Source organism: Liolophura sinensis, chromosome 9, assembly GCF_032854445.1.
Source record: "Liolophura sinensis isolate JHLJ2023 chromosome 9, CUHK_Ljap_v2, whole genome shotgun sequence".
NCBI lineage: Eukaryota > Metazoa > Mollusca > Polyplacophora > Chitonida > Chitonidae > Liolophura > Liolophura sinensis.
The window spans coordinates 33,456,605-33,574,438 of record NC_088303.1 but is presented as its reverse complement, the minus strand read 5'-3'; the positions used below and the strand labels follow the sequence as shown (position 1 = coordinate 33,574,438).

Genomic DNA, 117,834 nt, shown 5'->3' with positions numbered 1-117,834 from the left:
TACCAACCACTATATCTATATCAGTATATCACAGTAAACATGCCTATACGGATAGTCACCATGTGATAGTATCAGATTTCTTGGTTTTAATCGGCCAATATCATCAGCGATTTGGTCATATGAACGCCCCCTGCATCACGTTGTACTCCACTGTGCAGGCTGTCTGCATTGTATAGCGGCTCGTAAGGTCATCCACCAGTTTATATAGGTCACATCCCTTATAAATTTATTTCACTGGTATTGTACGTCGCTTACACGATGGCGGGGGAAACCGATGGACATCAACAGTTTTCTGATAGACCTTCCAACGTACGAACAATGAAGAAGCCAGTGTGTGGTAGACTTGAACTCACGCATTTTATTTCAAAACTTGATAAAAGTGAAATTTTTTGCACAACCGTTCAATGTAAATTTTAAAAGCGATCTGTATTGGAAAACCTTTTTTCTCAAAAATGATTCGAATAGTGCCCCCACCCCCATCCCACTACCATTCTTATAATCCTGAATGATTCTGTCTGTCAGATTTAAGACAGAATACCAAACTGTGTTACCGATTTCGATCAAAGTGAAGTTTGTTATTGAGTGGAAATACATGTAGTTCGTGTAGGACGCAACAAGGTGTGAATGATTATGGCTTTACGCCACATCGGCAATTTTACAACCATATCGTGGCCAACAACAAAGTGTGAATGATTATGGCTTAAAGCCACATCGGCAATTTTACAGCCATATCGTGGCCAACAACAAAGAGTGAATGATTATGGCTTAACGCCAACGATCAAAATGAAGTTTGTTATTGAGTGGAAATACATGTAGTTCGCGTGGGACCTGTGCAACAAGGTGTGAATGATTATGGCTTTACGCCACATCGGCAACTTTACAGCCATATCGTGCGTGGCCAACAACAAAGTGTGAATGATTATGGCTTAACGCCACTTCGACAATTTTACAGCCATATCGTGGCCAACAACAAAGTGTGAGATCGACAGTTTATTTCGGCTTTAACATTAATTATAGGTCCCATTAATTATCAAAGACTTTAAAATGGTGCTTGTTGCTGTTTCGCTGGGCGCTCGGCACTGTGAGGAGATAGCAAGGAAAAGGGACTGGTTGGGCCGGCGTGAGTATAATGTGACTAGGTGGGGTGTCATGTCTGGTGTATTCGGCATGACAATTCAGTGGCGGCAGCACTTTGGCGGCATGAACTCGCCCTGCCAAAATAAGACACAGTAGGCTACACGTACACACACCTTATGACTTCTCGTTGTCAAATGACTGAAAATTGTGAAAGGAAAAACCTCTAAAAATTGAGATAGGTATCACTGAAAAGACCATCTAAAACTATGCAGAAATATACTTTCATTTATTTTTTTAGATTTTTGTGAAGAGGTAAAGGCGTTCAAACAGTTGAATTCTTAGGTGTGATTTATGGACTATACTATCAGAGTTTAGGAACTCCGACGTCACAAGACGTTTTTTCAACTCTAATCACGATATTGAATATTGGAATAACTCTTTTCACCCATGAATAATAGATTACTGAAATAATGTTCCCCAACATTCATTCCTTCTGGTGAACATCAGGAAAAAAAGTGGTGTGACGTCAGAGTTCCTAGATATCATTAGTATGGCTCTTAAAGCCCACCATAGTACTCAAACATCTGAGTGCCTTTCAACACTCTTCAAAAAGAAATCAAGGTCAGCCTGCAACCTGCGGATGATCGTCGGTTTTCCCCAGGCCCTGCCCAGTTTCTCCCACCATAATGTTGGCCGCCATCGTATAAGTGAAATATTCTTGAGTATGTCGTAAAACACCAATCAAATAAATAAATCAAAAAGAAATCCGAAAAAATAAATAAAAGTATTGTAGGCATAGTTTTCAGTTGTATGTATATGATGAACCTTACTTAATATTTTAGCTTTCTTTACTTTAAGTACAACCCTAAGCATGCATACATGTACATACACAATCTTCCCCACCCTTTCACCGGCGCAAATAGCACAGTTGGTAGAGGGTCCACTTCGGGAGCGGTAGATCCAGGTTCAATCCTCGGTCGAGTCACACCTAAGACCTTAAAAGAGGGTGTCAACTCACACGTAATACGTGTCCATTTAGAACTATTTTATCTAGACATGCCTACCCTGCAAATGTATCTTCTTCGCTTGGTGTTCAGCATGAACGGGATAGTGCAACGACTGGATGACCCATAATAGTATAATGACTCGGGCGGGGCCACTAACTTGCCTTCGGCAAGGCTTCTCAGTGAAGCAGCACTAGATAAAAGAGCGGTACAACAAGTAGGTCCATAACATACACCCTAAGGATTCCTTCGTCGTCGTATGACTGAAAAAAATTGTTGAGTACGACGTTAAACTCCAAGCACTCACTCTTCACCCACGACCATCCGCAGGTTGCTGGAAGACCTTCCCACGTACGGCCGGAGAAGTGATATAGATCCGATACTCTATTTAGTCATACCTTGGCTACAGAAGATGCTAATTAAAACCACAGATAAAACAGCGGTGGATATACATGTGGGCCTATGTCAACTACAAAGGTGTCATGATATGAAACTGGCGCAGCTCGCCATGCAGTATATATGCCTAAAGGCCTAGAGCTTCCCGCATACATGCAACACGGGGTCTTTCGCATGTAGCCTTACCTAATGACACGAAGCTGAGAGGAGCAGCTGTTCAGTATCGAGTAGAGAAAACGAAAAACACAACTGTCACAACTCACACGCAACAACAAGTTTACGGGCTCAGTGGCCACTACAGTAATAGGCTGGAACATGAGAGAAGTGTGTCCATTTAGGGCTATTTATCTGGAAAATTTTATCTAAGTTTGGGACATGCCTACCCAGCAAATGTTAAAATGTTAAAAGAGGGGTGATTTCGCAAAAATCGATCTGCGTAAAGCATTCAAAGTTTTGCTTTTATTTCAGAATAGCCAGATTATATTTTTCACAAAAGGTCAGCCTGATCTATGCACGTGTTACCATCTAAAATCGATGAATAAAACAATTCCGAAACTTTATTATTTAAAATTTAATACAGGTCGCAGTATAACTGGACTGTTTCAAACTAGTAGCCTACTATTTTAACATTATAAATTGTAGAAGCAAGAGTCTAATGTTTGTTGAAAGGCAATGGTTTGGGATATTCATGTTAAATACAGAAACCTTGATTTGATTAGCGAATATGGACTTAAAGGCTAAAAAATATTCGCCTATAACACATCCAAGCATCTTATGATGTCGATCTCTTGAGCGAAAGCCTCATGTAATTAATATATAGCTTGCTACCAGTAGCGCCATAATGTATAAACGGTCCGTTATTATATTGGCCTATATTATTAACATGAGCTTTGGATATTCCTTTGTAAATTCGGTAGGTGTTAATTTATCATTATATAGCCATTTTTAGTATCGGTAACTGAAAACGATTTGCCGCCTGAGTGAGATGTTGTTGCCTGCGTGGCACGAAGATGTCCTGCTGTTGAGAGTTATCTCCCCCTGTGACATTTCGGATCGATCGGCTGTTCATGATGGCAGCCTTACCCCTCCGGAAAGACACAATAATTTTCGGATTGTTACCAATTATGGCATCAATTTGCCTCGACTGAGCTCACGACAACATTATCAATATGTATTTTAGTTTCATTCTGCTGTTATGAAATAAAATCTTACTCCAAACTCGTCGCACCTGTTTTGTTATCTCCTGTTGGGGTAGGGTAGCCACCAGCTAAACGTAACAGCCAGCCAACTCAAACTAATCGTTGCTGTCATAAATGTGACGAAGTTTTTTGTTTTCTGTTGATTTGTCTAAAGACAGCAACCTTCTGGGGACGTTTTCACAGTATGCTCTCTGTGTCACCAGTATTTTATGATGAACCTCCAATCAGGTAATGGTGTATATTTAGGGTGACAAATTCGAGAAGTTTTGAAGTTTTTTGGGAAAAACTACGGGCACGATTGTTGTTGTTGTTGTTGTTACATGATTGATTTGGAAACCTCATTTGCTGATCTGTGGAATCGGTTATGTGGAACTGAGTGGTGTATATATTTGGGATTTGCTGATTATACGCTAATTAGTCTCTAAAACTGTGTACCTTACTTTGTAGTTTTTGACATGATTTTTGTCCAAAATGGGTCGTCCTAAAAGCCGGTCTGAGCTCTGATCTGCCGATCTGAGCTCCTGTCTGCCAATTAGCCAAGGATCTCGGCTGTGATCTTGTAATGTGGGGTTAGGCGTAGATCACAGCCGAGGAGTCATCCAGGTTAAAATAGTGGTATGGAAAAGCAGCCTAGCGCGGAGAAACTATGCACAACAAAAGTCTGTGCAAAATGTACCAATACATACATTAACATTGGGTAATAGTCCAATGAATTATGTTCACCAAGTAATCCATCTTCATAGATGACATCTAGTATCAGTGTAAATTTCAAAGTTTGACATTACAGAAATTTCACCCGCTGCTGCACATGTGCGCGTCGCTGACCCAAATTTTAAAAACATTCCAGCCCTTGGTGACCTGCAGAATATAACCGTAGTTTCGACTTCGGCTAAGATTTACAGGAGAATGGGGATGTAAATGCAAGTAGCGATTGTGGCAAGATGTGCATAAATATTTCAGCTTTCAGAATTGCAGTGCTTGATGTGTATTCAGGATGAATCTAAAGCGCATGCATCGGAATTGAACGAGGGGGTAGCTCTTTGTAAGCATTATACCAGGTTTGGGTCCACATAGCTCTCAGGCTAAAAGTGGCAAGCGATCCCCACATATCAGTATATATAAGCTACCCTTAGACCGAGGTCTCAGGCTAGTTTGTCTGGCATTGTGGCTAAACAGCAATGAGCATCAACTTAAACTGACATATATCGAATGCTGTTGATTTTCTTTTTTCGAGACCGTGGACATCCAGGTACTTTGCTGGTGTGAGTCAGCAGCAAGCATATGGACGATATTCAGAGAAGTACGGCTCCTAATAACCGAACATTAGGCCTACAGTATGTAAGACAACAGAACAATGTGCACATCATATGTAAATTGTCAGCATCAACAAAACCTGGTTTTGGAGTTACGAGGCTGTGAAGCAGACTTTTGTATTCGGACTTGAACCAGAGATCTCTGGGTTTGGAGTCTACGCTTCTCCCACTAGACTAAAGCGTAATTCTCTCCAGCCCAGAGGTAGATAGCTCTTAGATATCACCCTGTTTCATTTGAAGGAGAAGAAAACTTTAAAAAATGACGCTATAGGCTGAAAAGGGCACATGTTTTTCTATCTGGTGGTGCCTGCTGCATAATTTTGCAGTTTTTCCTCGCCATACACATAAAGCCTGAAAACGGCAAAGCTGGCATAAATCACTCAGTCCATCGCGTCCTCCATATTTAACACGCTGTAATTTATGCTCGGCGGGTGTGTTGCCTATCAGCCAATGAGAGTCGTTAAAACTGCCGGCTTGTTCATGTAAACTCGGAACTTATGTCCAACATTTCGGTTTCCCAATTGTTAAAGCGGAAAACGAACTGTACTGTTTGTACTGTGGAGCAATGTCTGAACACTGGACTTATAAGGAGTAACTGTCCAGGAAGTAAGCTGACATGGCCAGTAAGCTTAAGATTTCACAAAATGTCATGTCAAATTTCTCATAACTTATTTCGTGAATGACGCCTGGGTTATTGTGCCTTAAGGTGACATGATATACAAAAATGATATATAAAACTTACGAAACAATTTATTAACAAAGATTTGTGAAAGTGGGATCACTGCTACAGCAGGTGTGAGAAAGATGGTATCAACGATACTAGCTTGTGAAGTTGTCAATTATTATCATTAAGTTTTTAAATAAATGTTGTTCAGACGCAAGTGGATATGTTTTAACTTTTTGTATTCATGTGATAAGAGAAAGGTGAAAGAATTAGCTAGAATCACCATGATTTCCAACTCTCACAATTAACACACATTTTCAACCACAAACATGTCAGTAGTCGAGTGTACCTTCGTATCCAGATTTATGTGTGAACATATAAGTAGATAGTTGAATCAGGTATGCTTCAGTGACAGCTTTTGACACCTTGGGCATATACATCACTTGTAAACAGAAGTAAAGCACTTGGTGACCAGTCACCTACACTGGCACATACTGTTTAATGTTAGCAGATTATGATGGATCATGGAAATGTAGACTATATGATGTGTAAATGTATATATAGGTCATCGGGTTTGCAACACAGCTATTTCAGGTTATTGTGCAAGGTACAAGCCTGCAAGCCTTTTTATGGCTTAACTTTCTGGTTTATGCTTGTATATAGCTGTCACATATTGTATTAAGAAAAGATTAGTTATACATGTATTATGCATGTAGGGGCCTCCGTGGCTCAGTTAATTAGCGCGCTAGCGCAGCGTAATGACCCAGGAGTCTCTCACCAATGCAGTCGCTGTGAGTTCAAGTCCAGCTCATGCTGGCTTCCTCTCTGGTCGTACGTGGGAAGGTTTGCCAGCTACCTGCAGATGGTTGTGGGTTTCCCCGAGGCTCTGCCCGGTTTCCACCCACTATAATGCTGGCCGCCATCGTATAAGTGAAATATTCTTGAGTACGGCATAAAACACCAATCAAATAAATAAATAAATAAATACTATGCGTGTACAAGAGAAAATAAATGGGGAAAGGGAATATGTTGATTATGTATGTAGACTATTTTACATGTAAAACTTTGAATTTATTTAATACAACAGGAGGGGTTCTCTCTGGCTGAGGGGTTAGCCTGCCAGCACACCATAGTGACCCAGGAACCTCTCAACAATGGGGTCATTGTGAGTTCACATCCATCTCATGCTGGCTTCCTCTCTGGCTGTATGTGAGAAGGTCTTTCAGCAACCAGCAGATAGTCATGGGGTTTCCCCTCAGGCTCTGCCTGGTTTCCTCCCTCCATAATGCTGGGTGCCGTTGTATTAGTGAAATATTTTTGAGTACGGCGTGAAACACCAATCAATTAATAAATAATACATCAGAACAACTTGGGAATGTCATTTTTTTACGCCCCCTTTTTCTTGTAATAGTTAAATTATTTATATTTTTTCTATTTCTTCTCTGTTTCAGATAACACCTCTGAAAAGCACTCCATTCTTTCGGGGGTTCTTATCAACAAAGCCATCCTTATAGATGGACAAGGGGAACAACTGGTGAGTGACATGAAGACCAGTGTGTCTGTACATTAATGTGCACTTGAATATTTGGTAATTGCTTTCAATTGTGGTAATTTTGTTTTCAGATTATTGTTAAACACACAGATTCATTCTTTGAGAGGCATACAAGAAGTTGACAGAGTAACATGCTAAATAACAGTTTCTGATTTATTTCTTGCAGCACGCATGATAATGATGTTAGAATGTACATCAAACTTTGAAAGAAATAAATCACAAGTTGGTTATCCGTACAGGAACTTCAAATTGTGATGAAACACACAGATGTCCGTGGGTACATTTCGGGCAAATTTATTGTTATATATATATATATATATATATATATATTTTTTTTTTTTTAATACATTTAAAGATACATGTCAGTTTTCATATGTTAGTATTAGGGAGGAACTTTGACATGCCTGTTTGAATAAATACCTGTATTCACTGTTGGTATAGTAACAGTAGACTTGCGGTGTATACGCATTTGCTCATATGAGTGGGCCAAGCGATACTTTTTCTACTGAGTGCATGTACTTGTAATTGGAGGTGTGCTCTATTCAAGATATCACCGTGAGATACTTGTGGTTCATGTTGTCTGGGATGACTTCCTGTTGTATGACATGATTCAGAACGCTAGACAGTGAGCTCAGAGTTAACCACAGGGCCGAGCTGTGTACAGGTCCACACCTTCTGTTCATCACCAGCATGTTTGTGTATATGTTACTAACAGGGTGAAGCCACTGTGGGGAAATCTTTCTTTCTACCAGTATATGTACATTGCTAAATGGGTATAAAAATGACCTGTCAGCACAACCTTCACTCCCGTCTCTGCCTCCACAGTATTATATGTCCATGAGTCGTAGCAGTGTTACACCTGGGAGAGTTACATAAATACATTTGTCAGTTTTGGTGTTAACTTTATGTGCTTTTGAGAAGTATATATTTATTTATTTGATTGGTGTTTTACGCCATACTCAAGAAATATTTTGCTCATACGACAACGGCTGGCATTATGGTGGGAGGAAACTTGGCAGAGCCCAGGGGGAAACCCACGACAGGTTGCAGGTTTGCAGGTTGCTGGCAAACCTTCCCATTTACAGGCTTCTGAGCAAGTGCATTATAAGCTACATTGTAAACATACATGTACCAAATCGTTTTAATTTAGATTTTATGCATGAATAAAAATGCACAAGAGGAAGTGTGTTGAACATGTAGTAGCTTTGTTGGGGACATGTTCTACATGTATTTATATATCGAGCCCCAGGGTTTTGTTCTTCCACCATTATTTATGTCATTGTTTAAGCATGTTTTGAAACCTTTGTCCCGGTCTTCCAGTTGTAGTCAGACGAAGGTGCATGAGTTACGTACTCCTCCATTTAGGGTTTTAGGGTTGCTTACATCTTCATCATGCATACATATAATCTGAGTGAAAGTTACACGTAATGTGATAGAATCATTTTTTCTTTGCTTTGGGTTTTTTTGTAATTTTTAAGAGACACGACTATAAATAAATATGTACGTGTTTTTCATCCTGTGATAAATGTCACACAAAGGAAATTTAAATGTCACAATGTCATTTACACAATGTGTACATTTATAATGTACACAGGTATGTTGAAAGGATGATTTTGGGTTTTGTGGTAACATAAAGTAGATAACCAAAGCTCAGTTTTTATGTAAGGCCAATCACATTTGATCCCTTGCTCTGTGTTTCTCGTCTGCCTTTCCGTTTACCCCCCACCCCTATCAGAACTGAGTGTTTCGTTTTTTTTTTTTACCAAAAATGATCACATTAGTTGACATTATCATACAATAATGATGATGATGGAAAATGACAATAGTTCCTCATCCCAGCACCTGTTTTTCCAAAATATTCTGACGGGAATCAAGGAATCAGATATTATTAGCCAAATGTTCAGATACTTGTGAATATAAATGGTACAGTATGTAGATATTGTACTGTGTTCTGTACTACCACATTGTCTGTCTGTTTGACGTATGTTACAGGAGTGCTCTGGTTATCGTGACCATGCCTGTAAGAGGTGTATGTATTACCTGTTATGTGTGCTTACCCTGGGCTTTTCTCTACTCCTCACTCGCTGGAAGCCTGAGTGGGGCTATTACCTGACCAAAACTCGCTGCCCGCTCGCTACTGCTACCTGTGTCCTGCTGAAGGTAAAGCACACCATTCACGCTCTACTTCCTTCCCACAGAAACTTTGCGCCAAGAGTAACGTTAATCTGCAGATGGTGTCTTCAGATTAGCATGCTGTCTCATATTCCGTTTTCAATTCTTACAGCGTACATGTTTTTTTGGACAGTAACCGTGGCACAAATATATCTGTATGTCACTTGAGGAAAAGTTTGTCGGTGACTTCAAGCCTGGTATTATGCACTAGGTCATAAACGATGTCAGTGGCTTGCTCGAGGCACCCATGAAAGCACCATCATGCATATAAGAATATACATGTATTGTGGAAAATCTTTATAGTTTTTTTTGTTTGACGGTACTTTGTGTTATTTCTTCTGGTGGAGATCAGTGTTTCCTCTGTAAACCTCTTCAAAACTTCATATAATGCAGAATCTTCACTGAATGAAACTAGTAATAAAAATTATTTTTTTTAATTCCAGTTAATTTTAGTGTTAGGCCTCTGGTGTAAGAAAGTGTGATACTTGTAACTGTTGCCAAGTATTAATCAGACAGCATTAACTATGTATGCCGTATTTACACAAAATTATTGTTTGAATGAATTTTATTTTCATTCTTTCAAACCAGAATGAACTATTTCAAGCTGTTACCCACATGTTCATCAAACGTTGTTCTCTCTTTTTCAGGATGCATCTGGACAGTTCTTCACTGCCGATATACAGACATTACATTTGAACCCTGGCTTGTAAGAATTTTAACTTCAAAGTATCTTCATTTTATATTTACTTTTAATATGAGTGAGTGAGTGCTTGGGGCTTAACGTCGTACTTAACAATTTGTTAATTTGTTAACAACTTAATCAATCATATGACGACGAAGGAATCCTTAGAGTGCATGTAATGTATCTCCTTGTTGCAGGACGGATCCGCCACTCTTTTATCTAGTGCTGCTTCACTGAGAAAGCTTACTGAAGTCAAGTAAGCCGCCCTGCCATTATACTGATACAGATCAAGCAGTCGTTGCACTATCCCCTTCATGCTGAATGCCAAGGGAGGAAGCTACAACGTCCTCTTTTAAGGTCTTAATTGTGGCTCAATCCAGGATTGACCCTGGACCCACCGCTCCCGAAGCAGACGCTCTACCAACTTTTCATATGTTGTTATCACAGTGAATACTGTGTTGTAATTGTAACTAGAGTTTCCTTGAGTAGAGCTTTAATAGAGAACCATGTTTCATCTAGGACAAATACATCAATTTTAAAAGCAGATGGTGTATATAATTTTATGTTATTAAATGGTTGTTTTCACATTGGCCTTGTTATAGGTCCAATGTCGGTCGTATTGGCCTAGGTCAGACCGAAGACCTATAACAAGGCCAATATGAAAGCAACCATTTAATGACATTTTTGTTAGTCACCTGCGTGTATTTGATAAAGTAACACGTTGGAAAATATATTACACTATCACCCTTGTAACGAACCAAAGATCTCGTGAGGCAAATGTCATGAAAGCTGTGTTGATTAAAATGTGGTCGGAAAGATATACTGAGCAATTTAACAGATTGATTTGTTGACTCAAGACTTTTTACATACGGTATATGGCTATGTGAAGGAAAACATAGTGATAAACCACCAACCTTTACTGACAGACTATCTGACATGTGACATACAGACATGCACATTATACCGGTGGTCTTAACAAACCATACCAACACCACATCTGATAATATCGTCAACCTCAGTGTTACCTGAATCCCTTATCCACAAATGTACGTAAGAAGATGCAGGCATGTAAATTTTCAAACAATTCGATCTTCCAACAGTTACACATGTTTATTAATATAATAAAGGACGTCATAACTAAATGTCTAGGGTTTTCAGGACCACATGGTCCCTGTTTAGTCCTGTGAACTTTCCTGTGACCCGTTCAAGTGAAAGTGCTTGTGTTTCCCTGAAAAGATATTTAAGTTAATTGTCCCACCAGTGAGTGTAGCCAACCAAAGGACAGAAAATGGATGACGGTCATTTTTATTGCGCCTAATGACATCATATTGGAAGTGGATGAAGTCAACATTGCTTGGTGGGTCATTCTCAGATAGCTGCATGTTTGGTTCTAGCATTCCCATGTTGTATTTGTCATCTGTCATTACTACACACAGTCTGTTGGAACTGAACAGTCCCTGTACGTTTTGGTATGTCCATGGTGTTGACTGTATCACTGGAAATGTGAAGACTATAGTCTGTACAAAGACCTCTGCGTGAATTGTATGACATGCACTGAATACAACGTATTACAAACAGATACACACAAGTGATGAATGAATGTCTTTACAAACAAGTTTGTTCTGTATTAAGACAATATAGGTGAAACAGTTGTTAATTTTTGAAAATGTCTCGTGGCACTGCAGAGCTTTTTTTTGTCTGGTGAAGCTGAAATGTTACCTCTGTAAATCAAAATTTTGGAAGATCAAAATGATGAAACATTTAAGCTGCACAAGTTATGCAGTATCGGCCCTACTTTAGATTTTTTTCATTTCATGTAGTGGAAGTTGTAAAATATTGTCAGAGTTGGTGAGGGAAAATCGTGAATATTTGCTGTGAAATACTTGTGGCTGCCCTGAATTTATCCGTCATAGCCTGACTGTCATATGTTAAAGGGCTAACGTTGGCAAAATCTTCAAAGTGCTAATAATGCAGAATGTAACCATTGACTAGTATCAAACTTTGGATTTCCTGCATAAATTTTACACCTGCACTTTCTGTTAAAAGCATTTAGATGTGCTGTTCATCGAAAGAGTAGAATCTTAGTTTTGATGGCAACCTTTATTTCATTGTTCACATGTGAGTAATTTTTTACACAGTCTTGTGGCTAAAATTATTCTTCGTTCAATTGGTGATCAGTTATAGATGATGGAAAACCAGATTTAACCTTTTGATTAGTTAGTAATTGTTCTGAAAGTCTATTTGCATCTTCAAGCTGTATTCTGTTCTATTGCAGTAATACAAGTATTCAAGGTTTAGATGATGGACAGGAAGAGGAATCATATGAAACAGAAAGTGTGACAGCATGTCTCACATCATCACAGCTGGTAAGTGTGTTGTTACAGAAGGTGAGACAGCGTGTCTCACATCATCACATCTGGTAAGTGTGTTGTTACAGAAGGCGAGACAGCGTGTCTCACACCATCACAGCTGGTAAGTGTGTTGTTACAGAAGGCGAGACAGTGTGTCTCACATCATCACATCTGGTAATTGTGTTGTTACAGAAGATGAAACAGCGTGTTTCACATCATCACAGCTGATAAGTGTGTTGTAACAGAAGGTGAGACAGTGTGTCTCACATCATCACAGCTGGTAAGTGTGTTGTAACAGAAGGTGAGACAGCGTGTCTCACATTATCACAGCTGGTAAGTGTGTTGCAGCAGAAAGTGTGATAGTTGGTTGGATATCCTCACAGCTGGTAAGTGTGTTGCAGCAGAAAGTGTGACAGTGTGTTGGACATCGTCACAGCTGGTAAGTGTAGAATCAAAAAAATGGGACAGCTATCACTGCTGGTAAGTGTGTTGTAACAACAGTGAAAGCTTATCTTACATCACCCCAGCTGATATGTTTAGAAATGGAAAGTGTTACATAATGTCTGACATCATCACAGCTTATAATTTGTTGATTAACCAAAATGTCCCAATATATCACAACTTGCAAATGTGTTTAGAGACCAATGTGTAGCAGCATATAACTACTGTATGTGTATGTGGAATCACCAAAGTGGAGCACCCCACAATTTGCAAATATGTATGTTGAATCACTGAAGTGTAGCAGGATATCGCAACTTGCAAATGTGTATGTTGAATCACCAGAGTGTAGCAGGATGTCGCAACTTGCAAACGTGTTGAATTACCAAAGCGTGGCAGCATATAACTTGCATGTATGTATGTTGAATCACCAAAGTGTAGCAGGTTATCACCACTTGCAAATGTGTTGAATCACCAAAGTTTAGCAGGATATCACAAGTTTTAAATGTGTTGAATCATGAAAGAGTAGCAGGATATAACAACTTGCAAATGTGTTGAATCACCAAAGTATGGCAGGATATCACAACTTGTAAATGTGTTGAATCACCAACATCAGGATGTCACAACTTGTAAATGTGTTGTATCACCAACATCAGGATGTCAGAACGTGTATTTAAAGTATATTGATATGAGGTATAGAATTTGAGAAGAAATGACAAGCAGCAGATACACTGTGCATTGCTTGTCTACTTTTGAATCAAATGTTTTATAGTTCTTTCCAAACCTGACTTTATTAATGTGAAACTGTCACATACACTTGTAAGTGATACATTGAGAACAATCATGTCCTATTCTCACGATAGGGAGTGGAGCGGGTATTGACATACTTTGACCATCACCACGAGCGGTTTGTCTGGGACATCCAGTCAGCTACATACAAGAGATTACAGTAAGTGATGTGAATGAGTTCTCTATTCTCATGTCTCAGTAAATGTTCAGTTTTTGACAAACAAATATAGCCTGTCTGGTTTAAGATTCCTAGTAGAGAGAAGGAGAAAATAATTTAATACATAATTTAAGAAAGCAGTTTACTATTCAACACCAGTTTTACAGATGAGCCAACTCAACTTATTTATTTGATTGGTTTTTCTCATCGTACTAAAGAATATTTTCAATATACGACTGCAGAAAGCATTATGGTGGGAGGAAACTAGGCAGAGGGAAGAGGAAGCCAGTGTGAGACTTGAACTCACTGCGATCACATTGGTGAGAGTCTCCATTGTGATGCCCTTGCCACCATGCCACGGAGAACCCCCGCCCCCCCACCCACCCCCCCACCCCCACCCCACCCCAAACCTAATTCGAAGAAAAATCCTAAAATGAAATAAAATTAAAATTGGTGGGATCTGATAGGCTTAGATTTGGCACTTTACGATTATCTGAAATGCTATTTGTTATGTACTGTAAAGTGCACATTATTCGCTGGAATTCAATTTCACGGATTAACTTAAAAAATGGGTTCGCAGAAATTAATTTCCTAGTACTTCACAGTAGAAGGAATCAGTTGATGTTAAGATTTACACTGATAGGACCCAGGGGCCTCTCACCAAGGTGATCTATATGAGCTCTGGTCTCATGCTGGCTTTCTCTTCAATCCTAGGTGGGAAGGTCTGGCGGCAACCCTGGGCACTGCTCAGTTTCCTCCCACCATAATGCTGGTTGCCATCATATATGGTGAATATTCTCCAGTACGGCGGAAAACACTTCTCAAATAAATAAATAAATACACTTGTGAGAAAGGAAACAAAGTTTAACTCAAATATAAGACCAGACTATAACCTACCTGTACATGTGTACCAGCATGCAGACTACAGAAACTTTATGGTGTATTGTAATGGTCATGAAGAAAGAAAGTTTCATTTCCTTAAATGTGGGAACCGAGGACAAGGCTTTGGGTTATATACAAAGGTCTAAGCAGCATGAACCTTAATATGTGCTTCACTGAGATGAAAATTATGGCTGAAGTGAGAAAAATGCTCTGGTAGCTAATACTGAGCTGATCTTGTGAAGTATTACAGTGTTTGGGGATACTGTGAACAGGGGTGTTCATGAATGTATTGATATGGAACAAAAGCTGATTCTGCTGTTTATTCTGTTCTTCTCTTAGGGGTTTGGATGTCAACACAAAGTGCTCGGCTTTCCATGACTGCTTTCAGGGCATGTCTGCTGTCGTTCAAGCTGAAAAGTAAGTCCAGGATTTCTTCTCCTTACTTTCATTTTCACTTAAAGAATAAAAGTACATGTACCAGTGACACTGTTTAAAGTAAATATCAGTCTTTAAACTTACTGTATTTCACCTAAAGTTTGGTATGTAAAAGGGCAGATTCAGAAGCACATAAAATGATACTTTTGATGCCAACACAACTTTTTCTGATGACAAATTAATCAAAATTCAAAAGAAAAAATCTTAGTTGATCCTAGAAGGTGAATGAATCGATCAGAATCAACCAAAATATGTCGCGAAAAAATGCTCAACTTGAGGTGAAATACAGTATTTTCGATATATCTTCAGCTAAATATTTTTCCACTTACTACTCCACTAAAATATAAAAAATATTAAGTCACCTCATATTTAAATTTTATGAGAACACATCTCACAATTGAATGTTTTGTTAAAACACACATGCAAACAAAATTTATTTTATGCACACCTTTTCTATTGAAATTTTTGATCTCAGTTTTTGTGAGGCCTTTAGGCAGTTAGGGATGTTTGTGGGGCTGTTAGCAATGTTTACTTAAATATACCTTCATTGAAAACTATTTGACTTCCTTTTACAAATATGGCATTGAAGCCTTTATGTCACGTGTCGGAAAATTCATCAGGCGCAAACAGACAGTCCTTACCCCTCACATTCGATTTTCTTCCACACATTACACTGAGCTCGGTCATGTAAGTTGCTTTAATCAACAGAGAATTAAGTACACTCGTACATCATGTCTTCATTCTTTTTCGTGAACTACACTATTTTTAGATATGTATTTTATCCTATCTACACACCCCATTTTCAGACTTCAGTTGTATCGGCCTAACTCTATTGATATTGAGGTGAAATCATACTGGAGATTATTCATTGATGAGGTATGTGCATCATAATGACTTCTATAAATCTAACTGTCCCTTGATCCTTCAGCCTTGGTGGCTAACAGAGAGCAAATTTAGGTAAAAACGGTGGTCATTTTTTCATTGGTTCACAAAATAATTTGTAGCGATGCTTGAGTAAATTATGTCTGAAGTTTGCTGTAATGTTTCAGTCAAGTATGTCAGAAGTATACTGTAAGGCTTCAGTGAAGTACGTCTGAAGTATGCTGTTATGCTTCAGTGAAGTATGTCTGAAAGATAATGTAATGCTTCAGTGAAGTATGTCTGAAATATGCTGTAATGCTTCAGTGAAGTATGTCTGAAAGATAATGTAATGCTTCAGTGAAGTATGTCTGAAATATGCTGTAATGCTTCAGTGAAGTATGTCTGAAGTTTGCTGTAATGCTTCAGTGAAGTATGTCTGAAGTTTGCTGTAATGCTTCAGTGAAGTATGCCTGAAGTTTGCTGTAATGCTTCAGTGATGTATGTGTGAAAGATAATGTAATGCTTCAGTGAAGTATGTCTGAAATATGCTGTAATGCTTCAGTGAAGTATGTCTGAAGTTTGCTGTAATGCTTCAGTGAAGTATGTCTGAAGTTTGCTGTAATGCTTCAGTGAAGTATGTCTGAAGTTTGCTGTAATGCTTCAGTGAATTACATCCGAAGTATTCTGTAATGCTTCAGTGAATTATGTCTGAAACATGTTGTAATGCTTCAGTGAGTTACGTCTGAATGCTGTTATGCTGTTCCATAAATTATGTCTAAAATACAAGTATATTATAATACTTCAGTGATGGACATCTGAAATATGCTGTAATGTTTCCGTAACAGTTATGTTGAGTGTTGAATCTGTTGACAGGTACTCAACCCTTTCTACATTTTTCAAGTGTTCAGCGTGGCCCTGTGGTTCTCTGACAAGTACTACTACTACGCTGGCTGCATCATCTTCATCTCCCTCATTTCCATCATTGTGTCTCTGTATGAAACTAGAAAGGTGGGTCTTTTCCTCTGCTTGAAGCATCAATTTGTAACACCAATCAAATATTGTAAAAGACCTAAAATTTCTGAAAAGAAATGTTATGAAATATTACTTTTGGTACCGAATAGTTCAGTTTTTCAGTACGATATCACCACCCAAACAAACCTTAAAACGTTTTTTTATGATCAGTAAAACTCTTAGAATCTCGCAGTTTAGCCATGGACGAGCTAGGTGATGAATTGATTTACAGTAATTTACTGCACCTTCCTTTGGCCCTGTAGTTTACATTGTAACCTATCTTTGCTGTGTTTATCTTCACAGCAAAGTGTGACCCTGCGAGACATGGTTTCTATGACAACATCAGAGATTTTGGTATGCAGAGGAAACAAAGGTATGTATCTGGTGCAGAATATCAGGAAATGATCAGATGACATCAGTAATGCCTGACTAAACTGTAAGAACCAAAACTGTAGAGTACATTTCAGAAGTATTAAAGTAAACAAAATTCTGTCACATTTTCCCTCGGAAATATTAATCTTGACTGTGCTCAGTTCATGGTGTCTTTGTCACGGGATTTTTTTTTCACATAAGTATGAGAAGAACGAGGACATTGTCCGCATAAAACAAGTGATGTACCCATTGGATACTCTTATCTGTAATATGTCCTTGTTTCTGTGTACTCATGCTCATGTAGAAACAAAGAGATCATTCACAAACATTGCAGCATAAAAAAAACAGAGAACAGAGTGTTTTTTACACAGCTTTCAATCAGCTTATGTAGGCATAAAATACATATGTTGTGCAAACATGCATGGCTATTATTTAAGGCCATGTAGTGTGTAATCTTTACTCTTGTAGTGACACACTTTTATGCATTTGAACTACACTCTTGTTACCAGAGTTTGAGGTAGTGGACATCCACAGCCTGGTGCCCGGTGATGTAATAGCCATCCCCTCCCATGGCTGTCTGATGCCCTGTGACGCTGTCCTCACCCAGGGCAATTGTATTGTTAATGAGAGCATGCTCACAGGTGAGAGTTATGTCCCTTTATCTCTAATCTTTATTCATTCATGTTATTGTTGTTTTAACTCCATACTCACAAATAAATAATAATTGTGCAATAATGGAATGGTGGTCAGTTGTATGGGTGGAACAAACCAGAGTGTCCTGCATAAACCATTTACCTTTGGCAAGTTACTGACAAATTTTCCTACATATGACATACAGATGCACACACAATATTGGTGGAAGAGAAGTGAAGGAATGTTAGATTGCACAGTGTCACAGAGAGTGTGGTCGGAGAAATAGACAAATTCTCTGCCCAATGCCAGGTTTGAACCCACACCCAAGGTGTCTTAGAGGATGAAAGGCCTGTAACTGTAATGTTTTGAGAAGACTTCGCTACTTGCACATAACATCCTGAGATCTCGTATTTCCCTGTTGTTCAGGTGAGAGTGTACCAGTTACCAAAACCCCGTTAACTCATCAGGAAGATACAGAAACCTACTCGCCAGACGAGCATAAACGCCACACCTTGTTTGCTGGCACCCAAGTGATACAGACCCGCTACTATGGTCAAGCCAAAGTCCTGGCAGTGGTTATAAGAACAGGTGAGTAGTGGACAAGCCATGTTCTACCTGTAGAACTTTCACTTTGGATCAACCCCTGATCCAGAACCTTATCTGAAATGCTCTTTTATTATTATTATTAAGTGTAAAAGTCATCTGATATGTCTGAAACTTGTGACATCCTATCTTTTAACATGGACCAATACTCACTTAATGGGAAAAGTTATAATGTCAAAGGATTCATTTCAGGGAGTCCTGAGTGTAAGATAACATGGTCTTGAATATCTAGAGCTATTTTCCTTACTTTTTTGGCAACCTTGGATAGGTTACCTTGCTTGACACGTTTGCTGTTGCTTGTTTGTGACATATCTTTTCACGTCTCAATTACAGGGTTTAACACAGCCAAAGGGGAGTTAATCCGCTCGATACTCTTCCCCAAGCCTGTCGGGTTCAAGTTCTACCAAGATGCCATGAGATTTATTCTGTTCCTGGGCCTCATAGCAACAGTAGGCATGATCTACAGCATTGCTATTCTCTACAGGGAAGGGGTAAGTACTAGTGCACCAACTGTATCGGTTATACCTTGCCTGAGCAGCTGTTTGTGATAAGGCATGTGTTGTTATGGGGGGTAGGGCAGGAGGTTGGAGAAGATGGCAAAAGTGGACTGTTTAAATGGTGTTTGAAGTCTTTGTACTCTTTGTATTTGACTGTGAAAATAAGTGGGAATACTGGAGGTTTGATACTCAGTAAAGGGCCTTAGTCTTTAACCATTAGGGTTCCATTCCATTCGCTCCCGGGTGGCCACTGGAGGAGACCAATGGTGCCACTGCCGCCACCGAGTCTGACTTCAGACTCACAAAGTATTGTGATATTTTTATCCCAAAAAAAGAGTGACCAATTTTTTCTCTAAGTCGATGTTTTTTTCTTTTTTGCAGGTTTTGTTCAGTAAGATAGTGTTGAGAGCACTGGACATCATCACTATCGTGGTGCCTCCAGCTCTCCCGGGTGCCATGACAGTGGGCATGGTGTATGCTCAGATGAGGCTCAAGAAGCAGGGCATCTTCTGCATTAGCCCACCCAGGATTAACTTCTGTGGCAAACTCAAGCTCATTTGTTTTGACAAGGTAAGTAAATATGCAGTATTCATGGCAGCTAATATGCAGTTTTTACATCAACTGATAGTGATATTATGGGAAAAGGGTAATGTACCCATTTACTTAAAGTGTACATGTTGTGCTAGCACTACCGATTGCCCTTTGCACATTTTCAGAACATAATTTTAGTTTTGCAAAATTAAAAACAAAATTGCGAAAACAACCTTCGCAACCTTGACGAAGCAGTATCACCCAATCATGTTACAAGAATATTTGGTTTCAGAGGCATTTTACTTTTGATTCAATATTGTGTCGAGCTGGGACTTCTGCACTGTCCATAATCAAACCAAAACTGATGGAAGTTCATTCTGTACATGTTAACACATGGGCTTTGTATTCAAGGGAAGTAACCCAAGGAAAGCATCCAGCCTGCGTCTGTTTACTTGTATGTGCGTGTGTATCGAGTTGCTCGATGGGGGAAATCTACAGCCATCTGCAGGCTTACCTAGGGTTAGCATAGACATGAAGTAAAAAATAATATGAGCCTTTAATAAATGAAAAGCAACAGAGAACTGTGTCCAGAAATACTTTAAAGTATTTTTTCACATTTTTTTCTCACCAAGAAATGGCACAAAAGAAGTGTTCTCTTAAGTTGGATTTTTAGGACATTCATAGAGATGATTTCCCTTAAAATAATTAATTTCAGAATGGTCCAAAAGTAAATAAGGTTTGGTTTTTTTTACGTAGGAAGTGAAGTTTTATCCAACTAAGCATGATTGTTATGGCAAGGCTAAAATTCTAAAAAAAATTAATTCAAATAGTTTTGGGGATAGATTTGTCCAACACTTAGAATGGCACATCACTTACATGTATGTTCAGTTTAATAATGGTCTAGCAAGCAGTGAACACTGAATACACATTGTTCATGGAAATTATTGTACCTCAAAAACTTCATTTTGTCAGTACAAGTGAATGTTACTTATTTTGATTCCGGGTTTCAAGTCCAGCTTATGCAGGCTTTCTCTCCGCTCTTACGTGGGAAGGTCTGTCAGCAACGTGAGGGTTGTGGGTTTCCCCCGGGCTCTGCCTGGTTTCCTCCCACCATAATGCTGGCTGTCGTCATATAAGTGAAATATTCTTGAGTACAGCGTAAAACAACAATCAAATAAATAAATAAATATTTTGCTTCCAGACTGGTACCTTGACAGAAGACGGCCTGGATATGTGGGGTGTTTTACCCGTGGTTAGTAAAAGGTTAGTACATGTTGGTAGTGATGATCTTTATTCCGGTTCCAGACTGAAAACTTTTTGTGCACAGCTTTAAACAAGTATAAGCCTGTAAAATATGTGAATGAATGAACTTCAGACTTGATTGACTTAGTCAATAGTATTAAATCGGCCATTTGCATGAAATCAGTTAGATATTAAATTTATTTTATGTTTTCAGTCTGGACCCTGTAACTTGCCACATCACATGTATAGGCCTAGCCCTACAACGATGGCAGTCATTTGATCCGCAGATAGCAAAAGCGACATTTTTTGGTTGAGAACCTATTAAATGAAATCTATTGAAGGGAATAAACAATATGCATTCTGCTAGATATCGTTTTTATCAGTAATATTCTTTGGATATTGTAAAATTTAACGTTTCTTGTTTGTGCACAGGTTTCATGGGATCATCCACGAGCCCAGCACATTGCCCCGTGACCCGTTTCTGGTGTGCATGGCAACATGCCACTCTCTGACAATGATTGACGGAGAACTGAATGGGGACCCGCTCGACCTAAAGATGTTTGAATCTATAAACTGGGTAAGATGTGATACCATTTGTGACTTATTATAAGAATTTTATATTCTACGTGAGAAGGTCTGCCAGCAACCTGGGGATGGTCGTGGGTTTCCCGCGGGCTCTGCCCGGTTTCCTCCCACCATAATGCTGGCCGCCGTCGCATAAGTGAAATATTCTTGAGTACGGTGTAAAACACCAATCAAATAAATAAAGTAAATAAATAAATTTTATATTATATGTATCTAATAGGATTTTGCTGCTGCAAGTTTAGGGCATATTTATTTTATGCATTTTTTGATCAGATTGCTTTAACTGATAGGCCCAAGGCAGGCCAAAACCACTGACATCTTGTGTTTGAATCCCAGGTTTTTTAATAGGCGCTGCACATACATGCCAAATTTGGACTGGGTCTGAAGTGGATGTACAGATTTACTTTATTTTAATTTTGTACTCATTGGGTTGAGTACCAACGTACATGTGCATTTTGGATGTAACTAAATGATGGTATGGAAATAGTTGTGTGTACTGTTGATCATCGTATGAATTGTGTCAGTATTGCTAAGGCTATATGCAGTCATAGTTTGATGAGATATATGTTTATCAGGTGTTCAGGCTTTGTCCAATCCCTGGTTATGCCTGAATTCACTCCAAGTGAACCTGTATATGTTGGTAAATAGTTTGGAGAACATGAATTTATTTACATAAAAGCATGATGCTGGCTTCCTCTCCAGCCATACGGGGAAAGGTATGTCAGCAACCTGCGGATGGTTGTAGGTTCCCCCGGGGCTCTGCCCAGTTTCCTCCCACCATAATGGTGGCTGCCACCTTATAAGTGAAATATTTCTATCTGTATTTCTACATGCTTGTTGTACAGAAGACATGTATGATACATGTGGATAAATGTTTGATACAAGCTGGCACTGCACCAAAACAAAAGCACTAACATAAACGCATATGTGTTACTGCGTGTCGTGTTTGTGCCCATCTATCATTATATATCTGTACGTGTAACTTTATACTTCTGTTACCTGTGGAGACACATGTACATCGTTGTGTGTTTAATAGGGTAAGGACTTCGTACTCCCATACAAGATTTAGTGCTCAGCTGAAATATTTACAACAGCTGGTTAAGGGATTAACTGCACATGCCAGATATGCAAAAACCCAGGCTCATAAAGCGCCCTACAGCATTTTTTTTATTGTACATTTGTCATATAATATTTTGTACGTCACTGTTACCGTACCATTGTCCTAAATGTGCGATTACCGTACATCTTTGTGAAATTGATCCCAGATGGTTACCTACTTAATGCTCATTATTATAAAATACCTCCAGTATGATTCTTCATTTTACGGAGAAAAAAAATTCTGTTTTTATCTTTGTTTTCTCTTATTTTATTTATTTATTTTATTTTTCGTTTTGTAATATGAGGACCCCATCATGACCAAATAATGGTCTCAAATTTTTTTGTGTTATTCATATACAACAATGGAAGATCTACCTGTATGTAATGATCATACCTTTTCTCCAGGACATAGAGGAACCTGGGGAGGATAGAACCCGCTTTGATTGTCTTATGCCCACTGTGGTTAAGCCTAAAGCACCTGGCTCACGAGCCTTCTACCGGGGATACCCCTCCTACAACAGTAATCAGCAGGTGAAGGTCTCCCCATCCTTACTCCACAACAAATTCCCCCCCTACCCCCATCCAACCTTTCAGCCTGTCCACTCCCTAGACCTCTGCATTTTTCCTGTTTGTTTTCAGGCTTCTGTTAGGGGGCATGTCACAAATTTGCTTGTTGCGCTTTTGTTTTGCAGTTTTTGCAGGTACATGTATGTTTATGTATAATAATAGTGTCAGAAATTCATGGAAATTTGGCTTGTATGCAAATTTTGTTACATTGTAATTTTGCCACATGTTGACAATTTTTAAGCAGCATGGCTCTGCCTGTGCAAGGATAGATAATATATACATATTCAGGTGTAGTTATTCACATTTCATACTAACGTGTACATCAAAATTCATGTAAATTCTGCTGCCTCATGTAGTATACACATATCCCTATTAAGGTGTGTGTTGCTTGTATTTTTGTAGTATGCCCAATGTAGCCTCTATATTCTCTGAAATACCTTTTACAGCATTTCCAAAACCATTTCCTTGTATTTCTCAATACACAAGCTTACATTGTTATTCGGCCTTGTAATGCATTCGCTTCATTTGCTTACTTCATGTCTGCTTCATGCCTGCTTTGGTATATAATTTTCTTTGGGTTATTGCTTCTTTGTGATAAAACACTTTCACAAACTTCATTTTGTTGTCTGTTTATATCATTGTGCATCAGTTATCACAAGCCTCTTGGTAGATAATCAGTTATCACAAGCCTCTTGGTAGATAATCAGTTATCACAAGCCTCTTGGTAGATAATCAGTTATCACAAGCCCCTTGGTAGATAATCAGTTATCACAAGCCTCTTGGTAGATAATCAGTTATCACTAGCCTCTTGGTAGATAATTTGTTATCACTAGCCTCTTGGTTGATAATCAGCCTTCACAAGCCTCTTGGTACATGATTAGATATCGCCAGCCTCAAGAGATAACCTGTTATCATGACAGTCTCTTGAGAGACATGTTGACTAACAACACCGCAGATTTAAACTACCATGGCAACAAAATGTCTTTACTCTTGCCCTAGCAGTTGTAATTCACTTTGTGGCCTGTGATAACTTTCCTCAGCGACCCCCGGTATTGTAGGGTTACGGTGCATTAGCATGGTAGTTACATGAACATTTACTTACTGTGAATCTTCAACCTTTTCAACCTCTGAAGCACTTTTTTCAGTGGAATTTATTTATACAATTATTATCAAAATGGGGACAAAATTGATTTGTTTGTGTCACTAAAGGTGCAGGATTAATAAAATTGTGCAAGTTATTTCTCTACTCCCCATAGCTCTCTCAGAATGTTTCAAAATGTAGGTCACAGTGGTGGTTGAGAAGGTCAGAGAATTAGGTAACCTTTCATACATGTCGCCAGGGCTCATAATTTATTAAGCAACTGAAGTCATCAATTGCAAGTGCTTAAAAGCCAAACTCGTAAAGAACTCAAATTGTGGATGGTACATTGTTCTGCACCAAAGAATCAGTGTGTCAATTTTGAACTTCCGACAGCAAAGCATTTTAACTGTGCTTGAATTTTTGGCCACCGTCTTGAGATGTATGATAAATATGGACCCAGGTCAAAAGAAGTTGGTACAGACTCGGTACAGGGGCATGTCTTTTACGCATAGAATTATGCCCAGTGTTCTCATGTGTGCCCTAGTGGGTGGTGGTTTCAGCTCAACATTTTCTTGCCGTTTCTGAAATTGGAAGGACATCCACTGGTCCATTTTCAGGTTTTAGAAGAGCCAGGTCAGGATACTAGTAAATTTGAAACGATGATGCCTACTGTTGTGAAACCGTGTACACGAGACACATTCATGCATGATGTCAGTCTACCTGACAAGGTGACTATTCTCCCAACCTTATTTTGTCTCCACTCTGCTTTGCCAGTCTGCAAAATGTAGTCATTGGTGTAGGCAAAATTGCCATTTTTAATATGTATACATATTTTCAGGAAAAGCTTTCAGATTTTTGTTTGATAAAAGAAACATTGTAAGACAGAAAATTGAAAAAGAGAGGAGAAAGTATCTTGAGGTTTACTTCCTGTAATGTGTAAATTAATATATATTATAAAAAGTTTAAAAATCACTGAAATTGCCATGTAATCAAATTATGAATTTTAATGGCTTTGTTTCTATCAGTGAAGATGGCCTTGTTGTGCTTTCTGGCAAACTCTTTCAAACTAACATCCTTCAACAAGTAGTTTAAAAATCTATTGAATTGCATTACAAATCTGATGTTTAGAGCTTGTCTGCAAAAAAAAGGCTTGTGTTGAAATATAAATACTAGAGGAAAGTAACAGACAGTTGCATTGCATTGTTACCCTCCTTTTTAACAGCCTAATAATTGTCTTTCTGTACTAATTTAAACCCTTTGTGTGATGTGCTTGCTTATGACTTTTGTTTTAATTTATAGCCTGCCACACTTTGGCTTTTAATTAAACCTTTATTTAAATTTAATTTTTTAAATCTGCATACATGTACGTATAATAATTTTCAGATGCTCAATATAATTTTACTTTTTGCAACTATTGAAAGATTGTTTTTTTTCTTTTTATTTATTTTTTTTATCTGTTTATAGGTATACATATGTCCATTTTGACAATGATTAATGTGCTCAAAACTTATAATAAACCAAAACTGTTTCTACTTTCTTAATTAATTTCTTGTCTGTTCATAATAACAACAGTTATTTCAAGATGTAGATAATGATAACTACCTATGAGTTCATGTTAATTTACTTCTTCATTTTATCTTTCACAAAATGTACACTCATCCCGAAAATTAACCAAAGTAATGTTTTTTTTGGTTTTGATCCAGCCTCCCTTTGAGGTTGGGATAGTTCGTCAGTTTACCTTCTCCAGCAGCATGCAGAGGATGAGCGTCATCGCGCGTATATTGGGCCAGTCGCACATGTCGGCGTATGTGAAGGGAGCGCCAGAGAAAATTATCTCTCTTTGTAAACCACATACTGGTAAGTTAGAAATTGTGAAATTTGGTTGCATGGTTTGGTGTATTTTATGCTGCCCACCACAGTATAAACTAATGGCTGTGCACTGTCAAAGGAATAACTGATGTATTCCGTGAAAAATAACTTGTTATTCAGCCATTAGGCCAGTTACGTTGTATGCAACAACGCATGGTTGTTACATTGTTGTTATACATGCTTATCATGAGTGACCACTTAGCTTAGAATATGAAAACCACCTCTGTAATCTTCTGTTTTTCAGACCAAATATTTGATAGTCTGTCAGTTACATATTGTAAAATTTTATTTTGGTTGGCTCATTCCATCTCATTGTTTCTTTACAGCCAGTATCTGTTGCTACACTTGATGTCTGTAAAGATGTGTTTTTTCATCATTTCTTTCCTATTTTAAATCCAAATTTGAGTGAATTACCCATTTTTAAATAAAAGTGTGTAAAATGTTATGTGATATTATCAGATCCAACTTTGGTTTTTTTATGGGTTGTTCTTTGTACTAAAGAAGTTACTTTTTTTTCCTTTCCTGTGTTACTCCAGTACCAGAGAATTTCCCAGAAGTATTACATCAGTATACAATTCAAGGGTTCAGAGTTATTGCCCTTGCTTACCGTGAATTTGACTCAAAACTCACTTGGCATCAGGCACAGAGAATCTCAAGGTATAATCTTTTATTTTAAAATATTTTCATTTCTTTAAAATTTATTGTATTTTAATTTTTATGTCTAGGGGTGGTTTTGGTTAAACAGCACTTTAAATTTGTGGCCCATCTGACATTTTGTCTGTCTTTAACAGCCAAAAGCTCAAAAAATGACAACCCTAATTCCTCTATCAGTTCGCAGATGAAAGAGCAACTATATGCACAATTTTGTTTTAATTTTGGGGATGAAACTAATGTAAAATTGTCCAGTTTCAGGACCTCACAAAAAGTATAATTTATCATCAAGACAGGATAATTTTCTCAGAGTATGCTTGAATAAACACCTTGCAAACATGAGAAATGGTTGAAGAATTACAGTATATCATCTTTATGTGTCTAATTTTACATTTTAAACAGTCTGACATTTCCGTTTTTGTAAAGTATGTATTGTATTGAACTTCAAATTTCCCCTCAAAAGTGCATTTTTAAAGGCAAATTAAAACTTAGGAAATATTAATTTTGGTGCTGAAACTTGAAACTTTCCATTAGGATATCATCCTACCTTCCAAACAAACTTCAGAATACCTTTTTTTAAATTCAATAGAACTCTCAGAAGCCAGCAAAATTAGTGACTTTGCCATAGAGAAAATTTCAGAAGGTGCAAAATGCAATAATTAGCATGACAAAATTGCCCTGGAACTTACATGTAATTGCCTCCAAAGACTGGTAGTGCATATGTTTTGCTGCTGCAACACAGACGGTTAAACACGGTGTCAGCAGTAACAAGATATGGGAGAATGGTATGCTTTCTACAGGTTTGCAGCGGTTCTGTATAAACAATTTCTTCATAAACATGTATAGTTTGATTTATTTATTTTTTTATTTATTTGATTGATGTTCAACACCATGCTTAAGCATATTTCACTTATACGACGGAGGCCAGCATTATGATAGGAAGAGATCAAGCACAGCCCTGGATGAACCCACGACCATCCGCAGGATGCTGGAAGACCTTCCCACGTACGGCTGGAGAGGGTGTATTGTTTGAAGTATTGCCAGTGTATGTTCTGTATATTTTAACGATGATTGGCAATGAATTTATCCCAGGGACAAGATAGAACACGACCTGGATTTCCTGGGCCTTCTGATCATGAGGAACACTGTGAAACCAGAAACCACCCCAGTCATCAAGAAACTGAGGACTGCCAATATCAGGACCGTCATGGTCACAGGTTTGTAACCTTAACTCTGATTGGCCAAGCAGGTGCATAAGCATGTATTTGATTAGTCTTTTGGTGAAACATTCCATTGACGTATGTCTGATGTTAAGGTGTTTTTGACAGTGGCTTCTGTTTGACAATGGGAGACTCGAGGACAAGCTACGTAGAAGGTCCAAATGACAGTACAATGCATCGTTTTCTTCTGTGATGTAGCAGTGCGTGTGTAGTTCATATATGTTTTGTGAGCACATGTACATCGATAATTGTGATGTAATGAAGGAAAGAACATGAATTCACAGTTTTGGAATGCCTTGATACAGACGGGAGGGAGTTATAAAAGTTCCCCATTACTCTGGTTTCCTCCTCACATAAAAAAATGGCAGGAATATCGATGAAAGCATGAGTTGTTAGACAAATATCAGACCACCTAAGAGAGGTATGGATGGAGGGGGGATTTTGGACATGACAGAAAAGATGCTCTATCAGGTTGTCTTAACATTCTTGCAATAAAGTGAGGAGTGGGCTGTGACGAGATATGTTTGTATATGTGACAAATGTGTTGCAGGGGATAACATCTTGACGGCTATAAGCGTAGCACGGGATTGTGGGATGGTACAACGCAGTGATCGTGTCATTCTGGTGAATGCAAACCCTCCCGATCCCGTCACCAACAAAGAGGCCTCAATACTCTGGCAGTTTGCAGAAATGCCGTCTGACAGCTCAGCTAGCGAAGCAGAGGTTCCCCCAGAGGTAGGGTGGCAGTTGACCCTGCTCATAAAACACTAATTTTCATCTCTATTAATTTCTTTTTTCTGTACAGTTAAGGGGTACATGTTCCTCCATGAGGTTATCTTAAAACTGGCTCGCTCTGGTTTCAGGTCAAAGTTCACAAGGAGTTTGCCATGTTCATAGTATAGCAGAATGAGCTGATAAAGTTTTATTGACTTTGTAAATAGCATTTTAACAACAGAGTGATTTTCCTGTGGTAGTTCTAATCCGTGGCTTAACAGTGTCTTAACATTTTAGTCCATTGGCCAAATGCCATAAAAAGTAACATCATCTCACAAATGGACATTGTTGTGTTAACATGGTTACTAAGTATTTTCTTTCATTTGATGCCCACAATTCTCTTGGTCTTCTTTCAATTTGCCTTTTTCTATCAAAATGTCACATCCTTGACTGCAGACAGTTTGTATCACAGATTGTGTAGAGTAATTATTTTTGGTGTTAAGACTCAGTATTCTAAAAGTTTTACAAAGTACTCTCCAAATGCGAAGGCGGCATATTTTTTAATCCCGTGACGTGGCGTTACTGTGGTGCAGGACCTTGGGGCATTGTTACGTCAAGAATGGATTGTAACGTAACTTCTTACCCGCTACAATGTATCAGCTTCTATTGTAAAGTAGTACTGTTTTTAATGTGACATCGTCATGATGATCTGGGAAAGGAACATTTGACATTAATAAGATGATGTCAAGGTCCTGCGGCCAGGTGTTTGACAGGTCTCCATTATTAAATATTGTTAAAGTCTAAGTTTATTATATCTTATGTTGTACTAACTAAAATACAACTAGAAAGTAATCATTAATTGATATATTGAGCAGCCTAAATAAAAACTAACTCAGTGTTAATTATATGTTATGATGGACATTTGAGTCTTCTTACAAGAATAATTGGTATTAACTATAATACAGATTATAAATAATACTGTACAGTATTGTAACATAGTTTGTATTTCGAACAAATGTAGCTCCGCTGAGCAAGGCTAACATGGCTCCTGAGGTGGTACCATTAGTTGTTTTAGCTTATACCCATGTGCCTTTCATCTCACCTCCTACTTTTGTGTGTTTCAGGCCACTCCCTTTGTCTCTAGCACATCTGGTGGAGGAAAGGTCAGTCTGCTAATCCATGCCTTCCCCCTCCCCTTACCTCCCCTCCCCTCCCATTCCACCCCCCCATGACCTCTGCACTATGCTATGAAGGGGTTTTTTGGCCCTGGGGAGGTGTACTTTTATTGGTGTAATAGAACTTGACCTTTTATTTATCTTTGTTTATTTTGCCATGTATATAAATATATATATTTTTTTGTCAAATTAACTGGAGCAGGAATGCCAAGCCAAGGTATTTAATTTCAGCCGACTCATTATGAGCAGAGTTTAACTTTGTACGGCTGTGATCTTTTAAAGCTTTTTAGAGTAAACTTTATGTGGAATTCTCCTGTCTATTTATTTATTTATTTATTTGATTTGTGTTTTACGCCATACTCAAAAATATTTCACTTGAACGGCCGCGGTCAGCATTATGATGGGAGGAAACTGGGCACAGCCCGGGGGAAACCCACGATCCATCCACAGGTTGCTTGCAGACCTTCCCATGTACCTTCCCACGTACAGAGAAAGCTGGACTTGAACTCACAGCGACCGCATTGGTGAGAGACTCCTGGGTTCTCCTGACTAAGAATATTCACTGCTGGTTTTATAGTGGTTGAGTCATTAAGGAAATCAAGCGTAGCAGACTGAAATTTCCCATGCTAGATCTCCTCTTACCTTTTCTTCAGTGAATAAATAGTTTGTTGCACTGATATAGTTACTTTTTGGCTCACTTGTACAAAGCTCAGTGAGGTATGCCTATTGGGAATACCTACTGCTTTGGTGAAGATTTGTTTTAAAGTGAAATGAAAAGAAAACTGTTAAAGTAAAAAAGGCGAAAATATGAAGTAGGGTTCATCGTACGGAGAACTGAAAACTATGCGTGAAAATACTTTCATTTATTTTTTCAGAGTTTTTTAAGAGTGTTGAAAGGCATTCAAATATTTGAATACTGTGGAGGGCTTTATGTGCAATACTGAAGGTATCTAGGAAATCTGACATCACATCTCCTTTTATTCATGATGTTGACCTAAAGGAAGGAATTTTTGGGAATATTATTTCAATAATCTTTTAGTCATGGGTAAAAAGAGTTATTCTAACCTTCGGTGTCGAGAATAGAGTTGGAAAAATGTCCTGTCACGTCAGAGTTCCTAAACCCTGATAGTATGGTCCATAATGCCCACTTTAGAATTTAAATGTTTAAACACTTTAACTCTTTCACAAAAGTCTAAAAACATAAATGAAAGTATATTTATGCTTAGTTTTAAGTGGTCTATTTAGTGATCGATACTTTGATGTTTAGAGATCTTTTCTTTTAAATGATGTGGAATGGCCATGAAAGCAGAATTTTCAAGGTTGCTTTGAGTGGTATTTGTGATTTGTTATGATTTATTTGCAAGCAGCATGCTATGTGGTTGGACGAAAACACATAGCCTTGTCATGTAGTTGAACCCTAATGCCTGAAGGAAGCATTTGTAGTTTGCCTTGATCCAGCATTGTGTCTGCTGACAGATGACAGCCAGCACTGTGTAATGGGGTTCTCCAGCCCTCTACAAAGGGAGGCAAATCTTGTAACTCATAAAACAGCACTGCCCTCTACCTACTTAAGTAACAATACCACTGATTTCACTTTCAGCACCAATAATCATGAATAATCATGGCTGACGTTATTCAGATAGGTAGATGGCACTGTTGTTTCATGAATTAAAAGATTTGCCTCCCTTTGTAGACAGCTGGCGAACCCCATTGTACCTTCACAAGCAAGTCAGTCACATAAAGGAAGCAAAGAACTTGGCCTTTTTATTGCTGACTGGCTGATTTTTATAACATCAACATCTGGCAACCTGGCAGAGATGCCCATTCCTTGCTTGATTTTCTGACTTTATGACACAAAAAAAACCCATGTTGTAGAGAGTTGTCCTATTCAAGGGTATTTGTTAAAACTTCCATTTCCGTCCATGCATGTAAAAAATTTAAGATCTGTGACTTGAATATTGTGGCCTTTTATGTTTAAGAGGTAAGTTAAGGGCCTGTGTTGAAGTAAACATAAACTCAGGCACTTGACCTATGCTACATTGCCTGTTTAAAGATCATTTATTCATATAAATGTCATTACATTTCTTATTCCAGTCCTATCATGCAGTGAGCCTGTCAGATGAAACAGAGAAGTACCACTTTGCTGTAACCGGGAGAAGTTTTGCAGTCCTAACTACGTATTTCCAGGATCTCATGCCGAAGGTTAGAATTGTTTGTAAAAGAGTGGTAACATATCTCAGGCATTTATGTTTTTACATGATCAGGGCTGAAAAAGTATTCCTCAATGGGGCTGAAAATGTACCCCACAATCTGATGAGAAAATTCATTGGTGATAACACATGGGAGCACTTACCTGGAATTGATAGCTGAAACAACTAAGACTATGGACAAACAAATTATTTGATGCCCAGCAGTAGTATATTAAAGCCAGCAAGGGAAGTACAGAGGTGTTCAAGATAATCTTATGGAACAAGAGAGGGCTGTGATAGTACACGTAATAACAGCTCTACAGGGTTACCGACAGTGTTGCTGAAAAATGCCACCACAATCTGGCAGAAAAGTACCACTAGTGTCTGGCTGAAAAGTGCCACCACAATCTGGCAGAAAAGTGCCACCAAAAGCTGGCAGAAAAGTGCTACCACAATCTGGCTGAAAAGTGCTACCACAGTCTGGCTGAAAAGTGCTACCACAGTCTGGCTGAAAAGTGACACCACAATCTTGCAGAAAAGTGCCACCACAGTCTGGCTGAAAAGTGACACCACAATCTGGCAGAAAAGTGCCACCACAATCTGGCTGAAAAGTGCCACCACAGTCTGGCTGAACAGTGTCACCACAGTCTGGCTGAAAAGTGCTACCACAGTCTGGCTGAAAAGTGACACCACAATCTTGCAGAAAAGTACCACCACAGTCTGGCAGAAAAGTGCCACCACAATCTGGCAGAAAAGTACCACTACAGTCTGGCTGAATAGTGCCACCACAATCTGACAGAAAAGTTCCACCAGAATTTGGCAGAAAAGTGCCACTACAATCTTGCTAACAACATGGTATGAGATGCTTTATCGCTGTATTAATAACTCTGGACTCTCTCATAGGACAGGCTGAATGTATTATCCCTTAATTTAGCACTGCTATGACGACACATAGAAAACATATATATGGCAGCAACAGCTTTTGCTTGGGCAGGTTTTAACAGTGTGGGGGAAAATGTACATGTCTGTCAATCATTCAGACATCTCATAAAATGTTGGTTTGTGCTTTTTGTAGATCTGTACCAGAGGAACCATATTTGCTCGCATGTCACCAGAACAGAAAGCCCAGCTGGTGAAGCAGCTGCAGGATTTAGGGTAAGTGTTTTAGTGGAACATAAATGTTCATGCCGTTTTAATGACTGTAAACATTTCCAAAGCCTCAGTCATATGATGTGATTTTTCACAATCTCAGACTTTTAGAACAAAATGGAAATGAGTGCGCTATCATTTAGTTGTAGTGAAAGGTTAAAAGTGCATGTGAGAGAGTTTACCATGTTTTCATTTGATTTGATTTTGGCTTAAAGGAGCACAAGGTGAACTACGTGCCTTTTTCCGTGTGCAGTTTTGTGTCACAAAATATACTATAGATATTTTCAGTGGCATTAACAGAAGTTTGCTTTCCATTGAGTAACGTTGCGGATTCAGTTTCGTCACACAAATAAAATGATATTCATTTGCGGGCTATGCATAGTGGAAAAGTAAACTGTTGTAGTGTGGTGAACAATGTATTTGTGTATTAAACATGCTTTTTGGATGTTTCACGTTTGCAGTTACGGAGTAGGCATGTGTGGAGATGGTGCCAATGACTGCATGGTGAGTGCACTTGTCCTCATTCCATTCTTTCTCTCCTTAATAGTGGGATCCACTTATGTTCACAATTTTCTGCTGTGATTATTTTTTTTCCCTCCACTGAGAAAATGTGAAATTGAATTCCAATATTTTCTCTTGTCTCCATGGCAGTGTTCTTCACTGAGGAGTACCCCAGTGTTTGATTGGTATTTTTGTTATAAGGAAATGATGTATTTGACTGTTAGTTTTATGTATTGTATAATTAATCCGTATGTAATTTTCTGCAGGCCCTGAAGACTGCCCATGCTGGTATATCTCTGTCTGAGGCAGAAGCATCTGTGGCCTCGCCCTTCACCTCCAAAACCCAGAACATAGAGTGTGTGCCCACTGTCATCAGGTACTGGTGTTATTCTGTGTGCTGCTGTGTACAACTGCCTTGTACATATTCACTAGTAAATGATGTGTAGTCTTCGATTCTCAGCTAATTTTCTGTAAATCATCAACATTTTCGACTTCTAAAGCAGCTTTTTTCATTGTAGCAAAATGATGTTAAAATGATTTGTTTTTGTCACTTAAGACGGAAGTTTCCTAAAACTGTGCAAATTATTTCTATGCACCGCATAGTTCTTTCAGAAAGTTTTGAAATAGTGGTTGTTGAGGCGATTGAAAAATTTGAAGAACTATGATACACTAAATACATGCAAGACCATAGTACAAACTGTCTGCCGTTTTTTTGACTATTAAAAATAGGCTACATGTGCAAAAATTGTGGTTTATATACTGCTTTATTTGCAGCTGTATATATTGGAAACCAGAAAATAAGAGAAATGCACTAGTCTATGCTAAATTGTATGTTGTTTTCTGATTTGCACAGGGAAGGAAGAGCTGCCTTGGTCACATCATTTGGCTGTTTTAAATACATGGCTCTCTACAGTATGATACAGTTTGCATCCGTCCTCATCTTGTATAATGTGAGTATCTGAAGAATCGCTGAAATCATTTGTAAAATTCTTTGGTTTTCAGATCAAGGTCCATTTATGTTAAGGAATTTAGTATCCATAGATGAGAATTTCAGTTGTTTTCAGCTGATTTTGAGGGAAATTAAGATTTTCAAAATGTCTAATCTTTGAAATAAATGGTCAAAACGGGGTCACCTGGAAGAAGAAAATTGCAGCTGATTTTGATGGCAAAGATTCCCATCCTCAAGTGTATTCACGTAGCATCAAATATTTATACTTTAAAATTTCTTGTTTTCATTTTCAGTTCAAGACGAACTTGTCTGATTTCATGTTCCTGTATGTAGATTTACTTATAACAACTACAGTAGCCTTTCTCAGTAAGTGTGTTTAATTATACGCCTGCATATCACAAAGTTAGATTTGTAATAACTAATGTAAACACAAATATAATGTTATTTATTATTGCGTGGATTTAGAATTTCTTAAAAATAATTGTCACCTTTCAGCATTCTTGACACCCATGAAACAGGATGGATAGCTTATATTTCATCCAAAATACATAGTTTTGCATGTAAAATTTATATAGTATATGTATTTATGACCTTCAGTTGTTTTTTTTTTTTCAAATTTGAATTGTGTTCATAGAGTGGGCTAAAGTAATATTGTGAAGAAGGGAGTAACAGTTTGAAAAGTATTTGTACTGTAGTCCTTTTTGTGTGAATTACATGTATGCCAGGTAATATGTCAATCACAGTAAACACTTCCTCTCTTTTACAGTGGGCTATACAGGGGCGTATGGGAAACTGGTGGCCAGGCGCCCCCCAGGAAGCCTTCTCAAACTGTCCATCCTGCTGTCAATCATTTTCCAGGTGATCGTTGTCACAGCATTTCAGGTTGGCTCCTACTTCCTCATCAAGGCACAGCCCTGGTATGTATTAAGTGGTGTTGCGAGACAAAGTCTGGCATCAGCTCAGAAGTTTTACATTTAGTTAAAATGCTTATTTCTAGGGTAAAATTCTTAAGTACACCATTAAACACCAATCAAATAAATAAATTAGTTTGCATTAGAGCTTGATCTCCTTTTTATAGGTGTTCAACAATTGAACTGTTTGTTAGCCTTGCCAACATATTTGAATGCTGTAGTTATTTATATCCTTTAATTTCTGTGTTGGCTAGGTTTGTCCCTGTGAAGCCCACTCCCTCCGCGGATAACTACCAGTGTTTTGAAACCACCACCATATTCTACGTGTCAGCATTCCAGTACATGACCCTAGCCTTTGCCTACTCCAAAGGCCCTCCATTTAGAAGGAGAATATGGTCAAATGGTGAGTATTTTATACTGAATACTACAAAATGTGCGTTCACATATTATCTAACTTTGCATAATGAATACTTCTCTGGCAACGCGTGGGAAGGTCTGCCAGCAACCTGCGGATGGCAGTGAGTTTCCCCCAGGCTCTGCCTGATTGTCTCTCATCACAATGCTGGTTGTCGTTGTATAAGTGAAATATTCTTGAGTAAAAACACCAGTCGAATAAGTAAGTAACCCAATTGAGTAATGACAGGCAAAATAGCATGATCATAGTCATCCATCCATCTGTAGGAGTTCAAAACCTGATTTCTTTGTATTTTTTAGCTCCTTTGAGGAGGTTATGTGTGATAGGCATGTATTTGTATCTCAGTCTTTAATCAGAAAATTTAAGGAAAACATTGTGCAGGGATTTTGAAGATTCTGATGTTTGAAATAAGCTTGTGACTTATCGTGATTTAAGACATTGGTGTCATTATTTAGTTTGTATCTTAACCAATCACATGAAGAAGCCTGATTTTCCTCATAGATCAGCTTGTGTTACTTTTCTTTCCACAGTCCTGTTTAGTCTGTCTTTGGTTGCCCTGGTCGCCTTCACTGCCTGTCTTATGTTTGTTGCCCCAGAAGGTGTACGTAACTTCCTCAAGGTACGCTATACAATAATATGCACAGCAATCTTGTAGTTCAGGGAGAGGGCAGGAGAGAGCAATTGTCCCCCTACATTCATCTGTACTGCATCTCTAACTAGTACACTGCGGGGAAGTGTGTTTACAGTACGCTGGGAAATAAAACTGATGACTTAATGTTCTCTGATGGCATGATACACATAAGTACAACATGCAGATAAAATGTACTTACGATAACGTTGATACCAATGTGCCTAAAGATATTGGACCCTTCAAAGGGGTCCCAATGCTCATGGTAGGCATTGCAGGGACAGGACTTGCCAACCACACTGAATATAAGGAGGCAGGATTAATTTATTCATCATATTTTGATGCTTTCAAATAAAACTGATCTGAACAAAAAATTGTGTGTATTTTAAGAGAAGGATAATGTTGGGTTGAATGGATGGTTACATGTATTTATTAAACTCTTAATTGGCGTGTGTGCATACATTTTCCAGTTGAAGCATTACCCGAGCCGAAGTATGAAGTTCAAGCTGAAGCTGGTGGGATACATCGCTGTCAATTTTGTGGTGTGCTTGTTTATAGAGGTAAGATTTGTGTACTTTTTTGTTACCCTAAATGAAGACAAATTTCGTCCATGACTAACTTGCCCATATATCCTGATTCTGAGAGTGCTATTGATTTTAGAAAGGTGTTTTGAGGTTTGTGTGGAACATGGGATGATATTCTGGAAAATTATGAGTAATATTTTGTGACATTTATTGGCCTCTAAAAATGCACTTTTATGGGTGAAATTTTAAGTCATTTTTCAGGGTATATATTTTTTATTTTTTATTTTTTTTTCAGTTTACAAGAATTCTACAAATGTGAAATGTGGGGAAATAGCAGTGTAATGATGAAAAATTATCATAAACAGCAGGTGCCTTGTGAAGATAAATTAACAGAACAATTTTATTATTAACAGCCATGAGTTAGAAAATAATCTGTTTTAATGTAAAATATTGAATGTAGATAGAATCAGTCACAAATACTTGTGTGAGTAAAATATTACAGAATTTTAAATATATATAAAATAAATATAAAAAATTTAAAATTTCACACCCAGGGTTTCAATCCTCATATACCCTTCTCAACTCGCAGATAATGATTTTGGCCCTACAATATTTATCAAATAGAAAGCCAATCTGGCATGTATGTAAAGCTGAGGTAAAAAAAAAACATGCTAGCTAAAAACACTAAAAACACCAGTGCAGACAGCACTGGTATAGCGTGACGTCACAATGATGTGATGCAATGCAGGGTCACAAAGAAAAATGATGTGAGTCTGCGCACTAATTTAGTTGCACAGGGTATAATTTGAGCATCACAGAGAAAAATGACATCAGCCTGTGAAGTAATTCAGCTGCGCAGGGTTTAAATCTCATATACCCCTTGTGGGCATGGCCTGCGGCTCTGACAAGGGTATGTCAAGATTTTTACCTCGCCTGATCAGCCAATGGCAATCAAGAATCACGGCTGATGTAGGGACAACTTTTAGTATTTAAACATGCTTCTGTGCACAAGTTTATGTTGTACATTTCATTCTCTGTTTATTTCTAGTGGATAGTAGAATCTGAAACTTTCCAAAAGGTGTGTCGATTTTTGAGGAACAAAAAGAAACCGAAGAACAGGTATAAACTTGTGGAGAAGGAACTTACACTTCTGCCTGATTGGCCACCTGTTGATCATGTGACACTTCCCACAAGCACCCTGGAGAGCAGTGCTGTGCAAGAAGCACATCCCTAACAGGTGATATGAAAACTGCATCACAGAGACCAGCGTACATGTATGTTGGAACCAAGATGGTTTTATAGGTTAAGTATTTGGTGGTAACAAAGGTGACACCTCTCAAAAGTGCAAAGTTCTGCTTTTAGGTGTGTGAGAATTACAGCATCTTATGTGTCTGGTTATGTGATGTTTTTGGGATGAGCGCGTATTTGCATTACTTGTATTAGATCTGTTAATAGCAATAATAACGTTTATAATAAACAGCAGGGCACCATACCACAAAGTATGATGTAACTGTCTGCATCACTCGTTACCATGGTAGCAATTGATCGAGATTAAGTGCATTGATTTGTTGAACAGGGCCCAGACCAGCATTAATCCAACATGTTGTGAGGTTCTGTATTTTTGAGTTTTAAATGATCTTCATTTCAGTTATAAACCGGGATAATGTAACACTTATACACAGTAATTTTATATGCAATGTAAAACCTCTTTTGGATGCATACGTGGGCACGTACTGTTAAGTTTTTCATCAGTCTGTTAATTTAACATGTCATTCAGGCATTGAGGAATTTTTAGCATGTTTTCATTTATGTGGTGTACTGTTGTGAATTTTATTTGCTTTTTTTAACAATAACATATATTTCTTAGAATTTATTATATTATTATTATTATTATTATCATTCATTGATGTTTATATAACTTGGTGCTTAAAGAAAACACTTCATGTATATATATTACCATTGAAACCTGCCAAGTTGTTGATTGTTCATGTTCCAAGTGTGTTAGTAACTTTTTCATGAATGTACTCACTACTGTACGAAAATGTTACTCCTACAAGATAACGGATTATTAAGATTCATGTACGTTGTTAAACCGCTTCTAATTTGTGGCAGATCATGAAAGGCCTGCATTGTTCACTGTGATAAAACCTGATATTGAATGTAGGGGTTAAATTTTTTTGAATTGTTTAAAATCCACACAGAGAAATGTGACCGTAGTCAAGAAAGCATGTTAATACAGTTTTTGTTTACAAAAATTTTGATAATGGTGTATTTCACACCATGGTTTTTTGTCACTGATGATAGTTATTTTTCTTGCATTTATGGGAAAAGGGTTTATCCACTAGGATTAAAGAGCGCAAAACTGCATGGCAACTTTCCAAAGGTCGTTGGTTTACCCCAGACACATAGTTTCTGCCACACATAAAGCTGAGCTCTCTGTTATTTAACTAAGTCAAAAATTTTGTTTTACTTGGTTTACTGAATTCTTAATGGTTTCTCATATTTAAATGCATTCATTTCTGCTTGGAAAAGTTACATTTGTTATGTCCATTATGTTGGTGGTGATATTTATACATGACTTATCTCAATAGCAATAGGGCCCTCCGTGGCTCATTTGGTTAGCGTGCTAGCGCAACGTGATGACCCACGAGTTTCTCATCAATGCGGTCACTGTGAGTTCAAGTCCAGCTCATGCTGGCTACCTCTCCAGCTATGTATGGGAAGGTCTTTCAGCAACCTGCAGATGGTTGTGGGTTTCCCCCAGGCCCTGCCCGGTTTCCACCCACCATAATGCTGGCCACTGTCGTATAAGTGAAATATTCTTGGGTAGGGCGTAAAACACCAACCAAATAAATAAATCAATAGCAATATATCTGTGGAGGACTGCATACTATTAACTGCACAGTGATTGGATCTAGATTATATATGTGCTTCGACTTAATTCATTTGTAAAGAGGTCCAATAAGTGTGATATTTATTGTCAATACATGAAGGTAAATTGTGTGTATTAAGGTGACTTTTTATTGAAATGTGGGAATTACAATTCGGCATTGTTATTAATTTTCTGTTGGAATTATATTTGAATTTGTGGAACTGTCAAATAATGTGTTTGTTTTGGAGGAATATTCGCATGAGCCAGTGGTCCCAGTTGTTTAGCCCATTAGGCAAGAGCACTTATATCTGAGTCTAATTACGATCTCCGTGAAAAAATGATAACCTTAGAGGAAACCTAACTCCTAGTAATTGTACCTTAAACTTTCCAGTAGCCGGTCAGATTTCCAGGCTAATGGTGTTTTGAGATTTGAATTTAGGTGTCCATGCATGCTTTGTGTACCTTGGCTTAAGTTCTGGCAAAAATGTGGCTTGTTCAAATGCTGATTGTACTGATGTTGGTTTGATCTGGAACAGACAGCTTTCCTTTCTTTGTATGAGAGGAGAAGAAAGCAAAAAGATTGGGTATTAAATTCATTAGAATAGACCACTAAAAACTATTTGCAAAATATGGGTATTGATTTAACAGCCAAAACAATATTTTCATTATATCATGATTATCTTTGTATATTATCAGAATAGCTTTTTTGTAGGTTCAGTTACAATATTGCATGAATGGATTTAACAAAAATGCAGTTTGTAGCCAAAAAATGAGGCGTATCAGTCATGTAAGTCGAAATCACGCTTTGCAGCAAGACTTGTGTTCACCTGTCAGTCATATCATTTTGAATTAAATTTACGTTGAGAAGCGGGATTTCGCCTTAAATGAACTATATCCTCAAAATGTCATTACATCATTACTTGCGTGATGAAATGTGACCTTATTATCTGCACACTGGACCATTTGGTGTTTGGGAAAGCACTGCCTGTATCAGGGACAATACCAGTTTATGGACATTTGGAAACTTTGGTTGTTATAATGCCTATCTCTTAGTCTACTCTCTGTGGAAGTTGTGGCGGTATTATGAAGTATAGCATTAAGGAAATCGGCGTGGTTAACATTGACAAGGACTGCTCTGGAAACCAACAGTTAGGAGTCCACGATTATGTTGTTTTTAAGCAAATATAGTGTTGGTATATTTTTTAAATTATTGGGATGTCATTATACATTTATATGCATCAGTAAATACAAACCTACGAATGTTTATTATCTGAATATTTAATAAATATATGGTTAAAATGAACGTTATCCTCGCATTGTCTTTTACCGGTGGTCATATGGGTTAGCTGCATTTGTTGCTGAACATGCTTGTCGCGTCTTTGTCATGTTTATATGGATACGTTTCCTGGGTAAATCGTTAACGTCAGAAGCGTGGAAGTCGGTTCAATCACAAGACACACGTCAGGCGTAGGACTTTACGCTTGGCATTCTCTTCTATTCTACTTGCATGGATACTGTCATCTGAAACATGATATTACTTTCTGAAACATGACACGGATTACATGTGCGATTACATGTATACAGACCATCGAGCGGAGCTGGTTATGCCCGGGTCGTTAAGATGCTTAACTTTCAATCGCTGTGGCACAGGCTGTTCGGGTTCAATACCACCCCTGGGCAGAGAATTTGTAAGCTTCAACTGCTGCCATTGTTTTTTGGGGCTAAATAAGTGACACTAACGTGTTCTTTGGGCTTAATAAGCGGCAATAATTGTTGATGGCAGTAAGCGTTAGACTTTGCTCTCTCATGTAGCCTTGCATGACGTCTGCGGAAAACCAGTTGCTTTCAACCCATATGACAGATCACATGTGGATAAAAGTTATCAGTTTTACTTTTCACAGGTGGATGGGTTACTCCATGCACTCACGTTTTCTGCAGCCAAACTATAATAGCCGTAATGAAAGTTTCTGAAAAACGCAGTAAAGCGTTAAACAATCCAATATGGAGCATCGATTAGTTGTTTGCTTTCTCATCCTCCCTGTTCCAAGATATTTTTAAAAAGAATCATACGTCAGCTTTGACAGTTTTGTAATATGGTTTCTACTGCAGGTGGACGTTTTAAGAGGTTTTTTATGTTAGGGGGTTGTTTTTTTTTTTTTTGGTTTTTTTTTTTGTTTTGTTTTGGTTTTGGGGTTTTTTTTGTCTTGAATTCCTAATCACTTGACACACCCTCATTGTGGTGACATGTTTTGTGGTTTAATGTAAGGAATCGTTACACTGAACGTATATCTTGAAGTAAAATCAACACTTTCTTATAAGGCCACACGCACGATGATGGCGTCCCAGGATGCTTCACTATCTTGCACGACAGAAATAGCAAAAGCTGAATCGTGTCATTGACCATTGTTTACATTATCAGCGTGTAAGTATGATTGAAGTTCAAGCAGAATTTTTCGTATCCCACCTGTCTTTGTTATACCTTACATGAATGTGTTTTTTAACCGTGATCTGGAAATCCAAATTGCAACACTCGCTCGTCGTGGGTGATCGATCACAGTTGGCAACACTCGTCGAAAGTCAGTTCAGTGTGTCTCTGTCAATATAGCACTGAGCAAGGTATCAATATTTATGAGTGGTACAATGTCCACCAAATTCCAATAGTTAGCGAACAGTAGTGTCCATAGATCACCCACCCTATAATACTGACCAGTGGTCGCTGGGTTGTTTCACTGGCCAGACAACAATGTGTTGAACGTGGGCGCGCCAAAGGGTCACCTCGAAAGTGCACCTTCCTTTGCTTTTTAACAACGTTGAACTATAGGTTTTACAAACGTCGAACAATAAATTCAAAAAATAACGTTTTTCACTGACGTTAAACTGTGCTAGTGACCAACTGACCAAATGACCGTAATTTTAAGAAGGTATAAATACTACCACACTTCTCCGGTAAGCCTTATACATGTATGTGTACAAGGCGTACACAACTGTTCATTAGAAAACATCGTGTAAATCGCTGAAACATACGAACGCTGCTTATGATAGACCAGTGTCGGTAAGTGCTTAAGGGCTATATATGTACGTAAATAGCAGCATTTCCCGCCTTAATTCTCTTTAGTTTTTTCCCCGATGTCCATGGGTGAAAATATGATTTAGTTGCCTTTAGTGGTTTGAGTATAGTGATATATACGTAACTTTAGAAATGTATACTGGCTGGAAATAATATACGTTAGTCCCAGATTCGAAGGAGTGGAATGTAACACATAATGGTTAAATTGGCGCATAAAGCCATTTAGAGGGCGTAGCCTTAGACGATATAGCAGGAGGTAAATGTAACTGTAAAACTAGATGCTATAGGGAGTGGGTTATAATAAATAAGTTTAACATCTTATGTAAAATAAACAAGCATAAACGTTAGTGATTGCCCGGGAGAGATTGGAGATAGGAGATAAGCCATTGGATTAGCCTGTATGTCAGACGGCATCCAATCGCGCACTATTATTCCTTTTAAAGGGCATTAGAATCTGTTTTGATTGGGTAGACGTTGAAGATTAGATATACGGCGAAACTTTTATGCTTCCGTTCAACAACAGTCAATGCCTCGATACGCCCTCGTATATACATAACTTCTCAAATCTCTAATTATAACTAATGGTTATAAGACCATGCACAGAATTTTTATGGATATGATTTATAGTATCAGCCTTCACATTTCAGAATATTTTAATTGTTGATTTCCGTCTATTTGCCTTCAGATTTATTCATCTGTACTTGAGCAAGATCTCTAACAATGGCCGTCTCAGAGATTCTGTCCATGCCGAAAACCATACGGCCGAAGTTAGCCGAAGAGAAGCATAGTATTGACGAAGTTTTTACGAGGAGTCGCCAGAGAGTGACACAGCTTAACCGGGAAGAAAGTCGAAAATTATCAGTTCGTCTACAAAACCTAAAAAAACTCTCTACAGACCAAACAGAAAAACTGAACCGTTCAAAACAACTAATGACAGAAAAGGTACAAAATATATCCGCATACCAAGCAGCTCTCGAAACAATCCGAGTGGAAAATTTTGAATCTATGAAAGCCACAGATGACGGAGACTCCAGTTGCACACCAGATTCGGAGAGACGGCGCAGTCTTGAATTTCATCTCTTGCGATATGGTTTTGACTGTCCGCAAATGAAGATGGAAATTAATCGAATTCGACAGGAAAAAGATCCCAAAGTCATGCGAATGCGGCAAGTTGAGATATTGAAGGCGATTGAAAAATCCAAGAGTGATCTTCTGCTAAGCAGGCGGGAATCAAACGCTGAAGTTGTGAACGATTTCAGAAGACGCCGAAGTATAGTTGCCCAAGCAAGCAGTAATAAACTAACTGAGGTGACTATGAAACAAAAACAGTCGTAAACTTTCCAAGGTAAACCTGTGAATAACGCCTTATAATATGCAATAGTGTCGACGTTTTGTTTTCTTGAGTGCAATATAAATCTTTTCCTAAGGAACAAATCCACAAAGGCTATAAAACACGTCTAGATTGGAGCCTTCGTCAGGGATGACTGATCTGCTGGAATTTGTGCAGGATGACGTGAAATAAATGTATAAATAGATGAGAGCCAAGTTCACTGTTTATGCACCATGCATCTTATTTTCGTGTCTAATTAAAAGGCATGGTACAAACCCGTACAGAAATAGTTATTCACTGGTTACTTTATCATATTCATACTAAATGAAAAATGTCAGTCTAGTTATAGCATTGTCATGAGCCCGAGGGAAGAAGCGTAATGAATTTTAGTAGTTCATATAAAGATCAACTATATATTTAAAAGGAAATAAGTCGTGTAGTCGTACACAAAGAACTCTGTCCAGTAACGCCGTTTGTTGGGATTTGTCAGGTTGCGCCTGCGGGCCTGTGATAGGGAGACGTCAAGTTACAATCTACTTTCCACAATGAACATCTGAGAAGCTCGTGTAACCATTTGCACAGTTCATTATTTAAAAGCCACTTGTTGTCATTCAGCATGATGCGTATATCTGCATATCGTCTGTATAACTTACTGAAGGTTGCTGTGAGTTCGACTCAGCTCATACTTTCTTCCTCCCTGACGGAACATGGAAAGGACCATCAGCAGCCTGCGGATGGTCGTGGGTTTCCCCCGGGCTCTGCACGATTTCCTACCACCATAAACCTACCCGTCGTCGTATAAGTGAAATATACTTGAGAACGGCGTAAAGCACCAATCTGAAAAATAAATAAGTAAGTTGCTAGCGGTCCGTGGTTTAATCTGTGCACACCAGTTTCCTCCAACTACATAACAAATCAAATCCTAAAAAACAAACATACAACTTGATGCCCATGATTTCTGACGATATTACAATCTTCTGTATTTCAAGGAAACCCGTGGTGTGTTATTTCTAGAGAATTTCGATGTCAGGGGACACCGTTTTGGACACCATCTTAGGCAGTGAAATACAAAATACCCATGTTCCAGTCCAAGTGCGGGATTGAATTTGCACCTCTGGAAATTCTATTCGAGGGCAAATTCGCTTTCAATATTACAATGGTTATATTTTGACCGTGTCCGCTTGTAGCAAGCCAATCCCAAAGTCGACAAAACTGAATGTCTCTGCCTCACTGTCACCCTGTATCACCAGATATGACACGGAGTCACAGTATACAATGTCACTGGACAAGCGAGTCGATTTTATCCACTTATCGCCTGATAGTACGAGGCGTTACAACATTTGCACGTTCCAGCTATGGTGAAAGCGACTGCTAACAGTCTAGTTATAACATTGCCGTGAGCCTGTAAGCTTACACGTTTTCATGTGCACTTATTCGTGTGAAGACCAAATAAAGGTATATTTAAAAGGAAAATAATTCGTGTCGACGTACACAAAGAACTCCAGCCAGTATTATAACCGTGCACACGTGTGTATTTTAATATGAATAGCCACAGCATAAGGCGGGGCAAATAATTATGAGAACAATTTGTTTATTTAATCTGATTTGACGTCGACTTCCCGAGATTTCACGTATCTTCTCGTGCAGGTTACGCGCTGCATGTTGCTGTTCCAAACAAATTCCGCACACCACGGAAATAGCCAGCAGACCCGAGACTGCCAAAAGAGGTGTTCATCAAGTACAGCTTTATGAAGAACTCTGCTTTAAGAACAACATCTGTTTAATTAATACCAGTCTTTACCGACAATGGATTTGTGTAAGAAAACAGAAAATCCCAATCGTGAAAGGTATTTTATCATTCTTTTGACAGTTGATATCGGACGTAGCTCTACAATAATGAATCACACAAAGTGAGCATGAACACCACTAAAGTGACAACTTCAAGTCGAACCTTAAACAGTGTTAAACTGTTAAAGGTGAAATCGATGTATTATTGAAAGCTTGGAATGCAAATTTGTACCACAAACTTGAAGTTGTCTCTTGGTAAATTTGAGTTTAGTAAAACCACTCCCGGTTCAAGGTGACTGCCTTTCTAAAACAACCCACCTTTGACAGTGAATTGTATAGATTTCTCTAAAAGCTCATGGGGAATTGTAGTTCGGATTTTCTGACTAGAACTTACAGTAAATATTATAAGCTTACAACAGATATTGTGATAAACCTAACGGTATGTCAGAAATCTCGGATTAAGGGCCTTGGTGACAATAAGCGATTGATGGCCGTGGCCGTTTGTGAGGCATTTGTAAAGGTGAGACTACGAATACGTGGTAGAGAGACGTCAATTGGCAATGTGTTTTTCACGATGAACATAATAGAAGCTGGTATGAACACTTACACAGTCTAACGTTCATCATTAAAGGGCCACTTACCTTCCTCCTGTATGGTGTGCATATTTGCATATGGTCAGTAACTTTGCAGGAGGTCGGTAGTATAACTCGTTCATCCCGGTTTCCTCTACCTACACAACAAATTAACCCTAGAAAACAAACTCATATCTAGATGCCCGTGACAATTGACAGTATTACCAGCTTCAGTGTTTTTTCTTCTAAGGAAACCCGTGGTGTGTTACTTCTCGACAGTTAGGGCTGAGTCCGTGCACGGCCGGATTAGCCCAATCCCCGACATCGCCTTCCCGGCCATGTCAGAGGACACCGTTTTGGACACCCACGGGGGGACCCTGCAAGACATCCTGCTAGCCCGTGCTCAGCTGAAGGTTAAGGAACAGATGGAAGGTTTGGAGCTAGATGATATCCACAGGATGAGTGGATCGCTGGATAAGGAGCTACAAAGCTACACAAAGCTAGATGACCTTCACGGGATGAAGGGTTCGCTAGACAAAGACATATGGAGCTATACCAAGCTAGATGACCTTCACACGATGAGAGGTTCGCTGGAAAAGGAACAGAACTACACCCAGCGGATTCAACATATTGGTAAGATACACGTACCATGCAATAACAACACAAGGATGTATATAAGGTGTATTTTTGATTTACAAGGCTGTTTACGCCAGATTATTGTTCAATAAGAATAATCAGATTGTTCAAGACAGAAATGGGCCAAGGAGAAACAATGGGCAGCTTTACAACTCCTGTGTATTTTTATGTAGAATGCATGAATGTACAGCATGGAGGTTTCGCGAAGATTTTGTTCACTGGAAAAATGTAAAAATTAAGAAAATCATATTTCGAATCTCAAAGTGGTCTTTTAGATGATGCATGACTTACTTTATTTAAAAATAATAAAGAAGTGTAATGCTCTTTTCACTAAGATTTTATTCACTGTAAGAATGTGAAAATTGGGAAAATCATATTTAGAATCTAGGTAAAGTGGTCTTTTGCGTGATGCATGACCTCCTTTAATTAAAAATAATAAAGGTGTCTCTAACTACACCATAAGCTTTTTGTTTTCTTTATTAACACGTTGATTAACGAGTTGAATGATTTTCAGAGAGATCAAACGTTCCAGGGGGATTAATGTATGATGTGGAAATGTACACGGAGTATGAGAGCCTGGACTTGAACGAGAAATACACCCCCGATAACAAGGGTTATACATTCTTACCCATGCTTAGGGATAAGGTGAGTGACGCTTACTTTAAAGGTCACTTAATGACAAAAACTTAACTACATCTGTCAGCCGCTGCTCTCTTTAAAGCTACAAATATAAGCAATATGTTATAGCATGTAAATGCGAAAGGACCATAATGATGACTGCCGTCAGCAAGTGAAATATTCTTGAGTGCGGCGTAAAACACCAATGAAGTAAATAAATACTCCGTAAATGCAGAAGCCAACCAGGTGACAACAAGCAGTCCACGGCGCTCAAAGGGACGTTTGCCAGACTTGCGTGTATGAAAACACGAGGGTAAAATCAGCCGGTCACCCTAGTTTCCTCCACCCATGTAACTAATTGCAATAGTTCAAGTTTAAAACTCTGAAATAAAATAAATGTAACATGCATAAACCAATGTGTTTTAACGCTTCTGTTCTGGATAAGCTGTTACTTCCGTCAAGATATGTTCTTCTAGTTTCTATATTTTTTGGTGGAGGGAGTAGTGCGTTAGGGGGCATTTTGGTCTCATCACATATGTATATGTTAGTATTAAATAGACATTGTGCCTATCTGACTGAATAATGTGACTACAACAGTTATATTTCTCAATATCGACACACAACCAGTAATACATGTAGCTGTAAAACAAATTTCGATATGAGCTTTCCATTAAGTTATGTGCATGGAGAAGCCCGGGTTATAATAAAAAATGGAGGCCTTCGTGGCTCGGTGGGTTAGCGCGCTAGCGCAACGTAGTGACCCAGAAGCCTCTCACCAATGCGGCCGCTGTGAGTTCAAGTCCAGTTCATACTGGCTTCCTCTCAGGCCGTACGTGGGAAGGTCTGCCAGTAGCCTGCGGATGGTCGTGGGTTTCCCCCGGGTTCTGCCCGGTTTCCACCCACCATAATACTCGCCGCCGTCGTATAAGTGAAATATTCTTGAGTACGGCGTAAAACACCAATCAAATAAATAAATAAATATAACAAAAAATGAGTCTGCAGCAAACTGCCGATGGTCGTGGCTTTCCCTCGGCCTCAGCCCGGTTTCCTCCAGCCATCATGCCTGACGTCATATACGTGAGATATTCTTGAGTATGGCGTAGAACACCAATCAAATAAATAAGGCCCAAAATGTTGACCGATCAAATCCATTTCCTTCGTCATCTGCTGTCAGTTTCCTGGGTGTTGTGTTTTAATATCTTGCAGTCCCTTCTTCATCTGGGTAAGCTGGATTCGACGAAAACATCGGACGTAAACAAAGAAAAGGGCCTACAGCCCCCGTTCAAGCTGACCGGTTTTGAGACGCTTATTAAACTTTGGGATCTGGATAACTGGAGGTTGAACTGCTGATGTATTAAAGTGATGAAGGTATTGATTTAAACTGAAAAGGACATGTATGCGTCTTGCTCCAGTGACTCCAACAGGCTTTGTAGTGGATGTCCATCTACTTCAATCGATACACACTTGTATGCCATTATTGTTCAAATGACTTCAAATTGTAACATAATGTGCAGTTCAGATAATAGTAGTCAGGATATATTCTGTCAAATATGCACTTAGTTGCGGAATGTGACTCTGAAATCGACCAGCACGAAGTGTTAGGAGAGTTATACGGAGAATAACTGCTTCTAATGTCTCGGATCGATGGTAAGCCACTTTTACCACATCTCCACAAGCGCATTATCCCTAGCGAAAATCGATGTCAACCGAGTGGTCCCCATAATCAACTAACTTGTTCTGAAAACCGCAGAAATTTACAAAATAAATACATTTTCAGACGCTAAACCCAATGCGGCTGTTTCTGCGCTCACATCTATCACGTGACTTGTATGTACCACTATCAGAATAAGATGGCGGCCACAGTGGGTGTAATGTCTGGCAATGTATTTTGTAAATTTGTGCGGTTGCCATGGATCGTTTTTGGTTCGACTAAACTCAGAACTGGTTAGTTGATTATGTGGACCACTCGGTTGACATCTATTTACGTTTGGGAAGATTTAATGCGCGTCGATCAGACACATTAGAAACAGTTATTCCCCGTAACTCTCCAAACACTTCATGTTGTTCGATTTCAGAGTTACATTCCGCAACTAATATGCATTAAGACAGACTGGTTTATGCGACAAAATTCAAGTCACGGTTGTATGAAAATGCATTGTAGTTGTTGACCAATCGCGCACAACTTCTCCCCATGCAGTTGATCCAAGGCTGTTACTAAGATTGCAGTGCTCAGAAATACAATACCTGGAGAGCTGACAGTGGTTCCTTGACTAAGGTGCCTTTTCACGAAGTGATTAATTATAAAAGGCCATTTTGTGCATTGAACAAATACATATTTCTAACAAGCATTTGCTGTGGAATGCTCTTATTACAAGAGTAGTGTAACTCCGTAAAACGAAAGACTCAGTTTGACTCAGTATTTCGGCACTTTATTTGCCATCATCAGGAGATCAGAACATCATCTCCTGATGATGGCAAAATAAAGTGCCGAAATGTTGACTCAAGTGAGTCTTTCCTTATCCGGAGTTACTCTACTCTTGTAGTAGGAGCATTCCACAGCAAATACTTGTTAGAAATATATATTTGTTATTACGTTAAACTAATCAGGACACCAGGAATGCTCATAACTTGCATAGAATTTGAGTTCACATAAATATATATTCTTTCACACGAGACATTCTCTTATTTTTTCTGAGGGTATTACATTCTTTGTTTGCATGTATTTCCTGCTTTATGTGAAGATGGTTTTCGCAACAACAACAAAAAAGATTGTGTTTATAAAACTTTTTCAATTTGTATGAACACGCAAATCAACGATGCATATCAGATAATAAGTACTGTCCAGTGCATATATTATAAGTCATAGGCATGTGCATATACGGATCTTTCAGTGCTTTTGTTTGTACTATTTTATCAACATGATTCATTGACATGTAAGTTGTATGTATAGAAATTTAAATATTTGTATTAAAACGATAAGGGCTTGCTAGATAGATTTTCACCGCAGGCTTATGTATATTTCCAATTTAAATACATTTAAATGGAATGCACACTTCGTTTCGATTCATTTTTCACATTTCATTTTAACACCACAATGACATCAGGTTGCTGTAGACCTATTCGACAGGCCGTTGCAATCACGGATAACACTATATTTTCCAGTTATGTTAAACTTAAATCGAATGTGCGAATTTAATTTTTAATCATTCGTTTTGATCCCTCTTGCATATTTAAACGTATGATGTGCGAAACGTAGATTCATCTAAGATCTCAATGCTGTATCCCTACTTAACAAGCCGTTGGCCATCATTTGGTTCGACATCAGTTTGTGAGGCATGGTTTCTACCACATGCATTCTATCAGATTTCGGCAGGAAATTCCAGCAAAATACCGCTTTAGAACGAGTTTTACAGGTTATCACATGCACAGAATTATGTTCACTTGTCCGTCCTTATCTCAATACGAAGAATGTATGTACGTTGAAGCGGGATTTCGCATAAAATGAACGATATTCTCCCATTTCCTCCAGCCGTGATTTGTTTCCGTGTGATTCCCTGAAGAGGCCGTCCCCACTTGCTCATTCGTATACTGTAAGGGTATAAAGAGGCCGTCCCCACTTGCTCATTCGTATACTGTAAGGGTATAAAGAGGCCGTCCCCACTTGCTCATTCGTATACTGTAAGGGTATAAAGCACTGTTCTCTACTACGCGAATCAGATTCTGGCCGTGCAGTCAGTCATTTATTTATATATTTGTTTATTTGACTGGTATTTTACGCCGTACTCAAGAATATTATACTTATATAATGGCTGTCAGTATTATGGTGCATGGAAGGAAACCGGATAGAGCCCAGGGGAAGCAACCCACGACATTCCACAGGCTGAGACAAGACCTTCCCTTTACGATCTGATCAACTTGGAATATAGTTCGCTAAGAGGTCTGTCAGGAACCTATATATAAAAAACCTAAATGCAAAATAGGCATTGCATAATGTAAACTGGTATCACTTCGGGAAGGTAATCAAGAAAACCCTGATCCTTAGCATTAAACTCATGTAAAAGGTTTTAGAAGTGGGGTATGAATTTAGCATGGAGCAGAAAGTAAGTTTTCAGCAAGAATCTGTTCCGTACAAAAGCTGGATATGACCGATGGTGGCTCTCACAATGCTGTCCCAAAGAAGGAACAGCAATACTGGAACCACTACAACGCCTACGACTTTATCGGCAATCTTGCTTGTACAGGAACCTCACCTCTCCGGGTGGGATCTCACCTTCTCTCTGGGTGGAATCTCACCTTCTCTCTGGGTGGAATCTCATCTTCTCTCTGGGTGGAACCTCACCTTCTCTCTGGGTGGAACCTCACCTTCTCTCTGGGTGGAAACCTCACCTTCTCTCTGGGTGGAACCTCACCTTCTCGCTGGGTGGAACCTCACCTTCTCGCTGGGTGGAACCTCACCTTCTCGCTGGGTGGAACCTCACCTTCTCGCTGGGTGGAACCTCACCCTCTCTCTGGGTGGAACCTCACCTTCTCTCTGGGTGGAACCTCACCTTCTCTCTGGGTGGAACCTCACCTTCTCTCTGGGTGGAACCTCACCTTCTCGCTGGGTGGAACCTCACCTTCTCGCTGGGTGGAACCTCACCTTCTCTCTGGGTGGAACCTCATCTTCTCTCTGGGTGGAACCTCACCTTCTCTCTGGGTGGAACCTCACCTTCTCTTTGGGTGAAATCTCACATTCTCGCTGGGTGAAATCTTGCGTCCTCGTTGGGTGGAAACTCGAATCCTCGTTGGGTGGAATCCCACGTTCTCGTTGGGTGGAATCTATCCTCCTCGTTGCCTGGAGTTTTGCGCCCTCATTAACTGCAATCTCGCGTCTTCGATAGAAGTTTAGAATCTCGCGTCTTCCTTGGAATCTTGCGTCCTCTTTAGATGGAATCTCACGCCTTTAATTGTAATCTCGCCTCCCCATTCTTTCTTGTATGAAAGTTTCTTGTATGTGTGTATATATATATATATATATATATATATATATATATATATATATATATATATATATATATATATATATAGCTTGAGTGGTCTTCGTGACCGAGCGGTTATCATGCTAGCAGAGATCACTTGTTCAGGATCCTCTCGCCTATGCCGTCGCTGGGAGTTCAACTCCATGCCAATCATGCTGACGGCTTCTCCGAGTGTACATGGAAATGTCTGCCAGCATCCTGAGGATTGTCGTGAGTTTTACTCGGACTCCTGCAACCATAATGCTCGCCACCATGCTATAAGTGAAATATTCTTGAGTACGGTGTAAATCTCCTATTAAATGAATAAATGACTGACCAGCTTGATGAATTGTTATGTACTTTCTTTTGTTATTGTTATATATTTTCTATTTTACTTTTTGCGTTTTTTATCACAAAGAACACAGAAGACGTATTTCACTCGACCGTGAAGAAAGATGTCTACACGTGGGAATGCAATCAGGTTGGCTTAAGATATATATTTCTTGGCAAAGATCCCACAATTTTTTTCTATTTTATATTAACATGTGAAAACGAATTTGCCCTCAGCCTTATCTCTTTTTCTGTGTATAATTAAGGGATTTTTTGCAATGTCTGAGTATTTAGCAAGAGTGATAGCAAAAAAACGCGTTTTCTTTTGTTTTTTTTTTCTTTTAGTGGCTCGGTGTTGAAAGAAGAGAACAACATTAACCTGTCTGGTGAACTGTGCTCACACTTGTTTACCTATAAGAATTAATTAAAGGGGTGTGGCCACGAACAAGGTTACAGGTGTGTGTAACATTCTTTATACAAACAGGAACTCGGTGTACACGTGTTTTTTTTTGTTTGTTTGTTTTTCAATTAAAACGGACACCCAGTTATTGACAAGTTTACATCAGCGCTGCACTCACAGGCTGAACAACGACCTCTGCACTGTATCAATCTTAGCTTTTTCTGTTAACATCGCTGTTCAGATTGCTTGATGATACGGACAAAAGTAACCATGTGGCTTCTCCTCACCGTCTTACTCTCGCTGCTAGGGCAGGGCTTTTCCTCTTGCATCTGGCGCCCGACACCTGGTACAACTTGGCAGTGGCAAATCACTCAGACCATAAACACAAGTCTTAACGTTGACATGTACGACATAGACCTCTACGAAGCCACAGCCTCGGACATTGCTACACTGAAAGCGTATGTTTTACTTCAAATTGTTGTATTAATCTGAAAGTCAGTGTTTTGTATTTTCCTTGTTTCACTTATAAACATGATGGTGGTCAGATTTATTATATGGTGAAACGTAAGTGGGATGGTCTGTCAGCAACCTGCAGATGGTCGTGGGTTTCCCCCGGGCTCGGCCCGGTTTCCTCCCACCATAATGTTGGCCGCCGTCGTATAAGTGAAATATTCTTGAGTACGGCGTAAAACACCAATCAAATAAATAAATATATGGTGGAATAAACTGGGGTACACGGAGTAAACCACCGACCTTCCTTAAATATACCTTATCATATGTTTAATCTGAAGCCTATTCAGAGATTGAACAAAATATATCAGGATTTAAATTTTACTCGTATCCAGTTTATGTAAAATCGGTTAATCCTACATGAAAATGTATCTAGGATACATGTAACCATTTCACCATTTCAGCGCGGGAAAGATTGTTATCTGCTATTTCTCGGCTGGTAGTGCGGAAGACTTTAGAGCCGATTATTCTCAGTTTCCGGCAGCTACATTAGGTTCGATCCTCTCCGGCTATCCGGATGAGAAGTGGGTGGACATCCGAGATTCCACCATCAGACAAATCATGATGGCACGCCTAGACTACGCCCAGAGCCGCGGCTGTGACGGTGTCGAGCCGGACAATATGGATGCGTATGACAACAACAACGGGCTGGGCTTGACACCCGCTCATCAGCTGGATTACAACAAATTCATATCTCGAGGTGAGAGTGTATACAGTACGTCTACAAAGTCTCCTATTCTATCATGCATTAATATCCAGTATATACATTTTCCCATCTTTGCATGGTGCACTATGTAGCCTAGCTTATTGCAACGCGTAGCATGCTGGTTTTTGCAAATGTAGTACATGCCATGCGGTGTCGTTTAGGCTTATAGGCCTACATATGTACCGTAGCTTTAAAATCTAAAAAGAAAATTCTGTATCAAACAATAGCCGATGTTGAATGAAATACAAAAAAAAGTCAGCATAAGCATTAAGGGATTTATATCTGGATTAGGCCTATAAGCCGTGGTCCTGGTCGGCCCGATGTCAGTATAGGGCCTACAGAGAATAAATTTTTGCATTTATACGATGGCGGTTAGTGTGTCAAAGAGATACTATCGTCATATCATACCGAAATACAATAGAATCGTGTTAAACTTTCAAATAATAAGCACGTCAAGTCTGTTAATTCAAAACCAATATACAAACTGAAATATTCTTGAGTACGGTGCAAAATACCAATCAAATCAAACAAATTTGTCCATATTCAACATACATGAATGTACCATTGATCGTACAGAGAATTAAACATTGTTTAAGGCATGGTCTTGGTGAGTTTTATAAATCGAACATCTTTTGAACATCAGAGGCCCATAAACGAGGACTGTCAGTTGGATTGAAGAACGATCTGGCGCAGGTGAATGAGCTGGTGGATTACTTCGACTGGGCCCTGAACGAGGAGTGTCTGGATTATACAGAGTGCCCGGATCTCCAGCCATTTCTCGACCAAAATAAGGTGAGTTAGTATACATTTTCGTATGTTACTGTAGGTGTAGGTACATGCATGTAAATAACTAATAGTGGGTTTGTAAATATTTGTCTGTAATATTTATCTTATATGTTTGTAACATTTGTCATATACGCTTGTGATATTTGCCATATAAGCTTGTGATATTTGCCATATACGTTTGTGATATTTGTCATATACGTTTGTGATATTTGTCATGTACTCTTGTGATATTTGTCACATACGTTTTGCTTTTCTTTTTTATTCATCTGTAATATTTCATCATCACCAATCTTCTAGTCAAGTGCAGGTGTGTGCACAAATAAATGTGTATATTGTTACGACCCAAACTGTCTGTATTATAAAGAGATGGCTTGTTCGAAATACAAGACAGTTTAGCCGCACAAAAAAAAAAGTAACCAAAACCAGCAGATTTTATTTTACAACAATTTATTAGGTTTAACAAGAACAGATAACAAGACTTTTACAAATACTAAAGTAAATACGTTTAACAAGAAAGGATAGCGGTATCTATAAAAATACTAAAGTACTTACATGTACAACGGTGTCAAGTCCAAACGGACGCATATACTCCACAATGCCTAAAAATTGCATAGAGGCAATATTCATAAGAGGGAAAATCCACAGTATAACCGAGTGTATGACGAAATATACACAGATTTCCACAGACAGGGTCGTGTACTAATAAGCACTGTGTACACAAGAGCACAAATTAAATATACTTAATTAAATATAATTAAGTTCAGACTGAACAAGTGCTCGGTGGAGATAGGATATAACAAAGCCAGAGGCTATGAAGACACCAAAATTCAGCACAAAAGGCCTACTAAAGTAATACACAGCGAGAGCATCCAAAACTCTCAATAATTCTCCGTTCTCCCCTCCTTTGACCTGCTTTCATAGGTCTTATATAGACTGGTGGAATTTTCCAGAATAAGAAAACTCCTGAACACTTGTTGTAAACAAAGAGGCCCCGAACTGAGCGTATTCTGGAACATTCTAAGGCAGAGGTAGACAGCAGGCCCTGAACTCAGCATATGTAAACAGTGGCAATCTAAATTTAGAAGCTGACGGCAGTTGTGCACATAACAATATAAAACGGAGGTTTATCTTGGAACTCAGTTCAACCAATAGCGAGTAATTTGGTATATAAATTGGTCGCCCGTTTACTTTTTTTTCCTTTTTGGCTATATATTTTAAGGTTATAAATGTGGCATATCTACAGACTTATGTTTTAATATAGCCAGTCGTGAGTTGCCGTTCATAAATTTCAAGTTTAGAACATTTGTTAAAAAGACATAAGTCCTCTCTGCATGGCTCAGATGATTAAAGCGCTGGCCTCTTGCAACGCCTGGTGAAGAGCACTGGTTTATTCCGGGCACCCCGATTTCCTCCTACCATAAACCCGACCGCTGCCGTACAAGTGAAAAATTCCTGAGTACGTTAAAACCCAATCAAAATTAGTACATAAAAACCTGTATATATACTTATATGAATACTTAGATGATTGTGAAGCATTTCTCTTTTTCTTTGTCGAAGGCTGTTTTTCATGTGGAGTACGTGAATTATGAGTGGCAAGGAAACGCCAAGAAAGCCACTGTGTGCTCATCCTCAGGGAGACCGTCGGGTTTCAGTACTCTGATAAAACTGTGGGACTTGGATTCCTGGAGATTAGTGTGCTAGAGCGCAAAAAGAAATGATCCTCCACTCCTGGCGCCTCTATCACAAAGCCACCTTGGGCTATAAAGCTCAAAATTGTAATTTTGAATACAAAATAATATTTTTGAAGCCGGATGCTCAATCTGAGATGAAATTCTTCTACTACACGTAGCATAAAATCAGCGGTCATAATTGTATCCATTTGATGCATATATTTAAGAGCTGATTTTTTTTTATTACAATTTTGAACTAAAGCCTGAAATTGCTTTATGAACCGGGCCCCTAGATGTCTGGCAGCAAGGTGCAAGACAAGAAAACTTCCATTCCTGGCGCTCTATATATTTTTCCATAAGATGGGATTCTGCTGTGTGTCAGTTGACTATATTGGTACAGAAAAAATTGTACCGATTTATGAAGGCAAGATGTTATTCTCGTCTTCAAATATACGTGAGTAAAGCATTTGCGTAATTACCCTGATTCTTCCGCCTTTTCAAACGCCTGTGCGACCAATATTTTAAACCATTCTGAGAGAAACTGTTGGTTGAGGGAAATAATTTGCACCGTTTTATGAAGCTTGCATTTTCAGTGATGCAAACAAATCATTTTAGCCTCATTATCAAAATAATTGTATCCAGAATTCCACAGAAAAAACTGCTTTGGAGGTTGAAAAGGTTTCAGATTTACAGGAAATCTAGTACAGAGGGGTGTTGTATACTTTAAAGCAATCTGCTATTAAATGCCTCGAAAGATTTTTAAACAAGAGAAAAAAGTTTATTAATGGGTTAGATTTAGTTATACTCAAAATGTAACGCAGGGCTCTTTTCTTGAGCCATTACTCTTCCTCGTTGACATAAATGAGATAAACATCAATGTTATATCAGAAATAAATATTTTTTATTGATGATACATCTTTGTTTAGCCCATTGTGAATGTTGTTGGCTCTCAAAATAAACTGCCTCGTGACCTAAAACGTTTGGAATGGACAGCAATGCATATGTGTTTGTTTTGGGGGTTTTTTTTTTTTATAATTAATGCACTTATGTACCGCATACGCTTTTGCTTGTTTCTCTGGTGAACCCCATATATTTACCTTAAATGGCAAGATAGCACTTGGCTGAAACATTTCAATCGAAAGCAGGACACTCAAGCTTTCTAAAAAGTATCATACTTTATTGTTTTAAAGAGATTTCACCGAATAAAATGTAGAACAAAAATGACAATAGTGCTCAACTGGCCGGTGTGAATCGATGCAGCCATCTTGAGACTTCTATCCAATCAAACACGTTGCTATCAAATTGCGCGGTCTAATCTGTGATGAAGCCCCTTTACCCATTCACGCCATGAAGTGACCTATCAATAACACAGAACTACTGCATAAAACATCATATTGAGATTGTTTACAATGATTTATTTACGCGTAGCCGTAGCGATGTTGTGGGACAGGTCTGTATCATTTACGGGCCATCACTTTGACACGCTGTTCAAATTATGCAAATACATTTTTTGTCGTTCATTTTAGCGTTTAGTCAGCATGCAGTTGCTAAATAACAAATATCAGTAAGAGTAAAATTCATTACGGATGCCGAAGGTTTATGAGAACGAGAAGACGGCATCTCATCGGACAATGCTTAAAATTACCTAAATCTGATGAGACACTTTTTTTCTCTGAATTCATTAGAACTGAAGAATTTAAATTGTCTTTCTCGCCTACAAGGTATATTAATTCTGTTTTCTTGTATAAAATAGTCAAATTATTGAACCGCTGCGTTTAAGCAGAGGTGCTTTCTCTGACGTCCGCGATAACTAGGTCAGCACTGCTCTCATCTTAAGACACCATAACAAAATTAAAGCAAACAATCCAGCGACAGTTGGATGCCAAGATTAGCCTCAGTGGTCAGTGGTGCTTACATTTATTTCCATTTGTAGCAGAATTGAGCATGAATCCAGTTGTACGGCAATCCTATTGTAATTTTGTAAACATTTAATAGTGTCAGAATTCCCGGTACCGGCACAACCACGCTCTGGAGGTTACGACCTGAACCAGGAATACCCCGGCAGTGCATCTGTCTAAACGATATATCAAGCCAACTGTATAACAGTGCAAGCAGTGGAAGAAATATCCTTCCAGTAGGCCTATGTCCAATTTCCGAGAAAGCCATTCATCACTTGGCCCGTCATCGCCGAAGTATACAACTTTAATCTGCCCTAGGCTATTGTTTTATACAATTATAGCACGGGAAATACCTTCGACATTAGAGAACTAGAGTAAACGTGACGTCACCGTGCTGCCGATAATGGAGACACTCTGAAGCTATGACAAGACGAAGTTTCACTTAAGTTTTTACTGCAATGAAAAAAATCTAAAAAAAAAATATTTTATGCCGGTTTAAGATACTTTGAGAGATAGTCTGTCCTTGGACATAAACATTAATGGGGTGCCGTCTTTCACTTTAAACTACATTTGTGTGACTGAAATCGACATGAAGAGCGTTCGGATCCGTAAACAATATACCACACAATGGTGCATATGTGGCCAAGGTGGTTAGCGCGCCATCGCTGCGTTATGACTGCGTTATGGTGAGAGGCTTCATTGGTGAAGCCTCTCACCAATGCAGTCGCTGTGAGCTCCAGTCCATTTCTTGCTGGCTTTCTCTCCGGACGTACGTGGGAATGCCTGCAGCAACCTACGGATGGTCTTGGTTTTCCTCCGGGCTCTGTCCGGTTTCCTGTCGTCCATCGTAATGCTGACCGTCGTCGTTTAAGTGAAATATTCTTACGTACGGCGTAAAACACCAATCAAATAAATAAACCTCACTATAAAAACACTTTCAAAGTCTTTTAATCCATAAAAGGCATATGTAATTTTTTTTTTTTTTTGGTCTTTGTATTTCTTTGTTGACGAGACCCAATTGCGGCCATAAGCTGTTGAGAATCTTCTACTCGTGAAGAATTAAATTACCCCACTGACTTGAATAATTTGCCAAGGTCACCGACAATGAATAAGGCTCTTCTTAACACCGAAGTAACTGCATATGTGGTATAAGTTTCTTTAAACCTTACAAGCCTTCAAAAAGATAATGTCGACACAGATATGGATAGGAACTCGTTAGACCTGATCCGGATCAAATCCGGATCGAGTCATATCAAAGACTTTAAAAATGGTAGGGTATAGACAGTATATTGTGATTAGGTGAGATGTCATGTCTGGTGTCTTAGCCTTGATACTTCTGTGCCTGCAGCACTTTGGGGTCATGCACTCGCCCTGCCATATGAAGACAATATAAACACACACCTAATAACTCCTTGTCAAATGACTGAAAATTTAAGTACAACGTTAAACCCCAGGCATTCTTTCATTCATTCCTTCCTTCTGATACGGGCAAACGCCCCGGAATAACGCTTACTGCTACCATATCCGCAAGCCAGTTTAACAACTTCACGCAGTTTTGCTTTGACAAAAAAAAGAAACAAAAAATAAAACTGCACCTTCTCAAATACATGAGTTTGAAATTATCAAAGTATCTTTTACTGAACCAGACGACTCTTTCTACCTCTTGACGGAATGGAAAAAGCATGCTAGCTTTTGGCTTTAAAGGTGCCCGAATTTCTGGGAGAAATCCTTTCATGTTCGTTTTAACTTAATACCATTGTTTCACAATGCAAGTGCCAGGACACTGAACTGGATTCATGGCGAGGATACAATGAAAACTGCACAGCAAGTCGCATTATAGGTTTACCATGGGTCTCTTAATCTCAGGTTAACCTGCGAATGGTCGTGGGTTTACCCCGTGCTCTGCCCAGTTTCCACAAACCATAATGCTGGCCGCCGTCGTATAAGTGAAATATTCTTCAGTACGGCGTAAAACACCAAGGAAATAAATAAATAAATAATCTCAGGTTTACCATGTGCTTACTGGTAAGTCCTAATAGACGAAATTAAGGGATTTGTGTAAAAAGGGTAGGATAACTATTATTTTCTTTTGACACCGTGTTAGTAGACGGTAATACACTGCATTAACGCAAATCCGGCTACCTAAAGTCAATAGAACGAGTATAGAGTTAAAGAGAAAGGCTGTCTACGAGATGGTCCGGGTATACAGTTCTTGCACTGCGAATTTCCGTTTGTTTACGCGAATTGTACTCTGTATGATGATGTACAAGAGTCTGTCTTGATAACGTGCACTACATACTGTGAAGGGTGATTTCGCCTTATGCTACGTGAATTTTATACCAGTCAGGATGAACCACGAAAATGCGAACAGGTAACCCCTCTAAACCACTACAAATCGATCGCCGTCAACATAATCTTTCTTCAATAAGACGTAGAATAGGACCCTGAATCAGTGGAGGAGCAAAATGGGCGGAGTTTACGACAAACCGTCTCTCAGGATTTTAGCACTTGGTTTTATACTGGGATCTGACTCAATTCAACAGTGGGATAATTGGCAAATGGTTACATGTAACCGGTGAAATACGGTGTCTTGTCAGTTCACTTCAGTGTTTTATTTTAACAGTGAGTGGGTGGGTGCTTAGGGTTTAACGTCGTACTTAACAATTTTTCAGTCATATGACGACGAAGGAATCCTTAGAGTGCATGTAATGTGCCCCTTGTTACAGGACGGATTTCCACCGCCCTTCACTGAGACGTCTCACCGAAGGCAGGTAAGGCGCCCTGCCCGAGCCATTATACTGGTACGGGTCAACCAGTCGTTGCACTATCCCCTTCAGGCTGAATGCCAAGCGAGGAAGCTGCAACTTCCTCTTTTAAGGTCTAAGGTGTGACTCAATCCAGGATTGATTGTGGATTTACCGCTCCCGTTTTATTTTATCATTTTGTATTAATGCTTAAACAGTAGCAAATTACACGCCTATCAAGTGAAAACGACAAAGAAACCGTCAATAGTCAGAGGTGGAAAGCGGTGTAGTCTTCCGTATTTTATTCAATCTATTTAGCCAAATGTGCAGGTATATACGTATGTGCATCGACCTGTGACATTTTGAACAGTTCATACATAATATAGCACCATAACAGGTCTCCAAATGTAGTCATTGATTACGTTGTGGACCAGGTTTTGACAATGTCAACGAGATTCGGTGGTAAATTCAGGGCACCCTTCTAGGGCATTTACGTATAAATTCATAACTAGAAAACACTAACAAGCAAGTTAAAAAGCTTACAGCCCTTTCTGAAATACAGCAGTGTGTGTAAACCATACTGCACACCACTGATGCATGCATGGTAAACTGAACACAAGGGATCATTGCCATTAAAATGGGCGTATAAATCGATAAGAGACAATCATTAAATGCACAGTAAAAATGTTAACATTATTATGAAGCTGTACGTAAAACAGATAAAATGTCTTCAAAAAATGACAAGATTATCATGTCGCCAATGGGTAAAATGTTAAAAAAAAACTTTTGTTTCTGAAATATGTACAGATTCACCTCTGACTCGTTGCTGTGAGAGAAAGGCAAGCAAAAACTACATGTAAGCTGACTTTTGCATACCTGCTGTCCACTCAAGTGTTTCAAAGGTTTTTCTGCTTTAACCCAGAATATCCTATCTCCATGGTCAGCCAATTAGAATTGATTCTACATCCCTTTCCACACAGAAGCTTCAGGGTATTCTTTTCAGAGTTCTCCACTGAAAACTTTGAAAAAATTGTTTTTGATTTCCAAAAATTTGCTTCATCTTTCTTCAATCTAGATTTTAAGCAAATTATTACAGCAGAAGGTACAACAATGAACTGCCCACTTAATCACTCTGTCATTGTGTATATTGGCACATATTACATGTAGTGACATGAACACAAAAATACTATCACATTTGCATAATCTAATATCAGATTTCTTATAATATGGATTTTCATATGACAAAAACAACTGATCAAAACATTAGTTTAAAATGCTAGCACATGTGGAAGACAAATCTGATGATGTGACAAGCGAAATCATGCTACAAGTAAATACTTTAAAAATTTATTTAGAGCTTCAACTTGTACTTTCCAACTTTAACACAAAAAAACATGTAATTCATTATGTGACACAAATTGCATGGGAAAGTTCTGACACATTTAAAACCTCTTCGTACAAAGTTGACAATATTTCCTTAAAAAATCCACAACCTTTGTCTTTGGCTTATCTATCATTTGCATAGGTTGTCTACTAGCATTTAGATGGGTGTACATATACGTAAAAGTAAAATTCCGCTTGTCAAAAATTTGATAGATTTTTTAGCCTACATCAACAAATTCTAGTCCATCCAACAATCCAGTCATTTTAATATTTTGCTCGTTAAATCAGAGTCAGCATATTAGATTGAATCCCATGATGTGCAACTCGTTAATTCCATTCTGAATTAAAAACAAACATAGAATTCTTCAGTTACTGACCATAGTTCATACACAAAATTATATCTCTAAAAATCCAGATGTTATAAAATCTTAATACAAATAGAACAGACAGACGGACAGCCAACGTGGGAGGAAGGTCAAACATCTTCAACATTACGACATAACTTCATACATCAACAATTTGTGAAAGTTCTGATAACCTATATCTAACAACAACAGCACCAGCATGATATATTAGATTTCAAGTGACAGATGAAATCAGTATTCTCTTTTTCATGTTATAATATTGCTAAGACCAGTACGATTCGAGGAGATGTGCACAAGGGCAAATACAGAGTCAGAAATGGCTGGCATCAAACATGAAACAAATCAAACATTTTTTTGACATTTTCAAACATACATGTAGTGGATAGCACTTAAGCTATCTTGAACAAAGTTAAAGCTACAACACAAGTAACACATATTCGATGTGAGCTACACCAACCACAAATCAACATTATCTGGGACTATTTTGAAGGAACACGTTTTCACAGAACACAGAACAATTTAATATAAATGTACTTTTCTAAGGAGTGAAAATGCTCTCAATGCTCTCAACTTCAATCACAAACATGAACAGTTTTCAACAGTTTTTCCGCAAATTGTAAATAATGAGCATAATGATACAGCTATTCAGTCATTCACTTCTTTTTACATTTATACACATAAATCTTGTTGAAATGGGCATGACTCACTGATCAACCATTTTCAATCATAAAATTTCAGATCTATAAAGTAACCAGTTACAGTATAACAGAGATCAGACAAAGGGAGATAACTAGAAGACACACACCGTAGGCCCTTGTCACCATGGCAACTAAGGATGAAGTAACCTGTTACAATACAACATGAGAGATCAAACAAAGAGAGGTAATGAGAATTAAGGGTCAACAAAAGAAATCATGATGTATCTAGTGCCGGCTGTCGTTTTCAATCCCTCGTGATAGTGGGTCAACCTCCCAGGATGCATCAGCATCCAGCCTTGTCTCAAAGCCGTGACGCTACAGTTGTAACGAATGAACCGACACCCACCTCCCTAGAGAAAGATTAAAAAGCGCAGATAGAGTATACAGTATACATGATAAAAAGCATTACTTTGATTCATTCAAGGAAATGCAGTTAAATGAATAAGAAAACAACAACAAAAAACTGAATTAAAACAGAATGTTTTTTTCTCACAATTGAATTTGTGAACATACTGCAGTGGGCTAGAGAAAAAAAAACAGGCTGAAGTTTATCAGTGTTATGCTCCAGGCTTACACCACTAGCTTGCTTCTACCACACCAGAGGCCTTCACCTGCAGTGGTACGTGAGTAGCTTTACTGGTCAAATGTACATTCACATATGTGTATAGTAACATACTGATAGTCTTCTACCACCAGTCAACACCATTCCACAAACCTTCACTTGATGAGGGCATACAGTCATCGTGAATGGTCAACTGTATGTACATAAATAATTGTAGTCTTCTACAACCAGTCCACTAGCACACCACAGGCTCAGTGTAGTCAAACTACCGGCAGACTAATGGAACACCCCTGGATATGTTTGGTCACACATGGAGGCAGGTGTTCTGCCAGAAATGTGAAAGTGGGTGTCCAAACAGCCCTTTGGAGGATACGGTGTTTGAGCTGGGGGTTCAAACTTTCATTTTTCTCTGCACATATCTCGCCTAAGTGCTAAAAACAGGAAATCCAAATAGTGCTTATTTTCTGTTCCATCTGTCCACTTGGACAGTTGGACAGGTGAACAGATAGTTGGCTAACCCAAAGCCGCAGAATTTTAGCCAAAAAATCAATATGTGCAAATGCAATCAAATTTTGGCTACTATCGGTATGTTATAGCCTAAATATGTACCTTCACAAAATACCACCCTCGTATGTACATGTGTTATGATTTATAAACAAAAATAATCACTTTAGAATCACATTGTCAATATAAATAGCACAATAGTAATAATGCGAGTTTGATATTTTCTGAAAGACAATAACTAGACCTATCCTTGGCAAATTATTTGAATTATTTTGAATTTATTAGCAATTCTATCTTTTTTCTGTCAAAAATCTTTGGTAAAGCCTCTTCAGCAGATCACCTATCTTATTTTGTTCTTACCTGGTAATCAATGCCAGGTCTGTTGAGGGCCAGGTTGATGGTGTAGGTGGACGAGTCATGATGCGGTCTCAGGCTGGGCTGCTCATCCGGTTTGTATCGCACCACGAAGTTCATTATAGACGTAGGAGGCTGAGGATACAACTGAAAATATGTCAATTTCCGTCTGCTGCGCAAAAATATTGACCCCTGGAACAGCATAGACCACCCCATCACCATGGAAACCATGAAAAGTTGTCATGGGTTAGGGGTAATCTATACTGTGCATGAAACTGTCAGAATTACAAAACACTACAGAGATTTACATGTACAGATAAATATTTATTCCTTTATTTGATTGGTGTTTTATGCAGTACTCAAGAATATTTCACTTATGCAATGATGGCCAGCATTGCGGCAGGAGGAAACCAAGCAAAGCCTGGGGGAAACCCACGGTCATCCGCAGGTTGCTTAAAGATCTTCCTACGTGCTTCCGGAGAGGAAGCCAGCATGAAGTAATGATAAATAATCTGATTAAATGAACTGATCAGATCTCTACAAAAATGAACTGAATGAAAGACGATTTTAATCCTGACTTTTGCTTTACATTCACCTTTTTATACTTATGTGTACATGTACTATAATACTAAAGTGAAAATTAAACTAAATAATATAGCTCTTCTTCATTTTTCTGTGCTATACATCATGACAATATCAGCACGTATCAGGTAGTCATAGTACCAAAATGTTTCTTGTGTGGTTTCACTGTAAGAACATGAAAAAACGCCAGACAACATGCCCCACTCAATCATGACATATGGTAAATGAATTAAAATATGGGTGCAAAAAATAGCACATTTGGAGGAATGTATATGTCATAATATCTTACTTTTATTGCTGAAATCTGCATTTTGCCAGCAGATATCATCCAAACCAACATGAAAACACCTATCTATGACCAACAGAATTCTTCAAATCAAGTAAAACGTGCTAGTTTTTAGTCAAGCAGGAACTTTTAGTGAGTGAGTGCTTGGGGTTTAATGTCGTACTTAACAATTTTTCAGTCATATGACGACAAAGGAATCCTTAGAGTGCATGTAATGTACCTCCTTGTTGCAGGACGGACTTCCACCACTCTCTAATCTAGTGCTCCTTCACTGAGACGCCTTACCGAAGGCAAGTAAGCCGCCCTGCCCGAGCTGACCATACGGGTCAACCAGTCACTGCACTATCCTCTTCATGCTGAACGCCAAGCGAGGAAGTTACAACTTCCTCTTTTAAGGTCTTAGGTGTGACTCGATCCAGGATTGACCCTGGATCTACCACTCCCGAAGCTCTACCAACTGTGGTACCGGGGCCGGTCAGGAAATTTTATATCATTTACAGTACTAGGCTAAACGCTGAGGAGGTGAATACATGAATACCTGACCATCTGCAGGTTGCTGACAGACCTTCCCATGCATGACCGCAGAGGAAACAAGCATAAGCTTAAAATGATGAGTGCTCAACCAGGAAATATCAAGATTGTTTTGAACATGGGTATAATCTGACCGTTACTCCACATACATGTATACAACATACCCTGTACAATTATCACTTCCTGTATACAACATATCCTGTACAACTATCGTTTCTGTATACAACATACCCTGTACAATTATCACTTCCTGTATACAACATACCCTGTACAACTATCGTTTCTGTATACAACATACCTGTACAATTGTCGTTTTCTGTATACAACATACCTGTACAATTATCGTTTTCTGTATACAACATATCTGTACAATTATCGTTTCTGTATACAATATACCTGTCCAATTATCGTTTTTTGTATACAACATATCTGTACAATTATCGTTTTTTGTATACAACATACCCGTACAATTATCGTTTTCTGTATACAACATACCCGTACAATTATCGTTTCTGTATACAACAAACCTGTACAATCATCGTTTTCTGTTTGTCTTACCCACAGAGAGGTATGGAAAGTCTCACATGATGTGACTTACATGAACTGGGTAGAGTTGATTCAAAGCATTTTTGTACAATGCAAAAGTTATGTTAAATTGAATATATCCAGAGACAATCTAGACAATTAATTAGTCATTTTGATCAAAGAAAATGATGAGAAATTTAAATGAGACTTACATCGTGGAAGTAGCCTGTAAAAGCTTTCTGTTGGATTGGGGAGACATATTTCTGTATGATGTACAACCATTCCCTCTCATAGCCTATCTGATTCATGTGGATGTCAATCGTGGGCACATTTTCATAGCCTCCAGCCAATCGGGGATCCTGTTACAAACAAACATCTTGATTTGAGCTCAAAGAGACGGAAACTCATTGGTCAAAAACACAAAAAGCAGTATGACATGAGGAAAACTTTAGACACATTATTCAATCACTGTTCTGAAAACCAACAAGAAAAGAAGACTCATGGAGATATACTTACAGATGATCAGAGAAAGCAACAGTCCATGGACACTGTGATGTGAACAATGGGACAGATTGAGACAGATGAGCAAAGTATGGACAGACACATACGTGCTAACAGGTGGACAGAGGGTATCCATTTTTATTATTTTCATAATGGAGTCACAGGACACTGAACAAATGTGCAAGTAAATATAATGTATTTAGACGTAGCTTTCTAACTAGGGTTAACACTGTACTCAATAATATTTCACTTATACAACCAGCCACTTTCATAGGTGGACGGAGGAATAACAGCAGTGCTAAAAATTATACCAAAACCTTGCACTCGGCCTTTATAATGTGCTCAGCTGATGAGAACTACAAACCCATACTTACAAACTGCCAATGAATGACTGGATTAACACCTGTATTTGTCTGTAGAAGGCAATATGGTTAAAAAAAAAAACATCAACTATTTAAAATTTATTTATTTATTTATCTGATTGGCGTTTTACACCATACTCAAGAATGTTTCACTTATACGACGCCATCTATGGTGGGTGGAAACCAGGCCAAGCCCAGGGGCAACCGACGACCATTCGCAGACTGCTGACAGACCTTTCCATGTACGGCCGGAGAAGGAGCCAGTCTGAGCTGGACTTGAACTCACAGCGAATGCATTGGCACTATTTACAAGTGAAGACAACCTACATGTAAGCATCATTCAAAAGGCCATGTTATTCTGATTTCAAATATGTTTTTTGTTCTTTGAAGTTTATACCCTGTTAACAAAAAAAGGAAAACTATATCTGAAATTTGCTAAACAAATGACCTATCTGGTGATATATACTATATTCACAGGCGGTCTGGGCCTTTTAACTTACGCTATTTTGGCCATTCGACCATGTTCCTAAGTTTTCCATTTCATCTATGAGTGCCAAGGTGAAGGCGGGTGTGAAGATGGGGAACCAGTACACGTCAGGGCAGGGCTGCAGAAGGGTTGTGTTAGGGTCCAGAGCTTGGGTGTAGTTCTCGTGGAGATATCGCAGCTCCCAGTCCTGTACAATCCATCAAAATATAACATATCAAAGTAAAATCGCAACACATAAATTTTTGGTCTTTGCTACATTCTAGTTTTATCATGTTTCCAATGACATCTCTTTTTAAAATTTTAAAATTCAATTTGCATTTCAAGGATTTAAATCATATGAGGCTCAGGCTACACCTCTTCAAATGGTTGTTTTAAAGACAAAATGAATCTTTTTCCCAATGTCAAAGTAGGGTATAGAGATAAAAATAAAACTTACAAATCATCTAATAAGAGGGAAACATGGAATGTCTCTGCAATTTTTGCTGATGAAGACATAATTTAGATGAAAGAAAAAACTTGAAAAGCAAGAAAATCAAGAAAATATCATGATCAATGTCTGTCAAAATAAAAAAAAGTTGTTATTCAGTTTTTTTTTTAATTCCATTTTTGGATTTCTCAGTGTTGTCTCCCTTGTCAAACACAAACTTTCACACTGCCTTAAATCTAGATAAAATAATCTGCTAATCGGAATTATAATTGATTTCAGTTTTACTGAAAAGTTGATTGTCTGCTGAATTGTCTGATTAATTTTAATGTTTTGAAAAACTACTTCCTGCAACCTACAAACTCAGATGGCGCTGCCATACAGCATGACATGTCAGTCAAATGGTTCTCTCAAACATTGTCTGTGTGCATAGTTAATAAACATTAATTTTGGAAGAAAAATGATTTTATATACTCTTTATTTATTTATAAGAAGCTAATGTCATATGTCCATGGATCAAGTACATGTACACTTACAAATGGATTGTCAAAAATCTGCCACATCTCATTATGCACATGACTGGTGTCAAAATAATCATTGTTGACTAGATGCCCATAATGTTCAAGGTTAGTCAAGGTCATGAAGTTACCCTGTAAATGAAACAAAGTGATCAATGAAATCAACATTTAACAATGCATGTGAATTACTAAATCATTGTGAAACCTTACACTTTTAAGGGACAGAACAAAATAATAAAACCGTACAGCTTTGATGATTTACGACTTTCAGTATGCTATAAAATACATTACATATCGATTCAGCAAGAAAACGACGACAAACATTTTGATTTATAATCAGCCATAAGTGTAATACAGTTTCGATTTCTTACCATATCCCTAATTGTCTTTGTGAAGGCCATATCTGCATCCAGGTTCCCATTAATGAATGCCCCTTTGATCTTCTGTACCATGTGACCATGAATCAAATATATCTGTGTCACATGTGGAACGTTCCATAGTCCTCTGTAGGTAAGACAGGGAGAAAAAGATAATGGTGCATGTTGACATTAGTTTGCTAATAACTTCAGACAAATTCTGATGATAAAAAAATTATCAAACAGCAACATTTAGAAATTATTGGATACCTTATTCCAGTTCCAACATAACAAAAAATTTTTCCTCATTTTCTTCATGGACTCAAGTGAACTATCTTTCCTGATATAAAGTCACAAATTCTACAACCCTCAACCATTTTCATATTACATATAAGTGTGCAAAACGCTTGTCTGATGATGTAAATAGAACAGACGAATTTTCACTGATAAACATCAATGGATAAATATCTCGCGACATTGTTAATTCCATTCCATTCCATCCTCGAGAAAAGCTATTGTGATGTCATGACATCACAGAAAGGCTTTAGAATTTATAATTAGTATATGGTGGACGATTTGCAACATTGTATTTCATTCCCAGAAAACACTGAATAATGTATATGTACTAACCAGTGTGCTGCAGACGATATGTAAACAACACTTGACAGCAGTGTTTATTTCACTGTGAGAAATGCGTCACTGTCGAAGATTACAAACAGATCGGTACCAACAAATGTTTCACCAGTCATGACATTTTACAGATTACTTTCAACTGCTGCATTTGCATTTGTATCATTTGATACACATTCAAACTGAAATCAGTGACTATATAGACTAGTACCCCTTTTGTCTAGAGCCAATAGTTTTAGCCGGTGTGTATGACGTTGCAAGGCTCGCGCTACTTAGAATAACTTTGCTGTGATCTTCCAACGCTACTTTATGTGAGTGGGAAAATGTTTACCTGACTGGAGTTTTTCTTATTTAACTGCATATTACCCACATTAAATGTTTTAGGGAGGGTTTTAGGGGATGGAAATAATCTTCCTGCTATGCGTGTCTATCGTGTCTGATATATGTTAATGCTTTCCAGCAAACTTCATGTACCACCACACCAGATCTTGAAAATTTCCCGTCTTAGAACAGCCCTATACTTACACAGTCACAAAATAGCAGACTGTGAAGACGTTACCACAGATATTTCTAAAAAAAACCTTCATGAGTTTTCATGAAGTATATCTGACATGAATTTATGAACTTTACAATACAAAATGACAAAATCTGAACACCAGCACTGCACCATTGCAATGATTCAGGTGAGATGTTTCCCCATCAAACCAGGATGCTACGGAAACATACATCCACAAATGACATAACATGTCTAACTAGCTAGCTACTATCATGAATACATACGTAAACACAAAAAGAATCTCAGGGAAATGAAACTTCATGAAATTTTCTTGAATTTCTCAAACATTTTCAAAACTGATAACTTTTTCATCACAAATCTTATTCAAGACATTTAAGGTTTTATCACAGCTGTGGCAACCGTGATGTACACAGACGCATACACAAAGTACTCACTTTTTCTTAAATTCCACCAGATCCACATAGTCCTCTGAGCGAGAATACCATCCTTCAGGGTCCAGAGCGCCCCAGAAGTTTGACCACAGCCTGAAGGGACGCACCATCATCGGGGCAATGACAGTTCTAGCAAGAAAATATCAAACACTGCATCAGTGCCTCTGGTTACAGTGAGAGTAGTCTTAAGCAATCCTACAGGTTCAGATATGAGTGCAGTGAGTCAAAGTTATCTAAACAAAACCTTCTGAACATCAGGTCATTCCTTATTCGTTGTCCAAACTGTGTCACGAATGATGAAGATCATATTACAAATACATCGCATAAGGCTCAAATCATTCACTCAGGAATAATGGGAGGGGAGACAAATCTAGGTGGGTTTTGGTTGATTGGTTACTTCCCCTTGCACATCTCATCTCAAGAAATGATTTTGTCTTGGACACTTGATAAAAAGAGAAGAATAATTAGGACTGAATCAATGGCTACAGTTATTCTTCCTGTTTATATGTTTGTGACCTGAGTGATTACCCACCTGTTCTGTTCAATCAAAACTTCAGTATTTGTGACCTGAGTGATTACCTACCTGTTCTGGTCAATCAAACTTCAATGTCTCTGTGTTTGTGACCTGAGTGATTACCTACCTGTTCTGTTCAATCAAACTTCAGTATTTGTGACCTGAGTGATTACCTACCTGTTCTGGTCAATCAAACTTCAGTGTCTCTGTGTTTGTGAACTGAGTGATTACCCACCTGTTCTGTTCAATCAAAACTTCAGTGTCTCTGTGTTTGTGACCTGAGTGATTACCCACCTGTTCTGTTCAATCAAAACTTCCAGTATTTCTGTGTTGGTGATCTGAACAGTTGAGTCCAGGGAGAAGTAGTACTGACAATCCCTCTTGATGCATTCATCACTGAAATGAGAGGACATTAAAATGAATGTTAACAAAACGTGACATGCACACCAAACTGTCAAAATATGTGCAGCCATGTAACTTAAGTACACATATGAAGCAAGCACTCATTTGCAATAGTGTGACGTTCTACAAAAAGTTGATATCGTCAAAGTAGATGGCCAATATTAAAATACAGGATGTCAAAAATTTCACTCACAAGAGCGAATTACAGAGCTGCTTGTCAAAGCTGATAATTCATGTAGCAACAGGCTTCAAAATTCATGTACCAAGCGGCTTCAAAATTCATGCACCAACTGGCTTCGAAATTCAGGTACCAACAGGTTTCGAAGTTCATGTACCAACAGGCTTCGAAATTCATGCACCAAGCGGCTTCGAAATTTATGTACCAACAGCCTTCAAAATTCATGTACCACCAGGCTTCAAAATTCATGTACCACCAGGCTTCGAAATTCATGTACCAAGCGGCTTCGAAATTCATACGCCAATCGGCTTTGTAATTCAAGTACCAACAGGCTTCGAAATTTATGTACCAACAGGCTTCAAAATTCATGTACCAACTGGCTTCGAAATTCATGTACCCAAAAGGCTTCGAAATTCATATGCCAACCGGCTTCGAAATTCATGCACCAACTGGCTTCGAAATTCATGTACCACCAGGCTTCGAAATTCATACGCCAACCGGCTTTGTAATTCATGTGCCATCAGCCTTGAAAACTGTTTATAAACGTCAACTAGTGAAATGACATCACTGGTTTTCTGGTTCTGGATTAGTGTGAAATGTTTTCGTCAACTCAAGCATTTTTCACATTGTAATTTGTATAATCTCCAGGGGCCAATTCCACAAACCATTTCTGACTTAAGTCAAAATTTTAACCCTCTTCACAATGCTTTCATTTTCGTAACTGAAGCTGACATTTGGGCACATTTGTATTCAGATAAAACTGACGAGGTGAACAAAAATTTTAATTTCTGAAGCAGAAAAAATGAGCTTTAAGATCGCATATCAAATTTTGACTCAAGTCAGAAATAGCTTTGAGGAATCGGCACCTGTATTGGGAGAGCAGAGTAACGTCAAATGTTGAAGCCATTTTGCAGCGGATTGCGGGATAGACCATCTGCTTCACAACCTGGAAACACTGGTTCAGTTACAAGTTGGTTACGTCTCCAACTTCAGAACCAAGCATCTCCATAAAAGCCGGCGGCCGTTGGTTTAGGTACGCCAGATTTTGGTCGTCCCGCCTTATGTAATGGGCAAAGTTTCCACCGATCAAATAATATATCCCTCAAGCAATCTGTTACCCTTATCTTTATTGACAACTTTATTGACTGGCTAAATGACGGTTGACAAAACAATCAGGGAACACAACACATGCTGGCTACGCTATGCGTTAACTTCCGTCATTGTTGTAAGTGTTTACAAAACGAATCAAACTTCATGCCAGTGTTCAGGTCAACAGGTATCTCCAGCATGGCATACCAGTGATGCAGCACCATGAGTGTGCCAACATTGAGTCTATCCTGCTACATATCTTGACATATTGCTATGATGCATTCTAAAATAGAACTAATCCTACTTCCTTCCACAGGCCAACGTCACAAGATCAGGACTAAGATCCATATAGTTTCTGCTGGACTTCTTTCAGAGGTCGACCAACAATATCACTCCATCGCGTGCAAGCATCATGTGCCTCAAAATCATTTCATCATTATCAAACTACTGGGAGCCACCATACTGGGGCAACTTCATGTAAATCCCACATGTTTATCTTTCACTTTTGCTCCATGTGCAATTCTCAGGGTACAGTTTTTATTGGCAGCTTTCAAAAATCCTGCCACAAAAATAAAAACCGTTGCCCCCTTCCTGCGGCAAACATTCATGCACCGAGGCTGGTAACTGTGTATGAGATCTACCTTGCTATGGTCTATAGTTCTCTTGACACCCAACATTTTTACTGTTCTACTTGACTTCTTTTTTATACTTTTGTTGAATAAGCATAAGAAGCATGTCCTACTAAAATGACAAACATTTATACTGAACTCACAGGCCAGCATTTCGGGCGTTCCACTCAGTCATTTCTTGGTCAGGCGAGATCAACTGTACAGAATTGTACTTTCCCTTGTTGGCCAAGGTGAACTTTACTACATCTTTTCTGTGATATTCATGCTGAAAAAAAAAAACATCATAAATTTACACTAGATTTGTAATTTCACATACTATCCTGCGCATAAATACAATGGACAATGATAAAACCGTTGATTTTACAACTAAATACAAATACAAATCCATATACCAACAGATTTCCACTTCTTACCATTACATGTACGTGCACATTTAGACTGACATATATAAATCCAGGACAAAAGTCCCGGCGGACAAAAACTCAGGCAAACAAAAACCCCTGCGGACAAAAACCCTGTTGTCTTAATTAACCGACAAAACATCCAAAAGTCTGACAAACATGATGGTAAATTTGTTGACATGAATTCATTTAGTGTGACTTTGTTTTCCATCTAAAAAATTTGTCATCAAAACATATCTCCCAGTGTGTCACTAAGGTCCAAAAGCTTTCCTCTCATAGTCTTGCACGTGTACGTTTTGCAGATTCTACATTAATTGCATAAATTAAAATTAATACATTATTCCCCAAAATCAGGTAATATGAATGCTGACTGAATGCTTTTGAAGATCTACACTCTGAAAGATTGAAACAGGCACGTTTTGTTTCTTTAGCTTTCTCAGGTTAAAACCATCACTGCCACAAAGTATTTGGAATAAACCAACGCATGTATAGCGATAACTGACATATATATACATAAGGTTTGTGTTTTTAGAACAGGGGGAAAAAAGCCTAACACGAGCTGTAATACAGCAATTGTTTACCATACTTGCACACTTTTTTAGTTTTCAGATAAGCCTGGAATGGAAGTTGAGCATTATGTATACTGCAAATATTTCAAGTTTTCTCAAACAAGAAAACAACTTATGTCATGTATGATATACGCTTAATACTGATCCAGGGGTTTATGTCCGCCACAAGAACTAGATGTTGTCACAAGAACTACACTGTACATTACTTGGCCACTGATGGACATATGGTGCTGGACAATTATTTTTTGTGTTTTTGTTTTTGATTGTTGTTCAGCGCCATATTCAACAATTTGCACTTATCTTGATGGCCATCAATTTCATAAGAAACAGATGTGACAGGGAAAACCACCGACCCTTGGACACATTACTGAAGAACTTTACCATGTGACGTAAACATATATGAACACCACATTGGTTCAAAACACTCCATGTCGTCACCAAACCTCCAAAATACTGTGTCCAGGAGAATCTACAGATTTACTTCCCTGTCCAAGGCCAGGGTTGAACCTGTACCTTATGTGTCCTAGTATTTTTAAGGCAAGTGTGTTAAAACCACGTCAATCATTGACATTTAGGCCAGTATTTACTTACAGCATTATGAATAATAATATCAATCTTCTGTTTGGGATATGTCAGATTTCCAATATTCCAGAAGAACTCTGTAATGAATGGGGTCGGCCTCTCAATGAAAATTCCCATCATCACAGTGGGAAAATCCTCTTCCTGCAGCAAAATAAAAAAAAATAAAATAAAAAAAACATTCTTTTCTGCATGTTCTAAATTTCTGAAAGGTAATTATGCCATGTTTATAAATATTACTTCATTTCATTTTACACACAAAAAAAAACATTTTAATACATGTACTTCAAAATTTTTTCACACTGAAATACCTGTACTAATTTTACAATGTTGTCATGTGTAAAGAAAAATTCATCATCATAACTAGAGTGATCTAATTATGATACCTTTGCCAACCTTGAGCCTTTATATTAGGTATGACTTCAATTGCTTTATATAATGTCTAAATTAGTACTTCAATTAAACAATATGCACATCTAAGAGGCAACACTTTATCTCAAATTTAAAACCTTGAATTGAGTATGACTCAATAGAAAAACAAAACTCAAGCCCAAATATACAATACTCAAAAACAGTACATCGTACAAACAAAATTTGAAGTCAAGAATCTCGATTAATAAAACTTCACTTCAAAACTTCAAAATTTACTGAGACTTTGAGATTTTGTGAAACCGAAGGCAGGTCATCAAAAACTGATCTTTCCAGCTGACCTTCAAACCCTCCAGGCTGATGGTATCCTCTTTACATAGCTTACAGCCCCCTGTTGGTGTCCAGCCTTCTGTCAAATATGCAGCCATTCGGTTAAACTCCACCTAAACAATAATGTGGAACAGTTCATAGCGGTGTGAAAAATCACAGAATGTCTCTTTGTATATTGTCTGCTCAATAAAAAAGCCAGAAGCATGAAAACAGATTGTTGTTTACAAATACATCAGACCACAGGATCATGAAGTCATCTTAGAATTAAGTCAACCCTTCAATCATTACATTTGGTATGTTGCTTTTCTGTAATTTTTGCTGGAATACATTGCACAATAACTTACTCAGAACTTACATTTAATTTTCAAGCTAAGTTTTGACCTTATAATACAAGAAAAAAAAAACAATTTTAAAGGAGCACAAAACATAAGAATGATGCCAAAATTAGATAAAAGAGCTTCAAAATTTACTTGCAACTATCTTTAATATTTTGGGGGGATTTTTTTTCAAGAGGAAAGTGTATTTGAAAATATTTTTGCATGGTAGGTATTTGGGACCAACTTTTGGTTTTTATCGCTGTTGCATAATAATGTTCTAAATAAGGATGTGATGCATGCTAATAAATTTATTTGAACGCAAATTTGTTGTTTATATCGCAACATGCATTTAACCAAAATTTTGATAATATTTATGAACATATTAAAAATATGAATATGATCCAAATTGAGGTTTAATACATTTGTCAGCTGTAAAGAAGAAATTCTAGTGCAAAAATATTTATTAAACCTGTGCTACATCCTCATTTATGACATTATTAAACAAAGACTATAAATACCAAAATTTGGTCCCAAATACCCACCACAGAAAAATTACTTTCAAGCATCTTTTTCTCTTTAAGGAAAAATTGGAAAAAATATTGAAAACCACATTTAGGAATAGCTTTTCACACTCTTTCATCAGAACTTTGTGTCATTTTTATGTTTTCTCCACCTTTAAGTGATCTGAAAATTTGACTTAAGTCTAAGATCACTTTGTAATCCCTGGGCCTGACATACAACAGTGTACCAGACTAGCAAGTTTAGGCAAATTAATGAACATGTGGTTATGTTGTTAGTGGGGTGAAAAAATAGTGACATATTTCTTTGTAAGATTTTGTGTGAAAATAAAAATAAAAAAAAGCATGACAATACTGAACAACCCATAAAAATTACTTGACAATGTAATTATGGGTGAACTCGGTCTTAAAATCTAAATACTGAGGGGAATTGTATAAAAACAAAAACTTTCAACTCCAGAAACGTACATGCCCTTAACATGTAGCGAGTCTACAGTCATACTTTTGAAGGTTTATGACATTAAATAATCATGATTGGTTTTTATATATTTACAAATAGTACAAACAGAACATGAAACAAAACGTGTAGTTTACGTCATGTCATATTCTCTTTCGGCTGAGGTAGTATCAAACTAGCTACACTGTAGTGTGTTTTGAAGTCTTACACTTTGACAGATGACCACTGTAATTGTATACGGCATCATTACCTTAATGGGTCCGTTGCCATGGACAACGATAGGGGTTGTTCCTGTCTTGATGTTGTACAAGTAGCTATTTGGTTCTTTGAACTTTACCACAATCTCATCTGAAATTAAAAAAAAAAAGAAATGCACACTCATGGAAGAAATCTGCTTATGTGCATTACGCACACTGACTGCACATTGTTATGTTTAACAGAAGTGAAGCAAAAATGTGATGACAATTTATCAGGAGTAGTCTCCCTTTAACACGGGATTGGCTACTGTAGAGCTATGAGCGAAATTAAAATAAGATTTATGCAGTGACCCAGGAGCCTCTCACCAAGGCAGCCATTGTGAGTTCAAGTCCAGCTCATGCTGGCTTCCTATCCAGCCATACATGGGAAAATCTGCCAGCAACCTGTGGATGGTAATGGCTCTGGGACCACTTTCACAAAGATGTTAAACTTGTACAATATTGCACATATAGGACAATGCTACGTTAATAGTGACATACAATATATAGTGCGACAAGTGTACGAGAAAAAATGTCGTATGCCGATCTGTGAAACTGGGCTCTGCCCTGTTTCTTCCCATCATAATGCTGGCTGCTGAAGGATAAGTGAAATACTCTTGAGTACAGCGTAAAACACCAATCAAATATGTCAAACAAATGATTTATACAGAGCAGGTGTAAGCTACACTGAATTCATGTCTACTTAAAATAACTATATAATATTAAAATAGTTGAAAGCATTTAAGAGTGTACCAACTTCTGCACAAATAAATAAGAAATATAGTTAAATGGAATTATCAATTTGTTTGTCAAAACAAAACTGTTCGAATTGTTTTTGCTGAGTTTTGCTCACCTGTGGACAACTTCAACAAAAGTTATGACAGGAAATATAATCAGCTCCATACGTTGCTCCATAAAACGGCTTTATTTATGGAAGAAAATCAGCAGTTTGTGGAAGTAGCTTACTTTACTTCTCTAAGTGACATGAGTATAATAAATGTACTCAGTACTGTTTGTTTTGACAGGTTTGTTCCCAGGTCATAAAATTATGACAGACTGGAGAAAATAACGTCCCATAAATACCAGTGAGAATTTATCTAGGCTCCATACTCTAGCCAGGCAAAAGCTAGGTCAAGCTGCCCTAGAGGCATTCTTAATGGCATGAGAAAAATGGCAAACAAATTATCCCTATTTTTTTGTCTTACAAGCTGCCTTTGTTTTTCCTACAGTTCAAATACTGAAAGGTAGATAAGATGTGATTTATACCATAAACTAGACATTCTTAAAATCTTCCATGTATTTAAAATGCCATTTTTCCCCCCCATTTCTGAATGAATTCCACAAAGGGACTTTCGACTCAAGTCAAGATTTTAAAGTCAGATACAATACGCATTCACAGCTTCAAATTTTCATGTATTTACCATTAAAAAGGCTATGCTATAGATTTTGGGCAAACAAATCTGTATTGGCTAATCAAATCACATTTTCTCTATTCACAAGAAAGGTTCAAATGATTGCTCTTCACAAAAATATTAGACTCCTATCTGTACTATTTATAATGTTAAAATGATTCTCAAATTTGATAAAGTAATGAAGCACAAATGAAGTACTATACATTTTATGAAGAAATTTTGCACGCTAACACGAGGACGGACAAGGATGATATTTCATGAAAGGTAATTATCTGGGCCACTCTAATATATTAGCAAAAATTTGATTGGATTTGAGCTGATCAATTTTTTCACCATAATTTCCCAGTATAGTCTCTTTAACATAACACTTGTTTAGTGTTTCTAATATTAACTCATATGGTCTAAAAATATGCATTTAAATTATATTTTAAATTTTGATGTGCGTTATACATGTAAATGGTTTTGTAGAATCTCAAATTAACAGTTTTTCTAACAAGCTAATCTAACAAGCAAGAACCTTCGCACAGGTATTCTCTCAATTTGACAGCTCCATTAAATCTGATTTATTTATTTATATATTTAATTGGTGTTTTATGCCGTACTCAAGAACATTTCACTCATATCATGGTGGCCAGCATTATGATAGGAGGAAACCAGGGTGATCCCGGGGGGAACCCACGACTATCAGCAGGTTGCTAACAGACTTTCAAACATATGGCCAGAGAGGAAGCCAACATGAGAATGACTAGAACTCACAACGAACGCATGACCACAAACGCACGACCATGAACGGATGACCACGGAGGGCCCCCCAGTAAATTTGAAATGGTCTACATGTATGTAAAACTTTATGTGAGGTACAAGAACTAAACATGACCTGAAGGAGAAACAGAGTCAGCAGAAGTACTGAAGTACTCACCTAAAGCTCCATTAAGATTCTGAAATATTTCACCTCTATTGTCCAACCTTATACTCCATTTTTTCTGAAAAAAAAAAACAATGTTTTCTCTGTTATAACAAAGATCGTGTTTAATTTCATGTATTTATTTCTGTGTAATGACATACTCAAGAATAATTCACTTCTACAGTTTATTGTTTATTGGAGAGTTTATTGGGTGTAGGTAAACAGCCTGCCTGGGAAAACCACATACCACTGGCAGGTAAATGATGAACTTTCCCACATATGATGTACATGTACATGTGTACACCATACTGGTGGAAGTTAACAAACATTAGACTGCAACAAACCACTCAAGTGACCTCAGAACTGTCAACCCCCGAATTAGTCTTAGAAGTGTGAAGCCAAATTAGCTGGGGTCCACTGGCCACAGGGTCTAGTCGGGTCTTCCAGAACTTCATGGTGGGGTCTTATTGCCATTGAATGCCCATCAACAATGGGGACATTTCTTTATTAATTATTCTTTTTTAAATCATTTATCATTTATCACTAGCCTAGCTAATGACATTTTCATCCCATTTCCTGCTTGTGAATTTTACATATCCTACAAACGGAATGAGCAAACTGAAAAGTCAAAAAGTCAACTATCCACATTTATCAACATCTATAAATAACAGTCAAACATAATGAATATAATTATTCTGCATGCCTAGACAAAATAAGCAATATTTCAATATTAATAAGTGCAGAAACATAATTTTAATGTCTGCAATTCTTTCACAAATTACATCTAAAGTTCTATCATGCCTTCTTGAAAAGCTGGAAACCTTTCAAGGCAAACCTTTCAAAAACAGAAAATACTCTCATTTGTATAAAAATGTGTTACGCGTGCGTCTTGAATCTTATAGCGTAGGTAACAGAAGTCTTTAACTACGGGGTATTTTAGATTGCTAAGCTTACCCTCAGTTCTGGATCAAGGTAAATCTTCGTGTAGTACAGTTGATCATCATCACGATTTTTGATGACGTCATGGGAAACAATTTCGTATATGTCTTTTGCATATCCAATAAAACCTAGAAGACAAAAAAAAAAAACAAGGGTTATTTAACATACATGCACAGCTCACCAACATAATGAACATGAAACAGAACTGATTTACATTTTCTTTAATGTGGCTCTCGGAATCAAATGCGAAACATTGCTTGTTGGTCATATCTTTTCATGACACGAAAAAGGGTGGTTCATATGACAGACAAAGAACATTTTTTTGAATGTCCTGCGGAAAACACATGAGATGCTAGTTGTCTAGGAAATTAACACTCACATTTTGATGTAATACATAACTGCTATGATGTATTTGTATGGTTCATTTACCCATACTGGGGTTTGTAGATGTATGTCTTCTCACACTCAGTTTATGCTGCCTCACTCAAGCATGTAAGCCAAAGACACTCGGCACGACACTAAGCCCAGTCTCAACTGAGTACTGGTTATTTCCATAATTCTGAGTGCCACAAATGACTACTGGTTATTTCCATAATGCTGAATGGCACAAATGACAACTGTTTATTTCCTTAATGCTGGATGGCACAACTGACAACAGGTTATTTCCATAATGCTGAATGCCACAAATGACAACTGGGTATTTTCATAAAGCTGAATGCCACAACTGACAACTGTTCATTTCCATAATGCTGGATGGCACAACTGACTACTGGTTATTTCCATAATGCTGGATGTCAAATACAGGCCACAAGAACCATGCTTTCTTTCCTACCATTCATCCAGCTCAGGATTGAGGCCTTAAAGGTCAACTCTTTTAACCAAAATGGCACAGTAGCCAGCACATGATACAGTATTTAGAATGTATGAACGGTTATAGCTTAATGCCACATCGGCAATATTTCAACCATATTGTGATGAACAGTATTTAGAAGCGCAGCTCAAATGAATTATGTATGGAGATTTATATATCAATGCTCAATGCTATCAATGCTGGAGTAAATATCAATGCTGTTCAAGGTTTTTTACCACTATCTGAAAAGTAACGTAACTTTTAAACTTGGTACAAAGCATTTTTATGTTGGAAAGGTTAAGATGATCATGGGTGTGGTCAGTTTGAGCCAGTTTTCAGCCAGCCTGTATCATATATCACAGACTTTGCAAATGGTGTGTTTGTAGTGAGCCTGTGAAATAGTAGTTGAATCGCTGCACAAAAGTAACAAATAACTGCATGGTAACCTTATCTACAGACCAGTCCACATTCTAATATAAAATCTGTGTCCTATGTAGAAATGGGCTAATGGTGAGCTAACAGGTAGCCAGTGGCTGACCACATATGGCCCGGGGCCCAGTTGATGAAGCAGGAAGCTGTATAAAACACTGTCTACTCTTGGCCATATACCACATAGCTAACTACTTGACCTATGTACTGAATCATAATTTGATGCAATAGATATTTTACACAAATACATTATTATTTAAACCTGCAGATGGTCGTGGGTTTCCCCCGGGCTCTCTGTCATTCCCATAAAGCTCAAAGGAATTGCTGTGTGCATATGACAGCAAGTACAGTGTATGTTAATTTCTACCTACTAAAACATAAGACAATTACGGGTTGATTGTATCTCCAATCACAAATAAACTAATCAACCAGAGCCATGTTTGGGTCTATTTCGAGGTTAATTGCGTGTGACCGAAACAATTGGCAGGACTGAGGGCTGAATCAGGAAGGAATTCTAGGAAAATTCGGCATTTTGAGGCGTGCGAGCCCAGCACAGCCAATCTGACAGAGGATTACCCCAGCTGGTATCGCTACTGCCAGCCAACCCGATGCACTCTCCAAATGACAATCTATACATAGTAATGTTGCACCACGACTCCATAATACACGATGGGCTTTGTCTTTTTTTCTTTTCTTCCCTTTTTTTTCCTAGCTTTAACATTAAGATGTGTCATAAACATAAAGATGTGTCATAAACATCTTATAAAAAATATGACTTATGGTTCCAAGAAATGACAAGGCGTTTGCACATCAACCCACCAGAGATTTTAATAATACATGTACAAGAGTTATGAACACATCTGATCCAAAATATCCTGCTTCCTCAATTATGCCCCAAAATACAAAAGGCGCCTTTAATTTACATGCAATTTTCACAAGTGAGATTACATTCTATCAATTTCTTGGTTTGAGCACTTCAAAGAAATCTATAGTTTGTACTGAATACAGGTATTACACTTAGATACCAGGAATTAGTAGGTGTAATTACCATAAAGCCTGACTGAGAATCACGGCAAACTTCCTGCTGCAAGTGCCGAGAGGAAAAGTTTTCATATACAATGCAGGAATTTATTGCTCAATTAAAATAGCCATCAAGCCTGATGTATCTGTATTAATACACTATATAGTTTGTGCTTAAAGGTGGAAAAAACATAAAAATGACATAAAGCTCAGATGAAAGAGCACAAACAGTTAGTTGCAAATGCGGGCTCCAATTATTTTTTTCGATTATAATTTCATGAAAAAAAGACATGTGACAACTAATTTTTGTCCGGTGGGTATTTGATTTATTTATTTATTTGATTGGTGTTTTACGCCGTACTCAAGAATATTTCACTTATACAACGGCGGCCAGCATTATGGTGGGAGGAAACCGAGCACAGCCCGGGGGAAACCCACGACGATCCTCAGGTTGCTGGCAGACCTTCCCACGTACGGCCGCAGAGGAAGCCAGCATGAGCTGGACTTGAACTCACAGCGGCCGCATTGGTGAGAGGCTTATGGGTCATTACGCTGCACTAGCGCGCTAACCGACTAAGCCACGGAGGCCCCACCGGTGGGTATTTGGGACCAGCTCTTGTTATACAATGACTTTATGTAATCATGTCATAAACGAGGATGTAACACATTGTAAATAAATATATTTGCATTAGACGCATGTGTGTTTGGATATAAACAACAGATTTACAAAGGTGTAATTTTTTTACACATGCATCACATCATTATTTAGAACATTATTATGAACCAAGATGTCGTCCCAAATACAGGCTCAATCCGGTAACCTGTGGTAGATCTACATGATAATTGCAGTACACTGTGATAAGTACATGCTCAATCCGGTAACCTGTGGTAGATCTATATGATAATTGCAGTACACTGTGATAAGTACATGCTCAATCTGGTAACCTGTGGTAGATCTATATGATAATTGCAGTACGCTGTAGTAAGTACATGCTCAATCCGGTAACCTGTGGTAGATCCATATGATAATTGCAGTACGCTGTAGTAAGTACATGTTCAATCCGGTAACCTGTGGTAGATCTACATGATAAATACAGTACGCTGTGATAAGTACATGCTCAATCCGGTAACCTGTGGTAGATCTATATGATAATTGCAGTACACTGTGATAAGTACATGCTCAATCTGGTAACCTGTGGTAGATCTATATGATAATTGCAGTACGCTGTAGTAAGTACATGCTCAATCCGGTAACCTGTGGTAGATCTATATGATAATTGCTGTACGCTGTGATAAGTACATGCTCAATCCGGTAACCTGTGGTAGATCTATATGATAATTGCAGTACACTGTGATAAGTACATGCTCAATCTGGTAACCTGTGGTAGATCTATATGATAATTGCAGTACACTGTGATAAGTACATGCTCAATCCGGTAACCTGTGGTAGATCTATATGATAATTGCAGTACACTGTGATAAGTACATGCTCAATCTGGTAACCTGTGGTAGATCTATATGATAATTGCAGTACACTGTGATAAGTACATGCTCAATCCGGTAACCTGTGGTAGATCTATATGATAATTGCAGTACGCTGTGATAAGTACATGCTCAATCCGGTAACCTGTGGTAGATCTATATGATAATTGCAGTACGCTGTAGTAAGTACATGCTCAATCCGGTAACCTGTGGTAGATCCATATGATAATTGCAGTACGCTGTAGTAAGTACATGCTCAATCCGGTAACCTGTGGTAGATCTACATGATAAATACAGTACGCTGTGATAAGTACATGCTCAATCCGGTAACCTGTGGTAGATCTATATGATAATTGCAGTACACTGTGATAAGTACATGCTCAATCTGGTAACCTGTGGTAGATCTATATGATAATTGCAGTACGCTGTAGTAAGTACATGCTCAATCCGGTAACCTGTGGTAGATCTATATGATAATTGCTGTACGCTGTGATAAGTACATGCTCAATCCGGTAACCTGTGGTAGATCTATATGATAATTGCTGTACGCTGTGATAAGTACATGCTCAATCCGGTAACCTGTGGTAGATCTATATGATAATTGCTGTACGCTGTGATAAGTACATGCTCAATCCGGTAACCTGTGGTAGATCTATATGATAATTGCAGTACGCTGTGATAAGTACATGCTCAATCCAGTAACATGTGGTAGATCTATATGATAATTGCTGTACGCTGTGATAAGTACATGCTCAATCTGGTAACCTGTGGTAGATCTATATGATAAGTACATGCTCAATCTGGTAACCTATGGTAAATCCACATGATCTATGTAGCAAAATCCTGTGTTTAGATGATCGTTCCAGTAAACTGTGGTTTACATAATCAACATAATCAGTATGGTAAAATATGGTACTTGTATTTAAATGATCAATGTTAATATGTTAAATTATCAAATTAATTTACATCATCAATAATGGAAACTGGTATTTACATGTTCAATCTGTAAAAATGTGGTATTAATATCATCAGTGTGATAAACCGTTGCATCAACATGACCAATGTGGCAAAATACCCTTACATGATCAATATGGTAAAATGTCCTTACATGATAAATGTGGTCAAATGTCCTTACAAGATCCATGTAGTAAACTGTTCATAGATAATCAACACAATCCATACACAATCAACATGGTAAAATGTTCTTACACGATCAATCTGGCAAACTGTGGTATCACCAGGATCATTGTGTGATAAACTGTGGAATTTATATACGATCAAATGTAGTATTTATACTTTGGCACCTACATGTACACAATCAGTGCAGTAAAACTGGTATTCTTATGATCAATGTTTGTATTAAAAGAGTGGTATCCACATGATCAATGTGGTAAACAATGGTACAGGTAATTCTTGAGTGTGGTAAATCCTGACATGATTGGTACATGATTGGTATTCACGCGATCACAATGGTAATCAGTATCCAGTGTACATCTACTTGATTTGGGCACTCTTTTCGAAGGCCATAATTTGGGCACTCTTGGGCACTTAATTTGGGCAAACATAGATATCGTTGAAATATATCTAATGCTGGGCTGAGTACAGGACTTAATAACTGATTCAGAAATGACAATATTTTTCAATCAATAAATCACACATTTTTAATATCACATTACTAGAAATAAACACATTTTTTTATATTTTTACCTAAGATGGGCTTTTCAGACCTTTTGGTTCAACCTGGGCACACACTATGGGTATGAAAAATGGACTGCAAGATCCTGCAATCCTGCATTGTCTGCCCAAACAATCATGATCCAAATTTCACTCTCCTTCAAAACATTAAGCGATGAGATATGTCTTCCTATGCAATAGCAATTAAGGCCCAAGCCGAGACGACCATTTTTCTCTTATTATGCATAAGTTATACATCACCAGTTTGAACACAAAACAATCAAAATTAAACTCAAAAATTAAGATAAAACACCTTATGCCGGAAATGCTTACAACAAGAAGAGTTCTTTATTCTCTTTTAAGCCCGTTTCTGATGGCTTCCGTTTGCAAGATGTCACTACAGAAAATATAACGTATCCACTGCATCGATCAGCCATCATTTTCGACTTTTCATTACATGTGGAGCAAAATAAAAAAAAAAGATGTTTCCTGTCTCCTGTTACTGTCAGGTAAAAAGAAAGATGCTCTGGCCGGTAATAATACACATGGCTACCTGACAACGCTGCCATTAGGACAGTGTCACTACCAATTAGGACTGTGTTAGGTGTGACAATAAACCCACAGGTATACCGCATCTGCCATAAAAATAAAAAATTCACCAAAAACTACAGTCCACATTTTAGAGGCAAATAAAGGGCATGAAACTTCCATTTTTCTAGTAGGATATCAACATAACTGTACCTTGCAAACAAATCTAAAATTAATTTATTAGGATTAACAGAACTCTCTGAATCAGGCAAAATCAGTAACACTGTCAGGTACAATGTGTATGACCACACCCAGTCGTTAAGAGTCGTTACAGAAGAGCTTTTCAAGGCAGAGATCAGTGTGAGCCCATTACCAACAGGCTAGAAAAACCACATGTACACACTGTCTAGCCTTTCAATTAGTAAAATTACATATGTGTATAAATTGTGCTTTTTAAGTTTTGCGCACATTCCGGATCATTTTTTCCCAAATCAGCCGAGAGACCATTCCTCTCAACTCAATCTCTTTTCCTTAAATTTCATGTCAAGTATTTTGCTGATGAACAAATATTTGATTGTTTGCAAATTTTGGTGTGTATATACTTTGTACATATCAAATATATTTACACTAGGTGTGTTTTTCACGGAGTGCCTTGAAATGAATTTCGCTGCACATGTACTCTCATTTAAATACCAGTAAAGATTATTCTCCGTCAACGCACAAAAAGCAGATCTGTTTATAATGGCAAGGCTACTGAAGGGCACTCCTGCAGGAGACAAATGAATATAAAACTTCGGCTCAATCCAAACAGTGCTTAAATACTTGCATTAACAAGGATTCTAATACACAACAAGGGTGAAAGTCAGCAATCTGGCAAATTTACGATAATGAACACATATCATGTGCATTCACTATGGACCATCCTTCCCCATGCTGTAGTGCTTACATGTATGCAAAACTTCAGTTCAAAACATGCTGAAATCTATGAGATACCACCCTTAACTTTGATTCTAGCCCACAAGACCCTGTGAATGTTGCAATTTACATGAATTAATATGCACACAGAGTATCAACAATGGAACATCACCATCTTGCTATTGCACTTTAAATGTCTGCATACACCTTAGCTACATATGCAGTACTTTTTTGAGATACCACTCTTAACATTTAAAGTTCGTGGCTCAGTTGGTTAGCGCGCTAGCGCAGCGTTATGACCCAGGAGTCTCTCACCAATGCGGTCACTGTGAGTTCAAGACCAGCTCATGCTTGCCGCTATCGTATAAGTGAGATATTCTTGAGTACAGCGTAAAACACCAATCAAATAAATAAGTCTTAACATTTACTTTAACCTTCCTCAAATGCTATTGGATGCTGACAGTTAGGCTATGACTTAAGCTACACTAAAAAAAAAAAACAAAAAAAAAAAGTTTACTGAGAGTTAATGCGTTATGGTTATCATGGCAACCATTACAAGGCAATTACTCAGACTAGTACATGGCAGTATTTTGACAAACTGCCTGAAATAACAACAAATGCATTGAAAAAATTATAGTTGTGCATTCTGTACGTCAGCAAAGGAACCTTGATCTACAGCTCAATCATGCAGGTCAAGAAATTGAACACAAGAGCGTGAATTTGATCACACCTCGATATCAGGGTCATTTACAAATCTGACGATGTTAGGTCAATCCGGTTAGAGAGCCTAAAGTGTCTAATGCAATTCCATTATCTTTCAAAATATTTGTTGTAACACTGTTTTACTTATATGATTTTCAGGGTTCTAATTAAGAGGTGCACAAGTACATGTAGGGATAATTATAGATTAAGTCATACCATGGCTTCTAGAACAGAACACTGTGGGTAGCGGATTTGTCAATTCTTACAGTGCTTGTCAACACATAATCCCTGGAGACCTTCATGGCATGACGTCAGCTGGCCAGGGCTCCGCGGTCAAATAATAGGTGGCAGGTCCAACTTTAATGGGTTTCTTAAGTGGAACTGGTTAACACTATATTATTTTAAAATGCAGTTTACAGATTAGCATTGTATAAATATTGCATGTAAGGAATATTGGGGGTTTCCTTTAAGCCAAAACTACATGAATTTAGGACAATGCAGGATGTTCCTCAGATCTACTGCATGTATCACAATTAACAACCAGTTCAGTTACATGTAATCAGTGCAGGCCTACACATTTCACGTTAAGTACATTCATTTCTCGAATACTTACACCACTACATGCCACCAGAAGAATTTTTTTTTTAGTGACACATAAAGAAAGGCTTGGCTTAAAATCAATACTGGGGCCAGTGGCAGTATCACTGGTGCCTCTGCAAAGACATTAGCCAGCTGAGGTTTGCCATCAGCAATGTCATCACATGGAAGCAAATATTGCTAGCACTCTTTTCCATTCTTATCTTATGTAAGTCACAGCTATCACAACAACAACAAGAAGAAAATAGCCTGCCTTTAATTATTTACACGACTGTCACATTAGCAACTGATAACAGCCATGAGGTGCTGGCTATGGAAAAACACGGTCAGGAAGTACCGCGCGCTCATGATCAGCGGCGAAGTCAGGCAGCATGTCTGACGCAGCGAAAACCTGTCATCGACACACGTTCCCCGCGACACACACAGACCAGGTTCTATAAAAAGATCGACCCCCGACCAACGGCTGGGATAGCTGTATATTTCTCCGTCCTTCACGCTGCGACAATCTAGCCCATCAATCAATAAAAGAGGTTGGGCAAACACTGGCCGTCAGCAAGTTGAAATTAGCAGGCGTAATGCGCAGCACGTCCAGCTAATAAAAGAAGAGCACTTTGGTGACATTATTGAATGAGGCGATACCGAAATGGATTTTAATCACAGCTCTTTCCAGGAAAAAGACAAACTTTCAAGGCTGCTTTCTAGAAATCAGAGAAATCTTTTCTGAAATGTCAGAATTTATTACCATTGCTAGTAATAAAAGATGATGCAATAGGTCAACATGCAATGATGACAAAAATTGACAAAAATAACACAGAATGGATTCTGCGACAGAAAGGAATGAAATCAAAACCAAAACCATCACAATATGTCAATGTTGAAATATTGCTGATGTTATGAAAAAATCATCATTATTTGTTCAAAAATAAAAATCAGTAAAAGTGTACACATGGGTATATCTTTCAAGAGAATCAGAAATCAGAAAGTAGCTTCTCCTACCCACCCCAAACTAGGCATATGGAGAAGGTGCACGTGGAAAAAAATGGTCATACTTATATATCAAAGGTTTTATTCCAAAACAACCAGATTGCATGACTGGGGATGCATGACTTTATAATGTACTGAGGAATGGCAAAACAGACCACTTTCAGCCTACGTATGTGATAATAAATTAAGAAGCAGATGCCCATCATTTAACCAAATGTAATTTTGCTGGAGTGGACAAGGCTATACGATGAGGTGTACATTGTATACTAGTCTGAATCTATAACATATACAGGATTAAAACAATGTCAAAACCTGCTTGCCAAAAAATAAGCGGTCCTCCTGAATATTGTCAGAATTAAATGAAAAATAAAAATAAATAAATAAATGAAAACATGCCTGATGCAATCCTGCAATACATATATGACTAACCACAACGTAGTGACACATTAATTGCACTGATCTTAAGATCTTAATCAAAGTATGATTTCTTCAACAATTGAGTCGATTTTCTAAAATACCACTACAAGGTAAGAGTGAGAGTGAATCTAGTTTTCAGTTCTCTACAAATCTTGTAACTCATAAAACAGCAACAACAAACGCTATATACTTGAATAACATTGCCCGCTATGATATTCATGACCACATGAGAGGTTGTTGAAATCATCAGTATTGTTTTACACGAGTTGCAAGATTTGCTTCCTTTGCAGGGAGCCAGAGAAATCCATTCTTAATAGCTACATGTAAAATATAAAGTAAAGTTCATCAATCAGTCAACTGAAAACTATGCGTAACTGGAGCCCAAGGGTTGTGAAATGGGTCTATTGCTCTTCTTCTATTTTTATTTTTCTTCTAACTAATGACCAATTGTTTTCCCCACCCACAAAGGGCCTATCAGTTATTCTTTCTGTAATGAAGGAACCGGCCCCAACCTCATTATGACATGACTTTAAAGAGAATGCATTGCACCAAAACGTCATATTATGATATAATATAAGATTGTAGACATTTTCCCGCAATTTTTTTGGCAACTAGGTCATTACCATTTCTATTTGTTCGGTTAGTGTAAGCATGAAAATCTTCATAATTTGTACCATGGCATTTGTATGTGGCAACAGATCAAGGCAACATACCATAATACAATACACGTTTTGGTCCCTACACTGTATAGTTGTATCTCAACAGAACAAATATGGCAAGGACACATAAAATACATGTACAATGTGTCAACTTTTTTTCAATCTTTCCAGGATTATATCCAAATGTTCATCACATATAGCAAACGTAATTAACAGCTCATTCCACAATTTAACAGACAGCTTCTTCAAAGGATCATGAAAAACTTTGTACAATAAGTTTGTTGGCATTCATGCAATTAGGAAGATCAACTATTGGGCAGTAACCCAAGGGTTCAAGCAGTGCTACAGATAATTTTCAGAGGTAGTGCGGTACTCCCTACTTTTCCAAGAGAGATAGAGGGTAAGTCTACTACAGTGCACATTTTTTGGAAACTACTCGACACTTCACTATTTTGGTACCCTAGCCATTCACCTGGAAAGTGTGATGTTGACTGAGTGAAGGGGGTTGAGAAAATCAAATGACATACATGTCCATACATGTATAGGCCTACATAGACCTACCGGTACAGTGATTCTTGTAGTTACATACAGGACTACATGCATATGTATGTACATGTCGATTGCCCAGAATTATGACTTGTCATAACATTTTAGAATAAATTAATTATGTCAGCTCTTCTTCACGAGGAATGAATCTGAATGACCCTGATAGGCGTACATTTATTTATTACACCTCAACCTGCAGGCCTACTGGGTTTATTCCAATAACTCACTCACTGACAACTTTATTTTGTCATTTTGTTTTAATTGCACGGGTTGCAGTATTATTTCATTCTATGGTAACTAGCGGAAAAGCGACTGGCAATTTTTTTTTTTTACCTGTTGAAACATTTCGAAGACAAAATTTATTATTTGTGCTTTATTTATTGGAAGTATATATAGTATAAATCTGAAGTGTTTCTGAACACTAGCTGTTCTCGTGATCTCTGGATTTCACTGCCTTAGCTTCTCTCCTCAGAAGTCACATATACATCTGCTTGTTAGAGACTGGACCCTCCATGACTCTTTTTCAGCACAGCACAAATAACTATCGATCAATGTATAATTAAAACCATACATTAGGAGTGATATTAGAATGATTTAGTGCCGAGCATTGAATTGAATTTTTGAATTTGAATTGAATTTGAATTTTTTGGAACTGAATGTTTATTCACCATACGTAAATGTATGTATAATGACATATCTCGTAAATGGCGGGAATTAAGTGTGAGGGACTTGTTCTATCCTTGACTCATTATTATCAAATAATAATAATACATGCTTGGTGAGGAGCGATAATTATTGAACAATTATATTAACAAAAAACAAATTTACTTGGGAAAAAAACTCACATAGAAACGTAACACTACAAAAACCTAAGTTAACTGTCCCATAGTGTGAATAATATTTTGTGTGACACATTCTGTCTCGTAGATTGTATGACTAATGTGGATCAAATATTATTAATTAGAAAATCTTTTAACCTGGATTTGAATAAAGATGTGACATTGATTACTTTGAGGTTTGGAGGAAGCCTATTCCACACCCTTGGGGATAATGATCTGATGAAATGCGTGGATAGATTTGAAGTTAGAAAAGGTACATAGAGATTGAAAGAATAGGATCTGGTTCGGTAATTGTGAACGTCAGATTGTCTTTTGAACAGCTGTTGAAATTTGTGAGGAAGAGAGGGTGACTGGTGAGTGAAGGTATGTGCCAGTAGCAGGGATGAGTATCTGTGTATTTGTGCAAGTGGGAGGATTTTGAGGCTCTTAAATATTGGGGCCGCATGATCCAGTCTTTGTGAGAAAGTGATAAGGCAGATGATGCGTTTTTGAAGAATTATTGAGGGATAGAGACGACTCATGTATGTGTCGTCTCATAAAACCCCATAAAACATTTGCATAGGAAAGATATGGGAATATTAGAGTGTAGTACAAAATAAGCAGTGTTTTTTTTTGTTGTTGACGCTTGTTGGAATGTGTCTGATGTTGCTAATATTTCTGATACCTTCTTACTAATAATGTGAGATGTCCAAGACAGCCTTGAATTAAAATAAACTCCCAAGAACTTATGTTCTTGAAGGCTGGCTATTTCAACACTACGCAAATATAACGGTGGCAGAAGTGCCTTAATTTTGGATACATTTATGTGTATGCATTTTGTTTTACTAATATTAAGGGGCAAGCCGTTAGCTGTCAGCCAATCGGAAATTTTATGCAACTCATAAATCCAGAATATCTGATGATACTGTGATGTCATTAATGTTTAATAAAAATAATATAGGAGTACAGTAGCAAAACTTGCTGTATAGTAACCCAAATTACTATTTTTTTTAGACTGTGTTACATCATTTGCATGACAACCGCTAGAGAATATCACAAATACAAATATCATAGTAATTATTCTCCACGACTGTGGGTAGTGGTACATAAGTCTTTGCTGTAACATTTAGTTTCTGAAAACTAACATGTCGTGGAGAGCATCACGCACGTAAACTTTGGAGATCTACTCTCGATTTTGATAGGACTGTTTGCTTTAAATCTCTCATGTATGCTATAGCTTTCAGGAATTTAGGCGTACATACAACATGCGTATTCAATATGCTCTGTTTTAATTTTACAAGCATAAGATCTATTTTGTAAGCACAGTTATGCCCGCACGCCTCTTATCCATTCATTGGGGTCAAGGTCATATGGCATATAGCCAAAGTCTAATAACTTCCACATTCTTTATTTTCACCTTTTTGGTGACTAACAAAGCACACAATTGCTGTAAGATACGCCTAAATATTATTAGGAGATGTTAAATACAGGAATGTAGGCTCCCTTACATGGTGTAAATCTTTTCGCTACATATGCTATCACATTCAATCAAAGTACCGACTGGTATGTGACAGTTACCGTCACGATCCTCAAAATAGCGCAAGCCATAACCTTTCGTGACATGAAACTAAACAAATAAAAAATGAAAGCACTACTCCAAACATAATTAGAATTTTTATTCAATGCATAATCATGACATACGAATCCCAACAAAACAATGAAGAAAACATCACGAAAAGAAGCTAATATTTGACCATAACAAACAGTCTATTTCGTTAAGCGTACTGAGCGTACTCCGGAAATTCCTTCACATTTTCTGATGCCTCTTCAATGGGCCTCTGGCAATGCTCACCAAAAGACCCATAAAAATACTGTCATTCATGTTCTCATGTGTTTCGAAGAGTGTTAAAGACATTCAAATGTTTGAATTCTATGGTGGGCTGTTTTGGCCATACTGACAGTGTTTAAGAGCTCTGACTTCACATCGTCTTTTTGCCTTACGTTCACCAGAGGGAAGGAATTTTTGAAAACATTACTTCAGTGATCTTGTACTCGTGGAAAAATCTCTACTCCAACATTTAATGTTATGTTTACAGTTAGAAAAATTTTCTGTGACTTTATAGTTCCTAAACACTGCTACATATAGTAGGGTCCATGAAGACCATCTTAGATTTCAAATGTTTGAAAGCTTTTAAAGGGATACAGAATCCATTCTGATTTGCTGGTGTGTGAGATAGGCAAGCCCAGTCTATTGGCATAGCTTACAATGAATTTTAGATATGGTACATTTATTCACCAATGCTGAAGGGTTTAACCCAGGAAATCGTATTTCCACTGTTTAACTCTCTTGTGTAATATCTAAAAAAACAAAAATGAAAGTATTTTTAATTATTTTTATAATTGGTCTATCCAGTGATGAATACTTCCTCTTTTACCAGTATTTTCCTTTAAAAAACAAAATGTCCATCCCACAGGACACCTGTCACAAGGTCTACAGATTAGATAAACATATGTTCATGAAGGGATATTATGTAATCTGCTTTGATGAAGAATTAATATACATGTATAAATTGCAATGAAAAAAATAAAATTGCAAACAACCTAAAATCTTAGGATTGTCAGTTATGCAAACTCACCAAACAAACAACACATTTCATTGTTTGCTCCAAATGTTTGATTTCTGCTTAATACCCGATGTAGCGCTCAATAATTATTGAGTGTCTATTGCTCATACAAAACCCTATCTTATTTGCATATTTACAATGTTTGGCTACCAGATGTGAGCTTTATTATCAACAGCATTAGGCAACTAACACTTTGCTTTTTTTATGAATATTAAAGCGATACAGAATCAATGCCGATTGGTTGACAATGGAGATGTATATGTATGATTTCCTGCTTCAATGTCTGTGGTCACATTTGGTATCCCCAAACGATTTTGACTGGATAATAAAGACAGAGTTAAAGCCACAGTCTTGTATTCAAAAAATAAACTTTTTTGTGGATATTTTCGATAGCAATTCATGGTCACTTAATCCTTGGCTGATGTCTTAATTATTAGTTATGAAATAATTTATGATGCAAAACATAAAACACAGTGAGGCTAAACATCGACTCATAAATGAGCACCATAGTTGACCTGATTTCTTCCGACAATTTTGTAGCTACGAACCCCACTTTGTCGCGACCTATATATCTGCTCATGAATTTCTTATTTAATCTTATTTAAATTACAACTGCTTATGGGATTACAATGGTTAGAATGGTGGTGGTTTTTGTAACTTTTCCTACATGTCTGTATCACTTGGTAGGAAGAAACTGAAATTTCACTGACTTAACCAAATATCATCAAGCAGACAGCAGTTATATTCAGCTATGTATCTTAGAATACCAGCACCACTGTGTGTTTTTTTTTCACAACAGTTACAAACATTGTTATGTCCCAAAACTGACGTAATGAAGCAGACGGCTGAAACCATTAGTGAGGACTGCTTGGAAGCCATGACACTGCATGCAGTTCTTGTTTATTTACTTGATTGTTGTTTAACGCAACATTTAGGAATATTTCATTAGCCAGCCACATTAAAGATCAACCTATAGCAGGAGGCTATAGACAGAGCTCTGTCGTGTCGCCCTATCTTCAACCCTTTGTGGAATCTACAGGAAGGGGTAAAACACGGCATTAATCAACATGGATGAACATTATTACAAGAGAAAATCCGCTTTCTTGAACATCTTACCATTCACGAACTGTAAACGAAAATCAGACTAAAAAGAATGTGTTGGATGTAATCAAAATAGAATACCAGAACCATTATTTTTTTGATACTTCAACAACATTTTTTTTTTTTTTAGTTCAAAAATTTTCTTCATGCTCTTTTTGAGCCCTTTTTGTTCCTGAAGTAAAAACTGCTCCTTCGGAATAAATGAAGTGTCGTTGACAGAACCGTTCATTTTGCTTGTGAAACTTGACCCACTTTACTTCTATTTACCCTAAAAAAAAATTTTCAGTTGTTTCAAGGGGTAGTTGAAGAGACAGTTTAAGGCCCTCAGGAACTGTGGCTTCCATCAGGATATTTATACAGTCACCATAAAATGATATCAGAGCGGATTCTCTTCTTTCCTTTTTTCTTTTTTTTTTTTTTTTTTTTTTCATAGGCCAATATTTGCAGATTTCCTGGAAGTACTCAAATTCAAATCAGAGACCTAGAGTCTTGACAACACATAAATGCGAGTCATCAGAATATCTCCTTTCCCTCAATTCGTTCTGAGAACATAGTGTCAGTTTCAAGCACAAGAAATGGAACATTGGTGAGATCAAAAATAACGTCAGAAATCAACATCGGCAGATTCCGTTTGTACATTGAGTCTGCTGTACAAACATCCAGAAGCTTCAACTCTGGCCTTTGTATCCGGGAACACTCTCATTCTCATTGGTACAAAATGAAGCCAATATCATCGCCCGCAGCCACACAACAACAGCGTATCGAGTGCCCCCATTCGGAAAAAATCGCATGTGTTAATAAATGTCCAGAAACCGAGTGGTTGTCAAGTCCAATGAAGGATGACAGACAAAGCAGGTGCTATTGACTTTCTGCTGGATATTCCAGGACAGATACGGCTGGATAGGGTATGAATGATTTATTCGCATTAAGTGTTCCGATACGTCGATATTTCCTAGAGCAAACAATTTTATTCGGTCAATGGAATCCTAAACTTTACATAACACTTTACCACAGCACAGAATACATTTACTTATTTATCCTTCATCTTAAACAAAGAATAGAATAGAGCAATTTTTTTAATATATATACCCATTAAAAATAAAAATAATATAAAATAATATTTTCATCATCATTTATTATATTCAAAACAACTGTAAATGTTCACCAAATATTTGCTGACATTTGCATTATTCATAGGTAATACATAAATACCTGAAAAAAGCTTGCTCTTTTTCAAATGCATCGGAAGACTGTATTTGGCATAAAAATACACAAAAAAAAAATACATTTTTGCGGGAAATACATGTAAGTGCTTAAATTAGGTGCTGAAAATTTTTGAAAATGTACAACTTCATTATAAATTTAATTCTATATCAAATACAGTAATCAGCATTTCCACCACACAGTAGTCCTTTATAATAAATTTATTTAACTACTTATTTCATTGAACAGATTTGCAATTTAGGATTTAAAGCCTAAAGGGGAAGTAGTTAAGAGTTTCATTTGAGCCAGTTATTACTGTATCTCAACTGAAGTTTAGCATTTTTCAAGTGATGCGTTTTGTTGGATTCTGATTGATTCATCAACCTTTTAGGGCAACATAAGGTGTTTTTTTGATTTATTTGATTGGTGTTTTACCCCGTACTCAAGAACATTTCATTTATATGAGGGACATCAGCATTATTGTGGAACGAAAACGGACAAAGCCCTGGGGAAACCCACGACTATCCTCAGGTTGCTGCCAGACCTTCCCACTCACCAAGAGTTTTTTGCAAAGTCTGCTTTCTTCCATAACAGAAAAGCATTAGTTAACCTAAATCAAGAGTAAAGACAAGAGGTTTGTGTTTTGGAGGTTCACTCAGGGTACTTTGGCTTCATTCCCCCATAAACCTGATGGCTGCCCTTTAGAAGTTTAACTAAATAAAATGTTTTTCCCCACATACCCTAATTACTCAACCTTTTCACATATGTGAAAGACCAACTTTCAGTGCAATTTATGCACATTTTTAATTTGATTTTGGGAACAAAACTACATTGGTTGGATTGCCCAATTTCAGGGCTTCACAAAAAGTATGGTTTTATCAGTCATCACAGAATAATACTTTAATAATAGAATATGCTTGAACAAACACAACCTAGACTGCTTGACCGAATGACTTAAAATTTCGCAGTATTATTCCCTGATGTCTGAAGTTGTGCACTACGGAGCCCGATTTTTTTTATGTCACGTGGTTTGGCGGCCATATTGGATTATGAATAAAATTGTTTAAACATCTTCTTCTCAAGAATCACTGAACTGATGGTTCAAAAAAAAAAAAAAAAAACCAAGCCAAAACATTATACATGTGCAGTATTTATTTATTTATTTACTGGATTGCTGTTTTAATGCCAGACCCAAGAATTTTTCGTTTATATAATAGCAGTCAGTTGTATGGGTTCAGGACACTGGAGTGTCTCACAAATGTTTGGTATAAAGTAACTTATCAATTTCTATACACAATATTTACTTATTTCCCCAATGTTTCATGCTGAACTCAAGAACATTTCCTTGGTGGCCAGCATTACAGTGGGTGGAAACCAGATGTTTCCACATGAGAAATATAGATACATGTGTGTATTTTTTTTCCATGTTAGTAACGTGTGTTACATAGCTTGAAGGAAATATTACTGGTATAAGTCCATAAGGTGTAATTTACAAACAAACTAACAAGACAAACAAGCTAACAGGACAAACAAGCTAGCAGGACAAACAAGCTAACAGGACAAAGTATATTTCACCTAAAGTTTAACATTTCGCAAGCAGTACATTTTAAGCACAAGTGCTTAATTAACTAACTGATCCATTTTATACGATCATTTAATATTTTTTGTGAAGTTTGATCCATTTCTTGTTAGAAAAATGTAATTATTAGCATAAAACAATATCAATTTAAGACCTATATGTGTTTCTGAAAGTGCATATTTACATATCAAACTTTGGGTGAAACAAAGTACGTACGTGTGCACGTAAGACCAGATACTGTCCTAGAGTTTATTGAGTGAAGGGTTAGATAAACAAACAGCTATCACTGGATATCAAATTTCAGACTCCTATCAGCAACAACTGCAGAATTATACGATCAGGGTTAGCACAAAATGGAAAAAAAAAACAATCAAAATGCAAATGGAGATGTCTGTCCACAACAACAGCATGTACTTAAGTTACCGATTAAGTCTATTTATACCAAGGTATTCAGACAACACACAGGCAGAGGGAGGAAAAAACAAATCCTCTCTGGACAAAAGGATTAACAGTGGGATATCTATCCCTGCCAAACGGAAATGCCACCTTACAGTATACACGTGTGTCGTAGTTTTTTTGGATTCTTTTTTTCTATGATGCCACAATGAAGAATTTTCACCTATTAGACGATTGTTTGTTTAATGGGGAGGAGGAAATCAAAGTCCCTGGGGTAAACCACCAACTTTAGGCAAGTTATTGTTGAACTTTATCACTTGTGACATGGTGATACTGATATGCCCTTTATATGTGTTTAAGACAAGCAAGCTTCAACGAACAGCATCACTGACTGCTTTATGTCACCAAAGCCGCACATGCAGTGTATGTATGTGTTACATTCAGGCTTTGAATGCATTTGAAATATTCGTGATAAATTCTCTCCCCTTATCTTATTTAGGCACTCTGACAATTCAAGTATCTATGCTACAGTACAGCTCAAAGTAAAAATCAATTGTTTACCGCTCGTACAGTGCTGTCTACTGACTAATCCTAGCTAGTTTGCAAGCGAAGGTTCAATCCTCGTGTATTCAGTTATGTGAGCATATACCAGCCGTGAAAAGCAGAAAGTTTTTTTTGCAATATGTAACCTAGCGCAGCAAAACAAAATCACTTCAACTGATTAAACGATTTATTTAAGCAAAATCATTACTTGGTATCGATGGTCAGCATAATAATTTTCATTTACATTTTTGTTATGCCATATAGAACCTTACAACAGATATTTTAAAGCAAAGTGGACAAATCTTTGCATAAACTTTACAAACCAACGCGACTTTCATGTGAATAAAGCACGTGCAATACCCACGTCTCGCACCTCACATGTAGACGGCAGTCTTGTGTAGCCATGCATTTGCGTGATCCTTCACACTTTTGTTGCCTTGTCATTTGTCAAGTTTGTATAAAAATACATCTAAATACATCTCTGCTACACCAAAACATTACTATCCAAACTCAAAAACACACAACACCACGTAAACATGTTACTGATACAAGCATAAGCTATTCACATACATTCTGCTTCAAATTTTAATCACTTGAAAGTTCACAAAAAAAATCTGATATCTGATTTCATCCGGGTGTTGGTTCAAATAATGTATTGTTAAGTATAAATTAAGTGGATTTGTTTCCATGAAGGCATTCTGTAGACAAAGAGAGTCAGGAAAGAAAATATTTAAGGTAGCCCAGGCTACGCTGTGGCCGGTAAGCCAAAAAATCAAATAAAGTGTATTGGTGCAAACGGGAAATTCTTTCTTTTTCTATGAGAAATACTTTTCCTTCATGCATATGCTATATGGGTGCTTTGTCCATCATGGTTTGGTATAAACTACGAATTCTGCACAGAGTTATATAATACAGACAAACCCTAACTTGTTCTTCATCGCGTTTTTCATTTTTTACCACGTTTGTACATGAAATTCGCATGTCCATGTCAAAGTGTCAATTTTGCCTGCTAATTTACTAAGTGGCAGATACTTTTTCACTGGCAAATGACTCCCACAACAAGGACACCCCTCTACAGAAGAAATGACAGACACTTGTCCACTTTTAGGGGAGATGAAGAATGCAGGGCTAGTTTTAGCAGTCGTGGTGATCCATTACGAATCTTGCATGGACTCACTCTTAAATGAAGATTGCCACGTTGCCACACATCAGATATTTTACTACCGTTTCATGTATCGTGTTAGTCTTTCAACAATTCTTATTAAATCTTTCTCAGCCACATGTGTCAGATCAGTCACAGTGGATGGATCACTGACTCTGCAGGTGACTGTCAGTCCCAGAGCTCTCTACCGGTGTTCTACAAACTCTCTGAAAGATCTCTTGGCAGATCTCCTGCCTGGTTTTGACTTTTAGCCTGAGCTGTACTGTAAGAACTATACACAGTAACAAAAGGCCTCTTACCTCCCGAGTTCAGGTATCGTTTTTCATTCAGAGACACAACTGGGTATTTGTTCTGAAAAAAAAAAAAAAAAAAAAAAACGAAGTCAAAACATTATACATGTGCAGTATTTATTTATTTATTTATATACTGGATTGCTGTTTTAATGCCAGATCCAAGAATTTTCCATTTATATAATAGCAGTCAGTTGTATGGGTTCAGGACACTGGAGTGTCTCACAAATATTTGGTATAAAGTAACTTATCAATTTCTCTACACAATATTGACTTATTTCCCCGATGTTTCATGCTGAACTCAAGAATATTTCCCTTGGTGGCCAGCATTACGGTGGGAGGAAACCAGGTGTTTCCACATGAGAAATATAGATACATGTGTGTACATATTGGTAAAAATATACCCTAAGTCACTATAAATTTTATCCATGACTAACTTGCCCATTTTCCCTGATTTTGAAAGAACTATTGATTTTACAAAGGTGTTTTGAGGTTTGCTTGGAGCATGGGATGATATTCTGCTGGAAAATTGCAAGTTTCAGTACCAAGAACAATATTTTGTATTTATTTGCCTCCAAAAATGCACTTTTGTGGACGAAATTTTAGGTCATTTACAGTATGTAGTCTTCAATGAATATCTGATTTATGCAAAAAGCCACATGATTGCATTGGGCCACTTATTGTCACCAAGGCCTCACACGTACGAATGTACAAATTTCCTGCCCAAGGATGGTTTTGAACTCTCATCTGGTTTGTCCTATCAACTGAATGGCATGTGACGGCAGTCAGCATTATGGAGGAAGGAAACAGTACAGAGCTTTGGGGAAACCTAGCAACTTAAGGAACCCAATCCCCAAGGAGTATACGCTTCCATTATTACAATATTACTGAAACATTTTGTATTTATGAGAAATATACAATCTGCACACAGTAAATAAATTACAGATAAACTTTAAAACAAAAAACATGGCACTAAAAGAGATCACTTCTATCAACATACCATCAGATTGGCGTCTGGCCAGCAGAAACCTTCTGCAGAAAACACAACTCGGCTGTTGAGCTTTTTGAATTTGTCTAAAATTTCCTTCGCTCCATTTAAAAATATGAGGTCATAGCTGAAGGATAAACAGAAAAAGATTTTTAGTTTAAATACATGAGCATATTTGCTGATCTAGATTTCTTATAAACTATCGGTTTCCCCCAAAACAATTCCAAATTGAAGACACCATGCTAAAGAATGTTTCTCTAATAAAACAACGATCATGCTTCATGCAGTTTGAAGGAGGGGAAAGATGATTCTTTCTTTGCCCAGGAAAACTAACACACATTGCTAAGAATAACAAGCCTTATAAAGTGGTAATTTCAAATGTTTATCTGACTTGCCTGTTAACTGACCAGCTAAAACATGCACAAGTCACCTTGTCAGACCCACCTTACACTGAAATGCTTATCTGACTAGCCTGTTCATTGACAAGATTACACATGTACAAGTCACCTTGTCAGACCAACCTTACACTGAAATGCTTTACACACTCACCTGTTGATTGACAAGCTCCTTGAAATGCTAACCTGACTTACTCACAGGTTCACTAACTCACCTTAAATTGAAAATCTTGTCTGAAAAGAGATTGCGACTCCTCAGCCACTCATTTGTAAACTCAACTCTCAAGACTCATGGATGACTCATTTATCAAAGAGCAACTGACTCACTAATTACTGAAAAGCTTGACAGACTCACCTGTCAACAAACATGATGATCAAATCTGATCTATCCTTGTACTCTTCTAATCCCTTGCGCAACAAGTTGACCTTGTGACCGCCCCCAGCGAACATCTTCACGTCTCCTCCATCCCACACTTGTCCCAACCCAAACACCTATTAATTAATACAAAAGTAGATGCATCTGCCTGCTATTAAAGCATTAAATCATGTTGCCTGATTTAAATTAAAATCAATTAACATACAATCCACATGACCAGTAGAGAAGACAGGGTAGGAGAATCACATACAGCTAAGTGCATCCCACAGCCAAGATCACTAAGTCACTGTCCGCTTGCACATTGTAAAACTGTTTAAGGTGACCACAACTGAAGGATTTTATCCCTGTATTGTTAAAAAATGTAGTACACTTTTATCCGCTTTTCAGAAAAATGGTCTTCATTTGGCCCAAAACAATTTTTTATTAAATATTTATTTGATTGTTGTTTAACGTCTTACTCAAGAATTGTTCAAGTACATGTACAGGGTGTCACGGAAGTCGCTCACCATCCTGATTTTCATTTTCTTTCTGTGTTTCAAATTTAATACTGATTTTAAATTTTTTCTCTCTTTCAGAGTTAATTATGGCTAATAAACTAACAGTACAAGAAAGAGTTGAATTGGTTTTAATGTTTGGAAGAGATGGGGCAACACACCGCTCTGGATGGTGCGCGACTTCTGGGACACCCTGTCCATGATGGCCATCAGTTTTATAGACAAAGGAAACTGATTTCTGGCAAGTTAATAAAAAACTTTCCTATGTTTAACATACAGATAAGTACACCTTGTTCATGGAAGGCGTGTGATCTGCGCATGCCCCCGAACAGCAACAGTGGCAGGATATAAAAATTCCCTGCCAACGCCTCTATGGTTGCTCCCTTAACTCTATTAATTACACCTGGAATCTGTCTCAGTTATCTTGCTTTTCCTTTACTACATCCCAATTATCGGTGTACATGTATGTATGCTCATAAAACACCTACATGTATGTGCAGTACACCAGCACTGCAAAGTCACCGAAACAAAAAAAAAAAACAATATGTTCTAGGTCGATTTGGACCCTTTTGTGTAACTTGTCCCCGAGACTCCTATTTGGATTACATCCATCACCTGTCTATAGGGAAGTTATCAATTGAATATTGATACCATCCACTGTAGACTCGTACCAGTGTAAAGAGCTGACAACATCACCTAAAACCATCATAAATTCTTGACTTACATATATTCATACTTAATATACATACACTTAAATGACTGAACGCATGGTCAGTGGGACCTTTTTTACCTAGAGCAGGGAAAGACAACTAAGTAAGGCAACTGTAAACACTCATGATTTTCATGATGCACAACGTTACCATGGCAACTGAAACAAAAGATTTCAGAAAACCTACAGGCCAATGTTTCTCGGAATCTATTTACCACCTACCTTCACATCAAGATCATTTTGTTGGGCTGTCTTAAGAAATCTCTTGAACCCATCATTTTCTTCTGTTGCTATGGTAGTCACCAACAGCCCTGCAGATAATAGGACCATGATAATAGCACAAAATGAAAATCTTACCCTCAGCCAGAGAAAAATAGTTCTATTTGCGTTAACTTGACAAGATAATGGTTCCATATTTAGCTAACTATTTGTGCAGTTTTGTTTGTAACTTGAACGTGTTAATGTTTGTCTATGTCATGGAAATATTTTCTTTGCTTATAAATTTTCTTAGCTTTTTTTTCTCTTTGATGTGCATGTCTTTTGCCAGAGGTACATGTAAATATTCTGCCTGAATGTCAGTTGATTCACATGATTTGATTTTGTTAAAGTCTACAACAAGACATATGTACGTCAACAAAGAAGAATTTCTGATAAATTATTTCATTGGTGTTTTACACTGTACTCAAGAATATTTTATACAGCCAGCATTATGGTGGGAGGAAACCAAGCTCGGGGAAAGCCATGACCATCTAATTGTTGCTGATCTCAGCAGTAAACACATATGGCCGAAGAGGAAGCCAGCATGAGCTGGACTTGAAGACAGATCAACAGCATTGGTGAGAGGCTCCCAGGTCACTGCTCCACACTGGATCACTAACCACAGAAGCCACAGAGACCTACCATTTCTGATTATTTCACTGTATTAGATGTGCAAGGAATTATTTAAGTACAGAAATAGTTCAGTAACAATAAACAAACTGAAAAAACTGTGTCAACTGTAGAACAGTTCCTGACCTCTGGGCATTCTTTATTTGAGCTACATGTACTTGCTGACCTGCTCACAGAACCATCTAATGGATTCCCCTATACAACAATTTGCCTTTGCTACAAGCTTTTACTGGTTTAGCTACGGAAATTCCATTTCGGTATTCCTAAATTATTAAGAAGAGTGTTACAATATAGTACAGTACTTCCTGCTTGTGGAGATCAAAATCAGAGCTAAGCTATATCATTAATGGCCATGATCAATCATAAATGATATCATTGAACACAACATAGACCTATATTATGGACATTAAAAATTAATCTGCTAATGACGTCCATGAAATGTAGGCAGTATTAAATGTAAATGCAGATGTTCAATTAGACTGAAAAATAAGTCTCTGGCAAATTTGTTTTTAAGGAAAATAATTCAATGAACATTAAATTCAAATTTTTCATCAAAATCAACTGGGCATAAATTAAGATAAACTTTCGTTATGGTCTAGGGCCTATAGTTGAAATGTAAACTGACATCGGACTATACACAAATGTAGGCCTTGGCTACTTATGCTGATATCAAAGGGTCTGCCAAAAACCTGTGGATAGCTGTGGGTTGTGGTTTTCGTGGCTCTGCCCTGATCCCTGGCCACAGCATAAAACATCAATCAAATAAGTCATATCAAAGACATTAGGATATGACCTGCAGATGTACAGTATAGCTGCATCTAGTTGCCCTGTATATCAGATAACAGTAAAAGAAAATTTAAATTTTTAATTCATGCATTATACTGGCCTGGGTTAATGTGTACCACATTTCCATGCAGCACTGGGACCACACCCATGTACATGTACATGGGAGTGTGATATGTGCCACAGAAACAATGCAGACATGTGCTGATAGATTTATAGGAAGTGACTGTGGTGAAGTGAAGTGGGGTAAAACCAAAACCAGTCAGCCTAGCCTGGGAAAGATAAATTCACTTAAGCTGGTAGTTGTCATGGGGATCAGTAAATACAGATCTGATCAAACAACTATTAATAAATAATGCACCAATATACCTAGGTACATGCATATATGGAACCACGTTTTCTACACCTCTGGCCACAATTATGCTTTAATTCTGAAATGAACTGCTAAATAAATTAGCTAATTAATGCACATTCAATGTACATTATGGTATTTATATATATACAGTACTTATTTGATTGGTGTTTATTTATCTGATTGTTCTTAAGTGGTGAAGTAATACGATGGCGCGATGTTTTATGGGTTGAGGCAACCCAAGGGTAAATTGATTTGTCAAGTTACATGTACCGGCTGTAACTTGAGTTACAGAGTATAGTTTTAAGTAAAATGAAGAAAGGTATGCCAAAAAAAAAAATTAATTTTTGAAGGGATATTTTTACTTTCTTAATAACCCCTCTATTTTATGCACAACGCTGGACCAGCTTAGCACCCCGATTCGGTCTCCCCCCTCCACCGCCCACCCTTTCCCAGTTGTTTTGACAATTACCACCGTTGACATCACCAAACCTGACCTCTGAGGCCTTTAATACGAACACAGTGGTTTGATGAAAGATGAAAGCTTTTTGGTACTATTATATGTTAGGACACATCCTACACTTCACATTAAAATATAAAAACCTAGATTTCCATGTATCCTTTGAGGTTGTAGCCAAAGCAGCTTGAGCTGGATTTGAACCTGCAGCCTCACACATGTAGATGAAGGGACCTGACTGTGGCAGTGAGCCGGAACTTTAACCAGTCCATGTGAGAATTTTGAACCAGGGCCTCATTTCACAAAGCACACATAACTACCGTGGCCATGTAAAACCTACAATACTGGCTGCCATGGAAGGTACATGTTACGTGCGCTTTGTGAAACGGGCCCCTGTGATTGGCTCCTTGTTCTCATATAATCCAGTACTGGATGAAAGTGACTCTTACAAACTGATATCGATGAGAAGGCAGATAACTGCTGTCTGTATACAGTGAAAGGAGAAATGGAGAATACAAGTAGCATCTATACATATAATTATCACACTTTTTTCAATTCCTAAAACCAAAAGGATCTGAGATAAAAGACATCAATGGACAAAACAAAAACAAGAGATAAAAAAAAAAAGTCACAGAAAGGTACTGATATTTCCTCATTACTGCTTCTTTGATGTTGAGGTCTGTACTTTGTATGCTAGAAATAAGAGTCTCAGTTTGGAACCCAGTATTGGACAAGGTTTTTGAAGTTGACAGGGATTTATTCTTGGCCTAAAATTCATGGTCATTAGATATCTTAGCTTGGCATACTGCTTCCTTGATGCTGAGTTCTACTTCAAATAGCCGGATGAACTTTTGGCGTTTTTGGAACCTGGTACTGTGCAGGATTTTCAAGGCGGATATGGATGTATTGAGTTCTGTGCCCCCAAAAATCCCAAGATATCATGGCTTTGCACATTGTCCATGACACGGTCATTTAATTGAAACTAGGGCCTGTTCTTTATAATATGCAGTTATTTATTTGGATAAAAAAAAATGGGGATAATTTGACTGAAAACTAGTACATTGTATTTTAAATATTTTGCTGATAAGATTATGCTACACCCTTAAGCACTCACCCACCCACCGTCAAGCGCAACTCAAGATGCCCTCACTGCATTCATAAGCGCATACATGTACATACGGCCTACTGGAGAACATGAATGCAAGACTGCTGCTCAATGCATAAAGTCCTGAAGTTGTGAATTTGGTCATTTACAGCAATTACATGATGGAACATTCTTTTAGGTCATTTTGCTTTACACGTATGTAAAACTTCAGCTCAGTACTTACAGTACCGTAGTACTTTTTGAGATACCACCCCTAACATTAATCTTGACCACTTCCTCTAATACAATACTTTGTCGTGAAATTTTGTAATTCTGTAATTTAGGGTAATTAATATGCACACAGTGGATCAATGCTAGAATATACGCCCCCCTCCCCTTCTGCCTGTGCTATTCTGCCCTGCATGGGTGTAAAACCTCAGTTTAATACAAGCTGTACTTTTATACCATTCCTAATATTTTCCTTAACGTTGCTTTACCTGTTATTGGAAAAATAAACAAATAATTTTAAAATTAAAACTAAATCTGGTGTACAATGTGTACACATACCTCCTGTTCACCATCTGACCTTCTACACAAAGACAACTTGTATGAAATGTTTTCACCAAAACTATTTTATCTTTCATCTGAGGTTTACCACAAACTAATTTTCTGATTAGGGCTTGATCTAATGAACATTATAGCAGATCTGTCATTTCAGCAGAAACAAAGGTCCATGTGTGAATTATGTGTGAAAGGTATCAAGGCTGAATGTGATACGTGACTGCAGCCAGCGAACACAAGGTCACATGTACCAGTACATGGAGGCTCCTGATGGACCCCCTCCCTTCCTGGTCTTTCTCTGAACTCCAAATGGACAACAGTATCACCAGTAATATATTCAAATTTGACACTTTTGAGGTTTCAGAGGCAACTCTTGCATCATCTGCCTATTGGAAAATCCAGAACTTATTCAGACTAATGGACTAACATTTTATCTCACTGACCTCTTGGACAACCATCAAGCATTTCAAACAAAATATATAAACTTTTGCAATTTCTGACTGCTATATGCCCAGTGAAATGGGATCAAAATATACACGTAGGCACTCAGATGTTTTCATATGACTTTTTGTTAATTTGGACAATTAACAAGGGTCGATCAGCTGTTACAATCAGCCAATCCGTATGTTACAATACAAGTACACTGATCTTTGTCCAAGTAAATGCATACATATCGTGAAAATTACCTGGTTGTTTTGATGTATGACATAATTAAGTAACTCCTTCTAATTGTGTGTCTGACACAACTCCAATGATTGCAGTTTAACACCATACTTTTGTACTTTTCATTTGGTATATGATGGAGAACAGAATGGAGGAAACCAGATGGTTTGGAATAAACCATCGTTTGTTGGCACGTCACTGGTGAACTGTCCCATGTGTATTTTATTTATTTATTTGATTGGTGTTTTACGCCATACTCAAGAATATTTCACTTATACGACAGCTGTCAGCATTATGGTGGGAGGAAACCGGGTAGAGCCCGGGAGTAACCCACGACCATCCACAGGTTGCTGGCAAACCTTCCCACGTACGGCCGGAGAGGAAGCCAGCATGAGCTGGACTTGAACTCACAGCGACCGCATTGGTGAGAGACTCCTGGGTCATTTCGCTGCGCAAGCGTGCTAACCAACTGAGCCATGGAGGGCTCCCCCGGCTTCCAATGTCTAACATACATGCATGTCTATTTTGTGGACAGCATGTGATCTCCAGCAAACTTCGTGTAACAGCACACAAAAAAACACGACTGACTGTTAGTTTTTGCCAAAGCGCTGAGAACAGTGAAAGCAGGTGAATGTAAAAAAATTCCCAGTTCGTCAATGGGCTGAACACATGTTTCATGTGACCTGGTGATTGAAAGACGAGCAACTTAACCATACTGAGGTATGTTGACAAATTTACATGGGGATTACTGTACTTGACCTAAAATTTCATCCGTGACTGAATTAAAGTTTTGTCTGCTTCTCAGAGTTTTATTAGAAAGGCATTTTGAGGTGTATATTTATTTATTTATCGGATTTATTTGTTTTGTGTTTTATGCCGTACTCAAGAATATTTCACTTATACAACGGCAGCCAGAATTATGGTGAGAAGAAACCGGACAGAGCCCGGGGGAAACCAATGACCATCCGCAGGTTGCTAGAAGACCTTCTCACATATGGTCAGAGAGGAAGCCAGCACAAGCTGGACTTGAACTCACAGCGACCGCATTGGTGAGAGGCTTCTGGGTCATTACACTGTGCTAGCGCGCTAACTAGATGAGCCACGGGGGCCCCCCGAGATGTGTATTTATGGTAGGATGAGATCCTACTGGAAAAAAGCTAGTTTCAACATCAAAAGTAATACATTATGACCTTTATTAGCCTCTTAAGATGAAGTTTTTTAAGGGAATTTTAGGATAGATACAGTACTAAGTTAAATGTGTTCTCACATTTACAGTGGAGAGACCACCACTCCACTAAAAGTACTATAAGTACTATAAAGGCTACTGTTAGTACAACAATTCCAGTAGGTGGTTGACAATCCTCATATTAAAAGCCGGGTGTTTGATTAACAGATCTGGGGTGAATACGGAAATGAGCAATTGTACTAAAAGGTCAACCTACATGAACAAACACAACACATGTACATTAATGTTCATACACACAATGCAAATGGCTGCTGTTAAGCACTGCTAACAACTATAATTACATGTAAATGCACAAGTATATAACACTGAATAATATCAATAATAATGACTTTTCTACGGCTAAATAACATTTAACTCCACTCGAGGTTATAGACAGCACAGAAGCTAAAACCTGGGACTATTATAATAGTCCCAGCTAAAACTACTGTACAAAAAAAAAACACAAAAACAGAAGTTAACATTTACAAATACATGTACTAGACATCTTAAAGCCGCCAGTTTTCCCAAAGAAAAGAGTTATGTTCTTGCACAGGTAGATTTTCTAGTTTGTGTAAGTCACAAGCAGGTACATGGTTTTATTTATAGATCCATTTATTTATTCGATTGCAGTTTTAATAAGGACTGTATTCATTTCGTGAATGAGCTGAACATGCACCTCCTTTTGTGAAACTACATGTAACTGTTTTTTTGTGAAGTAAAAACTTTTGACATGTCCTTGTAGAATAAGATGTATTGGGGGAGTCACTGTCATTTCTTTCTAGATGTACATCTACCAGTTTCAGTCAAATTCCTGCCGACATATTCCGCCTACCTTGAATATAAAGTCACATACACTAAAAAGCAACCTGTCTAGCAATTTGATATTTATATATAGTAACTTGTTTGCAGCAGAGAAAGCCTATCAACAAGGTAGGGCATATGATAGGGTTGTTATGACATGCCAGCACTAGGATTTGACCTCGCAATGCACAAGACCACTGTGGTGTAATAAAGCCACGCACAAATAAACAATAACGATAAAAAACATGTACACTGCTCTGTCAGAAATAACGATGCAAGGTCACTGATGACATCATTGCAGACCTGGGGTGATATGAATTTGTCCCGGGCCTGCCCCAATTAGCACCAGGGGGAGGTGGGGGGGAGTGAATCAGCCAGGTACTAGCTGGTCTCCACATATTTACACCTCTCTTCCTTTGTCTAGGGGGCCTCCGTGGCTCAGTTGGTTAGCACGCTACCACAGCGTAATGACCCAGGAATCTCTCTCCAATGCGGTCGCTATGAGTTCAAGCCCAGCTCATGTTGGCTTCCTCTCCGGCCGTAAGTGGGAAGGTCTGCCAGCAGCCTGCGGATGGTCGTGGATTACCCCCGGGCTCTGCCCGGTTTCCTCCCACCACAATGCTGGCCGCCGTCGTATAAGTGAAATATTCTTCAGCACGGCGTAAAACACCAATCAAATAAATAAAGAAATAAATCCTTTGTCTAGTGAATCAGTCAGCTATCCCCGCATGTTGAAACCTAATAAACAGATTTCCAAAAAATGACAAAAAAAAAAATTTTGCACTGTTGAAACATACCCTAGGCTCATTTTTTTTTTACATGAATCCAGGAATCCAATTCCCAAAATACACGTATTTCCATAATTCAGAATTAGGAGAACCTATCTGGATTCTCGTAAAGAAACAGTAAAAAAAAAAAAAAAAAAAACAGGGAAAATGATTATTTCACATCAGTAAGATACTGAAACAGCATGTACAACTCCAAAGAATTCAGTACAAGTACTTTTTTTGATCACACTGCCTTGTGACACAGGATTGAAGAAAAACTTGAATACGAGTCTAAAATTGGAATTGCAATGATTTGTGGGAGGAGGAAACCAGAGAGGCTGTAATAAACCATTAGTGACCTTTGCCACGGCCTTGACGCTCACACCACAATGGTAGGAGATCCTGTGTTTAGGCTCGTATACATCAGCATGACTATTCACTCTCAAATCTGTTCAGTTTGTTTTTGTTTTTTTCAATCAGAAGCAAGTCCCTCAAGTTATAAAGACATTACTCAGAACCCTGTATGTCTGCTCAAAATAACTCTCAAAGTAAAACGATGAAATGTGGCCTACAGTAATGTCACATACACGAACCAATCTTCAAACATCAATACAGATAATTCATGGTTATTTTAGAGCTGATCTTTTCTGTACTTTGTGTACAGTGTTTTTAGCACAGTCATCAAGTGCATATATACTGTAAGCTTTGTATACATATGCGTATACATATCTGACATTCTGCAGCGGTTACAGATACAGTGTACATATATGCAGCCAGATAAGTATAGTGTCAGGCTGCAATGGCAGTCTCATTCACCAATACAGATTACCTCACCAGTTTGACATGTGTAAGATCCAATACACACTTACTGTGAAATCAGAATTATTTTAATGTTATTAAGATACTCTCCCACTTAAACACCCACCCAATCACAATAATCTCCACCTGTGATCATTTATCACTATGCTATCCTTTTGTACATAAGCCATTAACCCAAATGTAATAGAGCATAGGCTGAAGCTCAAGACTCTAACCTAGGTTATGTAACCAGGTTTGAATAGACCATGAGAAAACCAACTCCACATGTTGCTGGTACTGAAATCATGTGGGCACATAGTAAATGACGCAAAATTTCGCTCATGATGACATTGCATATTTTGCCCGATTCTGAGAGGTCTGTTGATCTAAGAAATGAGTTTTGAGCTTTGCTTGGAAGGTAGGATTATATCCTTTTGAGAAAATGTACATGTCAGCGACAAAATTAATATTTTACGACATATATTTGTATTTAAATATGCATTTTTCAAGTGAAATTTTAGGTCATCTTCAGGATCCCCTCTGCAACATTGCCACATGTTATATAATGTCTTAAGAACGCTACAATGGTGACAGTCAGTTTACCAGCTGGCAGGGTCAAAGTTCAGCTGATCTACAAGGACAACAACTAATGGGTGGAACATGCACATGTACTGCTATATCATGTGTAACCATCCACAGGTTGCTGGCAGACCTTTTTCACACAGATGTACAACCATTTTGGATTTGTACTAACAAACAAAATGCACAAAAAATATTCTCAGCCTTATTCCTGGGAGTAAACCTGACTTAGAGGAGTAATAAATAGAAACAATTTATGCCCCCAAAGAGAAAATATTTTGCAGGCCTATTCTCTTTCAGATGTATCCTGCTTACATACCAAGCTCTGCTCACAAAATGGCTTTAGTCAGTCCGGCTTTAAACTTCAAATTCATGACCGCCACAAAATTCATTTTAAACTTTCAAAATACAAGCCAGTACTAATTCACATCACCCAGGACATCATTTAAACATTTGTGTGTTAGGGGTAAACTAACTAACACTCCAAAAAAGGACCCCAATGAGAAGTTTTTATTGGAATTTTGATGAAATTTCTTTCATTTAGTCTTCCCTCTCTGTTTATGCCACACTGATATTGGGGCTTTGCATGTCTTGCTTCCAAATCATTTTTTTATTTCCCGACCAAAGTAATATTTAAATAAAATATGATAGATAACCACATGTGTTTTTGTCTCAATGAACATCTTGAAAACACAGAGAATTTTGGCAAGGGCTTTTGTAAACTAACTGCTATTTCTTCAGGGATTGTTTCTATTGTGTTTTTACATAAATGCTAAGCTGGTAGTGGAGTATTATCTTGGCACTTGGAATTTGGGGTCAGCTGTAACTAATCCCCCAGATGCAAAATATGGGAGTGGGTCAGGACCAGATTCCTGGAGAGCATGTTGGGGAGGGGGAGGGGCATTAAGGGTGGCTGCTGGATATTGGTGGGTGGTGAGGGTGGGGGTGTGGGGGGTGTGGGGGGGGAGGGATTGGAGTCTTGATGGTCAAATTAAACATTTATATGCCTTAGTCTAGCAAAACATTAGACTCTCTACAGATTTTCATGCCAGCAAAAGACAAATCTTTTCATATGATAATGAGTGTTCGATCTACAGCAATTCTCTCCCTCAGAAACACATGTTGTTTTTATTAACTGTTTTAAATAAAATTTGGGAGCTAATACATATATATACCATACACATACATGTAACTTTTAATTTGATTTACACTACATGTATATTCATAAATATATCATTTGCATGTACTGTAATTCTTCAACATTTTTTACACGTTTACAAGGTGTTTATTCCAACACAATCGGAAGACATTATTCTGGGTAGACTAATAAAATTATACTTTTTTCGTAAAGCTTTGAAATTGGCTAATCCAACCAAATGCACTTCTGTTCCCAAAATCAAATTAAGAAAGTGCACAAATTGAACTGAAAGTTGCTCTTTCATATGTGAAAAGGCTGATTTATTTACATGATCGGTGTTTTACGTCATACTCAATAATTAAAAAGGTTAAAGGATTAGGGTAATGCCTTAATAGTATAATAGAGAACACCATAGTCAGATACAACTCTCTGTAGTCCGACGTCTTGGCAAATGTTCACTGAGTTCGGAATGTGAGACTGAGAGAAATGTTTCGCACTCTTGCAAAATCATAAAATGAAATGAAAATATTTATTTATTTGATTGGTGTTTTACGCCATACTCAAAAATATTTCAGTTATATGATGGCGGCCTGCATAATAGTGGGTGTAAACCGGGCAGAGCCCAGGGGAAACCCACAACCATCTGCAGGTTGCTGAAAGACCTTCCCACATACGGCCAGAGAAGAAGCCAGCATGAGCTGGACTTAAACTCACAGCGACCACACTCCTAGGCTAGCACGCTAACCAACTAAGCCACAGAGGCCACCGAAATGAAAATAAGTCATAATGAAATGTGAAAGTTGATAAAACATTTTAACTAGTGTGAAGACCCCTTTTATGCCTGGCTCAATCAAACCATTTTAAGTTTAGAAAAGAAAAACAAATTTACCCACTGCAAAGAAAAACATCAGAAGTAAATAACTAGTGCAACTTTTAATTGGTATCATCACCAAACTAGATACTGTGGCAAAATACATCATCATTAAATGTAATTTTGAAAGTGCATGTGAAGCACTAGGTTAAGCCAACCAGGCCTTATGTATTGCTGATGATGTGATGTACTACCGGTACTTCATCTTTTGCCGGGCTTCTGAGAAATGAAGATGCAGTCAAATCATTTGGATTTCTCCAGGTTGAAGGATGCAAATTTACAATACTAGTTACAGTGTATTCCACAGTATGGCTTTGTCAACAAACTATGCATAGATTGTTCTGTATATATCACAACTGTTAGTAAAATACCATGCATAGAACGAAAGGTTTATATACCGTGTCTTTCGACTTTAAGCTGAACTTAAACTATAAAACATATTGAAATTTACTGGTTATTTGTATAGTAAGGTATGCTTGATACAACAACAACGACATACTCACCCTCATCCAAACTACTGGCCTCGCAAAGCGTGCACAAGGAATAAAGAAAGAGAGCAGTCAAAGAACAGATAAATGTGTAAAAAGTGTTATCTGCTGATGAAGCGACGCACTTCATGTTTCTTTAGGAACTCGACGGTCTTTTGACAGTTAAACTCCACCAAAGGTTTTTCACTTTGGCTCCCCCCAACTCTTGAACTTGTGAACCAGCACAAATGGTCTACGTGGCGTTCGTCAACTACTACAACTTTCAACCATTGCCTTAAAGTGTTTCAAGGTCTAGCCACATCGTTGGCTAAGCTGAAATCCGAGCCGCACAGATTTCCAACATCTGCAACCAAGAATCAGCGCGCCACTACTGTTGTGTAGGCGCGAGCATGACCAACTGCTAGGCGTGTATAGTGGATAAAGTGATAAGCGGCACAGAAGGGAAGGAAGATTGGGGGCGTCGTGAGAAACTCGGTTTGTACAGTGGATCCTTTGTTGACTTCAAAATTACCACAACACATATAGCTACAATAAAGCTAGTGTGACACAAATGCCGTTAATTAGTTAATGTGTTTCATAAACGTGTATCTTTAACATGTGATTTATTTATTTGATTGGTACTGTGTCTTTACGCCGTTTGGTGGACTACCCAAGACAATGGCGGAGGACAGCATTGTGGTGGGAGGAAAACTGGGGCAGAACCCCGCGTGAAACCCACGACCATCCGCAGGTTGCTGCAACACCCATGTATCTCTTAACATATATAAAACAGCCGAACATTGAGCAGGTGTTATCTGTTGTTTCGAAGGGATGAAGATAGACGAATAGATCTTATTCCCAGTTTCGAGAAGCATCTTGATAAATAGGCCTAGTCACGCCCATTTGCTTCTATTGTATAAGGATACAATCCACGTGTGCCCCTTACACCTCTACAATAAAAACATAATTTTAAAGCAGGGGATTGTTGGCGAGAAAGGCATAATGTGGCCTACAACCTTACATAACATAATAGGTGTATGCATATACGT

At 37.9% G+C, this 117,834-nt stretch overlaps 3 protein-coding genes across 4 annotated transcripts; 2 read left to right on the top strand and 1 right to left on the bottom strand.

Annotated features, from left to right (window-relative positions):
• Positions 1 to 3,765: 3,765 nt before the first annotated feature.
• On the top strand, positions 3,766 to 41,262 carry LOC135474662 (polyamine-transporting ATPase 13A3-like). The gene is made up of 34 exons (XM_064754200.1): positions 3,766 to 3,904; positions 7,105 to 7,187; positions 9,198 to 9,365; positions 10,025 to 10,083; positions 12,335 to 12,425; positions 13,712 to 13,797; positions 15,016 to 15,093; positions 15,918 to 15,987; positions 16,846 to 16,980; positions 17,287 to 17,356; positions 17,865 to 17,996; positions 18,415 to 18,576; positions 18,925 to 19,082; positions 19,470 to 19,658; positions 20,821 to 20,882; positions 21,294 to 21,438; positions 22,950 to 23,075; positions 24,810 to 24,920; positions 25,896 to 26,049; positions 26,598 to 26,718; positions 27,805 to 27,929; positions 28,483 to 28,667; positions 29,771 to 29,809; positions 31,916 to 32,023; positions 33,086 to 33,165; positions 33,621 to 33,663; positions 33,927 to 34,036; positions 34,514 to 34,610; positions 34,903 to 34,975; positions 35,376 to 35,526; positions 35,775 to 35,923; positions 36,466 to 36,554; positions 37,034 to 37,123; positions 38,136 to 41,262. Exons 1-34 carry the CDS (start codon positions 3,886 to 3,888, stop codon positions 38,319 to 38,321), a joined length of 3,744 nt encoding a protein of 1,247 aa, XP_064610270.1. The 5' UTR covers positions 3,766 to 3,885; the 3' UTR covers positions 38,322 to 41,262.
• Positions 41,263 to 53,967: 12,705 nt separating this feature from the next.
• On the top strand, positions 53,968 to 57,496 carry LOC135475801 (uncharacterized). The gene is made up of 4 exons (XM_064755741.1): positions 53,968 to 54,155; positions 54,612 to 54,907; positions 55,557 to 55,705; positions 57,257 to 57,496. Exons 1-4 carry the CDS (start codon positions 53,968 to 53,970, stop codon positions 57,398 to 57,400), a joined length of 777 nt encoding a protein of 258 aa, XP_064611811.1. The 3' UTR covers positions 57,401 to 57,496.
• Positions 57,497 to 63,713: 6,217 nt separating this feature from the next.
• LOC135474735 (procollagen-lysine,2-oxoglutarate 5-dioxygenase 1-like) lies at positions 63,714 to 117,156 on the bottom strand. 2 transcript variants are annotated; one of them, XM_064754310.1, is made up of 19 exons: positions 116,822 to 117,156; positions 105,574 to 105,662; positions 104,128 to 104,264; positions 103,390 to 103,504; positions 102,399 to 102,450; positions 81,886 to 81,998; positions 80,947 to 81,010; positions 78,630 to 78,727; positions 77,099 to 77,200; positions 76,401 to 76,532; positions 74,983 to 75,104; positions 72,836 to 72,937; positions 72,031 to 72,156; positions 70,465 to 70,597; positions 70,112 to 70,225; positions 69,165 to 69,338; positions 68,014 to 68,160; positions 65,884 to 66,024; positions 63,714 to 64,807 (listed from the first exon to the last, which is right to left on the bottom strand). In XM_064754310.1, the coding sequence occupies exons 1-19, from the start codon at positions 116,934 to 116,936 to the stop codon at positions 64,652 to 64,654; spliced, it is 2,232 nt and encodes a 743-aa protein (XP_064610380.1). In that variant the 5' UTR covers positions 116,937 to 117,156; the 3' UTR covers positions 63,714 to 64,651. The 2 variants fall into 2 exon arrangements, with proteins under 2 accessions (XP_064610380.1, XP_064610381.1); XM_064754311.1 differs by having other exon boundaries at positions 65,884 to 66,012.
• Positions 117,157 to 117,834: the final 678 nt, after the last annotated feature.

What these genes read in the sequence shown, in the direction of transcription:
- LOC135474662 (XM_064754200.1), top strand. An exon ending in TTACCCGTGGTTAGTAAAAG is followed by an intron (nt 20,883 to 21,293) that starts GTTAGTACATGT and finishes GTTTGTGCACAG; the next exon opens with GTTTCATGGGATCATCCACG. An exon ending in ATGTCAGTCTACCTGACAAG is followed by an intron (nt 24,921 to 25,895) that starts GTGACTATTCTC and finishes GTTTTGATCCAG; the next exon opens with CCTCCCTTTGAGGTTGGGAT.
- LOC135474735 (XM_064754310.1), bottom strand. Translation starts at nt 116,936, where the DNA reads ATGAAGTGCGTCGCTTCATCAGCAGATAACACTTTTTACACATTTATC. An exon ending in GAATCTTAATGGAGCTTTAG is followed by an intron (nt 78,728 to 80,946) that starts GTGAGTACTTCA and finishes TTTTAATTTCAG; the next exon opens with ATGAGATTGTGGTAAAGTTC. An exon ending in AACGCCCGAAATGCTGGCCT is followed by an intron (nt 72,938 to 74,982) that starts GTGAGTTCAGTA and finishes CTCTCATTTCAG; the next exon opens with TGATGAATGCATCAAGAGGG.
- LOC135475801 (XM_064755741.1), top strand. Translation starts at nt 53,968, where the DNA reads ATGTGGCTTCTCCTCACCGTCTTACTCTCGCTGCTAGGGCAGGGCTTT. An exon ending in GACATTGCTACACTGAAAGC is followed by an intron (nt 54,156 to 54,611) that starts GTATGTTTTACT and finishes TCACCATTTCAG; the next exon opens with CGCGGGAAAGATTGTTATCT. An exon ending in CAACAAATTCATATCTCGAG is followed by an intron (nt 54,908 to 55,556) that starts GTGAGAGTGTAT and finishes TTTGAACATCAG; the next exon opens with AGGCCCATAAACGAGGACTG.